General features: G+C 39.9%; 1 protein-coding gene, 1 long non-coding RNA gene, 2 other non-coding genes and 2 pseudogenes across 8 annotated transcripts; 3 read left to right on the top strand and 3 right to left on the bottom strand.

The window, feature by feature from the left end:
* Positions 1-46,486: 46,486 nt before the first annotated feature.
* Positions 46,487-57,089, top strand: LOC149994765 (nonsense-mediated mRNA decay factor SMG8-like; annotated as a pseudogene).
* Positions 57,090-66,010: 8,921 nt separating this feature from the next.
* LOC149994762 (E3 ubiquitin-protein ligase TRIM37-like) lies at positions 66,011-106,616 on the bottom strand. Of its 5 annotated transcripts, XM_090261071.1 has the most exons (8): positions 106,240-106,616; positions 104,512-104,556; positions 103,159-103,273; positions 100,118-100,312; positions 71,550-71,713; positions 68,065-68,169; positions 66,180-66,351; positions 66,011-66,074 (listed from the first exon to the last, which is right to left on the bottom strand). In XM_090261071.1, the coding sequence occupies exons 1-4, from the start codon at positions 106,371-106,373 to the stop codon at positions 100,229-100,231; spliced, it is 378 nt and encodes a 125-aa protein (XP_090117197.1). In that variant the 5' UTR covers positions 106,374-106,616; the 3' UTR covers positions 66,011-66,074; positions 66,180-66,351; positions 68,065-68,169; positions 71,550-71,713; positions 100,118-100,228. The 5 variants fall into 5 exon arrangements, with proteins under 5 accessions (XP_090117197.1, XP_090117195.1, XP_090117196.1 ...); XM_090261069.1 differs by lacking the exon at positions 66,011-66,074 and having other exon boundaries at positions 66,146-66,351; XM_090261070.1 differs by lacking the exons at positions 66,011-66,074; positions 71,550-71,713 and having other exon boundaries at positions 66,146-66,351.
* LOC149994764 (heterogeneous nuclear ribonucleoproteins A2/B1 pseudogene) lies at positions 66,250-67,707 on the top strand (annotated as a pseudogene).
* On the bottom strand, positions 101,744-101,880 carry LOC149994763 (small nucleolar RNA SNORA42/SNORA80 family). Its single transcript, XR_016507929.1, has one exon. It is a non-coding gene; the product is annotated as a small nucleolar RNA SNORA42/SNORA80 family (small nucleolar RNA).
* A 1,105-nt stretch (positions 106,617-107,721) lies between the features above and the next one.
* LOC149994761 (U6 spliceosomal RNA) lies at positions 107,722-107,828 on the top strand. The gene has a single exon (XR_016507967.1). It is a non-coding gene; the product is annotated as a U6 spliceosomal RNA (small nuclear RNA).
* An 11,686-nt stretch (positions 107,829-119,514) lies between these two features.
* LOC149994760 (uncharacterized) lies at positions 119,515-121,364 on the bottom strand. Its single transcript, XR_016507851.1, has 3 exons — positions 121,321-121,364; positions 120,917-121,033; positions 119,515-119,725 (listed from the first exon to the last, which is right to left on the bottom strand). It is a non-coding gene; the product is annotated as an uncharacterized LOC149994760 (long non-coding RNA).
* Positions 121,365-144,179: the final 22,815 nt, after the last annotated feature.

Raw genomic sequence — 144,179 nt, 5'->3', positions numbered from 1 at the left:
AGAAAAATCACAGTTTTAGTGCAGTCATTTGTACAAAAATGTCAGCCATCTGCTAGAAAACCATACTTATTTAGAATACACTGAAATACAGCCCTGTATATCCTGCCATTTCAAAGTTCTGGATGGCTTTATTTGGGAAAAGAAAGGAAAAGTCATCTTCAAATTTATCGAAGTATAAAGGTTAATAACATGAAATTTTATTGTCAAATTGAAATTGAAAAATTATAATCAGTTGGATAAAACAGTTAAGTATCCCCATTAAAAGTTGAGATTGTTTGAGTTTATGTGTACCTTTTTTTTGAAGTAATTTTTTAATGATTTTGAATGAGTGCTTAACACTAATCAACTTCTTGAATTACCTATAAATTATCACAATTTAAAAAGTGAGTATTAAAATACACACAAATGAAAAGTTTTTAGATATTTTATAGAGTTGATACTTTAATGCTTAATGTTAGTTAATAAAATAGACATTAACGTGAAAACTGTGCATTTATTTAAACAAAAACGTTAATAGGCTCCTATATATACAACACTGCTAAAATCCCTGGAGAGTACCAAGCTTTGTATCAAGATAGATCTGCCCTGCCCTGGCTGGTGTGGCTCAGTGGATTGAACGCTGGCCTGTGAACTGAGTGGTCGCTGGTTTGATTCTCAGCCAGGGCACAGGCCTGGGTTGCGGGCCGGGTCCCCAGTTGGGGGCTTGTGAGAGGCAACGATATATTGATGTTTCTCTCCCTCATTCTCCTTCCCTTCCCTTCTAAAAAATAAATAAATGAAATCTTTTAAAAAATTATTTTTAAAAAGATAGATCTGCCCTTAAAATGATGAATTTATCTTTAACATTAAAATATTTCAGCTCTGTGACACTCCTTCCTTCCCAAATAATTGTGTTTCAAATTGTATTTGCTAATTTGTTACTGAGAAAGCCACTAATTGTAGAAATTAACATTTTGCCAGGCTTGGGGATCTAAATATGCCTTTATAATTTATAGTGAATAAATGTGTTTGATGCATCATATTCAGATAGCTTCAACTAATTCAGTTGTCTCAAATTTTTGAAAGAGATAAGATGTTATTGCTTTCTTTTGCTTTTCCATATACATAGTCATGTTCATTTGTACTCTTAAACGTTGCAGTCGTTGTCATTTAGGACAATTGACAGGGAGCTTGGGTCTGCAGAGCTTGTGTTTTGGGGTCGTGTTGCTTTGGGTTCCACACTCCCAGTTTTGCTATTTATTACAGTTATGACTTTGGACTAGTTAGTGAACTTTTCTGAGACTTTGTTCTCTGTAATAAAATGTAGCACTGTCTGTTTCTCAGTGTGTTAGGAAAAGAGCCTGTGAAAAAGTTGGCACCTGATAAATAGCAGAGATTTTTATTATCAAGTGAGCTGGATTGTATCAGACATGGGGTAACCAAGTCAAATTAATTCAGTTTAATTTTCTCTTTCTGATTTATCTGAATGGAGGTCTCGGCATGAATTCTGTCTTTTATTGGTTGAATAACTGAAACCGATTCTATATCATTTGTAAGATCAAGAAAAGTTTGAGATGTGACCAGCAAGACTGCAACAAAACCAGGCAGAATGGGAATCAGAACTTGAGTTTCATTTTTTAGTTGAAAATCAGTCTATGAAGGCACAACTTGAATACACTGATTTCATATTGAGCCTGTGGTATTTTCATTAACACATTTTCAGTTTCTTTCTGCTAATAACTTATATTTACAAAATTTTAAAGGCACTTTAACATATTCATAGAAATTAATTCTAATATTATAAATGTATATTATTAATGCTGCCTGTTAGTATATGCTTTGATAGTGTTATTTTAATTGATCTTGATTTACTTTCATTTTCAAAGTAAAGATTTTTTCTTTTAAAAATATCTTCCAGTGATAATTATCCTTTCATAAAATTATAGATATCATTTTGACAGTATATCAAAACTATGCTTTTACTAGAACACAATGTTACTTTTGATTAACTGTGTGTGTTTTGTCTGTTTTTTTTTGTTTCTATTCTTGCCGTAATTCTGTGGGGAGAATGTGACTTTTCTCCTGTTTAGATAGATGCATCTAGAACCAAATGAGGGCAGTAAAGTCTAATAGAAAGCTTTACAAATGAAAGTTTTGTTTCTGTTTGTGCAATACCTTGTTCCCCTTTCATGTATCCTGGGAAATCATACTCATCAATAGTTCCCATTTCAGTACAACTGCAGCAAGTATTACAACTGTATAAAATTTACAACATTGTCTGCTGTAAATTTTAATTGGAAAAACCTTAGAGCTCTGCTCTCTATCTTTGGAGGTTTAAATCTATATGATTTTTTTTTAAATAAAAAAATTTACAACATAATATCATGTCATACAATTTTTATAGACATGTAATATAAATAGGACAAAAACCAGAGCCTTATTGGAAAAAAATAACTATAAAAGTATATTTTAACATTTAGTGCATTGAGCATTTTTGCTATAGAAACAATGGACTTGGTACAGTAATTTAATGACTGTTGTAAATAATTATGAACAATATCAGGCAAGGAATATTAACAAATAAATATATTAATAAAAGATATATTCTGTGGTTTCAGTGTCTCCCACGTGGGACCTCTTTCTGAATCAATGTGAAATACTCCGTATAGAGCACCAGCTCTGAACTAGAGGAGTATGAGAAAAATGTTGCTTTCTGCACAGCTTTATTTCTGTCACAGGTCAGGCTTAGAATGCTGTGTGATACAGTTATTGACTCTAATCTGGGCATAAACACAAGTCCTAAAGCACCAGCCCAATTAATAATTTGCATAATTAACATGCATATTAAATAGGGACTGGCCTTGCATCTGTATTTGCAGTGATGGGGTAATGAGGGCTAACGGAGCGGCGCCTCGGGCCTGTGTTAGCAGACGTGTGGCAGTAGTAATTTTTGCTTGGATTGACAACTGCTAGACAAGCAGTCCCAGCATAAAACTAAACCCCGTTTGGCAGTATTAATCGTTGACAAACTGCTCTTAAAGCTGTAACATTGTTTCTGTCAGTTGTTTGGTTTGATGTCACTGTTAGACATAATAAATCAATAGTGTCAGAATTTGGTAATATTTATAGCTAGCAAGGTTTATTATTTCATATGACTGTCATGTACAAGTAGTGGCTATCATGGCTGCCTCTAAATTATCAAAGACAGAATATTGCTTAGAATATACTTCTGTAATTCTTGCTTCAGTGAATTCTTTGCTATCTGGAAATGCTTTTGGTTGCCCAGTTTCAGTGTAATATTCATTCCCTCATGCAGTATGTTCCATGGTTTTAAAAAGTATATAATTTAATTTTTTGGAAATTGATTATACTTTTAAATTGGGAAGCTATATGTAGCTTCCTCAACTTCACCTTTATTCAAAAGTTGATAATATTAAGCATATGTGACAGAGTGCAAGGGTATTCAGATTCCTCAGAGTAGGATTTTAATTTCAGAAGGTTTAAGTACATTTAGGGAGGAAATAGTACAGGCAGTTATGATTTATAAAGAAAGTTCTACAGAGATATTTTTTCATTAGGTAAAATTCTTTCTTTCCTCATTCTTCCCCTTTAATCATTTCTCCAAAAATTTTAATATTTATGTTACACTTTCTCACATCTGACCCCCATTATTAAATATTTTAAGATACTTTTCTTCATTCAGATTTCAAATACATTTTAAAAAAATTATCTAAACGTATGATATTATGTTTATTTTCATTCCATTAAGCAGCAGTCCTATTCGTAGCCTGTTGGTAGAACAGAATTTTACATGTGAAAGTACTAGCTATATGTAAACATGTTTATTATATAGCTATAACATGTTTATGATAAACTTTAGTAAAATAAAGACTATTTTTAGTGACTTAGAATGATGTTTCAACTAAAAATTATGTAAATACCTTATGGGCTAATTAGGGAGTTTTATGATCTGCCAAAATCTTTCTTTGACAAACTAATAGGCAACTCTTAGTTACTAGCATGAGAGGTATATTAGTCTAAAAAAGGTGGAGTAATTTGGAGTGGCCTTAGTTTGCCATAGAAACATTCCCACTTAAAAGGAAATTATTAGAGTCAGCTGCCAAATAAATATTAAGTTATGGGCATTATAAGAGCATTTTAGTAAGTATTTGATAAAAAGCATGGTGTACCCATTGTACTTCTCATTTATCCATAGTATCTTTAAAGCTACAATTTCAAAACTTACTTTCCCATCCATTATATGCCTATACATGTGCATATCACATACAAATAAGTTAGCATTGTGCCACAAGGAAACTGTATCTGAACAGTTACTAGAGGTTTTGGGGGATATGAAAGTAATATGACTTTTTTAATACCACTACATTTCAATGAATGGAGTTTAAACAAAACTGCTATTTTTAGAAAATAAATGAATATTCCATTTTTGAGAACCCTACTTTTGAAAGACTTTGGCCATTCTTTTAAACAGTAGAGAGAGAGAAATGATAGCTGGGTTTAGGCCAAGTTTACAGAGGAGGTGAGATAAGACAATGGTTAAATGATTTTTCATCTTTTAGGTCCCACCTTAAATGTGACCTCATTGTAGGGTCTTTCTTAACCACTCTTGCTAGAACTTCCATGTTATTCTAGGACTCCTTCCTTCATAGGACTTACCACAATTTGTAATTTTTTTTTTTTTACTCCATGGCCCATGAAGATATGGATCATATCTGCTTATTTTGCAATTAAATTCTTCATAGGGAAGTAATGAAGTAAATGTCTATTGCAAGACTTCAGATGGGTGGGATTGGGAATTTGAGAAAGAGGTTTATGTCTTTAACATGAGCTTTGAGCTTATATTTGGTGTTTTACATACTCTTATCTCCTGAGAATAATCAGGTAGCCATTACTACTTTCATTTTTTAGGTGAGAAAATGGAAGTACAGAGAAATGAAGTGACCTGCCAGATATCACATAGCCAGTAATGGCTGAGCTGAGATTTGCATCATAGTTTTGTAATTTTAAAGATCACAGGGTATATACCACATTATCCAGGCTCTGTGGAATGTGTTGTTGTGGGCAGTGTAAAAGGTAGTCAACAGATTTGTAATGGAATTGCTAGGCAGGATTGAGTACTCAGTTATAATTATATGGCATGCGTTTGTAGTAAAACCAGTCTGCAAATTTTTGCTGTTTTCTCTAGTAATGTTCCCATGTATAAGCATAGGGACAATGAAAATATGTGTTATATTAGCTTGATGAGTCCTTCTTAGCTAGGGTTGGCCCATTGTCACTCCTGTTCTAGGATGGTACTAGCTATGTACTCCCGTGATGCCCCCTCAGAGTCAATTACTGTTTTTTTGCTCCATAAGACGCACCTGACCGTAAGAGGTTTAGAAAAGGAAAACAAGAAAAAAAAATATTCTGAACCAGATGGTGTACTAAAATATTTAATAAAATATAACAGAATAATATTTCAACCATGTAAAGTGAACAGCAGTCAACAGTGGTATAAAGAACCATCATCACTGTCATTAACAAATGAGGAGAGACTTTAAGGTTCAAGTACTCTTCTAGTTTCCTGGGAATCCCAGGTCAGGTAATACACATCATGGTCCCTGACGCAATATTTGCTCCATAAGACGCACAGACATTTTCTCCCACTTTTGAGGGGAAAAAGGTGCTTCTTATGGAGCGAAAAATACGGTACTTTGCTAGAGCGGCTCACAGAACTAAGTATTGGGTTGGCAAAAAACTTCATTTTTTTTCTCCCTTAAGATGGCTCTAGTAAATGCTTAGTTGTCTTTAACTTCATTTGAAACAATTTTGTTAGATTGTATTGTGACAGCTGTCATGTCAGTGTGCATTTAAAAAACATCAAAATTGGTGAATTTTTGTGTAGCCATTTTACTATTGAAGATGGAAGAAAATACGTAATGTTTTCGGCATATTATGCTTTATTATTTCAAGAAAGGTAAAAATGCAACTGAAATGACAAAAAGATTTGCAGTGTGTGGAGAAGGTGCTGTGACTTATCGAACTTGTCAAAAGTGGTTTGCGAAGTTCCGTGTTGGAGATTTCTCGCTGGATGATGCTCTATGGTCGGGTAGACCAGTTGAAGTTGCTAGAGATCAAATTGAGACATTCATTAATTAAGGACAATCAACACTCTACCTCATGGAAGTTAGCCGACTTACTCAAAATATCCAATTCAATCGAGTTATTTGTGAAAATGAAAAATGTGCCTTTTATTTTATGGAAAAAAACATACGGACTTTTTGGCCAACCCAATAAAAGTTGCTAAAGGATATGAAAAGGATACTGTGAGATCTGGGAGGTTCCTGAGTGCAGGAGCTTCTGTCTCTATGGAGTTGGGGTCCATTACCCTACAGGATCACTGGCCTGTAAGCTCTCTGAGCCCTGTACTTTAGGGGTTTTTATGGAGACTTCATCACATAGGATCAATTATTAACTCTATTTCCAGCCTCTTTCCCCTATCTGGCGAAGCTGAGGAGTGGTTCTGAAAATTCTGAAGTTCTTAATATGGCTTGGTCTTTCTGGTGACCACCCCGATTCAGGACTCACTCAGGATCCCAGGGGCAGAGACCAGTGTAAGTGTGTATCTTATTTCACAGCAACTGTGCTCATTTTAGTCACATAGGAACCCAGGCTAACAGCATAGTCACCATCTCTCAAGCACTGTCAGTTGTCCTCCCAGAAGTAAAGCACCTTTGGGATTTTATCTTACCAGCAATTCAAGGCTACAGTTCAGAAATAACAAATGTTCATAAGTCTTGCCCAGAAATCTTTGGCCATAGTCACATAGCCAACCAGAAAGGACCAGGCAGTAAAATCTGAGCATGTGTCTGGAAGGAGAGGAGAGCTGGGTTATCGGTGAACAGTACTAAATGACAATCACAATTAGCACAGTAGGAACTAAAGGACTCTAGGTAGCCAGTGAGAGTGCTGATACTGTGATTGAATTTGGATAGTTTGAAAGTCCAGTGGCCAATCAAATACGTGTTCGTGCACTTGGCAAATTAGGAAAGTTTCAGTAAAGAAAAACGACTGCTAAAATGGTATGGAGAGCACATTTAAAGATGTTCGACATCCTTGGCTGTTATGATGGCTCTCTCATATGATTGCCTCTGTTTTCTCTCCTTTTTAAAAAATATTTTATTTACTTTTAGAGAGAGGGAAAGGGGGGGAGAAAGAGAAGGAGAGAAACATCGATGTGTGAGAGATACATCAATTGGTTCTCTTTCACATGCCTGCACCTGGAGACCTGGCCAGCAACCCAGGCGTGTGCCTGACTGGGAACCAAATGGGTGTCCTTTCAGTTCACAGGCTGGTGCTCCATTCACTGAGCCACACCAACCAGGACGTCTCTGTTCTCTTAATACTTAACTTTGCCAAGGTGATTATTTTCTTCTCCCTCAATACTAATAACACTTCTTAAAACCCCTAGTAAGAACTTTAGTTCCAAAGTAAGTATTGTTTGAACTTGAGAAGCCTCTATATCCTTAAAGAAGCAGGTAACAGTGGGGAGCATGGCTTGTAAACCAGAGAATGAACTGAAAAGTATGTTTCATGGAACAAATGTTCTGAAAGATAATGGGGAAAGGATAAACTATGTATGGTCAAAATGAGTTTGAGAAATGCTAGACTAAACAAAGTTTAGCAGAACTCCTCAGCCTTTAAAATGCTAGTATCTTTGGCATTCCCCGTAAGAATAATGCAATGTGCAGCATTTTTAAAATGTATGTGACTTTGCCCTGATTGGTGTGGCTCGATTGGGCATCATCCCACAAAGCAAAAGGTCTCTAGCTCGATTTCTGAGTCAGGGCACACACCTGGGTTGTGGGTTCGGTCCCCAGATGGGGTGCTTGTGAGAGGCAACCAATGACATTTATTTCTCACGTCCATGTTTCTCTCCCTCTCTCCCCTTCTCTAAAAATAAGTTTGTCTAAAAAAATAATAATTAAACAAAACCTGTGTGACTTTGTCTTTAAAACAACAACAACAATTTGATTAGCATCTTGAGGGACCAGTGTCAGGAGAACACACTCTTTTGAGAAGTATTTTGGGAGTCACTTAGCAGGGCATGCTGTTGGACTGTCTGACATCGCTTAGATTATAGAGGACACAGTGAGAAGAGCCATGAGGCATCATTTGATTTATAGGTTATGCTTAGAAATGGGTAAATTGAGTCTCAAAGAAATTAAATTACTTGCCTCTGCTCATATTGCTAGTTTTATCTTTCATTTTCGCCAGCCGCACATGCATCACAGTAGTACTAACATTGTTGTGCTGGTACTGTTCTGAGTGTGTAGTTCCTATATATTCAGCCATACAAACTGGCTATGATGAGATTTGAATCCAGACCTTCTGTATCTGGAGCCTCTCTATAATAGAGAAATTTTAGGATTGATTGATTTAATCCTTGTGAGGAAATGTGATTTTCTATAAGACTTGATGGCTCAAGGAAACTTACTAATAACTTCGGTCTTTTTTATAAGAAGGGGTCTTTTTTCCTGTTTCCTAGAGGATGTGTCAGGAGCAGTTACAGTTATGTGAATATGCTCTTACATTAGGCCTAAATCATGTATCTTTGTGAAAAGAAATTCAATAATCCCAAGAGAAAATAATTGTGTTGCTCAGAGAACTTCTCTGGTATCTCTATAAATGTATTTGTTCTAAATTATAGATTGTAGCCATATTTGCAATGCTTCATTAGATAAATGAAAAATGTAAGCTTCTTTCCATAATAATTCCTTTTTAGTATGATTTATAAAATTATTATTACTGTGTTTGAATGGTAACCTGGATGTTTCTGGCCCCTCTAAATGAGCATGGACTCCGTTCCTATAGCCCTTAAGGGACTTTCAGTAATAAGGAAGAACTGACCTGATTTTTTTTCTTTTGCATAACATTTCCCTTTTCAAAATCTGTAGCACTAAATACAATAAGTCAGATGTATGTTAAATTAGGTAAGGATTGGAAGAGATAAAGATTACTTGGTTTTACCTATAGAAGAATGTGTGAAATTATGGGCTGATAGTCTATATCCAAAAGTAGTTTATGTGACAAGACCTCTGTGAATCATGTAGTTAACTTAGGTTTAGGGACTGTGTCAGGACAAAATGAGTTTTATATGTCACTTACCTGCCCACTTGCTTGCCTGCTTACCCCCCGCCCACCTTTTATTCTGTATTCCAAAAAGAAAACAGCTTTACTTTTTTCTGATCATGAAATAATCTTTGCTTATTGTTAAAATACTCAAGCATCACTGAAAAAATATAAAGCAAAAAAAGCAACGTTCACCTAAATTCCCACTACTCAAAGATAACCACTCTTTCAGATAATGGTAAACACTTAATATGTATGTATTATTTTTCTAAATGAGTTAAATATTCTGCTATGTAGCTTTATAATACATTGTGGACATCTTTCTATCAGTGCAAATGTGGCTTTACATCATCATATTTATTTGGCTACATAATATTTCAGGTTGCTTTTCCCATCAGTTTTATTATATACTGCACATTTACTTTAATCACAAATATCTCTTTAGTTACTTTATGCATTTTGAAGGGGCTTACTTTGAAATATGGCATTGTTCTCAACCGGAAGTTAAATTCATTCATCCAATATTTATGTATTCAGTGATTAGTATGTCTTGATCATTGTTTAAGGAGCTTAGAATATGTCTGCTGCCCTTGAGTTCATATTCTAGTGGAAACTGAAGTAACGTTTTAGAAAATTTTAAATAGGTGGACAAAGACATCTCTGCCTAGATTTCAAGAGGGAGATGAAAAAAGCGATCATTGTGGGTATTTTATTAGAGAATGGGTTCAGGGCCAGAGGCCTCTGCATGTGTCTAATGAAGTTTACAGATACATTGTTTGCAGTGTCCGGATCTAGTTTCTAGTTCACAGGGCCATGCTTTCTTTTAAAATGGCAGATTTATTTGTAATTTTGCTTTAATATAGCATAATATTTCTACTTCACTTAAAATTTTTAAAATTTCAGAAAAATCAGTTACTTTTCTTGAAAATATCAGTGTTCCTGCTTGACAGTATCCAAAACTTTACTTCGGTGATTTCCATATGATACCTCAATACTTAATTTGCTGACTTTATGATGAGGCCACTGAATTTAGTCTTACTTGTTTTTTCCCCTTAGAGGTGAATGACTTTTATGGTTATATTTGGTAACTACAAGAAATACCATCTACATGTAATTACAAAACAATTATAGTGGCAAATCTAAGATCCTGAAATCCTTTATAAAGATCTTATAATTTTTCTCTGTGATTAGTTCACAAAAATATCACAATGAAAGAATTCCAAAGCAAGCTCAAGAAATGTGGTTTAACATCATACAAGTGATTGATGTCTCTAGGACCTTTCACCCGAGATGTGTCCTTCGCCCTACTGAAGTAGTTTAAAAAATCAATTATTTTGGTAGAAAAAAAGACACGGGCAATATATTTACATGATATATGTTGCTGGTTGTAATAGCTGTTCAATACTAAAACTAAGACTAAAAACAAAATGTAATAGGTTATAATATTGGATCCAAATCAATAATGATGATAATAATTGCCAATAGTTTTTATATGCTTCCTATGCACTAGGAATTTTGTATGAATCTTTCTATTTAATTTTCACAACATTCTATGAGGCATAGGTACTGTTATTATATGCATTTCACAAGAAAACGAAAACTAGAGATGTTACACTGGTTTTATTAAATTTTCAATCTAAGGTCATGCATTTACTTCTTTTTTTTTTTTTTTTTAAGAGAGCGAGCGGTCAGGGAAGGTAGGGAGAAAGAGGGAAAGGAACATTGGTGTGAGACAGAAACATTGATCAGTTGTTTCTCATATGCGCCCAACCAGGGGTCAAATGTGCAACCCAGGCATATGCCCTGACTGGGAATCTAACTGGTGACCTTTTGCTTTGTGGGACGATGCTCAGCCAACCAGAACCACACTGGTTAGGCTATGCATTTACATTAAAAAATATATATAGATTGTGTTTAGTTTCTGACCATGCGGTAGATTGAATGTGCAGAGAAAATTCATCTGCTATATAAACTTAAAGTGCTGTCTGTAAGTCACGCAATTTCCAAAACATGACTGAGCTGGTAGAGAAGTAAGGGAACTGTGGCTTGAATGAAGGACAGAGAGTGATTCCACAAATGCAAGAACTGGTATTTGTTTGAGGGACTATGGGGTGTGGTGTCTGCCAATCTTGGTGACCTAGATGGTAGGTTTTAAAGAGCCATGTGCAGCTTGAGAGACAAAAATCAGAGATCTTCCCATAAAACCAGAACCCTTAAAAGGGGAGTACCCTGAGGATGAACTTGCTCCTGGCCCTAATAGAAGGGGCCTGAGAGTTCTTAATTATAGCCTACATTCAGTTGATTTAGGGATGGAATTAACATTGCTTGCATGTCTCAAAAAAAGTCCAAGGTGAAGATTTAGTTTGAAGTGAGTTATTAGTGTTCCTAAGCCTCTATTAAATGTATCTCTTTTCTGAAAGAAAGCTCTTTACACGTGAGTGACACAAATCCACACTGATGCATTTTTGAGGGACATGAGCTCACAATTTAAAAAGAAACACCTGAGTAAAAAAGCCAACATGATTTATGAGTTAGCAGAAGCATGAAACAGCAGAATTGAGCTCTGATTATTCCATTCCATTTCTCTTCCTTTACTAGTCTAAAAGCTATATAATCTACTTGGAGTTTTTAAATGATTACCCTATAAAGTCCACTGATATCAATATTTTAGAAGCACTTTAAAATTTTAAGGTATATACACAGAAAGATTAATCTTTACATGAGAGATATTTTATATAGAGACATACAGGTAAATGAAAAATTTGTATTCTCAGTCTCATTCTTTTTCAATGCATATTTTTGTTTTATAATTAGGATCACTTGTTTTTACAGTATTGTGGAGGGGTTTTTCATTAATACTACAATGTAAGTACTTTCCATGTTACCAATATTTTATAAATAATTTTATTGATTATGTAATATTTTATTGAGTGATTATATTGTTGATCTCTTATCTATACCCATATTCTAGGATATTTCAGTTGTCTTTGGCTTTTCAGTATTATAAATAATGTTATATTAAACATCTTTTCAAATAAGGATTTTTTTAAAAGAATCGATAGGGTAGAGAATAGGTGCAGAGATAGATTTGACAAAGTTTGGCATTTAGGGGGCACCCAGTAAATGATTATTAAAATCATTTTAGATCTGATATAACCTTAAAACATATGTACACCCAAAGGAGATTTAGATAGATCTAAGCTTAAAGAAGACAGTGGTGTGATGTGTCTGTCAAAATTTCATAATTTTGATTTTTGTTAATAGAACCAGAGGACCTACCCTAGAGGAAGTTAAGTCTCCATTTTGATCTAAATTCTTACTTTGTTTGTTTCTGGTCATGAAATATATTTTGTTAAACAAGAACAAAGGAAGTAAACATCCTAATGTATTTATGCATGTCAAGTATTTAGAAGTATTATATTGCGCACTTGGGACCCATGTAGCGAGAGGGATTTTGAAAATAGTATACTCAAAGAAGACTTATAGGAAATGGTATATGTAAGAAATAGTATGTATTTTGTGTCTATTAAAGAAGACTTTGGTGGGGATGGGGTCAGTTCACAGTCTTCAACTACTTCAAAAATTACTATATAGTGAAAAGGGGAGCTTTTTATGTTTACAGTGAACAGAATTAAATTTAGTGAGGTATAGGAAGCTGAATTTGGCTGAACCAGAATAAGGAGTAACTGATACCACTGTCCACAAAACTAGAGAGATATTTTGGGAGGTAGTGAGAACTCGTATACAATCTGAAGCTGGGAAAAGACACCGTAGAAATATTAAACATTGGATATGTAGTGGAGGGATCAGATTTAATATTAGTCCATAACTGAATTTAGTATGCACATGTTTTATTTTATGACGAAGGCAGATCCTGTTAAACTTCTTCAGATCATTTCTTATATCCATCCCTTTTTTCTCTTCTCAGGATTTTCATCATCTTTTGCCTAAATTATTCCAATAACCTTTCAACCAGAACTCTTGGTTCTAATTCTTGGTTCAGTCTTTTTGACAGTCTAATGCCAAATTGCTTTCCTAATAGAACTTACTGTGATACTGCATGGATAATGCTAATCCCACTTTCAGTTATTCTCCATTTATCCTGTAGGATACAGTTCAGACTTTTTAGTCTGGAATTCTTGGCTACTTACCAATTGGGCCTTTGTTCTTTTATTCACTCAACCACCATTTATTGAACACTAACTATATGCTAGGATCAATGATTGAGAAGTGAATAAGATAGAGCACCATGTCCAATAGGAGTAAGTTCAAAAGAGCAGGGAAGATGGACTTAGAAAAATTTTTGTTTGCTTGTTCATTTGTTTTAAAGGAAAAGTACAGGATTTTGAAGAAAGTATTTAGACTCAGTTTAGAGACTCAGGGAAGGCTTTGATTGTAGTATGCCCTTGCAAGAACTTTCTGTCCTAGTCAAACTAGTCTTTTTTTCTTTTCCTCTCTAAGGACACTTGATTAACTACTGTCTCATGGTGTGATTTTTTATTTTTCCTTAATACCCAAATGATCTCCTTATACCATTTTTCATACTGTATTTTCACGGTAGGTCACATTTCAGTTCTTCCTTTACTTCATATATAATGCACCTCTTTTAGGATACCTTCTTTTTCTGAACCAGAAAACTTATTTTTCTGTCACACTTGTCTTTTATTTATGTACCACTTACTATTTTATTATCTAACAATAGCAATTACTTGTTTAAGAATGTAGTTAAACAATACAATGTTATTGTTTCCTAATCTATTTTGCAACTATGTTATATTTAAGTTTGATGTTATTTTTTGTATGTGCATGTCTGTCTTTCTAGTGAGATGATAAACAGCTTGTAGACCCATCATATCATTGATATTCCTCTGTCCCCCAGAGGCTTGTACACAACTCCTGTGTAACTGGCATATAGAAGAGTTTTAATAAACATTTGTTGAATGAATGCATATTGCCTTTAAAAATCAAATCATCAAGGTGTTGTGATAAGCAAACCTTCCGTACTTGGCCATGAATGATTCTCTTCTCCAAACAAAGTAAGCCATCTCTGATTTCACCCCTTTCTTTGCCTGTGTAAGGCAGCTGTGTTCGGGGTTCCAGTTTCAGCTCAATATAACTTCCCAGCACTTCTGCTAGGACTTGGCGTCACTGTAGTGTTTTCCTCCACGTTGGATAGTGGCATTACCTCTTTGGTGTGTGTGTCGAGGAGCTACATAAATATGTTAAAGCATAAAGAAATTAAGTTATTTGTAAGTGCAACGCATAAAAATCTCTCATTTCCTCAGTTTTCTCTTTACTAACGTGTTCTTTGTATCTCCCTTACATTAAAGGGGAGTCTTCTTTTATTCCCATCTTCTGCTTTTACATACCGTGTGCTCCAGAGCTCTTGCAAAGCCTGGGACAGGCTTTCTGTTTTCACATCACGGTCCCAGTTGTGGCCTTACATTGCATCTGCTTTCATGTCATCCTTATTAACGTCATCACTGAAACAACAACTCTTGAACACCTATTATGTGCAGGGAACGGCGCTGGGCAGTTTGTTGTCTTCTAAGATTCATCCTCAATTTGACTAGATACGAAAACGGATCTTCATTATTTGCCTTTTTTCCATCCTCACCAATGATTTGGGTTCATAAATTGCCTTGTGTAGAGTTCATCATCATAATCCAACTGCAGCTGACTCGTTAGCAGCTTTATATTCCATTCAGTGGTGGCGATTGTTTCTTGGTTAGTAGAATGAGAGAAAAACACAGGGCAAGTGGACAACCATAGTAACTCTACTGCTTTTGCCGCCATTATGGCAAATTGTTTGTGATTTGTGGAAATGAACTCTCTTTTCTCGATGGTTGACTATCAGTTCCTTCTTCTGGAGAGAAGTCATTAGTTAACGCAGCTCAAGGATTTGTCTGAGAAGAGCGGCACATCCGTTAGAATGCTAATTCACTCAACTGGCAGCGAGCACAGTGAAATGACAGCTTGGAGGGGGGTAAGAGGAGTGTCTGAAAATGGCAGCAGATTGGTATTTCGAAAGGGGAGGGAAATTTCATAATGATGAATAAGAAAGATGACATTTGGTGCTCACATTTAACTTGCATTGGATGTCCATATAAGGGTCAGTATGCATAACCTCTCTTGATTAGGCCTCCGGCTGCCCAGCAGCTGACTGGGTGTATACCCTTCAGACTGTAACCAAAAGAAAGGCCTAGATAATTAGGCCAAGTTGAACTGCAGGAGGTAGCCAGCTTCTCTGCTGCCTTTTGTATATTCATGACCCAGCTTGATTGATGGAAGGACAGTGTTTGGTGACACTGTCATTTGCAAGTTGAAAGGTAGACTACAGGCTGGAGCCAAGATCAGATGTGCTTTAAAGAGTCCTACAATAAACTCATTTGGATGCTGATGATGTTCACATATGCATTTCTTTGTTTCTTACTGTTTCTCATGGACATCTGTTAATTTGTAGAAATTAGCTTGGTTATTTACAGTTAAAACCTCACACTAAGTTATGGGATAGTTTTGTTTAAAAAGTTTTACAAAGTTGCTAGGTATATATAATGTGCGATACAGGTTTCAGATGTTTTTATGTCACATTTTCACTTATTTCTTATATAGGAATTTTAAATTTATTTCTTGAGTTGACATACTAACACTAGAAGCCAGCAACATTTTTGCCAGGAAAAAAGTTAAATAAAATTTTCTCATATTTCACATATTTCAGAAATCTTAAGCACTGCTGTCCAAAAGTTTTCCAGAGACTATTGCTTCTGTAAGACTCTTCCATTCTTTGTCAGACGATAGATGAATATCTAAGGTTTATGGTGGATAAAAAAGGTCTTTTATTCATTTCAAAAAAATTTCTGTTTACCCAGAGTTGGTTAATTCCAGACTTGGCAAATGAGTTTGAACTACTACAGGAAGTTGTAATCCTAAAACAAAATTGAGGTTAACCTAAGGAGCATCTTCAAAATATAGAACTAAAGGTATAAGCTATTAGGAGAATGAATACCACATTCTGCTGATTAAAAGCACATGAGAAAAGATGAAGGATGTTTGTTGTACCTATTTTATAAATATTAAGCTACTACTTAAATAGATCTTATAAAAACACCACATAGATGTGACGCTCATTATTCTTACTAATTTAATTTTTCAATACTTCCATTATTACATTGATGCTTTTGGAAGATAGAGTTGTTCTTTTATTGCTAAATAATCATCAACCTGAAAATTATCTGAATACTTTCTCTGAAAAGCCCTTAGATGTACATTTTAGATATGTTACCTAACTTCTGTTAGTTACCATAACTTCAGGTAACATATGTAAAAGCTATAAAGTGCTGTAGAAATGTAAGTAGTAGTAGCTGTTGTCGTTGCCATAATTATTATTAACAACTAATCCTAGATAGTTGTAACAGATGAAGTAGCCCGCCCATTACATTTTTGCCAACTGAATGTGACTGATCAGGTATAAAGCTTTCAAGAAAAAAAAAGCAGATTAGCAAAAAAAACCTTTACCAGTTCTTTCAGTTACTTTCCATGTTAATTGACTTTGCTCCTCCCCACTTACATGCTGGAAAAGGCAGTGTTTCCAACTGACAGTAGCGTTTTTGTAAAGAAGGGTCTAGAGGGTGTTGAAAACACACACTGATCATTATAGAAATCATGCATACTCCTTCTAAAGTAATTTCAGTCTTAAATGACATTTGAGATAAGCATCTGAACTGTAGTATCCTAAAGCTGTCTGTATAGTATTCAAAAACTCTTTGCTGTAATTGGTGGTAATTATTTCTAAACCAGACAGTTACTTTTTAGCAGAATAGCATTAATATATCTGAAATGTTAATGAAAATGTCATTTTCTCACTTAAATCACATCTCAGGATTTTCAAATACTGATTTTCTTTGAGATATTTCTTACTAGAAATTAAAAGCAAGGTGTATTTTTCTTTTCTGTGTAAAAAAGGTAGAAATTAAAAACTGTCTTATCAAATAGAAACAGTTCTAGGAATTTTCAGAAAAGACAGCTGTACCTTCTTAATCTGAATTCAAATGTACTGTGTATTTTTTTGCTACAGAACAATATTCTTAATGTGATAGTTTCTGTTCTTCTCATTAAGTCTTTTCAAAAACTTAAAGGTGTCACTTTGTGAGGAAATTCTGGGTCTTTCCAGTGATAAAATAAACTTGACACTTGTTCCATGAAGGCATTTTTCTCCCTGCTTATCAGCTCTTCAATTTATGGCTGTGCTTTGAAATTTGTGCCTGTGACTCCCATCTTTGTATTTACTCCAATTAACACATAAACTCTAATTAGCTAGATCAAGGGACTTGGGAGTCCATAAATGGAAAGTGACATGGCAGAGCTTGGCAGCTGGCATCAAGGCAAGGTGACAAAAATAGGGAAGTATCAATTAGATGACACCGATGGTAAAACTATGTGTTGGGATGGTAGATTATAACAATTCTCTGTGTCATTGAATGGAGCATAGGAATTAGTTGGTAAAATGGCAGCTAACTTAACGTTTTGAACCTTAGGTAAATTTAAAATTCAATGATGATAAAGCTTGAATATCATTTTAATTCTTTATATTATTATCACTAGCAATAAATTATACATTTATACCAAAATAAATTTTTATGAATTTCCCCATAGTATGACTTAGTGTCCAATTTTTTGAATTATTACATAAATATATAGCAGTTCTTATTTGAGTAGGAATGGAAGAGTCCAGAATTACATATAAATCCTCAGGGACCTTAATCTCCTATTCTAAATTTTTAGGGGGAGAGATGGTCCAAATGGGTGAATTTGGGAGTATCCATGATCACCATTAAATATTAAGTAAATTCCAGACTGCAGTTTTGAATTACATATATACAGTTGACCTTTGAACAACATGGGTTTGAGCTGGTTGGGTCCACTTATAATAGTTTTTTTTTTCCCAATAAATATGTACAGTATTGTAAATGTATTTTCTAAATAATGTTCTTTCCTCTAATTTAATTCATTGTATATAAATGAAATACAGTATATAATACATACAACAAAAAATGTGTTGATCTACTATTCGTTATCAGTAATACAACAATTGACTATGAGTAGTTAAGTTTTGGGGATCAGAAGTTAATATGTGAGCCCTGGCCAGGTGGCTCAGTTGGCTGGAGTGTCGTCTTACACACCAAAAGGTTGTGGGTTCCATCCCCTGTCTGGTGCGTACAGCAGGCAATCGATCAATGATTCTCATATCAATATTTCTCTTTCTCTCTCTTCACCCCCACTTCTTCTTTCTCCAAAATCAGTCAACATCCTCAGGTGAGGATTAAAGAAAAAGTTATATGTGAATTTTCAACTGCATCATGGTTGGTGAAAAAGATTGGGACTTTGTAAACAATATTCTGGTTTTAGAAATCTCAAATTACAGGAAAAGAATTGTGTCTCAGTTGAGGAATGTTATCAGGCTTTGTGCCTCTCTCATTACTTTGCAGAGTAATAAAAGTTAAATATACAAGAACTGAGCTGCTTCTCTTGTGGTTTCAACTGTTTTCTAACGTTGGCCCATTCAAGTGGGTGCGTGACTGGGTATTTGTAGAGAAGGTTCTGAAAGATATTGGGAACACATTGTGATCACTACAGAAGTCGTGTGTGCCCTTTAAATCTTTGGAACCAAAGAATGATGGGGTTTATTTTTTTTCTCCCTTAAGAACTGGTCAAAATTGTGATTTGAATATATGTCATCAATTAAGTAGTAGACCATATATATTTAGTTTTTTTCACTTTGGATAACCAGTGCATTTAGTTATATTTTGCTTGAATGTAAATATGATCTGTAGTTATTCAAGTGGTTGATTTTAACCTTTGACTTTGAAACTATGAAATTAGTTTAGTTGCTACAGACCCCTGCTTTAAGTACTGCAGAAGATGGGGGAAAGAACTCTTACTTGAAAAGCTGCTGTTCTAGAGGAGTATTTGAAACATCAGAAATCTGCCAGAAGGTCCATTAACATAAATGTTTAACTCAGGCACACAAACATATACCAAAATGAAAATGTTTCATGCATTAATTTGCTGCAGAAGGAACTAACGTAACAATTAGAACAACATTCTGCCTACTTATACTTAAATTTCCTAGGGCAGTGTTGATGTGGTTTAAGTCTTTTAACATAGACAGTAGTTTATTCTGTTGTTAAAATGAATTCTTCTGTTTTAAAACATTTAAACATCATAGACCTAGATAACTGGAAAGAAGTGTTAGTATAATTTCTAGACTAGGATTTGGAAGTTCCTTTATCAGCTCAGGGTCTATTAAAAATACTTGGAAGAAACTATTTCTTTTCTAACTCTACAAAGGAATGACGTCTATATTTTATAATTGCGAAAATACCAGAGGGGAACCCAACTAATACAAAAATAATCTATACAAGGCTATTTTGTTTGCTTGCCATTTTCAGTCTTCTTGTCAGTGGTACCTTCGTGGCTGAGCTGGTAACCTGCCTTATAAGGAACACCCGAGCAGTGACTAGATGATGTGTATAGCTTTTTTACAAAATTGAGACTTTTGAAAATCAAATGGTTTCCATCTCTCTTGTGGAGCTGATCCGTTGACTTGTTTTTGGCATGCTTGATCCCAGTTGCATGGTCATGTGTTGTAAACCACATGGAACTATTTCAAACTGTGATGGGGGAAGTAACAACTGCAAACATTCCTCCTTGAAGCAAGTGGTTGTCCTAAACCGAGCACTGTAGAATAAAAATGGAAACATAAAAATAGCAGTTGGAAAGATAAAACAGCATTTATAGTACTAATAAAACCGTTGTGGCTTCCACAGGAAAACATGCTTTGTAACCTGATGCTTACCTGAAAGGACTGTCGAGTTTCTGAGAGTTATAGCTGTTTTTGTAAGAGAAGCACAGAGATTTGCTTGGGGGCTGAGTGATAGATTCGCCTGCCTGAAGCATCCCAGTGTGTTTATACATGGCTTGTATGGCAGCTTTCATAAGACATTTACCCCATGATTTGCGATGAGCTTATGTGTGAATAATTAATGGCAATTAATCCTTAATTACAGTAATTAGGCAAGTCACAGGAAATTAAGCTGCAGCTGGAGAAGACCATGCCTGGGAAGAGAGGATTGGGGGCTGTGTGAATGTGCCATTTACTGACAGCATTACTAGGATGCGCAGTGTTCAGCAGCTTTGGCATTTCTATTGGCAGCCTTGGGTAGGACAAGAGTGCTTTGCATTAGAAGCAATCTATAGCTGTCTACGAGAGTTTTAAGTTCAAGTGCCAAAATGTTGTGTTGCATATGGTGATTATCTAAGTTTATTGGTTGCTATAACTCAAATGAGTATAATTGTTTTTGGCTTGATAACAGTGATATTAGAAACAGGAGCATTTATGCATTCATAGGTTCTATTGGCATGAAACATGATGCAACTTTTAGAAACAATTCATCCAGGTTTGCAATTATGAAATAGATAATGTAATTGTCTAGAAATTAACTGAGAAAATTTCAATCAAGAACAGCAGAACATACTCGTATACTGTCTTGGTTGAGAGGTTAATTACTTTATTACTAGTTGCTTTACCCAGTTTTATACACAATATGCAGGAGATATCTATTGAATTGAATATATACTCCAAATGTAAAAAACTCTGAGATTATAAAAACTTTAAATCATTCACATTAAGTGCTAACAAAGTTAATGCTTAAGCATATACAAGGGGTGAATGTTTCAAAAACAAGCAAAGCGACCATTCCATAGAGAAGCAGCATGGCCCTGCAAATCCCTGGTGAGAGATGTCATGGTTACCCACTTGGGAACACATAACTTCTTCCATTATCTATGTGGAATTTAAAAACCATATGGGCTTTGTATACCTAGGTTTAAGAAAAGCATGTTGAGCAGTTATTAAGGTTCCAGTGTATTTTTCACAATTAAATACAACCTTGAGCATGAGAAAAGCATCATCCATCTGCCCAGTAAATGGTAATGCTTATCTTTCACTTTTCTGTTTGAACTTCATCTTAGATCTGATGTTCAACTTACATAAACTGTTAATCTGCTTCAGTCATTATTCAGCTGTTACAATAGTTAGAGAACTCTTGATACCAACATGGTTATTGGAAAAGGATGTACTTCTCAGATGGTATAAAGTAGATAAAATTACATACATGGCATTTTTAAAACAGTTTATATAATTTAGTCACAGACTTTTGTAAAGACTTCACCTCTTATACTAAAAGGGAAATTTAGAAGTTCTTTCCTCTATATAATTTGTGATCAGTACATTTGGTGTAATAAGCTGTTTGCTTACTAAATGTTAAATATACAATACAAAGTCTCATCTTTGAAGAATACCTTTTGTTCTGAGACCAGACTGATGGAGAGTGAAGTTATGTGACCATATATACATAGATTATGGCCTTCTATACTTCTGCTTTACTTTAAAGAGGAAGTCACAATATCCTAATAATGGTCTTGATTTTATAAATGATTTTTCCCCTTGAAATAAGCAACACATTCATTTTAATATGTAGAATCGGTTTGCTAGCAGGGCGACAGTTTAAAAAGGCTTCCAACTGTGACACAAGTGCAACCATATTGCTTCCTATTACTCGCTAAGGTAGTTGTTTAGAAGAGAGAATGTTCTCCCTGGAAATGTTTAAAGTGCTGTAACTTTATTTAGGATAATGAGGATTTATAACCATTTTGCCATATAAAAACCTGCCTTTAGACAGAGTGAAATAGCCTGTTTCGGTTATTGAATGTTCTTAACTCTAGGGTGTGTGTGTGCATGTGCATGTCCATGTGTGTTACAGCAGTGAGGAGGTCTTTACATTGGGGATTATGCTGGTTTATTCTGTATGTTGGCCTGAGTTACATATGAAAATACCAAGTTATACAATTCAAGTCGGGCCCATGTAAATTTTTACATTTCTTTGTGCACTGGACTTCTCTATATTGAAACATAACCAAATGGAAAGTCTTGGTTCTTGTTTATACAGATAATTTTAAAAGGGACTGCTTGGTATCCTTGGGGCCTTGAGTCCTTATAACTCTGCTCATATAAGTTGTGCTAGAGGATATTTTGAGTGATGGTCAGGTAGACAGTGCACAGGGAGATAGTTGTGATAGAAAAGTGCACAGGAGGATCTATGTTTTAAACATTAAGCATGACATGAATGTAGTGTGTATTATCACTAGAGGTTAACCTAGTAAATGTAAATTTGACATATTATTCATACTGTATTTTATAGCACTGTCTCAAAATCTACTGTGGAATAGTTTATTTAGACCTCTGCCTCTGATATGGGAGGGGGAAGAAAGAGAAAGAAGTTAGATTTTATCAGGTTTTTATCTCCTCACTGAAAATCTTAGCTCTCAAAACATTTCTAATTTCCCTCATTTGAAGGTTCAAACAGTTTCAAATTACTGCCCATGGATTGTTCTTGGCATCCCGAATAGTAGATTTGAGCTGTGGAAATGCTGGAATGTGTTTTTGTGCTTTTCCTGAACAAGGGAATTCAACGGGTAAATTACAGTCATTTACTGGGAGTGTAATTTACTGAGAGCCTTTAGGCAAATGCAGGAGAAAGGACAGCAGCAGAATGGAAAAAAACAGCATAAAAACTGTTTTGTGTATTTTTTCCCTTTTCTCATTAAGTATTTATTCACATAAGAGTTTTATGAATTAATGGATGGTCCTACAATTAAGACAGATAACCTTTATTCATTTTCTCTGCTGATAGATCAAGAATTTGAAACAGTGATTGCCATGTGAAAATTACAATCTGAACCATATTTCTGAAATTCTACTAGTTTATTTTGCATTTAAATCCTTATCTGTCTAATTGAGAATTATAAAGAGATGTTGCTCTCTTTTCAGAATGATTATAGATTTCATTAATTTAGATATTCACTGTTCCAGCAGTCAAATAATAAAAAGTTTTCTTAATGGACAAATTAATGAAAAGACTATACTTCAGTCTTGAAAAAGTACTATTCTACTTTGGTCACATACCACGGATAAATCTTATTTTAAAAAGAAAATTACCCAGACCGTTCTGGTTATATGCATTTTTAAACCAACACCAGACTGCCCAGCCATTTTATCAAAGGTTAAAGAGAAATTTTATGAATTTGCTAACTAATCCTTTAAAATATAAATATATAAACATTTGTAGTAATTCTTATAAACAGTTCTGACCAATTCCTTTCATGAAAAGCAGTGTGCTCTGTAGTGTAATTGCTAGGCAAACTGAAAGCTGTGTTGCAAAGTGGATTGTATAGCATATTGTAATTTGACACTTAAGTTGTGCCCTGCATTACCCCGTGTCGTAATTGATGGCTAAAGAAAAGCACACGCCATGCTAATCATTTGTTAGAATAGCTTGTTAAATTGTGGTTGCCAATTTTAAATAAACTATGGAGTGCTTGTCTGTATTTTAAGTTTTTGTAGCCTAGTTTTAAATAGTCATTTTGAAGCTTTATTTTATTTTATTTATTTATTTTTTACCTTTCTGTTGCATATGCACAATTCTACCTTTGCACACAAGGTCAGCATGTTTGCCGATTTAATAGCATATTATCAAGAACAAAATCAATGAGCTGCAGGGTTCACACCAGTATCTCAAGGGACTTTTCTGTTTATATTTCATTGTACTTATCCTAAATTTGGCGTCCTTTTTAAAACATTAAGATTGATATTTTAATATATATTTTAAGTTCTTAAAAATAAAAAGTTCCAGAATTAGAAGGCTAATTTAGATACTATTAGAAAATAAGGGTGAAGTTATCTTATATTTACTAAGCAGTTACTAGATATCGTCGTCGTCGTTGTCATCGGCAGCCGTCCGTCTCGAGAGACGATGGTGTAGCTTCCTAAGAGTCTATCTGCACCGCCGAGAATGGCTGTGCAGTCCGACTCGGGAGTGACATGGTATCTGTCTCCTCCCGTGTTGAATCGACATCATGCGATGACGCTGAAGCTACAGAGCCTGGGCAGGATAATATGGAGGGTCTGCTGTTGCCCATGCAGCAGACCCCCCCTCTCTTCGCAGCTGAAGGGTCCAAGGGAAAGACTGAGTCAATACAGCTTGGCTTCAGGTGCGCCGCAGGAGTTGCCGGTGTTGACTACAACGTCAAACCGCCTTAGGGACTCCGGCTCCGGATTTTCTGTCGGGGTTTACTCCCTTAGCCTTTCCCCTGAAGAGGTATGCCGCAAGGCAGCGGAGGTTTTTTGGAGTCAGAGTTTTCCTTCTCTGAGTTACTAGATATAAAGCAGCATATATTAACATAGAAACTATTAACTACAGAATGCCAATAAGAATTTTAATGCAGTAAAATGAGATTCAGAAGATAAGAGTACTGTGGGTAATAAGTTTGTGAGTTCACGTTTTTAAAATATGTGATGAGTCAGTTATATCATGTAAAGAGAGATGATTCCAAACTTGGTGAGAACATTGACTTCGAATTGAGAGTATTAGACCTCTACCATCTCTAGGAAAAGAACTGAAGCATGATGAAGGACTATGTGCATTTAGACATAAAGAAATGTTACTTCTGTAGAGAAAAATGATTTAATGTGTAGAGAAGGGTCATTCATTTTTAAGAGATTAAAAATGACTTGAATATAATACCTTTAATTTGTAATAATGTTCTGACGGGCTGCTTTCTGTCTAAAGTAAACCTTTTGACCGGCATGTTCATTTTGATTTCCTCTGTTGTGCAGTGTATTGAATAGATAAAGGTATTACTTTCAGCTATTGCACGTCTCCTTAATTAAGCCAGTGAAGACGTGCAGGTGGATTTAGTTCTCAATCGTTTAATAGACAAATGTGTACAAGGTTATTTTGTGGCCTATAGTTGACCCCTTTGTGTGGAGGAATTCCTTGAGAACATTCAGGATTAAGTCACTGTTACATGAGAGGAGAGGTGGCACACATGCCTTTACAAGAACACTCACTCCCTCGATGGCTTTATTTGGGAGGCATAAGATTTGATATTCCAATTTTGTTGTTGTTTTGTTTCTTGACAACACCTAATGAACGCACTGTCAAATTGAAATGTGTGACATAGGCTGTATTTCTTGTTGAAGGATTTTTTTAGGGGCCGGGGAGGGTGTTTCTTTTCTAATGTACTTCATTTCCTCTCCTAATTTGTGTAAAGACTAAACATGAGGAAAGTTTTGGATTTGATTACTTACCGTTATAAAAACACTTAGATCCTTGGTCCAACTGATAATTGGGCCACAAATTTACAGATACCCTGTTTCTTTAAGCCTAATTAAATGTGTATCTTTGAGATGTATATTCTTAATTTTTAATTTTTTTAAAATTCTAGTTTAGAGAGTATATACGCAGGAGTTTGTGCTAATTTATGTCAGGCAGCATAAGCTTGGGAAATCACATTCTCTGCTCCTTTGGGAAAGAGGATATACCTCACACAGAATATTCAGAATGATTATGAATATTAAGTAGAAATTACTTTAAAATACAACATGTTTTTTGGTGTAAAATGTGCTTTGGAAGTTTACTCTATATTTTGACTTAAGCATTTTTTCCCACAGCAGGTTAGGGGGAAAGACAAACAATCAATGACCACAAATTACAGTAAAATGTCCCTAACATAATTTGGAGGTGGAATAGCAGTCATATAAACGGGCACCTTACTGAAGGGTTCTTCTGCAACCCCAGAGACGTCGGCCTTCATTTCAGTTAAGTGCGGAGTCGCCCACGATTACCCGTGGTTTCTCGGAGTAACTCACTGACCCGTGGAGAGGTGGCTTTTGCTCTGGGCCTCGTCCCCCCTGGCTGGGGGGCTGTTGAAAGGCGTCTGCGCTGGCGCGGAGTCGGGCGTGCGTTTGCGTCGCACGGGCCGATCCAAGGCCTGACTGTGCATCCTCGTAGCAGCCTCACTCCCTTTCTCAAGCCCCGAGTTTTACATAACGACGTGGTAGGAATCTCGTTCCTAAGGAATCTAAGGAGATAAATAATAGATGTGTGGGAGCTCAGTTTAAGCCCGACTTCTCTGTTCCGAGTAGTTTTTGTTCTCAGTCACCTTGATGAAACAATCTGGAAGCCGCTCCACATTCCGTGACACTTGGAGTGAGTCCCTGACAGGCTGATTTTCTACCCCTGTTGTGAGGCTGCTTTCTCTGGTTAACATTCCTGTGTAAGCGTCGCACACAAGTAAACCCGGAGAGCCCGCACATGACAAGGAGGCTGCCCCGTTTACATTAATTATGCAGGCAGGGCGGTGAGAATATCGGAGGGGCGGGGGCGCCACTGCGGGGAGCGGAGAGGAGCCCAGCAGCTGGCCTCCCGGCGCAGCCCCCCCGACTGCTGGGGACCACCGCCCCGCACCTCGGAGAACAATGGGCCGCCGGAGAGCGGCGCGGCGCCCCGCCCCCTGCGCCCCGCCCCCTGCGCCAGCCGCTTTTCGGGCGGTCGGCCGGGGTGGGCTGCGGCTGCGGGGGCCCGCGCTTCCTGCTAGCAGAGCAGCAGCAGCAGCAGCAGCAGCAGCAGCAGCAGCGGGCCTTGTGTCCTTGGGTCAGTGTCACCTGGGAGGCTGCTCTCAAGCCCCAGAGTTTGTGCCTTTCCAATCCAAACCTGAGACTTGATTTGAGGCTTGGCAACCGCAGGGGCTGCGTTTCCCTGATTTCAAGTATCTGGGCTGATGCCGACCCTGGTATCTCAGAGGACAGAGGAGGATGGCGGCGTAATCACCAGGTGAACATCTTTGACCGATAGGAAAAAATTCCAAACCGGCTACAAAACAAGGATATTCTGGGAAAACAGTGGTTCGGGGGGAATAAAGAAGCAGAAGAAAGAAAACAGACCTTTAAACCCCTCACCATAAATGTGAAACAATTTTCCAGGTTTCCCGTTGTAATTGGCTCTGAAGCATCCAAACTTAATGGCTGTCAATAGGAGACTGAATTCCATAGGGAATTCCACAGGGAATTTAACTCTATAAACATTAAGTACCTACTATGTCCTAAGTCATGGGAAGTTATTCCCTCATTATTGCTTTAGGGAGAGCATTCCAGAATATTAAGATTTTTGCTCTTCCTGGAATTTAAATATGGAAACCATTGAAAAATTGCTCTTGTTACCACTATCTCCCTTACTGTTTTCCCCAGTAACTTGGCTCTAGTCAAGACATATTGGAGCTGGTAGGGAGGATGAATGTATTTTGTTTATTCTTCTTGCACTTTTAAAGGGTATCAGTAAATATTATTGTGCTGTATTTCTACAGTGTAGTTTATGCATCTAATTGTGTAGACTTAGAATTGTATGCTTGCTCGGAATGACTAGCCAAATATCCATGCCAGTAGGACCGCAGAACACGGAGATTTGAAAATATTTTAATAAAAGGATAATTTGAAAATGCTTGCCCCTTTTTTAGATTTGCGAAACAATTCCACGGGCATATTTTGTACTTTTCTTTAAAGTAAAGGGTTGCGTGTGCAGTATTTCACAAGTAAATCCGTGTCACATTCAGCCGGGAGCAAACACACTGAAAATTTTTCCAAAAGGAATTAGGCCATCGTTTCAAGGCCATGTGTAGTTGCCAGCCACGGTGACGGTTTGCTCTACCCTAGCCAAAGTCATAATTTTTGAAGAAATGACTGTAGTACTTTTATCATTTTCTTTCTTTGAATAGGTAGACACAAAGTTTTACTTTTAAAATGTTTAATACTCTCTTATGACATTTATACCTTGGACTTGTTCCAAAAGTGAACTATTTTTCAAGAACACAAATGTCATTCGCTTCCTTGGCCTCTAAGGAAAACGTTGATCCCTCTATATACTACATACTTCTAAAGTCATATGTGATTGCTTAAAACATCCTGTTGTGGATCACTTTTTCTCCTTTCAAGTGGAAATATATAAAGAGGCAACTTTCTAAAATGAATGTTGAATCATAGGAAATTGTTGATATCTGACCATTTTGACTTAAAAAATGATGATTTTATTTGGTTCAATCAGACAGATAGTACTAGTAACATAAGTGAAATGAAAAAGCAGAAATGAAAGTACTTAGGTACAACTACTATGCAAAAATGTATACATGTACAAAAAGATTGTAATTTGATGTTATACAAATAAAATGTTCATGGAGTCCTTCCCTCTCTGCCATTAAGTTGTTTGAATTTACAGTGAACAAAGAATTTAAAAGTTTGTTTTCTTTTGAATTTCATGGAAAAAACAATCTCTTCTTTAAAAACAACAAAATTAAAAACATATACCAAACTTAGTGATTCATGGGCTATTGTAGATCTTTGTATTATTACCTGTATATATTTTAAGTATAAACGTGCACAAAATTTTTTTTGACTCTGTTTCCAATCCACTTAAGAGTTAAGGAGTATTGGTATGTATATTTTGTTTTTAATTTTACCTGAATCTTATGGGAGCTTCCAAAGTTAGGCCTAGTAATCTAGCCAGCATTCTAATTGGAACTGTATTTACCATTATGGCCCAACTTTTTTTTTAATACCCACTCAGAACAGTTTGTATCATAAAATTATTTACATAATGGTTTGCTTTTGATGCTATCATCTGTGATATTTTTATCTCTGAGATAAATTTCCATAAATAAGTTAATTTTAAAAATCAGAATGCAAAAGTGATATATTATGAATATACTTATTTTAAAAATATACTTGTCCAAAAAATCATATCCTTAGTATCATTACCTTTGACATCATTGTGTGGTGCCAGATTATAGTAATATGAAGCTTATAATACTATTTCACATTTTTATCCACTAAATAAAAACCTTCCCTGTTTTATTACAAAGTAGGTGGCCTGAAGGAAAAATATATGTATTCTTTCCTTTTGGTATAAAATATGCATTTGGGCTTCTCATTTCATCCCCAATCTGTGTTATTCCTTAAAAATGCAGAACTGCCTGAAGTCCTCTTTAATATTTAATTCAACAACTTTTTAATCTGCCATTATGCTGTGATGAAGTAAGCATCAAGTGTCGCTGAAAAAGATTAAATTATACTTGGAAATAGGAATTGAAATGATTTAGGGTTGGAGGCTGAATATTTGCTTTGCACAAGTAATAATAATAGTAGCTTGGGTGAAGAAGGGCTTTGGTTTGGCTTTAATGTCTTTGCCTTGCTGTGCTCCCCTGTGGCTCCCCCTGATTTACGCTGGCATTACTGAGCTTTATTTTATTTAAATGAAGGTAGAAAGTGGAAATTACAACACAACAATACATTAATTACTCCATACTATTTCTTTGTACTGATTTCCCTTTTTTTCTGTAAACATCGTAAACAATGATGCAACCTACCCAATATGGAGAGCAGCTGTGAGCAATTCTCTAGTTCTTGTTAACAGGCTTATCTCAGGAAGGAAAGGCAGTAATAATTAATAACCATCTACAGAAGCAAAGGAACACTTATGTTTTTCTTGTCATAGAGGATGATGTCCTCCATAAGAATAAGCTGTGACAGTATGTGTTAATATTTTAACCATTGCATTTTACTTCTTGCTTTTAACATCTAGACTTTAACCTGTGGACCACTTTGTACTTAAGGATAAAGATACAAACTTTTAGACCTCAATGACTCTTGGATGGTTCAACAGGTGACAAAGGCTAACCTCTTTGGAGTACTTGGTCTCTGCATGTTTATATTTCTTTCTCTCTTTTTTAGAAATCTGTTTGGTGGTATCTGGCTGCATAAGCTTATTTTAAATTTAGTTCTGTAACTATCTACACAAGACCAAAGCAGTCAGTCAAGTTAGTGGAGAAAACTAATTGAGAAATTATTTGATCAACTATACAGAAGAGCCCCATGTGGTTGTTTGAAAGAATACTATATTTCATTTTTACTCTAATGCATGTGTATCGGTAGTTTTATGTACACTCTGGCTCTATCTGTAATGAATGTCTTCAGAGCATACTTTCATTTATCATGATTTGGCATGATGATGGTCCTTTTCAAAATAAGCCTAGAAATAGGCTAAAATCTTGACATGCAGTACACCTGTTGGAATATTACTGAAAGTATATTTACTCCCAGGACTCCCATGTATCTGTAACTTGGACGCCTACTTCCTTAGCATTGTGTCCTATCTTGGGGCAACAGTAAACGGGAAAGGCCTCCTCCTTACTTTTTTGAAACATTCTAAGTGAGGATGTAAACTTAATGCAGTAAATTCAGAATTATCTATTAATTCCACAGAATTAAAAAAGAATAAAACTGACAAAATGTTTTTAAGCTTACAAAGCGTTTAGTACCCTTTTATTTAACGTTTTTACACCTGGAAAAAGTCCAAAAAGCATTTTACAAGTGATATATTCATTTTTTTCAGAAACCGTTTCTTTAGCTTGAATCAATTTTATGCCCTGAAAATTGAATTCCCTGAATATTTAACTCCCCACTTTATTGATATGTACTCAAGGAGTGGAAAGTGGGACAATTGTGTTGGGTGTCATTCCATACCTTTCATTTGTTATCATTAGATATTGGAAATTAAAGTTCTTTTGTTTTTGATAGTAAATTACCTCTTATAGTACATAAGTATATATTTTTAAAGGGCTAGGTTCACAGATTAGTTACAATTTAGTGTTTTGATCTAGGGTAGCATTTGGAAATAAATCGACTTTTAAACAATTGGTCAATGTTTGTCTACACAATTTTATTCCTGTTAAGGTATGCCTTTGTCAACACGTGTCCTTTTTGTTCTAGCACAAGACTAGTTGCCTTTCTGAAATCTAGTATGCTTGTAGAGTAAAGTAAATGCATGTCTTTGTAGAAGAATAAAAAGAGCAACCTGAGTCAATAAGCGGGTTCAATTCATGCCTACAGCCATGGTGGACAGCTCATTTTGTAGATGTGGGTGTTTTGTTTACATTTATAATGCAGCTTTATTTAATGCTGACAGATATAGCTTGTGGCAAATGATAGTCAGAATGTATGAGCAGTCATAATGCTTCTGTCTTCTTATAGTGTGCTGCTGAAAGTAAGCAGTTCACCTCTGTTTTTATTGAGGAAAGGATATGAGACAGCTATAGCTTCGTGAGGCTATTTATTGAGTTGTTTTACTAGCTGTGAACATGCCGCTTTATAGCAGTTGTGAAAATGGACTTTGCTAGTGTGTGGGAAAGGAAATAACATTGCAGTATACAAGGGTAGTAAAAAATCTCTATAAATAATTTTTCGGACTGAGGAATATTCTCACTTAAACAGGCAGAATGGGTTGTGGTTTTGGCTAGGTGTCAGTTTCCCCCTCAAAAGTCCCTAGTTGGAATTATCATATAATTCAGAGATACATTTTGATTCTATAATATTTAATTGGGTTAGAATTTAGGAAAACTTGTTTACATACACACCTAGATTTCGTACAGCATGGTGACCTTGGGACTTAAGGATCTATATTAACCAGCTTAGGGTATAAATTATAAAATGTGCAGTAGCTTGCATTTATGTGTGATAGGACATACCTGTAAGCTAATAATAGTATGTTTATTATTTAAGAATGTATGCATGATACAGAAAAACCTATATTCATATACTGTTTATAATGTAATAGAGAATTCAGATGTGTAAGTAGCACACAATTGATGGAGAAATTTTAAAGTACTGTATTTTGACCTCAAGGATTTATTATTCAAAATAATCAAGAGAAAGTGACAAACTAACCACAGAACTTGAATATGTATTATTCCTTTTGTCCCTTGGAAATTATAGGCACTCACTACACCTGGACCTTTTAACCCAGAAACAAATTGTTTTGGTTTTTCCACTCTTTTCTCTTTTCTGCTACTAAATCTTCACAGGTCTACTAACGCTTTTTGATGTACAGTTATTTATCGCCTACCATAATTGTGATGGATATAATACTTTTTAATTCTTAAACATAAAAAAGAGCATTAGAAAGGTTTATATTTGAAATTTTTATTACTTTTCTATTTTTACTCAAATGTTCATTATATAGTAGTGAGAAGGTACACAAATAATATTTTCATGTATGCAGAATAATTTAGAAAGCAGTGTGAATCTCAGCAGGCGTTTCTTCCATGTCTGTGCTCAGATTTCTAGGGAACACTGAATATTAAATAGAAATAACCCTCCCTTGATATTACGCAGCTAAAGTTCAGTTTAATTCTCAGATAAGGTTTTCTTGGACACATATTTTCCATTCATGTAAATAAAAATCAGACTACGTAGACTGGAATATTCTCTACTTTATAGAGTAAATCAAAATGCTGCAAAGTACTCACTTACTGCCTTTTCTTAGTGCTTTTATTAAGGCATTTCTGTTACCACTAAATATATGGATTATAGGGATGCTGTAAAATGTTCTTATTTCCTTCTCCACTGGCTGATGAAATGGGTTAATCTCTCAATAGAGCTATTTCCTTAATTCACCACCTGTTTTCAAATCCCTGGTAACCAACAAGGTAAGTGAAGAGATTCCTCTGTGTGTGCCTTGTATACCTATTTCACAGAGAGAGAAATCTAGAATAAAAAATGAAGACAAAACTCTTCCTTGATTTTTTTTTTTTTAGGGAAGTTGTACCTTACTAAAAAGCTGCCATATTTAAAGTATTATTCAGCAACCCAATTATATCACCTAATGGGCATCTTTTCAATGGAAATTTTCATCTCAAAAGGGCATACCTCTATATAATGTACATATATTACCTTTTCAGCATATTGTGAGAATGTGATAGACATATAACTAATGCAAATTTTATATTTTTGATTTAGAAAGAAAGAAACTGATTTTATACTTGTAAAACCAAATGTGGGCTTGGCTGTTATGGTTAGAATGTCTCAACTGTATATAAGTAATCATTTATTGTTTAAATACAGAAGAGGCTGTAACAAAATGCTGTCAAGAGCCATCACACTCATTAACCTGCACGCTAATTAGCCTCCTCCTGCCTGATTGCTGACAAGTTCTCTAGTCTGAACCCATTGCTGTGGTGTCAGCAGAGAAACACAGAGTGAGGCAGAGGAGGTCTCCATTAGATGTTTGTGAACAAAGTCTCTGCATCAGAGGTTTGTTTTTTACACTGTGACAAATGTTAGAGCATTCATATTCTCAACTATAATTAAATCGGCAACTCTTAATTACTGTAATTAGTATATTAACTGTTTCCTTTCCTGTTCTATAATGGACTTGTAGAAACTGCATGCAATTTAATGTGATTTTAAAATTTAATCATTGCTTAAAAGGTATATCTAAATGCTGTTGAATATTTGAAGTAATATGTATAATAAAATCACTTAAATGCACTGTCTTGCCACAACCGGTACATATGGGCTCTATATTCACATGTCCTTTTTTTCTGTGCAAACATGACATTCATTACCCATTAAAAATTTTTTTTTCCTGGTAGGCTAACATTTCTTAACTAAGCTGCAAATTAGCATTGGAATGATAGAACATTTTGCAAATGCATCTTAAAATATGAATTCATTAATTTGTGGAAGACTATTTCATTTAGAATAGCTTCTTGAGGGCAAAAAAACATTCATAAGATATTTTGCTTGTTATATCAGCCAATCAAACTCGAGACTTTATGGAGAGTACCAGAAAAAAAGATAAGAGTACATTTTGGAATGGTAAATGGTCTAAGTATGAATTGATGAAGGCTTTTCTTGATTTTCAAAATTATTACTATTATTGCTTCCTGATAAATGTTACTTACAATTTTGGTTTAAAATATTTGAATCATGTTCAACAAATTAGAGACCTAAACCATTCTAAAATGTCATATATACCAGCAAAGTATATTTATACACCTAAAAAAACCATGTACTAAAATTTATTATACTTCTAGTTTATGTAGGGAAAACTGCTATTTGAGGGTATCTGATTTAAAAGTACTGGATTAAAGTAAGAAACAGCATCAAAGTTTATGGGAGCTTTTCATACAGGTGCATATTTACTGTATACTGGACATAGGCAGAAATACCATTTGCATAGCATCCTGTACAGATCTTAAACTACGTGAATATACATTTACCACTAGCTGGCTTTAACTAAGCCCTAATTAAGAATGGGTTGTTTTAAATAGAATTTAAAATATACTTATATTATTTAGTGATTTTTATAATAAAAATTGTCCTGGCTGGTTTTGGCTCAGTGTATTGAGCATCGGCCTGCGAGCTAAGTGTCGCTGGTTCGATCTTCCAGTCAGGGCACATCAGAGAAGGAAAACTCTGACTCCAAAAAACCTCCGCTGCCTTGCGGCATACCTCTTCAGGGGAAAGGCTAAGGGAGTAAACCCCGACAGAAAATCCGGAGCCGGAGTCCCTAAGGCGGTTTGACGTTGTAGTCAACACCGGCAACTCCTGCGGCGCACCTGAAGCCAAGCTGTATTGACTCCGTCTTTCCCTTGGACCCTTCAGCTGCGAAGAGAGGGGGGTCTGCTGCATGGGCAACAGCAGACCCTCCATATCACCCTGCCCAGGCTCTGTAGCTTCAGCTTCACTGGAGAGGACACTCCAGCGTCATCGCAAGATGTCGATTCAACACGGGAGGAGACAGATACCGTGTCACTCCCGAGTCGGACTGCACAGCCATTCTCGGCGGTGCAGATAGACTCTTAAGCTACACCATCGTCTCTCGAGACGGACGGCTGCCGACGAGGGATAAAAGACCAGGTTTTGCTTTGTTCTTAAGAAACTCACAGCTTAGTCAAGGAGATAGAAACTTAAATAAGTTGCAACAGAGTGTGACAGAAATGTGTTTAAGTTACGGAGGACACAGAATAAGAAGTGAGAGAGGGAGGCAGGGCAGGCTCCAAAGATGAGGTGACAGATACCTCAGTGACAATGAAGGGTGAACAGAGTTCACCAGGCAGGCAAAGTAAGAAAGCCCCCCGCCCCACCCCCAGACAGAAGGATCAGGGGAAGGGGGTGTGTGGGGTCTTCAGATCAGGGCAGGTACTTACTCTTTATTGAATATAAGCCGGGGGCTGGGGGGTAGGATGCAGCAGAAGGCGAGGCTGGCACGGGAGCGGGGCCTCAGGAGCCGTGCAGTGATGTGTGATGATGGGAACGCGGAGGTGGCATTCTAACTGAGAAGAGAAGGCCCCCCAGGCAGTTCCAACGGTGGGACACGTGGAATATGAGAGTCGATGGGGTCTGGGAGATCCTCTCTCTCTGCCACATCGCTGAGGGAGAAACAGGCTGAGCAATATCGGAGTCCCCACCTCTTAGGAAAACAAGTGCCTTGGAATGTACTGTGAGACATGAAACAGGGAATGATGTCTTTAAACCCTAATGGTGATACCTGGGCCATAACAGCACTTGGAAAATGTTTCCTTTTACTTGAATTCGCCTGCCTTGAAGACTCCCTGAGACCCAAGGAAAGCATCACCATTTCACTCCAAAGCATAAACTTCAGTTCAAAATGTTACCAGTCCAGGGCTTTGTAAAGGAGTCTTCTAAGTAACGCACAGTGTCTACGACTCAGCCGCGCCCGGGAGCTCGGTGTGAGCGCTTCTCTGTGTGTGGCTGCTGGCGTCCTCTGTCACACTGCCAGCTCTTTAAGGCAAGGGCCATGTTTGCTGTTTTCTTTGCCAACGGAGGATTTCAATCAGTGCTGAGCACCAATTACGGATTGATTGCCTCTGCGCTCCCAAACAAATAACACTCCCTTGGAACTGGGTTGGTCCGTCAGAAACCAGGGATCCTTGACAGCCGTGCAAACATATTGGCCAGCGGTCCAATCACAGACAGACCGCCAAAGGGCAGAACCAGACAAATCACACAGAAATCATTTCTTTTGCATGAGTACACTTTTCTACAACGTTATTTTTGTAACCCCCAAATTAGTAACTTATTCGAAGCGACTTGTGACGTTATCTGGTTTGAGGAGAGTATGAAGAATTTGAAGTTAAAATTCAGCTCCTTGGTGGAAATGGGGAGAAAATGTGGAGGAAGAGCAATGTTCTGTGAAGAGTTTTTATAGTTATTATTAATTTTATAATACCATTTGTTAGGGCATATGAGTTTAATGAAATGACAATCAGCGATTGCCCATATTAGAGTTGGTTTAGTGTATTTTTAAACATTATTATTATTTAAAAGCTTTCGTGGTCATTTTCTGCTTTTAACTACTGTTGTATGCCCTTAATGCACAGGAAATGGCATGGTATAACAAGTATCTTTAAAATATTTACAATTTTCATCTTATAAAGGAAAAAGTTATGTGTGGTCATTTGAACTAATTGCTAAAATGATACTACGTTAATTAGATGATTAAAGGTCTTGAGCATGTGGCTATTGTATTCATTGGGCTGGAAGCCAGTGTTTTCTGTAGCTGAGAAAATGGGTGAGCATCATTCAATATCCACTCGCTGCCCCCTTTTTCATATGCACAGATAATACAGAATGAGTCTTAAATCTGGATTGGACAAACTAACAGGATCTGGTTTTATTTTAATTGAGTTTTAAAGCACTTCTGGGCCATTGCATTGTCTTTATAGGTTAACCCTTTGCCGCTGTGACCTCCTGCCTGCCTGCTTGCTCTGTCACCTCACACATTCATTACACAGATTTTTTCTAGATTTATTATTAACCCCTAAGACTATGTTCTTTACAAATGAATTCCTTGAAACATGAAACCGCAGTCTCCCTGCCCTCTGCCCCGCTCCTCACCGAGAATAAGTGCTACTTGTGGCTGAAGTAGTTCATTACAGTACATTTTCTCGGTGCCTTAACTTATCAGGGTTATTTGTCAGGAAATTTATCTCTTTTAACACCAGGTTCCCTACCTTTAGATGACAGGACTTAATACAAAAGTTTTTCCCATACCAACTAGTAGAGTAAGTTGATTTCATATCTTTTTATTTTATAAAGTTTTGCTTATCAGGTTTGTCATCCTCTATTTGAAATTAACATGTGTGGTCTTCAGATGACCTTAAAGTAACTGACCCCCAAATCTAATCACTCCCAGCGTCTGCAAAAATTGACAGACATGTCAGGTATGACTCAGGGCATCAAAACATTGTTTTAAATATTTCATTTGTACGCAAGACAGGATCATTTTCAGGTTAGTCCTCTGAGGGGGGAACGCTCAGCGCTTGAGCACACCTTTGGTTTCTCTGCTCTATAATCAGCACTCATCAATGGGTTTGTATGAGCAGAAAATGTACAGTTATATGTTCTGGATTTACAGCCAGAAGAATGTTCCTAAGTGGTCAATATACGGCCAGAGTATGTCAGGTGAAGGTAAAAATAAAGTAAGATCTATACTTTTGATAGCAATTGCCATTGGGTGATGTTACACTTGTCATCTGAGGTTACTGTTGGATGTAGAGAATAAATGTTAATTATATTAATATAGAAGAAGAAGTGGAACCAAAGCATATTTCTTATAAATAGGAACTATCTATGTTTGCTTATCTTTGAGATTTATTTTGCTAAGAAAATTATTCTTCATGAGCTGATATTGATTGGCTTGCCAATATTGTCTTTTGGTGTATAAGGACAGTTTAGAAATTTGGATACATTTAGTTTCAATAAAAACTATATGCAGTTTTTGCATTTCTAATTCTTTATTGTCCAACGACAACTTCACAAAAATGTCATTGGTTCATTGGTGGCTGATTTGTCTAATCTTAGCCTGATATTATCACATCATTGCTAGTAGATGACTGATGAGCCATGCTCAGTAGTAAAGTTGTTACTATGCAAAGTTATAGATATTAGAAATGACTTCACCAAACTGAGCTAAACTGTGGCTCCCAGCTACTTCCACCCAAGGATTCTTATCTCTTCCCTTATTACAAAATGTCCTGGTAACCTCTTACTTGGTGGGTCAGTTAGGAGAGGACATGTCATTGACGTTGAATGGGAACCCACTGTGCATTGTTGCTCTGCCAGTTCTGTGGACGTGGAGATGCTGAAAAGAAGAACCTCACCATGGAGATCCATAATCTTAGGCAGAAGCTCAGTGCGTGCCATCCTGCACACATTTAACGTACTCCATTGCAACTTTAGACAAGCACAGCAGGGCTTGAAGAACATGCAAAATCTTCTGTTCTTTGAAGTCTTTGTCCTTGCAAGTCTCTTAGAGGGAGCCTCTTGTCATGTGAAATGTTTAAAGGTGTATATTCTGTAATGGCCTGGTCTGTAAACCCAGGCAGCTGCTTTACCTGGTGGTTTAACCAAAGGACCAAGGCCAAGCTGGTGCTGGAGCAACAGCTGGCTCTCTTGACCCTGCTGAGGCAGCTCCAAAGGAAATTTCAGCACATCAAGAGTAATTCTGACAGTATTCAGCTTTGTGCAGCCACGACAGAACCTAGCCTAGTTGGTGTAAGATGAGATGCTCTTCTAGCATCTTCAACGGAATTTGGAATCACAATGAATCCATTAAGGGGAGTTTTGTGTTTGTTTTTTTCTGAAGCAGAATCTCAGGTCATAAAATGAAATATAGATTGCAGGTTTCCTGGGAAGAGGTACTTGGCAGCGATTCCTTGAAAGGAGGCCTGGAAATATCAGGGCCCCTGAGCTCATCTTCCCAAGCTGCAATTGACTCAATGATAACATAATGATAATACAAGTGCCTTCAGTGTCAGAGCAGCAGGCAGGGGGTGGTCTGGCCCAGGAGCAGATGCCTTGATTGGTGTTGGTAATCCAGAGGTTTTTGAGTTAAGTGCTTCTGACATGCAGAATCAAGAGTCAAGGACGAAGCTGCCTTTTAAATGCTTCTTTCTGAAGAGTCCACTGCAGATGTAATTGAGCCTCTCTGGTGAAGAGCTTTATTAGAGCAAAGCTGGTTAGCATTGCATACCTATTTGGGGGAATATTTTAGGCGTCTTCAATAACTGCTATGTGACATTGCTGAAGGTCTCCGGCCTTCTTGTCCTCCAACATTTCAAAAAGAAAAATGTTGTCTAAGCCTCACCATGCGCCATGGCCCAAAGCAACCCATCCCTTCCCTTCCTAGTCAGAATTTATCATTATGGAGTTATTTATGTGTTTATTATATATATCCTTCACACCAGGATATAAGCTCTAAGATCCATGAGGTCTAGGACTATGTCTGTCTTGTTCCATCCTGCTTTCCCAAAATTAATACAAGGCCCTACGTAATTATCATTATCCCCTTTATCTTCATCATCACCACAGCTAATATTTATTGCCATGTACAGCATGTCAGGCACTGTAAGAAGGGCTTTATGTGAATTATTCCCAACCCCAGAGTCAAGAGTCAAAAGCAAATTGGCCAAGAGGAAAGAATGTGGATTTTGGAGTCCAAACACTTGAACCCGTGATCCCAGTGTGCTAATTCCCAGCCTCGGGATTTTGCCCTCAGTCACTTAATCCCTCCCTCTGCTCACATTTCCTCATCAGTAAAACTAGAATAATGATTCCCATCTGCCGAGTTTGCAGTGAGGATTGAACATGAGGATTGCTCTTGAGCCCAGCACACAATGGGAGCCCAAGACAAGTAAGCAGAGGTGCTATTTATATATGCATTATAAAGTCTGAGAGTGAGGCATACTGTTGACTGAAAGAAGCCAGACACTTGAAAGAGAGCCCTTGGCAGACGTCATTTCACAAACAGGAAGGCACTGTTGCTCTTCCCATTTTATAGGTAAGCCATCCAAGGCCTGGGGGGTTAGTGCCCTGCCCACCTGGCCTCAGCAGCCAGGTGCAAAGTCAGGATCTGAACCTGAGGGGTGGGCTCAGGGGTCTCTCTCTGCATGTTTAAACCTCCTGGCCCATTGCCTCATTCTGTCCCTGCCTCCTCTCTTGGCTCAGCTTTCCTCCTACCCAGCCCTTCTCCCACCAGCTTTTCTTTTTCTTCCTTCCTTCCTTCCTTCCTTCCTGCCTGCCTTCCTTCCTTCCTTCCTTTCTTCTTTTTTTTCCGTTCCTTTTTTTTTTTTCCCTGTGCAAACAGCCTTGGAAAGACCTAACCTGCTGGCCTTCCGTTCTGATAAGATCTGGCTGTGCTCCCTTTGTCTGGCCTGAACCTGCCTTTCTGAATGGCCCTGTTAATTGCAATTGACTCCCCTAGAATGTGGATGGCAGTGCTACATGACACCAGGCTAATGCTTCTGACTTTTCCTCAGTGCCCCCAGCAGCAGGCTGGAGGGGGTGGGGGTGGGGCTCAGAGGAGTGGACCAGAGCGGGTCAGAGGTGTGAGAAACGCTCACAATAAAAACTGGGACACAGGACTTGAGCAGTAAAACGAGGCCTTTATTCACGAGTCTGCAGAGCCGGGCGCACCCTCACAGCCAGGAGAATGTGCGCGCCAAGTAGACAAAGGAAACTGATTTTATAGTCTTAGCTTCCCCACCCTGAAATTGCCACCCTAAAGTGATTATCTTTTCCACCCTGAAATTGCCACCCTAAAGTGATTATCTTCTCCACCCTGAAATTGCCACCCTAAAGTGATTATCTTCCTTGCCCTAAAGTGAGAGGATTATCTTCCCCGCCCTAACGCAATTAGCTCCCCTCCCCTCTCCTCCTTCCCCGTTTCTCCATGACTGGATACTCAGGAGGTACAATCTAACGCGTTCATCTAAATACCCCTATTGTGATTTGTGAATATGCTAATACTGTCCACTCCCTTCCCAGAGATCCTTTAATTACATTTGCCCTTAAGACCCTTTAATTACATTTGCCCTTTGTTACCAATGACTTTGCTACTGGTTTGGGAGTCACTATGTCCTTGTTTCTAACAGAGGTGAGAGCACTTTGGGTTCCAATAAAACACATTAGAGCCTTAGAGCTTTTTCTGTTTGTCCAGGTTCTCTCTCTCTCTCTCTCTCTCTCTCTCTCTCTCTCTCTCTCTCTCTCTCTCAATCATACGCACACAGCCACAGAAGAGGAGAAAAGATTATTTAGTTCCTAGATATTTTTTTTCATTGAAAAATAATCTCCAGAATGATATACATCAGCTTTTGTAGAACTTTTCAGAAATCTGAGTTCGTGGGCACTGGAACAACCACCAGGAAAGACCTAGAAAGAGATGGCCCAGTTCCAGAATGGTGGTATTCCATTTTTCAAGCTAATGATGTATCCGAAAAGTTAACTATCGACTACTAATACAAAGCTTGTTATAGTGGGAAACAAACAAAAAATGGCAGTCCTCTTGTTACAAAAACAGGGGAGTCCAAAAATCCCCAGAGCTTGCAGCTGGGGGATGGGGAGAAGGAAGCAGCTTTTAGAATGCCTCCACATGCCTGAGGCTGGTGGCTAGAGTCTTTCTTATGCAAATGGATTTAATGCATCCAAAGCCTCAGGCAGGTGGGAGGAGTCTTGAACCAGGTGATGGTATGGAAAGCACACAGAGCCTACGTAAGGGTCTGTGAATGGTCAGAACTGTTTGCAACGCCCACTGCGTCAGATGACGCAGTCAGGGATATATAAGCAGCTGCAGACATTTTAGCTCGGATTCTCTCAGACTCTCGCTCAGACTCTCTCTGGCTCTCGCTCGTGCTCTCACTCTGGGACTCTTGCTCTCTGGCTCGCGCTCTCGCTCTGGCGCTCTGACTCGGGCTCTCACTCTAGCTCTCGGGCTCTCTCGCTCTCTCGCTCTCTCGTGTGCTCCCTCCACGTGGCTTGGAGAAGGGGTCTCCAGGCTGCTTTAAGAGGCTCTCGCCATGCAGTTTTGAGAAGGAGAGAAGATCCACGCGGTTTGCAGGAAGAAGGCAGTTTGCAAGGAGGCTGAGAATCCAGGTGGTTCTGCATTGAGAGCTGGAGGGCACCACAGCACAGAAAGGACCTCCCCAATCAGATTGAATGATTGGCAGCTGCTGGTAAAGCTGAACTGTGTTTGGAAAGTAGGGAAACAGTTTCTCTGACTTTCCTAAAACTAGCCTGGTTTGGAAGGGGGGAGGTAAGGATATGTGTTTGTTGGTATTTTAAAGAGCATAAGACTTAACAACAGAAATCCGCAAATAACTAAATCTATATAACTGTTAAATAAACAATTCTTTTTCTTTTCACCAAACTCTGGTATTGAGAGTTATAATTTTGGCGGCGGGCAATCGGGCCCCTAACTAAAGAGCCCATGGGTTTGTTTTCAATTGGAGCAGCCCAGGGGTTCTGTAACACTCTGAATTCTCTCCCTATAACCCTGACTCCCACCTGCCAAAGGCAACACTACCCACTCTTGTAATTCTCCCTGGCATTTACCTCCATGCTTCTACATAACATGTTTATAATATTGTTTCTCTCCCTTTCTCTCTTTTTTTTTCAATTTTAGACATAGATTTAGACAACGGACTACTATCTCTTTCTACTCAAAATACCTATATCATCATTTTTGAATAAACATTCAGTGCTAACAGTATTAAATACCGTGTAACAGTGGAACATGAAGTATACATGACTACATTGTTTCGTTGTACAACCCTTTTCCTAACCATTTTTTTTTTTAGATTTTATTTATTTACTTTTAGCGAGAGGGGGAGGGAGGGAGAGAGGGAGAGAAACATGCATGTGTGAGAGATATATTGATGGGCTGCCTCTCGCACACCCACAACTGGGGACTGAGCTTGCAACCCAGGCATGTGCCCTGACTGGGAATTGAACCGGCGACCTTTTGGTTCAGAGGCCGTCACTCAATCCACTGAGCCACACCAGCCAAGACTTCTTAAACATGTTTATGTGTTATTTTTAAAGCACTTAGCAGTAATTTGGTCCCAACTTTACAAAAGTACAGTCAACTTCTCTGGAATGGACAGACATACTAGGTGATTTATCTATTTCCTGTTTTTTTCTCCTTTAGAGACATCGTTACTGAAGTCCTGTTATACCCCTGCTCACTTCATTGGCTGTGTGTGCTCTAAGCCAGGGGTCAGCAAATTGTTTTTCTAGGTCTCATGAACTAAGAATGGTTTCACAACTTGTAATAGTTGGGGAAAAAGTCAAAAGACTAAACTTTTGTGACACGTGAAAATGATATGAAATTAAGACTTCGGTGTTATTGGAACACAGCCACAGTCGATTGTTTAAGAATTGTCTGTGGCTGTTTTGGTGCCACAGTGGCTTTGCTTCCAAATGAAAACTTGTTGATTAATGTCACAGTTTATAAACTGGTTTTGGATGCATTAGGTCTCATTTGTCCTTTGCCTCGTTGGACAGGTAGAGATATATGTTTATTTTGTTTGTTTTTGCAATTTTATAAAAAGTATGAGTGATGCTGTTTTATGAACATTTTATTTGGAAACTGAGAGTTTCTGGTTTCATTAGCAGGAGCTACTACCAAATCCTTCTAATGGGTGGGAGGCCTCTTGTATTCTTAGACTGTCCAGCTCTGAACTTGCTCTGAAGCTCACGGTTTTTTATCCCCCAAACACTTGGGTGCTTTTAAGTATTTTTCTCCAAATTAGGCTTATTGGCACCTATTTGATAACTTCCAAAATGTGCTTTCATGCCCAGATAGCGTGAATATGGGTCTCTGGCAGTGATCTGGGGCGTGTCATACATAATAAGGCTGTGCTGCTGTTACAGAAACAGGGGAGTCCAAAAACAAACCCCAGAGTTTGCGGCTGGGAGATAGGGAGCAGGAAACAGCTTTCAGGATGCCCTTGCATGACTGGAGCTAGTGGCTGGAAACATAGTTGCAAAGATCCGCTTTACTTCCAAGGCTCAGGAAAATGGGAGGGATCTTGGACTGTGGGATGGTACTGAAGAAGCAGACAGAGCCTACGTAGGGTTCTGTGAATGGTCAAAACTGTTTGCAACACCCACTGGGTGAAAGGAGGCAGTGAGGAAGAGAGAAGAAGCTGTGGACATTTTTGCTGGGGCTCTGAGGCTGGCGCTCTCTGGCTCTCTGGGGCTCTCTCGTTCTGGCTCTGGCTGGCTCTGGCTCTCGTGGGCTCCCTCCATGTGGCTTGGAGGAGCAGGGGTCTCCAGGGTGCTTTAAGAAGAAGCTCTTGCCATGTGGTTTTGAGGAGAGGAGATCCATGCGGTTTACAGGAAGAAGGCAGTTTACAAGGAGGCTGAGAATCCAGGCGGTCCTGCATTGAGAGCTGGAGGCACCACAGCACAGAAAGGACCTCCCCAATCAGAACTGAGTGATTGGCAGCTACTGGTAAAGCTGAACTGTGCCTGGGAAGTAGGGAAACGGTGTTTCTGACTTTCCTAAGTCTGGCCAGGTCTGGGAGAGGGAGGCAGGACTATGTATAAATAAACAATTCTTTTTCTTTTCACCAAACTCTGGTGTTGAGAGTTATAATTCTGGCGGCGGGCAATCGGGCCCCTAACTAAACAGCCCCTGGGTTCTGTTTCAATTGGAGCAGCCCAGGGGTTCTGTTACACTACTTATATAAAGAGAGTGTGGCCCATTTTACAAAACAATTTTTTGGCCCATTATATTACTCCCTTCTACCCCAAAGGCGGGCAGAGCAGGCTTTTTAATCTCCTTATAACAGGAGAGTAAAAACAAGATTAGAGAGTGTTAAGTGCTGTTGTAGGAAACAAGGAAATAGTGACTCCCAAACCAGTAGAAAATCAGTAATAACAAAGAGCAAATGTAATTAAAGGGTCTCTGAGAAGGGAGTTGACAGCATTAGCATATTTACAGATCACAATAGGGGCAGTTAGATAATTGGGTTAGATAATAACTTGGGAGTAACCAGTCAAGGAGAAAAGGGGAAGAAGGAGAGGGGTGGGGAAGCTAATCAATTTCACTTTAGGGTGGGGAAGCTAAGACTATAAAACCAGGTTCCTTTGTCTACTTGGCGCGCACATTCTCCTGGCTGTGAGGGTGCGCCCAGCTCTGCAGACTCCTGAATAAACGCCTCGCTTTGCTGCTCAAGTCCTGTGTCCCGGTTTTTATTGTGAGAGTTTCTCGCAGTCACCTAGTACCCAGATCTCTCACTTTCAGTTTGGGGCTCCACAAGCTCCCCTTTTTGGGACACTCAGTTCCTTCTCTGACCCTCAGCTTCACCAGCAGTACTTGTCATTCTTCTGGAATGGAAACCCAGTTGCATGATGTCACACTTGACCTTCATGCAGTCAGAAGCTTTGGATGGTTCCCCAAGTAAAGCTGAAAATGTAAGAAAAAACAGGGAAGGAAAGGAAAATAGGCATCTGACAACAGTTGCCTTTTCCCTTCTGTACTTTAGGACCCCAAAGTATTACTGCATAGATGCATAGAACATTCCACAGTGGCATACAACCTGCCAAGTCTCTTAACCCACCTACATTCCAGATGCGTGCCTAAATTTAAGCACAGAGCAAGAGTTATTTTTCTGTGTAGAGCCTTCTGTTATGGGGGCTGGGATGTGTGGAAGCAATGGCCAAGCTAATGATTCGGTGGGTAAGTGGAGAAGGGCATGTGCAGATGAAGACCTGTTAGCCGTGGGTTTTAATCACGCTCACCCGTGATGTTAGCAAGAACACGAGCACACAAAGACATGGAGAGAAGAAGCCTTGTGCTCCCTCTGTTACAGAAACAGGGGTGCTCCAAAAATCCCGAGCTTGTGGCTGGGGGATGGGGAGAAGGAAGCAGCTTTCAGAATGCCTCCACATGCCTGAGGCTGGTGGCTAGTGTCTTTCTTATGCAAAATGGCCTTAGTGCATCCAAAGCCTCAAGTAGTTGGGAGGGGACTTGGACCAGGGGATGCTATGGAGAAAGCACACAGAGCCTGCGTGAGGTTCTGTGAATGGTCAGAACTGGTTACCGCACCTACTGCATCAGAGGACGTAGTCAGGGATTTAAAAATAAGCGGCAGACATTTTAACTGAGGCTGAGGCTGACTGCGGATTTAACTGGGGACAGGCTGGCCATGTGAATTTCACTGGGACTGCCGATGCAGTTTTAAGGAAGGGACGTACCTTGCTGCTTTGAAAAGGAAGGATATCCATGTGGATTACAAAGGACTAACTATGCAGTTTACAAGGAGGCTGAGAATCCATGAGGTTCTGGATTAAAAGCTGGTGGACCGCATAACACAGACAAGGTCTCCCCAATCAGAATTGAATGATTGGCAGCTACTGGTAAAGCTGAACTATGTTTGGAAAGTAGGGAAACGGTTTCTCTAACTTTTCTAAAACTAGCCTGGTTTGGTAGCGGGGAGGCAGGATATGTGTTTATGGGTGTTTTAAAGAACATAAGACTTAACAACAGAAATCCACAAATAACTAAATCTATATAACTGTTAAATAAACAATTCTTTTTCTTTTCACTAAACTCTGGTATTTAGAGTTACAATTCTGACGGCGGGCAATCGGGTCCCTAAGTAAAGAGCCCGTGGGTTCTGTTTCAATTGGAGCAGCCCAGGGGTTCTGTAACAGTTGTGCATCTGAGCAGATGCAGACCATGGGATGCAGACCATGCAGGATGGGGACCATGAACGGGAGGAATCGCAGTAGATCCGCAGAGAGTGTAACTGAGTGGGGTCTTCCAGCCTTGGTTTTTCTTCAGTACCTGGCAACGGGCCCCTGGGGATCAAGGGAATCATCCTAAATACAGTTGCTCTGTTTCACACAATGGAATGTTCTGAGTAAGTAACGCCCTTTAAAAACATACCTTTTCTCCTTCTGTTGTGTGGCCAATCAGGTTTAAGTTGGGGTTATTTTTCTCCTCTCTCAACAAGACTCCGATATTTGCTGATTCCCAACTTACTTGTCTGGCATGTAGGGCTTTGGACTGACGGAAAGCTGTCCCATGAGTCCTTCATGATCAAACGTGCTCTCCTTTTCTGAGAGATGTACTACATCTAACAAATGCAGAGGCTCTTCCCTGAGAGCACTACCAGGGCATTTAGAGAGCGAGCCCTGAGGGCTTAGTTAAAGAAGACAGTTCCGGAAATTTCATACTAAAATTTTCATATTGTCGTTTCTGTTGAACTAAAATGAATATAATGAAGTGTAAGGTCACCATAATGATAAAATTTATTTAGGAAGCCTAATGTATTGTCACTTGTTTCTCTTATGTGTATTTAGTCAAGGTTCGGTGTTTGGGTTTGTTTGTTTGTTCTCTTTTTTCCTTATTTCCAAAATATTGTTTGGAGAAATTTGGGGGTTAGAAGCTAAAGAATGCAAAATAAATTTGACTCTGCGTTGTGCGTGTGAAATTATTAGTGACTTACTTTTTCCAGGAGAAAACCAGAGGCTGGAAGGAACCCTCCTGTGCTGTGTCACGGTGGCCGCGCTCGACCCACTGGTGCCTGTGCCTGCGGGAGGAGACAAGCACCTCGCGATGAGCCCTCTGATGTCAAGGCAGCTGACTTTTATCAGGTGGGCTGGATTGTTTTCTTGTTTCTTTTTCTTTTCTTTTTCTTTTCTGTTAACTACCAATTGAGTAAAATCATATTTTCAGAGGTAAAATGTCTAGAAAAATAAAAGTGACCGCTGTGTGATATGTAAACAAGGGAAAGTTCTTGACATGTACTTCTTTGCTTACTCATTAATTGTTGATCTTCTTTGAATGAAAAATTTTTTGTGTTATTTTAAATGAAAAACTCACAGCACCCCTCCTTCCCCCCGCCCACTTCTTCCTTTATAGCTTCTGGAAGAAAAATGTTATGGAAAATTGGATCGTATCAATTTCCCAATATTTGAACTAAGTACTCCAGATCCTGCACCTGCCAAAAATGAATCTTCTGTCCCTCCAGATGCAGGAGCTGACAAACTTAAAGAAAAAGAACCTCAGACCCAAGGAGGGAGCACAAGCCTGAGTTTAGCTTTGAGTTTAGGCCAATCCACAGATAATTTAGATACCTATCCGGTTTATCCATAAGCAGGGGGAAATAAATCCAGAAGTTCATGGTCAAAGAGAAGTAAAAACTGAGAAGAGACCAAACTCCAATCGGTTGATCGACAGGCATCCACAGTTGAGTATCTCCCAGACATGCTTCATTCAAACTGCCCTAAAGGTCTGCTACCCAAATTCTCAATCCGGTTTTTGGTTAAACTAGGCCTTGCTAAGTCTTTCAACTTTCATACAGGTTTAGGCAAACAGGGCTTCACTCCAGGAGCGAACTCTCTTATGCTTTGGGACATTGTCATCAGGACCAGAGCCGAAGATGAAGGAAGGAGACTTAGACACAAATTCTTGGCCTGCTCCTGTGGAGAACCGCTCCTTGTGCTTTAGGGAATTGTAGCCCCGGCCGTCAGCCTGATTTACCCCCCCCCACCCCCGCCCAGTTTGTCTTTAAGTCTCAGCAAAAGGCTGCGCAGGAGACATAACTGAAAGCCACTCAGAGGGTTTCCGTGGGAATTGGATTTAAAGAATGCTTATTATGCTTTAGAACTTGCTCTGCTTTTCTTGTCTCTTAGTTAAGTATAAACCATCTCTAGCAAGGAATGTATGAAACCTTGCACCTAGTGCCAGTGTGGCGTCAAGATGTTTAACAGACCCTGACACAGACTGGTCACTGTGCCCTGTGTACTGGTACTTGTAATCTGTTATTGTCAACTGTAATCCAAGTGCCTAAAAGCTATTGATGATTCATAAATTTTGACCTTGTATCTCCCATGCATACCCTTCTCAGTAAAAAGCATGAGGGAATGGAGAACTCGCACTTCCTCCACTAGAGGGAACAGCCGCCTCCCTTATCCCCCAGACAAAATACAGTGTCCTGGATAGATTTGTCCCACCATGGTCACGAAGCCTCTGCTGGACAGAGCAGTTTCCAGCCGAGCCTAGGGTGTTGGAGGCAACTCCGTCATGCTCCAAATAAAGCTTTTTCTGGAAAGAGAAGTGCAGTTATAATGGGAAGAGGAGGTCGGTGAGATGGCACGGCTCGAGCGTCTGTTGGCTTTGAATATGAAGACTGTCGAGGTCAGAGGTTTATGTGCTCAGGGCCTGACAAAGTAGTGAAAGTACTAGGAAGTGGACCAAAGGAATCAGCTGTAAAAGCCCTGAATGGTGATCTGCCCTTATATATGCTGTCATTGTCTCAGGGCGGAGGGTAAAACCACGTTATGCTCAACTTACGGGGCTTTTTGTTGTGGTCCCTCATGCTCCTTTGCAGATCATACTAATGCCTCAGGTAGGAAATTGGTCCTTTCTGTCTTCAGCAACAAAAATACTGTTGCTAGTGTTTGGGTTATTTTTTTTTTCTTAATTTTATTTATTGATTTTAGAGGAGGAGGAACACTGATTTGTTGTTCCACTTGTTGGTGTATTAATTGATTGTTTGCTTCTCGTGTGTCCTGACCGGAGGTCAAGCCCGCAGCCTTGGCGTGTTGGGACAGCACTGACTGAGCCACCTGGCCGGGGCCTGATGCTCGTTTTGATTATTTTTAAAAAGTACAGGATAATAGCAAAGTAATTAATTAAGCAGGCCTTAATTTTAAATACTTTTTATACCTAATATTCTTTTTCTCGAAAAATAAATTGTGTGTTAATCAGTTCATGCCATCAATTCACATCAGTTGGTTGAGGCAGAACTTGAAGTTAAAATTTGTAGAAAAGCAGGATAATGTTTGAGCCTCATTAATGACGTATTAGATATGATTAAAATTATGAGTGTACCCATTACCTACAATCCTATTGTTTAGGCGTTTACCTTTCAGGTGTTTCTTATTGAAAAATGAAAAAAATTATTATATTATCTGTTTTTCAGGTACAACCAGGCCCACCACCACATCCAGTATTCTACCCAGGAAAACAAGAAATCACTCTCCCACCAGAAGGCCTCTGGGTTTTGAGATTTCCTTATGCATACGTGACAGAGAGAGGACCGTGTTTGCCCCTGAAGGAAAACGTGCACATAATGAGTTACAAGGGATTCTTAAAGCAGTAGCACAGTAAGTGTGTTCCAGCCAGTTCATTTCTAGACTTGAGCTGGTTTTTGTTTTTGGTGTATGTGGAGTTATTGATTTGGTATGTGTATACAGTGTTTTCTTGAACCCACAGTGGGTTTTGGTTACAGAAGCTCAGTATTCGGACAATAATTGTTCTACTGTTTCATGATATCATTGATAGTTATTGTCGATGAGGCTACAACTTTCTAATAAACATTGGTCATTCCAGAAAAGGACTTAAAATATATGGTTGGTACCTGTTTTCTCTTGTGCCTGTTTCACCGTCCATAATAAAACATGTTTCTATCAAAACTAAATGTTGCATAATCGTATTGAGTCAGAACTTTGTTACTGCTAAAATTATGTTTCAACTGGGATTTTCCTTAAGATGCTGCTCCTGAAATTATCTTGAAACAAGCCCTGTTGTTTGGTTTACAGTTTTGTTACCTGAGTTAGATTCTTCTTCTTTTTTATTTTTTTACCATTTTATTCTTGGACTGCTGAAATACCTTATTTTAAATGAGTGCTATCTGAGTTAAATCTTTTCAATCCAAAATATTACACACTTTGTTCTTTAAAAATTCCAATACTGTGAAACAACTTTTAAGTGATACAGATCTTATTAATCTAGGATAACTTTCACGAGCATCAACCTGGTAACACTGATATATCACCGATTAGATAAATGTGCAAAATGAGTTAACATACCAAAGTTTTAGTGTAATTGTTTATATTTTCCTAAACACATTGATTCTGAAATGCTGGGCAAATAAAATTGGAGATTTTAGTCTTAATATATATGAAATATAACATTCGCATAATATGTCTTACTAATAGTTTAAAGCAGTTATGTAAGTTTTGATTAATAAGTGCAAATTAGCTCTGGCTGGTGTGGCTCAGTGGATTGAGTGCCAGCCTGTGAACCAAAGGGTGGTCAGTTTGATTCGCAGTCAGGGCACATGCCTGGGTTGCAGGCCAGGTGCACAGTTGGGGGTGCATGAGAGGCAACCACACAGTGATGTTTCTCTCTCTTTCTTCCCTCTCTTCCCCTCTCCCTAAAAATCAATCAATCAATTAATAAATAAATAATTTTTTAAAAAGTGCAAATTGGCAGTTATAAAAATAGTCATGGTGTTATAAAGTACAGTATAGGGAATATAGTTGGGGGGGGTCCCCCTCCTCTGTTCTTGTCTCACTCTCAAGAATTCAGGCGAGAGACAACGTGTGTAGTGGATAGCAAGTTCATTTATGAAATACACTTGAGCACAAAACTGCAAGCGGGCACCCAGCTAGTCTGAGTGTACTGCCTGTCGGGGTTTTAGGGGTTTTCTGCTCGTAGCCAGTTTCTAGGTTTCCCCTCCTCGTCCCATCTTCAGACCTTGGGATTAATATACAGTTTAAAAGCCTTTTCCAGATAGTGGGAACGATACAGAAAGAATTTCAAGGGCTCCCCTCCTGCGCTCTCATGTTTTTTTCCTTGAGATTTTCGGAACACCTGGCAATCTTACTGGACCAGACTCGGGACTGCGGAGTTAGTGGGTGAGACATGTCTCCCTCCCACTCCCTGCCTTGATTGGCTATCCTGCCTAACAGATCCCTAGAAAATAATTGATTTGATTAATTGCATCATTTTTGCATTCGTGGTATGTGATATGTAATAAATTTTATTTATGTTTTAAAATTAACTGACCTCATCTGGGGCTCTTCAAGTTCCTCCTCTCTGGTGGTTTGGGGATCACCTACCAATAGCACAACTCCCTGGGGGCATGGTTCAAAATATGCAGATTCTGTTCTGCCAGCCCCAGACTGTGAGTTAATTGTGTGATCTGGCTGATTTGTAAAGGTAGTAAGTAATTCCTTCATCTGCTAAAGATTAAGAAAAGTTCCAAAGTATATATCATTTTCAGTTAACTTTCTTTTAAGTTCCTCAGTCGTTTATTATTATTTCAAAGCAATTTTAATTATGCTATTAGAGTTGTCCCAATTTTTTCCCTTTGCCTCCCTCCACCTGGTACACCCCTTCTCTCAAGCAATCACCCTCCTTAGTGCATGTCCATAGGTCATGCACTTATGTTCTTCGGCTTCTCCATTTCTTTTAATATTCTTAACATCCCACTGTCTATTTTGTATCTACCAATTATGCTTCTTAATCGCTGCACCTTTTCCCCCATTCTCCCTCTTCCCCCTCCCTGCTGATAACCCTCCATATGAACCACGTATCTATGATTCTATTCATGTTCTGGTTGTTTGCTTAGTTTTTGTTTTTCTCTTTTTAGATTCAGTTGTTGATAGTTGTGAGTTTGTTGTCATTTTACTGTTCATAGTTTTGATCTTTTTCTAAAATAAGTCCCTTTAACATTTTATATAATAAGGGCTTGGTGATGATGAACTCCTTTAACTTTACCTTGTCTGGGAAGCACTTTATCTGCTCTTCATTCTAAATGATAGCTTTGCTGGATAGAGGAATCTTGATTGTAGGCCCTTGCTTTTCATCACTTTGAATACTTCTTGCCAGTCCCTTCTTGCCTGCAAAGTTTCTTTTGAGAAATCAGCTGATAGTCTTATGGGAACTCCTTTGCAGGGAACTCTCATCTTCTCTTTTGCTGCTTTTAAGATTCTCTCTTTATCTTTCACCTTTGGCATTTTAATTATGATGTGTCTTGGTGTGGTCCTCTTTGGGTCCAACTTGTTTGGGACTCTCTATTGGCTGTTTATTTCTCCCTTACATTCCAAATCGTTGATTTGAACCCTGGTTTCCTTCCCTTCACTGTAGATTTTTCTTTATTTCACTTAGTGTAGCCTTCATTTCTTTCCTTATTTATTTGCCATGCTCAATGAATTCTCTGAGCATCCTTATCACCAGTGTTTTGAATTCTGCTTCTGATAGGTTGGCTATCTTTTTTTCTTTTGTTCTTTGCCTGGAGTTTTGCTCTGTTCTTTCATTTGGGCCATATTTCTTTGTTTACTCAATTTGGCAGCCTCCCTGTGTTTTTTTCTGTGTATTAGGTAGAGCTGCTTTAATGCCCTGTCTTGGAGTACCTGTTACGTTGTGAAGGGCAGAGCGTTAGGTGGTCACCACGGTGGGGCAACCTGTTCCACTGCTTTGTGGTGTTGTATGTTGGGGAGGGGTTTGAGATGGAACAATGCTACTTGCTCAGCACTTGTCCTGTTTCCAGTCACTTCACTCACGTTCCATATATGACTGGTGCCCCTCTAGCTGTTGCCCTGGTGGTGGTTCCCTGAGCAGGTGGGTCTGAGTACTTTCTAGGACTGTGGCGGCCCTCTGAACAGACAGAGGTGGGTGGTTTCTTCTCCCGCGCACCCCCAAACCCACTGGTTTCCACAGCCAGAAGCTATGAGGCTTTATTTTCCCAGTGCTGCGAACCTGGGCTTCAGGGTCTGGCCTGGGGCTGGGATCACTCCCCAGGTGTCCATCCCAGCTTCTATCCACCACATGTGAGTGTGGGACCACCCCTTCTACCAGCCACCACCACTGCCTTCCCGCTGCCTTGCCACTGCCACACCGTGTCCTCTCACCCCAACTCCCCATTTCTGCCGCTCCTACCCAGCTGGATGAGTATTTATTCTTTAAATTCTTAGTTGTTAGACCTCCATACAGTTTGATTTTCTGGCAGTTCTGGTTGTTCTTTGTTTTGAGGTTAGTTGTGATCCTTCTTATGGTTGTGCAAGGAGGTGAAGCGTGTCTACCTATGCCTCCATCTTGGCCGGATGTGTGAGATAACTTTTTATTAATCAAGAGATGAGAGAAGATTTCTCATACGCACTAATCACTGGAGTGCAAAACCATTCCTGAGGGGTAGTTGGAGTCTATTAGTTTCCTCAAACTGCTGTAACAAAATACCATAAACTTGGCTTAAACAACAGAAATTTATTCTCTCACAGTTTGGGTGTATAGAAGTCCAAAATTGAAATGTTACAGCCCAATGTTAGTGTCCCTCTCCCTCAAATTCATATGTTGAAACCTGACCACCCAACGCAATAGTATTATTTCTTTTGGCAACTAATTAGGGTTAGATGAGATCATGAGTGTGAAGCTAACATTCACTTCCCTTTGAAGGCCTAGCAAATAATATTTAGGACTGTTAGCTGTGCATATACTGAGATTACAATTTGTGGTTGGGTTTACTTTAAAAGGCACACATGGCATCTTATTTTTCTTAACGACATTCAGTCTACCTTGTATATACCTTGTCCTATCTTTATATGAAATTAAGGGTTCTACATCCTTATGTTAATTTATGTCCCCTACATTTTTAGCAAAATGTTTTGCGTGTAGCAGTAGCAGGTGCTCATCAAAGACTGGTTGGATAAATGATTGTTAGTAGGTGATAACTTGTAACAGATGAAGTTTTGACCATTCTTCTGTGAGTGCCACAATTCTAAATATTTTGGATTTGGGAAACTAAAACTTTATCTAATTAGATTTTATAGGCAATTTGACCTGTGAATGTTTTGAGTAGCAGACTTAGTATGCTTTGAGTTGCTATTTCATGTTGCTTGCCAGGCATTTTTGTTCATTGGATGTGGTGTTAACTTGTTGGATGCCTACCTTTGTGAGACACAGTATTCCTCAAGATTAAGATAAAAAGATAATACACTTCGTGTTCTCAACTTTTAGAATATGTCCACTTGCCAAGTTGAGTAACAGTGCATGAGAGTGAGTTCTCTAAGCTAAACACCAGTTTCATTAGGTTTTTGTTTTTGTTTTTTTGTGACATGTACTTCCAGACAATAAAGGCTGGGAAGAAGGCTGTCAGGTAAATGTGTGTATGTGTGTACGCTTTGTAAGTAAAACATTCTAGGGCTGGTTTAAGATACTCCAAAAGCACATAAACAAATGTGATTGGTGGATTGGATTCCTGCGTAGTGTCAAGGCTAAAAGACTAATATACTTTCTTGGTACTTTATATTTATTCTGTAGACTAGAATGATGGTTTAAGTACTAACATAGTAAATTCCTAGTATAAGAAATAACTCATTCCTCTAGTCATCTATGGAGTACTTTGCAGCTAATATAGCTGTTGATGGTGCAGAGACATTGGCTGATGTTACTAGCTTAATTTTCTAAAATTATAGATTTAAAAAGGCTTATTCACTGGAGATGAAGTGTTTTCCTTTTTTGGAGAAAAATTTAAATGTGTATGTAAAGTACTCCGATGACATTACTGTATGTATGGCTGCCACCTTGTTAATACAAAATCAAAATCATCTTGCTTTGCATAAGCTAGAGGTACTTGACTGACTAAGGCTTTTATTTATTTTTCTTGTTAAAATTCAAAGTTATTTCAGCCTATAGGTTTTATGACATACGTTGCCAGTACCTTGAGAAGGCTGGTCTAGAAAACCTATTTAGAATAGGTATTTAGTAAAGTACTGACAGCACCTTGAAATCAAGCATTCGCTAATTAAAGAAAAATTAACTCATAGTTGAAATAGAATAGTTCTTGCATTTCACTTGTGTGAGCCTGATGGGAATACTTATGTGGAATTTTGAATTTGGAGCCTCTGATGGCTACAGAAACAAAAGCTCTGGTGTTGTCCTGGGCTTGAAGAAGCCTGTCTTCCTTTGAATTATGTGAGGAAGGGATTCCATACTGATGCTAAATTTTCAGAAACCTAATTCTAGCAAGAGAGTCATCGCTGCATGAGGCCAATCCTGGAATCAGTTTGATTTGGAAACCAGTACTGTGTGCTAGACACTGGGAATAAGATGCAGCCCCTTCTCTCTTGGAGTTTATGGGCCAGAGGTTGTGCCAGACAGTAATTTATAAAATAGAATATAAAAAGGGCTGTGAGGGAAGCAAATTGGGTGCTAGTTATAGTGTCTGAAGAAAAAGAAAACGGTTTAATGGGCCAGCTTTCGCACCTGAGAGTCTTCTCCACGTGTGCGCACAGGGCAGACCTCTGAAAGGGCTGTCATTGCTTTTCTAGATTAATGGCTGTGCTGAGCCACGTGGGAGGGGCACCGTTTCCCAACCATTGTAAAGCATTGTTTTCTGGGTTTCAGACCCTATTTCCCAGAGTGAATTGCTCACTCTCAGACCCCATCTGCAGAAACTTTGGAGTCATCCCTGCCTCAGTGGTAGCCCCCACCTAACAGAGTGGCCAGTGAAGAATCAGACATGGATTCTGAGAATTCCCAGCAAATGACAACATTTTAGAACTATAAAGTATGTCCCCCTCCCGGCCACCCACACTGGTGTTTAGTTTGTAGGTCAGCTACTTTTTTGAGAGCAGTGTGGCCAAAGGGAGGACGAATGTCACTCAGATTTCAGCTTTAAGGAGTTCAGGTTGCAGGAGCCTGACCAGCACTTGGGAATGTCCTGGATTGCCAGGCCCTGCAGCTCCCTTGGGAAGCTCTGCAGCAGGCACCCCTGCCCCCGCAACTTCCCACCTTCTTTAACACCCGCATCCCACCGCCCCTGGGCTGCTGGAGTCCGGGGCCACCCAGGTGTGCAGCCCAGTTCTGCCTCACTGAGGGGGGAGAGAAGGCCCGTCAGGAGGGAGCTGTCCCCTCTGCAGGGAAAATGTCCCCTGGTCCCCAGGGATTCTGGGAGAAAGGCTCGCTATCCTGCAGTACTCTCACCCGAGACTAATACGGTTGCCTAAATAAGGGTTGGAACCTGAGGTGGATGAAGGGTGCTTTGTTGCTAAGGGCCACATGCATGACACGGCTGCCAGCTGTGACACACCTGCCAGCTGTGACACGGCTGCCAATTGTGACACTGCGGCCAGTTGTAGGCTCCCACTCACTGCATGTGCCCGCACCTCAGTTGTCTGGGTCTCATCGCTGTGCTTCATTTCCCTGTTTTGTATAGCGTTCCCCGACAGCCCCATATCACTCACTGCGCCCCGGCTCCGCCGGGTCGCTCACTGTGCCCCCAACCCCCCATCCCGGGTCGCTTGCTGTGCCCCGGCTCCCCTGGGCCGCTAGTTGTGTAGCCAGGACCTCTGCCAGCATGTCCGGGCTGCACCTCTGGGCCCCGTGGGTCATTTTCCCATGGCAGCTGTTGTGGCTGCTGGTCCAGGCAGCTCCAATTCCTGATAGGAAGTTGGATCTGGACCCTGTCATGCCCAACTCTGTGTACCCTGAGGAAATGCGACCATCTCCAACCCTGCAGATCCCAGCGCAGGAACCAGAAGCCCCTGAGACGGGAGAACCTCCTGAAGCGACGACGGAGCAAGAGAGCTCAGCTCTGCTCCAATGGCCTGTTGACCCACGGGACGGTGCCGAACCTTCCACGGGCCTGCAGAAGTCTCCAGTTCAGCCTCCCACGGCTAATAAACATGTTAAGGTGACAGTCTCACCTACGGGCTCAGGTGAAGCTGAGAATCCAGTGTTGCCAGGTGTGATACCACCACAGCCCCCTAAAGAAATGAAATTATTGGCAATTGTGAAGGCGATCTCAGCTTATCTAGCAAAATCTGCAGAGGTGGTTGAACCAGCAAGCAAGGAGGAGACCCCTCCAAAGCCCATTGAAATGCTGAAACCATCTTCATCCCAGTATATGTGGGAGGTTGATGCTACAGCCCCGCAGCAGACTGCAGCTCTTCCGAAACACCCTGAGGAGACACTGCCACATCCGGAGACTCTTCGGCCTCAGCGTCCACCCCGGCCTGAGGTAACAGGTCAACACTTGGACCTGGAGCTCACCGTAACACCAGCCGCTACTGTGGAGGCTGAGCGTCCGACACCCCTGCAGCAGGCCGCAGCTCCTCCGAAACACCCTGAGGCGACGCTACCACATCCGGAGACTGTTAGGCCCCAGCAGCCACCCTGGCCTGAGGTGTCAGGTCAACACTTGGACCTGGAGCTCACCGTAACGCCAGCCGCTACTGTGGAGGCTGAGCGTCCGACACCCCTGCAGCAGGCCGCAGCTCCTCCGAAACACCCTGAGGAGATGCTACCACATCCGGAGACTGTTCAGCCCCAACTCACGGTAAAGCCAGAAGCCACTGCAAAGGCTGAACGTCCAACACCTCTCCGGCAGGCCACGGCTCCTCTGAAACACCCTGAGGCGATGCTACCACATCCGGAGACTGTAAGGCCCCAGCAGCCACCCTGGCCTGAGGTGTCAGGTCAACACTTGGACCTGGAGCTCACCGTAACACCAGCCGCTACTGTGGAGGCTGAGCGTCCGACACCCCTGCAGCAGGCCACGGCTCCTCTGAAACACCCTGAGGCGACGCTACCACATCCGGAGACTGTTCGGCCCCAGCTCACGGTAAAGCCAGAAGCCACTGCAAAGGCTGAACGTCCAACACCTCTCCGGCAGGCCACGGCTCCTGCGAAACACCCTGAGGCAACACTTTCACAGCCAGAGACTGTTCAGCCTCAGCAGCTAACCTGGTCTGAGCTAACAGATCACTCTTCGGACCAGCAGTCTCCCAGAGCTCACCACCCAGTGTCGTCTGCGGCCGGGCCTCCAATGCCCGAACAGAATGCCATCACACACGTGTGTGAGCTCTGTACCTGCAGGAACAAGACGCTCTCTTGTTCTGGTCTCAGCCCAACGCAGAAGCTCCACAGAGTGCCCGTGCCAGACCCCAACTCGTACAACGACGCCTTCACCGTCCTGTAAGAAGTGCCTTTCTTCCTTTGTTCTCCGCAACCTGCCTGACCTGCCAGCCTTCTCCTCCTGGTCTTCCTGGGCCTTCCTCAGCTCCTCAGACCCACACTGACTGACTTTCTGTTTTTATATTTTGTTTGTCATCTATTCCTTATCTTCCTTCTCCTTCTACTATTGTTCCCTCCTACGTATTTTTCCTTACTGATTTTTCTTTACCCCATCACTTTATTCCTTAACCTCTACTCTCCTCCCACTTTTGTGCCACCTTCTTTACAGCTTCGTGGCCCTCTCTGCATCTCATTGGTGGTGATACAACAAAGTGGTTAAAAGAAGGGATTCTAGAGCCAGAGTGCCCGGGTTTGAATGCAGTTATGCCATATATTAGTTTTTGGACTCAATTTCGTCATCTGCAAAGTAAAGGAGTAAAGGTTATGATAGTTACCATTTCATAGGATTGTTGTGATATTTAAATGAGTTCATATGTGTAAAGTACTTATATCAGTGCCTAACATATATGCAGTTATACCCATAACTCATATTTGCCACCTGGCTTTCTAAATATATCACCCATTTTGTTTCCAACCAGGGCTAAGTACTGTGGGAGCCTCAGAAGTATGACATTGTCTATGAAACATGACAATGACAGGTGGGAAGAAAGGGAATGTGACTAAAAAGGGAGATGATATATAATTGAGTACTGAAAAAGACACAGACCAAAGGTGCTATAATTCAGCAGAGTCTGTAGTCACTGGGCTATGGAAGTCGGAAGGCTGCGTGGCTAAGCTATAACTTTAACTGGGACCTAAAGCTGCCTGTGGTTTATTACATAGAGGAAACATAGTGAGTACAGTCTTGGCAACGGCATGGCGGCAGGAATGATCAGGACTCATTAGGCTAGTCTGGGCTGTCAAGAATTGGTTTAGGAAGCGGTGAAAAATATGATTATGAAAAACTTTGGCTCTAGGAGTTTGGAAGTTGCACTGAGACTGGGGAGAGCCCCTGAATGTTTTCAAGTGAGAGAGACAGGATTAATTTTGATTCCATATGTAGAGCGATCTCAAGAGGAAAGCTTGATTCAGGGAGACCAATAGAATACTTGAGCAAAATCTAGCAGGAAAGCGAGAAGAGTGATTGTGATAGGAGGAGAAAGAACACCCCGGGAACAGTGTAAAGGAAAAGCTGACAGGCTGTAGTAACTGGCTGGAGTGGGGCAATGGGGTGTACAGGAAAGATAAAAATCAAATACGACTCTGTAAAGTTTCTGTCCTGGGTGATGAGGAGGACCACAGTGGTGCACGAGGTGGACAAAGAGCAGCTGGAGAGGAGAACCAGTTTGAAGGAGATGAGCTCAGACTGGGCATTTTTTTATTGGGGAGCCAAAAGCGACCAGAAGTGTTCTGGTTGGGTGGAAGTGTCCACTGTGCAGAGGGACAGACAGGGACCTGTTGGACTTCTCTCACCTTCCTGGGAAAGGCGCATATAAACTGGACAGGTAAGTTGTCGCTGAGGGACGAGGACAGAGCTAAAGGTGAAGATTCAAAGTCACCCATGGAGTTAGTGGTTGAGACTGAACCTCGGGAATTTCACAGCTTCTCTTAAACACTTGTAATTCATGGGCGCAGCCCCCCTGCGTTGCTGGTGTTGGTGTTAATGTCACAGAAACACACAGGATAAATGTGAAAATCCCACGCAGCACTTTCCACCACTCCTGTTACCATTTTGGCGTGGGGTCTAGTCTTCCAACCTCTCTCTTTTTTTCTTCTCTTTTGTTTTTCAATTTTCCCCCAAAGAGGTGATACCTTACTCCTTGCTCAGTGATTTGTGCTTTTCCCTGTCACATATGTCTATGAGATCTTTCCATATCAGTCCTTCTCATTTCTAATTGCCCTTAGCCTTCTAACACCTGGAAGGATTCCCACAGAGGGCACCGACCCAAAGTTTTGCTGTGGCCTGGCACAAGGTTTCTTTATGTTAATTTGCTGATAATGATAATTTTTGCCATTTTTCAGTTGAATTATTATTTTTGCATTGGTTTGTACAAGAAGTCATTTTAGACACAAGTGGCTTTGGAGAAAATGCATTCAAAGTAATTAACTGGCATTACCTAACCAAGATAAGAAGTTCAGGTTCTGAGGAGATGCCTCATGGTTTGTGCCAGGGGCTCTACATTACGTCTTTATTAATTTGTGCAGACTGGGAAGGCTGACAGCTGTGGGAATTAGAAAGCTGGTATTTTCTGCATTTGATTAATCCCCGTAAGGTTGCCATGATTGTTTTACTCTCTTCATTCTTTTGCTGCCTATTTAAAGATATTAACTGTGTTTCTTTGCAGAAATTTAAAAGGCAACTATATTTCTCACCTTGATAAGGATTCATGGACGTCCTTCCATACAACTGAGAAACTGTGAGTATATTCTCTCCAAAAATGAATACAAACAAACCAACAAACAAACCTGACTGCATTGTAAGATCCTTCTTGGTCCTGAATTTTGAGATCAGTAGCTCTGAGAAAAGATATTCACCTCTGTATCCCAAATCAACCTCTATTGATCCAATTCTGTGTTTATTTTAAAAATTAAATTGGAAGGCCCTCTTTAAAGTGAGTCAATTTAACCTTATTTTTCACTATAACAAGTAATACATGATTATATTCTCAGTATATAAAAATGAAGTACAGGTACAGTGAAAACTTCGCTTCTGCCCTCATCCCCCACCCTGAAGGTAAGGCTATTCTGAGCTGTTGACTATACACCCTTGCAGACCTTTCCCAGGCGTTTGCCTACATACTGATAGCACAATAGGCATGTTGTGAGATTTTCTTTTTATTGTTACATAAATGGTAACAACTTGGTCCTTCCACCCCTTGCTGTGTCTTAGATTTGTTTCCTTGATGGTTAACCAACTCATTTAAACTTCTGCATAATATTCTATAGTATGGGTGTGTTACAGTTTAAAAATCCCCCTATTCATGGATGTTTAGATTATGTCATTTTCCTGTTGCATGTATTGCTGAAACGAACATTCTTACACATGCATTTTGTGAATATGGACAGGTTTTCTGCAGAATAGATATTTAGAAATGGAATTGTTGGGGTGGAGAGTATACTGATATAATATTTTAACTGCCCTCAAAGACGTTGTGCCAACGTATGCTCCAGTCAGTAGGCCACGACAGCATGCATTTCCAGCACTGATAGTCTCCATTTTTTGGCTGATGCAATGAGTGAATAAAAGGGGTCCCATCTGAATTTGAATTTTTCTGGTTACTTGTAAATTTAACTGGAGAGTATTATGCTTAGTGAAATAAGCCAGGTGGTGAAAGAAAAATACTATATTATCTCACTTCATATTGGAATCTAATGACAAAACAAACAAATGAGCAAAGTAGAACCAGAGACATGGAAACAGGGAACAGGCTGACAGTGATCAGAGGAGAGGGAAGAGGGGGAAAAGAGGGGGAAAAAGGGGAGGGTCTAGTCAAGAAACTAGTGTAAATGAGCCATGGACATGGACACCAGGGAGGGGACTGACTGTGGGAGAGCGGCGGGGTGGGCAGGCCAGGGGAGAGCAGTGGGGGGGAAATGGGGACAATTGTAATAGAACAACAATTGTAAGAAATCTTTAAATATTGAACAGTTATATTTCTTCTCTGACTTTGCCCTGTTCTTTATTGCCTATTTTTCTTTTATCTTTTTAAAATCAATTTGTAGAAAAGTCAGTTTAGGTACACAAGTAGTTTGGAAAAAATATTTACATTCAAAGTAATTAACTGGCATTTTTCATGACAGTTTGTGTGTCGTATTATTAGTTCAACTTGAATAATGTCATAAATGACCTCTGAGTTAATAATAAGAGACAAAATAGCCACAGTGATCTAAAAATAGGGTTTATGAGCACCCTCTAAGATATCTCATTGGTACAGAAAAATGCTAGAACCAGGCCGGTGTTCTTTTTTTAATTTATGAATTTCTTTGAAACTATATATAGTTTATATTTTCCATGATAAGATCTGACTTGGAAATTTTATTTTCCAAACTTGTAAGAAAAATGAAAGTCATTTAGCACAAGAAATAAATAAGATTAGTTTTCTTTAAGAAGTAGAGAGAAAGGGGTACTCTGAAAGATGGTGTAGGAAAAAATTTTTGGATTGTCTAACTATATACCTATGGAATTTTGAGCCATGAGAAATTTACATTACACATTTTTTAAGTTGAAAATTAAACACTAATATTTTTAATAACATGTATTTGGGATCTTATACACAACAACATGAATCTGGTAAATGTTGAAGATTTCTAAGTCAACTTGGGATTTCTACCTTATGAGGGAGAGGTCTCTAACTTAGGGTCAACAGACCCCCGAGAGCAGGATTTCTTCACCTTTTTGTTTTTTTCCATTAGTCTCTTTGGTGATCGGCAGAAGCCTCTGTTTTTGGGGACTATGTTTTTAAATGAGATAGAAAAACAATAAAAAATAAATTTTAAAAAATATATAAGAAAATAAAGGAAAACTTACTAAAAGAAGTTTTCAAATATTTTTTAATTGATATAGTAATAAATCTGCTTCTCTTAACATACTAAGAAACGAGCTATAGTGGTAGATCTAATAACTGTTATAACTTCTAAGTAGTGACGCGAATGACATCTGCAACAAATACATGATTTGAAAATATGCATACAGTTTTAAGTGATGATTTGGGGAGGTATAATTTTTTCCAACGTTTTATATTTATGAAAAGGTTTACTATAAACATTGTTTGACCTTGCGGGTTTTTTTTTTTTTTTCTTTTTCTTTTTGGACCATTTCTATGGAAATATGAGTGTTACCTAAGGGAGGTGAGAAAACAATGAATCAGAGCATCAGCCCTGACCATTCCCCCTGTGTACACATTCTGACCATCACTGCTGTGCCTTACAATGTGGTGAATTTCAAGTTGAGGCCAGGGTCTTTGATGTCTTCTTAGGACTCCAAGACTTGTTTGTGGGAATTAAAGTCTTTGCGTTTTTATTTTCATGTTCTTTAAAAAAAAAATGTAACTATATTCTGTGTCATCTGAACTACCTTATAACTGAGACCCGTCCCTGATTTCAGTGGTTGAGTTTCTGGGCCGTAATATTTTTCCGTATGCGATGAGTAAAGAATTAAGCTTTGGGGTAGAATCATGCAACGAGATGCGGTTAATAAAAATATGTGGCCAACAGGTATTGAGGGAAAGCAGAGTGTTTCAAATGCTGAACTTGATGGAAATAGTTTCACAAGGCAACACAGCACGTTCTCCAATCCCCAAGGCTCCTGAAGGGGGCACCACCTAATGTTATGTGCATGGAGGGGGGAATCTCCTGCAAGAGACACTAACATTGATGTTTTGCAGAGCTGCTTCCGTGCTGACTCTCCACCACTCCCTCGCTCCGTTCTTGGAGACACTGGCTCTGTGCCTTTCTGCTCCTCACATGTAGGAAATGAGTGAAACTCCCCTCACTGCCCACCCCTACCCCAAGCATGTCCTTCGTCATTACTGAGAGACTAGATAAAGCAAAGGCCTTAACATTCCTTGGGCAGACCAGGTGTCAGACTTGTCTGTGGATCATTCCCATTCCCATCCTTTTTCATTATGGAGAATTCATTGGCCAGATCGCTCAGTTTCCTAATTTATTCAACTGTCATTTCTGCTGCTCATATACTGAGCATTATTTTTATGAATGACAACACTTCATTTGTATAAGGCTGAGTTCATTCTTTTCAGTGGATGTGCTAGCTGCTTACAGCTCTCTGAAGATATTATTGATGCTATCCTGAAGTCCTCTTGTGCTTCCTCCATGAACTCTGTATCATTGGCTATAAACTCTTATGTTTGTTTCTGTTTTCTGTCCAGGTTTCTCCATATATATTTCTGTGTAGTAAATAATTGTAGTTATTTTGCATTTTGATCCAGAAATAACCTTTTTATTTTTCAGAATCCTCAGTGACAATAACTTAAAAGAATTGCATAGAGATTCATTTGAAGGTCTTTCATTCCTCAAGTATTTGTAAGTTAATCGTATTTATTTATAATTTTTTAGTTATATTATCTATAAAATACATAAGGGGTTCAAATTAGATAATCTCTATAATTTCTCTCACCAATAAAATGCTACAAATTCTGTAAGTGTGGATAGGGCTTCCAGCCTATCTTGAGCATTTATTATCTTCAATGCATTTTCAATTTTTTAATCGTAGAGACAAGACATAGGTAGGAAATTGTCTCCAGTTACAGAGGAAAAGTGGTAATAATGTCTGAGTAGTGATACACACCCACATGAACCTGGTCATATAAGTGTTCATATATCATCTGCCTGTATTTACATTTAATTTAGGGCCCATGGATCAAATAGAGCCTATGGTATGTTTCCATACAGCCCATCAGTTAAAAATACTTCTTACACTTTTAAAGAGCTGTAAACAAAAAAAGAAAAGAAAGAAACAAACAAGAATATGCAAGACAGACTGACTGTGGCCTGCAAAGCCTAAAATATTTACTGTCTGCCTTTACAGAAAAGGTTTTAAAATGTTAATTTAGTAAAATGAGAGAAACTGAGGTTAACCTGAAATTGTCTCCTAAAGGACAAGAAACTATAGAACATTTACATTAATTTGAATGCCATTAACCCAGAATTTTTCAATAATTTAATCTAAATTAGATTAACATTTACATATCAAATGTTTAACTAAGCAGATGAATTATGTAAACAGTATTGTTATGAACATGTTAAGTTACCAAGAGAGCAGACTTGGTGTTCAGGATTTCAATGTTTAAAATGATGGTTAAGTGGTATACTTAGAAATGTCTACACTAAATAAGCATATCAGAAATGCCCCTACCTTCACTAATTACAAAATAAAGATCTCTCCAGCGTTCTTGCCAAGGAAGAAATGCTTGCCTAGTGATTCCATTTACTTAGAGATAAGGAGATGTTCTTTGCTATAAGAACTCAATTCGTATCCTTTGTCCATGGCATTCAGAGATGTGTATGTCATTATTTTTTTAAAGCTAATTAATGATGCTCTTTAGCAAATAGATTATTTTTGCAAATGTAAAAGGCTTAAGGGAAGTGGGTAGAAAGAGCCTCATGAGACCCTAGAAATAGCCCTTTGAATTATGAAATTTTTCAAACCTCAGGGCAACAAATGAGGTAACTAACTGCTCAATAGATTAGGTCATTCATCCCTTGTGCTGTGAAATACTTTGTAAGCTAATTACTTCATGCTAGCCTAAGTATTCCCATTCATTAAAAAAGGCCAATCAACAAACAAGCCAAAAAAGGATATGCCAAGCACTGTCGCTAGTATTGTAGGCACAAATATGGGCAAGACATGGCTTTTACCCTCTGGTAACTCATGATCTCACAGGGAAAATGAACATGCAAGCTCGCACCACAATGCACCGGTACTAAACAGAAGACAGCGCTGCAGGGCACACAGAGGGAGTCACACAATAATAAGACCACATTTCCTTTACAACAGTTATTTTTCTCCCTCTACTCCCCAGCTATCTGTTTATTTTATAAATACTTGAGTTTACATATGTTCACGTGCCACTTTTAAACATGGGAGACAGTGCAGGTGAGCAAGGCCTCATCCATCCTTTCAAGGAGTTTATGCTCAGAGGAAATAAGATGCAAAAATAACTGTATCAAAAAGAAGAAATGGAGATGGGCAATGAGAAGTATAAACTGTTTTTGGAACACAGCAGAGGGAAAAGACACTTCAAGTTGGATCGGCAAGGATGTTACTTAGAGAGTAGCAGCAGCGCCGGCTTGCCGTGTGGAGGCTCCTTCAGCGTTGTTGTTTCTCCAGCGGCGGCGGTTCTCACTACAGCGTCAGGACGAGTCCGGCTCGCGTTCGACCGCGGAGAGCTGTCTCATCTCGCTCGGCTGCGGGAAATCGGGCTGAAGGGACTGAGTCCTCGATGAAGAGAGAAAAGGAACTGTTCTGTAAACTCTTTATTGGCGGCTTGAGCTTTGAAACCACAGAAGAAAGTTTGAGGAACTACTACGAGCAATGGGGGGAACTTACAGACTGTGTGGTAATGAGAGATCCTGCAAGCAAAAGATCAAGAGGATTTGGTTTTGTAAATTTTTCATCCATGGCTGAGGTTGATGCCACCATGGCTGTAAGACCTCATTCAATTGATGGGAGAGTGGTTGAGCCAAAACGTGCTGTTGCAAGAGAGGAATCTGGAAAGCCAGGGACACATGTAACTGTGAAGAAGTTGTTTGTTGGTGGTATTAAAGAAGACACTGAGGAGTATCATCTTAGAGATTACTTTGAGGAATATGGAAAAATTGATACCATTGAGGTAATTACTTTTGATGACCATGATCCTGTGGATAAGATTGTGTTGCAGAAATACCATACCATCAATGGTCATAATGCAGAAGTAAGAAAGGCTTTGTCTAGACAAGAAATGCAGGAGGTTCAAAGTTGTAGAAGTGGAAGAGGAGGCAGCTTCGGTTTTGGAGACTCCTGCGGTGGCAGTGGAAATTTTGGACCAGGACCGGAAAGTAACTTTAGAGGAGGATCTGACGGCTGTGGAAGTGGTCGTGGATTGGGGGATGGCTATAATGGGTATGGCGGAGGACGTGGAGGAAATAATGGAAGTGGGAATTATAATGATTTTGGAAATTATAACCAGCAACCTTCTAACTGTGGTCCAATGAAGAGTGGAAATTTTGGTGGTAGCAGGAACATGGGTGGACCATATGGTGGAGGAAACTATGGTCCTAAAGGAAGTGGAGGAAGTGGGGGCTATGGAGGGAGAAGCCGATATTGAGCTTCTTCCTATTTGCCATGGGCTTCACTGTATAAATAGGAGAGGATGAGAACCCAGACGTAACAGAACAGCTTCAGGGTATCGAAATAACAACGTTAAGGAAACTCTTATCTCAGTCATGCATAAGTATGCAGTGATATGGCAGAAGACACCAGAGCAGATGCAGAGAGCCATTTTGTGAATGGATTGGATTATTTAATAACGTTACCTTACTGTGGAGGAAGGATTGTAAAAAAATGCCTTTGAGACAGTTTCTTAGCTTTTTAATTGTTGTTTATTTCTGGTGGTCTTTGTAAGAGTGTAGAAGCATTCCTTCTTTGATCATGTTAAATTTGTAAGTTTCAGGTGACATGTGAAACCTTTTCTAAGATTTTTCTCAAAAGTTCTGAAAAGCTATTAGCCAGGATCATGGTGTAATAAGACATAAAACGTTTTTTCCTTTAAAAAAATTTTAAGTGCGTGTGTAGAGTTAAGAAGCTGTTGTACATTTATGATTTAGTAAGATAATTCTAAAGGGAATAAAAAAGATGTTACTAGAGCAATGCTGTTTGAAGACGACCTTGAAGGGCCCTTAGGGATCATCATACAGACATTGTGGATGGAAGAAGCTTGCAAAAGGAGCATGAGGAAAGGCAAAATACAGAAAAAATACCTTGAGTACCTGTAGAGTACACCTCAGAAGAATAGGAGATTATAGAGCCAGATCTTCTAGGGCTTTGAAGGCCAAGCCAAGGATAACGTGGCAGGCTACCATGTTATCACACCTGTGCTGGAGGGCAAACTTTCGCCTACAACAGAGTCACTTGAAGAGCCCGTTAAAACTCAAGCTCCACCCCCACAGTTACCGATTCAGTTGGTCCAGAGTAGGGCTGGGAATTTGCATCTTCAGTAAGTTCTCAAGTGATGCTGGCTGGTTTTGGAGAACCACTTCCAGAGTGTTGATCTGGTGACTGTGTGCAGGATGGATTAGAAAGGGAGAGACCAGAGATGGAAACACCAGTCAGAAGACAGTTATACTCATCTAGGTGAACACTGAGGGACTCAGCTGGGATCAATGGAAATAAGAGTAACTATAGACAAGAATGGGTGTTTTCAAATAAAAATCCAGTACCACTTTGGTTTTTTGTTTTCCCACCACTGTACAACCGAGGCAATTAAATTCATGGGTTATTAAAGCAATGTAAAATAAAAAATGAATTTCTGCCAAAACAGTAGGAAGTATTATTCTGAATTAGTTCAAAGTTCTGAATTTTAAAAAGTGGCAGCTTCCTTTTAAGTTATGTGAAAAGGGATCTTTTATTTCTTCTGGTATTGAATTGGCCTAGAAAAACAGAACTAAACCAGGAAAGTGTGTAAGTGTGAGGCTATTTCTTTTTCATATCAGAAATTTATAATATATAAAGATAAAAGCTTTCAGCTCATAATTTAAATTTGATGAGGCCACAAAATATCATCTCATCAACTCTGCTCTCAGGAAAGATTATCTTCAGAATTTATCAAGATCTATAGTTATATATTTTATTTATAAAGATCATGAGGGTGAGATTGTTCAGGGAAGTGAGGGCAAGTTTACAGGCTCTGGAAGGTTCAAATCCCAATTCCTAAGGTTTAGAGCTTAGACTAAAGCTATGTATTCAATATTATCATTCCAACCCCTACCAATTATTTCTACTATTTTGGTATCTAATAGCTAATTCAGCCAATATTTCTCTTTTACTTTTTTCTAGAGATTTATCTGGAAATAACATAAATTTTATTCAAAAGAACACATTTGAAGCACTCCCTTTCGTTGAATATATGTAAGTTATAACTTCATGTGTCTAGAATTTTTATAAAACTTAATTGTAAATCTTTGTTATTTCTTTTGAAGTAAGATTAAAATTGTATGAGTAGAAAGCTGCTAAAGTTATGTAGCCAGTCCTTTTTGTCTCTAGCCCAGACTAGTGTGAGAATTACCTCACAGATCGGAATGAAGCATTCCACAGCAGTGATTCTCAGCCAGGGTGGTTTTGCACCAGGCGGCACTTGGCAATACCCAAAGGCATTCTTAGTTGTCAGGACTGTAGATATGCTACTGGCATGTAGTGGGCAGAGGCCGGAGTTGTTCACCATCCTACAGTGCACAGGACAGCCCCCATGACAAAGAATTATCTAGCTCAAAATGTCAATAGTTTTTAAGTTGTGTAACCCTGTGCTAGAGAAATAAAGACCACTTAATGCAAGTATTTTTCAAGCACTTACTGTTTTGCATGTGTACACATAAAAGCCTAGCTCATATGAGATATCTCCCACAGTGAGATTTATTTAATGTATAGAGGGAGTATTGAGGTTGTTTTTTCATATATAAATAAGAATCACTGCCAAAGGATAAATGATCTGAATTTTGTTTTTCTTTTTTGTCTTTTGCTTGTGTCTCCTTTTGAAGAAATCTTGGCGGCAATTCCATTGAGTCACTGAGCCCTGGAACATTTGAAGCCTGGCACGGAATGCAATTTTTACACACGGTGTAAGTGAAATAGAAGATAAATACATGTAAAAAGCTATGTGTGAACACATCATCCAGTGATTGGTGGGCTGGGTGTAAGCCCAGTTTGAACTCTGAAGAGTATGGCTTAGGAGCCATTCATTTTTCTCAAATGAGGAAACAAAGGTACAAAGAGGCCAAGGACTTGTCTGACTCACACGCAGGCCCCGCTTTCCCCAGCACCGACCTTCGGCGGGGGCGATAAAAGGCAGCAAGCAAATATCGTTCAATGTAGCGTCATGGCTGTCCCAGCGGTGCTGCTGCTCTGACTTGTGAATGGTCCTTGACATTCCACTTGTGAGTTTAACTTCGATTCCTGCTCACGTGCAAAGTGTCTAACTGCGTAAATGTATGGAACATAGGACTGAAAGGGTTCAGCTTAGCTCAGAGTTCTCCTGAACCATGGGTCTCTTAAACGGTAAAGCAGGAAGTCTTCCTAAAAACCTGCTACAGGGCACGTCTCTCCTCAGTCGCACAGAATGTTATCTTTTTGAGAAAGTATGTCAGTCTGAAGTGAATTGTCTGTGGCAGCGGGAACCTGTGAGGTATGGGGAAATATGCTGTTTATGTGAAGGTGTGCTGTGAAAAAATAGTCATCAAGAAAATACATCACTGTAGCCTAATTCCAATTTCTTTCCTGACCTCTCCTCAGTGAGAAGTGTGGGTTTTATTCTCTCACAGCTCAAAAATTCTGTGATTTCTCTGGGACATGAGCAAACCACAATGCGTATGTTCAGTGGCCTGAAAAGGATTTTGGACTCCTGGTGAAGACTGTTGTCTACACCTGCCTTTGAAAAGGCTGTCTTACTGTCTTATGGTTCAGAAACCCAACTTCCCACAATTCATTTCAGCTTAGATGCGGGTGTTCAGGGTGTGTCTGGAGCTGGACTGACAGTTCCTGCAGGTGTCCCATCTGTGGCAGCCTTCCTTTCCCATTTAGTTTGCTGATCCCTAACTTGGGGAAAGAAGGCTGAGGGTCAGTTTCCCTTTGGCCCGCGCATCAGAGAGCAGCAGGCTTCTGGGGCCCTCCCACCCAGAGGTCTCGGTGGTGTCAGTGCAATGCCCTAAACTCAGCAGCTTTGCCCAGCATTGTGTAACATGGAGAGATTCCTATAAGAAGCTGAGTTTCACTATAGTTAGGAAGGCAGCACAGGAAGAAAAAAGGTTTCCTGGGCGCCATGCCCACTGTGTATCAGCACTGTCCTAAGTGCTGGGGTACAAGGGAGAACTGGGCAGGGACTTTACCCCCAAGAAACTTTGATACTGGAAGGAGGAAGATGGCTGTTGTTGGGAAGGACATGGGAGACCCACGCAGCATCTCTGCAGCAGGGTAACAGGAGAGGAGGGAGACTAAGTGGGAAACGGGGGGTGGGCCAGGACAGATTTGTCATCCAGGAGGCACCAACTTGTTGTTCTTGAGTTTCTGGGTTCATCTTAAATGACAGGAAAAGGTGTTAGAAATAAAGATACTCCTGTGGTTTGTCCAGAGCTGTACTGCTAGAACTAATGCACAGTTATTTTCAAAAGCTTGTCACAATGCCATTAGTGTGTGCTGGGGGCTGGGCTCCTTTGTTTGGGGCCAAAGCTTTGTTAGGGACAAGGCTAATTTGCTTCAGGAAACATCTGCCATAATGAGATACAAACTAAATCGCATCTTTTTCCAAAGGCTACTTGCCCAGGGAAGATGCCACCGCTCAAGTTGAGTCATTTGATCATCTATACAATGTATTACTGGTGTTTTTATATGTTGAAACAATACTTTTCTCTGCATTAAACAAGTTTGTGACAAGTTTGAGGTAGACTTACCATGAATTGAATGGAACTTAGGCTTCAAGGCTCTTCACTTGCATGGGCCCCCTTCAAGGTATTAGGAGAGGCACTAGCAATTTTCATATTTCTAGTTTGGCATGTCGGTATTAGGATTTCCCAGAACAGATGATGCTCAAGCTCCACAAAGTCTTGATTCACCCCTGGGATTCAGGTAATTATAATTAAGTTTCTTGAATGAAGTCTTTTTTTTTTTTAAGTATATTTTATTGATTATGTTGTTACAGTAGTCCCAATTTTTTCCCCTTTGCTCCCCTCTGCCCAGTACCTTGCTTGCCACAGCAATGTTACCCCCCGTAGTTCATGTCCATGGATCGTGCATATAAGATCTTTGGTTTCACCCTTTCCTATGTTATTCTTAACTTCCTCCTGTCTATTTTGTACCTACCAATTATGCTTCTTTATTTTTATTATTTTAAATATGCTTTATTGATTATGCTGTTATAGTTGTCCCAATTTCTTTTCTCTTTGTTCCCCCCCACCCAATGACCCTCCTCCCTCCAGTTGTCCCCCCTTAGTCCATGCCCATTGGTTGTGCATATAGTTCTTCTCGACATCTTCCAGTCTACTCCACTCCCTCCTACTATGCTTCTTAATTCCTGTACCATCTCCCTCCCTTTCCCCCCTTCCCCCTCCCTCCTAACCTTTCCCCAAAATGTTCCACATACGTATAATTCTTTTCCCATTCTCATTGCCTTCTTAGTTTGTCTTTGTTTCGGTTCCCTAGCTTCTGTTGTTGGTTGTTGTGATAGTTTTCATTTTAATGTTCATAGTTTTGATCCTCTTTCTCCTAAATAAATCCCTTTAACATTTCATGTAACAGTGGTTTGGATCTGATGAACTCCTTCAGTTTTACTTTGTCCTGGAAGCACTTTCTCTGCCCTTCTATTCTGAATGACAGCTTCGCTGGATAGAGTAATAGTGGTTGTGGGTTTTTGCTTTTCATTACTTTGAATATTTCTTGGCAGTCCCTTGCCTGCAGAGTTTCTTTTGAGAAATTAGCTGATAGTCTTATTGGGACCCCTTTGTATGTAATTCTCTTCTTCTCTCTTGCTGCTTTTAAGATTCTCTCTTTATCCTTAATTTTTGACATTTTGATTATAATGTGTCTTGGTGTGGTTCTCCCTGGGTCCATTTTCTTTTTTTTGGAACTCTCTGTGCTTCCTAGATTTGTAAGTCCATTTCCTTCCCCAAGTTAGGGAAGCACTGCTTCATTATTTTTTCACATAATTTTTCAATTTCTAGTTCTTCCTCTTTTTCTGGCAACCCTATGATTTGGATGTTGGCCCGCTTATAGCTGTCCCATAGGTTTCTGAGCCTCTCCTCATTTTCCTCACTTTCCGTTTCCTCTTTCTGCACTGGTTGAGTGTTTGTTCCTTCCCTATGTTCCGATTTGTTGATTTGACCCCTGCTTTTCTTTCCCTCACCACTAGTTTCGTATGTGTTTTTGTTCGTTTCAGCAGGACTAACCTTCATCCCTTCCCCATCTTGTTTAAGATCTGCTGTTAGGTCTGTAAGCATTTTTATAACTAAAGCTCTGAACTGTTCCTCAGAAAGATTTCCTAACTACTGAGCCGTTAGATTAGCTGTTTGCTGTCTGGTCAGCTGCATCGCCGGGGTTTCTATCATGATCTGTGCCATCTTGACAGTTTTGTTTTTACCTTTGCTTCGTGCGTATGGCTGTCACACCTCCTACACTATAGGCTGTCACACCTCCTACACTATAGGGGGCGGAGCCCCATGCACTCATCACAACTGGGCGACCCTTCTCACCACGCTGTGGCATTTTCTGTGGGGATGGGGGTCCAAGATGGATTCCTGCCATTCAGTCTCTGCTGAGAGACCGGGAGCCTCCTCCTCAATCCCCACCCTTTCCGGCGCTCTCAGTCCAAGGCAATGAGGTTCTGCCTTCCCTGGCGTTAGAATCACAAGCTGACGAGTCTGGTCTGCAGCTGGGGGTTCTCCCCAGGTGCTTCTTGCCTCCCCTTAAATACAGATGTCTGAGCTTACCGCCGTCCCGCCGCTGTCGCCAATGCTGCAACCACCAGCACGGCTTGACCTCTCTGCCCTGGCTTCGTCCCTCCTACCGCTCCGGACGAGCACCGCTTCTTTATAACTTCATATGTTGGACTTCCATTTATTTTCTGGAACTTCTGGTTTTTTCTGGTTTTGCAGTAGTCGTATTCCTTCTTAGTTGTGGAGAGAGACAGAGCGTGTCAGTCTAGGCCTCCATCTTGGCCGGAAGTCTCCTGTGTGTCCAATTATGCTTCTTAATCCCTGCACCATTTCTCCATTTCTACCTCTTCCCCCTCCCAGCTGATAACCCTCCAAATGATCCCTATACGTATGATTCTGTTCGTATTCTGGTTTGCTTAGTTGGATTTTGTTTTTATTTTTTATATTCAGTTCTTGATAGTTGTGAGTTTGTTGTCATTTTAATGTTCATAGTTTTTATCTTCTTTTTCTTAAATAAGTCCCATAATAATGGCTTGGTGATAATTAACTCCTTTAGCTTTACCTTGTCTGGAAAGCACTTTATCTGCCCTTCCATTCTAAATGGTAGCTTTGCTGGATAGAGCAATCTTGGTTATAGGTCCTTGCTTTTCATCACCTTGAATACTTCTTGCCAGTCCCTTCTTGTCTGCAACGTTTCTTTTGAGAAATCAGCGCATAGTCTTATAGGCACCCCTTTGTAAGTAATTCTCTGTTTTTCTCTTGGTGTTTTCAGAGTCTCTGTCTGTCACCTTTGGCATTTTAATTATGACGTGTCTTGGTGTGGTCCTCTTTGGGTCTAGCTTGTTTGGGACTGTTTGTGCTTCCTGGACTTGTATTTCTATTTCCTTTGCCAAATTTGGGGAGTCTTCATTATTTTTTCACATAAGCTTTCAATTTCTTGCTCTTCCTCATCTTCTGGCACCCCTATGATTCAGATGTTGGCATGTTTAAATTTTTCCCAGAGGTTCCTAAGCCTCTCCTCCTTGTTTTCAATTCTTGTTTCCTTATCCTGTACTCGTTGACTGTTTTTTTCTTCCTTGTGTTTCAAATCATTGATTTGAACCCCGGTTTCCTTCCCTTCACCATTGGTTTTGTGTGGATTTTCCTTTGTTTCACTTAGCATAGCCTTCCCTTCTTCCCTTATGCGTTTGCTGTAATCAAGCATATCTGTCAAGCCTGTGAGCATTTTTGTCACCAGTGTTTTGAACTCTGCGTCTGTTAGGTTGGCTATCTCCTTGTCACTTAGTACTCCCCCTGGAACCTTGATCCGTTCCTCCTTTGGGCCATACTTCTCTGTCTCCTCATTCTGACAGGCTCCTGTGTTTCTTTGCCTCTGTGTCTTAGATAGTGCTGTTACTTGTTACATTGTAAGGGGCGGAGCCTTAGAAATTCCTCAGTACAGCGCGATCTGTTTTACCACGTTGTGGCACTTTATGTGGGGGAGAGGTCTGAGAGGGAACAAGGCTGCTCGCTCAGCACTTGCCCCTTTTCCAGGCACTTCTCCCATTTTTGTATGGGACTGGCACCTCTCTGGCTGTTGCCCTGGCCGTCGTTCCCAGAGTGGGTGGGTCTGTGGACATTCTAGGACCATGGCGGCCCTTTAAACAAGCAGGCTCTGCTGACACTCCGGCACTTTCTTCCTATACCCCAGCCACCACTGGTTTGCACAGTCAGAAGCAATGAGGCTTGATTTTTCCTGGTGCTGGGACCCTGAGTTGCGGGGTCTGGACAGGAGCTGGGAACACTCCCCAGGGTGTCCCTCCCTGCTTTGTAAAACGTATGACTGCGCTTTCTGCCGGCCTGCCGTTGGCGCTGCCATCAGCACACTGCATCCTCTCTGCCCCTCCTACCTGTCTGGATGAGTATTTCTTCTTTATATCTTTCTTTGTTGGACTTCCATGCAGCTTGATTTTCTGGAACTTCTGGTTGTCTCTAGTTTTGAGGTACATAGTTGTATTCCTTCTTAGTTGTGCAGGGATATGCAGCGTGTCTGTCTAGGATTCCATGTCCAGAAGTTCTTGAATGAAGTCTTTATGTTATTGATAAATACTCAATGCACTGAGCCACACCCGCCAGGGCTGATGGCTTGTTTTAAAAAATTCTTTTATCCCTGGCTGGCGTGGCTCAGTGCAGTGAGCGCCGGCTTGTGAACCAAAGGGTCGCTGTTTCAGATACCTGTCAGGGCACAAACTTGGGTTGCAGGCCAGGTCCCAAGTAGGGGGCGCACGAGAGGCAACCACACATTGATGTTTCTCTCCCCCTCTTTCTCCCTCCCTTCCCCTCTCTCTAAAAGTAAAATCTTTTTAAAAATGCTTTTAGCTCACTTTATTGATTCTAACGACACAAGCTCCATGATTTTAGAAAACAAAGGACTCTACAATTTGGAAAAGCTGTACCTCATCCAGGTAGAGCCCACTCACATTCTGGCTTGTCTGTGGTACATCCATATTGTGCCAAGATCATAGGCACTAAGAGGGTATAAGAGGAAAATCCAAGCCTTAGCCCTGTTGAATTATTGACCCCACTCTTGAGAATATCAGTGAGGTAGGTCAGGCCACACTAAGAAGGCAAACTGAGCAGTGATCACAGAGACACCCTAATGCCCCCCCTAGTCAACTAACCTTAACTGGTTTCCTTTAGATAGCTGTGAGCAACTAAAGGATGCTCTTTTTGGTAGAGACTGGAATCTTGGCACCTTATTCTTAGGTTCAGAAAGGCATAAACACGAAACTGAAAATAGCAGTGGGGAATCTGTCCTTTAGGATGATCTAGGGTGGTTGTTTTATTTGTAATAGTACAAAAGTTTTGAGTTTGTCAAACCCAGCAGGTTACAATGATACTTCTCTTTTTCCAACTGCATCTTATTGTTCCCATTTATAACAAGATATTTTCTTTCTCTCGAAAGCATAGTAATTCTTCCTTTGCCCCGTTTCTTTAGTACTTACAATTATTAGGTGCTTATGTTTCAGGCAGTATACTTAGTACTTTTAGTTATGATACAAGTAAGATACTGTGATTAAAGCTCTTAGAAAAGTGCTTTGCACATGGTAAATGCTCATCACGTGTTACCTAAGGCTGTATCTCATTTTCCCAACAACTCTTGTGATGCAGATATTATTATCCCCATTGGAATTCAGAGATAGATGTTGGACAACTTACCTAGGTTTATACACTGTTAATAAGTGGTAGATCCACTTATGAGCTTTGCAAGGAATTTCCTATTCCTTTTGGCCATTAGTGTTTCTGTGGACATGTTTTTAATTCTCTTGGGTGCGTACCTGGGAGTGAATTTCTGGGTCATATAGCACCTCTACGTTTACCTTTATTGAGGAAGTGCCAAACTGTTGTACACAGTGTCTTCACCATTTTGCATTCCCACCAACAATGTGTGAGGATTTCAACTTCTCCATATCCTTGCCAGCGTTTGCTACTGTCTGTTTGGCTATAGCCATCTGAGTGAATGTAAGGTAGTATCTCACGGCAGCTTTGATTTGTATTTGCCTACTGACTTCAGACATTAAGCATCTTTTCATGAGCTTATTGGCAATCTGTATATCTTTTTTGGAGAAATGTCTCTTCAAATCTTTTGTCCATTTTAAAATGTGGTTATTATCTTTTTGATGAGTTGTAAGAGATCTTTACATATTCTGGATATTCTGAATGTGAGCCTTTACCAAATATATGAGTTGCAAATATTTTCTCCCATTCTATGAGTTGTCTTTTCATTTTCTTGATAGTGTCCTTTGAGGCACAATTTTTTTTTCATTTTTATAAAGTCTAATTTACCTATTTTCCCTTTCGTTGTGCTTTTAGTATCATATTTAAGAAACTGTTGGTCTAATCAAGGTAATAGAGATTTACCCCTCGTTTTCTCCTAAGGATGTTACTGCTTTAGCTCTTACATTAAGGTCTTTGATTTGTTTTGAGTTAATTTGTACTTATGGTGTGAAGTGCAGGCCGAGTCCAACTTCATTATTTTGCATTGGGATATACAGTTGTCCCAGCACCATTAGAAAAGATGGTTCTTTCCACATTGAATACCTTTGGCACCCTTGTGGGAAATCAATAAACAGTACATGTAAGGGTTCATTTCTGGACTGTCAGTTTTGTTCCATTGATTGCTATGTCTAGCCTTATGCCAGTACCACACTGTGATTGCTGTGGCTTTGATTTAGGTTCTGAAACCAGGATGTGTGTGTCCTTCCACACTGTTCCTCTTTATCGAGAGCTTTTTAGCTATTCTCGGTCCCTTGAATTGTTATATGATTTTAGAAATCGCTTGTCAATTTCTAGAAAGAAGTCACTTGAAATTTTAATAGGGACTGCATTGAAACCATAAATTGATTTGGGGAGGAGGGTCATTTTAACAGTGTCATCTTCCGATTCATGAACACAGCATGTCTTTCCATTTATTTACGTCTTTTAAAAGTTTCTCTACACAGTGTTTTGTAGTTCTTAGTATATGAGTCATGCACTTCTTTGGGTAAATTCTTTTGCTAAGTATTCCATTCTTTTTGATGTTGTTATAGATTGAGTTGTTTTCTTAATTTCGTTTTTGGATTACTCATTCCTAGTGTTGAGAAATAAAGCTAATTTTTGCATATTGGTCTTGTATCCTGCAACCTTGCAGAACTCATTTATTAGCTCTAATAGTTCTTTCCTAGATTCTCAGGAATGTGTCCCATGGTCTTCCAATTTCCTGAGCATATTTTGAAGCCCTCCGGAGTCTCTATGGACATCTCATTTCTCAGCTTTGACTTTTAAGCTTTTTTGTTAGGCTTTTTTAAAAATTTTGCACCAACTGTTATCTGTTGCCTCAGCAGCTGCCCTGTTAAAACATTTACCTGCAATTGTTTTCACAAAATTGCCCCTGAGGAGAGGCTTTTGGCGCTACCTACCTCTCAGTCAGGTCAAAGACAAACCTTTTAAGTGAGTCTTCAGGGAACTACCAGACAGTTCTTTGGGAATGAGATTGTATTCCATTCTGCTCCCTGTGGTACTGGTCATGTGGGCTGTTTTTCGAGGTTACTCCTGGGATGGAGAACAAAGGTCTAAGAAGAATTAAAGCAACACAGATCACTGATCTTACAGAAACTAATCACTTTTCTTGAATAAATGTTCCCTGGATTCCTGCAAGCTTGCTGGTTAAATTTTTCAGTTAAAAAAAGATTGAGTATTTTTTCCAGTTGTATTTTTTGTTGCTTTTTTAGAAATGAATTTTTGGATGTCCTTACTTCACCATTTTTACTAATTTGCCTACAACATGGTTTTAAACTTGACTATACATTAAATATTTAATCGTGGGCGATGATTAGGAAACAAATAAAAACAGAACATGTAATTTCTCATTGAGGGTCTCCCAGATGGGTACATGAAATTTGAAAATGTATTTCTTTATTTAGTGGTCTCATAAGTAAAGTTAAATTACCAGTTATTTTAAACCCCTTTTCTTCATAGAAGTTAAACAGGCTTTGGAGTCAGAATTGGGTTCAAATGCTACCTCTGCTTCTTACTAGCTTGATGACCTAGGACCAGTAATACAACCTCTCTGTACCTCAGTTTCCCCACTTGTAAAATCGGGTAATAATATTTATCAGTAAGATTATTGTGAGGGTTACACTAATGATTCTTGAGAAGAGTTAACCTAAAATCAGACTTTCTTTTCTTTCTTATTTTTGTTTGTTTTGCCTGTTTTAAATAGTCGAGAATAAAATTTATTTCAGCATTTGGAAAAAAAAGTTTCGTCAAAATACACACTTGTTCATTTTATTCATATGTAGTTAAAATGTTATTTATTTATTAAACAAACATTTATTAAATACCTAGAAAATTTTCGGCACTAACGGTCCAAGACATTGACAGGTAAACAGGTGATTACATGATATGTAAGGAAGCTTGTGATACAAGAATACACATGGGAGTATGTGATGGGAGTGTGGTTTTCACCAGCTCCTCTTAGACTTTTCCCTTCTTTGGCTCTACACCCAAGGAGTTTGTCTTATTTTTATTTTTAACTGGGTGGTTTATACTGGAATTTAAAAAAATTTCTGTACATGAAAGAAAAGCAACTTGAATTATCGAGGATGCTACAGTAGGTATTTTCTGTAGAGCAAGAGCCTCCTGTCAGCATAGTCACTTCCAGGGTTTTCCATCTGAAAGGTCTTTGGCATATTTTTTTCTTTGCTGTCCACTTTTCTTCCTCTTCTTCCTCCTCCTCCTCCTCTTCTTCTTTGTTTTTAAAATTCTCTTCCCCACTTTATCATTTAGAGACCTGGGTAATTCCCAACAAAGAGTGCTTTACAGATTCTCTGGGTGATCTATAAGCAAAGACTTAGAAAGTAATATTTTTTAACCTTCTAGTTTTGTACCAACAAAATGAATATAAAGTTTCATGGTAATTATTGAAAATGCAGATAATTTTTATTCTATTGCATTTTTTTCAGAATCCTCAGTGACAATCCTTTGACAAGTCTTGACGATCCCTATCTTTTTAAATTGCCAGCATTAAAACATCTGTAAGTATTGCGACAATCTCTTGGTTCATGAGATGACTTCTGCTTTTTTCTACTTTTTTTTTTTACTAAAAAGTCGTAATTTAAATTATAACTGGTTTATTGCATAGAAGTTATTGGCACAGTGGCCCTGGCTGGTGTGGCTCAGTGGATTGAGCACTGGCCTGAGAACCAAAGTGCCGCCGGCTCTTCCCAGTCAGGGCACATGCCTGAGTTGCAGGCCAGGTCCCCAGTTGGGCCTGCGTGAGAGGCAGCTACAAATTGATGTTTCTCCCCCTCTCTTCCCCTCTCTCTAAAAATAAATTTTAAAATATTTAAAAAAAAAATCTTTCCCTATTGAAAAAAACAAAGTTATTGGCACAGAAAAACGATTAAGAGAGAATGCAGGTAGCCAGCAGAGAAAGGGAGCAGTGTTAAAGAACACATACTGATATGTAACTTGAGAAGCATGGAGAAACGCCATTGATCCCAGAAAGGAAAAAGGAATAATTTGTACATTATATATTTTTTAAAGAGTAATGAAGTGAATGCTACTGAGAATGAGAAGTAGAATAATGGTAAAAAAAAAAAAAAAAAAGATTGTACTGTTCACCAACATCATTAATTTGATGATGCAAGTAAATTTAAATATCTCCAAGAAGAGCTCTCTGAAATTATGATCTATGGCAAGTAAACTTTTGAGCTGGCTTGACAAAGAAGCCAGAACTGAAGTAAGCAGATATTAAGTGTCCTTTTAAGTGCAGAATTTTGTCTTTGGGTTCACTCGATGCACATTTGGACTTTCTCCTTCAGAGACCTGGGAAAAACATATGTGCCACTTACAACAGTTGAGAGCATCCTCATGATGAATATTAATTTGGAAAAACTTAGTTGATTTTTCTTATATTTATTTTCACTTAGTTCTTTTAGGTATGCCTTATTTTCTTAAGTCGGATTTTATTTAATAAAATTCACTCTTTTAAAGTATACAGTTTAGTGAGTTTTGAGAAATGTGTAGTTATGTGCCACCGTGATATTTGAGATACAGAATACTTTTGTCATACTGAAAAGGCTCCTCGTGATTTTTTGCAATCAGTTCCTCCTCCTACCATTAGTCCCTGGCAAGTACTAATCTGATTCTTGTCACAATAGTCTGGCCTTTCCCAGAGTCTCTTATAAATGAAATCATACAGAGTGTAGCCTTTTGTGTTGGCTTCTTTCAGTTAGCGCAATCCTTTTGAAATTCCTTCATGTTATTGCATCTATGAGTAGTTAATTCCTTTTTATTGCTGTGTAGTTTTCCAGTTGTGTGAAGATACCAGTCTGTTTAAGCAGTCATCAGTTAATGTACGTTTGAGTTGTTTCTACTTTTTTTTTTTGGTCCTACCAGTCTAAATGATAGCTTTGCTGGATAGAGTAATCTTGGTTTTGGTCCTTGTTTCTCATTGCTTTGAATACTTCTTGCCAGTCCCTTCTTGCCTGCAAAGTTTCTTTTGAGAAATCAGCTGACAGACTTAAGGGAACTCCTGTATAGGTAACTCTGCTTTTCATATTCTCTCTTTACCTTTAACACTTAGCATTTTAATGATGATGTATCTTGGTGTGGTCTTCTTTGGGTCGGACTTGTTCGGGACTCTCTGTGCTTCCTGGACTTGTATGTCTATTTCCTTTGCCAAATTAGGGAAGTTTACTTTCATTATTTTTTCAAATAGACTTTCAATTTCTTGCTCTTCCTCTTCTGCTTCTGGCATCCCTATGATTCGGATGTTGGTACTTTTGGAGGTGTCCCAGAGTTTTCTTATTCTCTGTTCATTTAAAATAATAATAATTTATTTATTTGTTTATTTTAATTTTAGAGAGAGGGGAAAGGAGAAAGAGAGGGAGGAAAACATCACTGTGTGGTTGCCTCTCACTCACACCCCCAACTGGGGACCTGACGTGCAACCTAGTCATGTGCCCTGACTGGGAATCGAACCAGTGACACGGCTCGCAGGCCGACACTCAATCCACTGAGCCACAGCAGCCAGGTCTCTTCACTTTTTTGACTTCCATATTTCTTCATTCTCTTCTGGTTGACTGTTGATTTCTTCCTTATGTTCCAAATTGTTGATTTGAACCCTGGCTTCCTTCCCTTCACTGTTGATTCCCTGTGGATTTTTCTTTATCTCACTTAGTGTAGCCTTCATTTCTTCCCTTATGCTTTTGTTGTACTCAGTGAGTTCTCTGAGCATCCTGATCACGTGTTTTGAACTCTGCATCGGATAGGTTGGCTATCTCCATTTTGTTTAGTTCTTTTCCTGGAGTTTTGTTCTGTTCTTTCATTTGAGCCATATTTCTTTGTTTCCTCAATCTGGCAGCCTCCCTGTTTGTTTCTGTGTATTAGGTAGAGCTGCTTTGACTCCGTGTCTTAGCACATCTGTTAAGTTGTATGGGGCGGAGCCTTGGGTATTTGCCCAGGCGGGGCAACCCATTTCACCACTTTGTGGCTCTCTTTGTGGAGGAGGTGTCAGAGAGGGGACAACGCCGCTGCCTGGCTGCTGGAGGCTTGCTCTGCACTCACCCTGCTTCCAGTCACTTCACCCACTGGCACCCCTCTACCTGTTGCAATGGTGGTGGTTCCCAGAGTGGGTGGGTTTGAGTGCGTTCTAGGACTGTGGGGGCCCTCTAAGCAGACTCTCCTGAATGATGGATGGTTTCTTCTGCCACCCAACCCGCTCTGGTATTTATAGCCAGAAATTATTAGGCTTTATTTTTCTGGTGCTGGAGCCCTGGGCTGCGCAGTCTGGCCTTGAACAGGGATCACCCGATCTTAATGCGCCACACATGAATGTAGGACTGCCTGTTCTGCCAACCACTGGTGCCACCTCACCGGTACCACACTGTGTCCTTTCCACCCTGGCTCCCCGGCTCCACCCCTCCTACCCATCTGGATGAATATGGCTCCTTTAAATCGTTGGTTGTCGGACTTCCATGCAGTTCAATTTTCTGACAGTTCTGGGTGTTTTTTGTTTTGAGGAGAGTTGTGATCTTTCTTATGCTCGTGCAAGGGGCTGCTGAAACAGGTCTACCTATACATCCAACTTGACCTGAAGTCTTTTCTCTGGTTTCTTAAGATGGAAGCTGCAGAAGCTGAGTATTGCTTTAGCAACATCCCACATGTTGACATCTCATGTTTTCCGTATCAGTCGGTTCAAAATAGTTTTTAATTTCCCTTATGATTTTTTTCTTTCACCCACAGGGTTATTCAGAAGCGTGTTTTTTAGTTCTCAAAACTGTGGACTTTTTTCTTATAGATCTGTTAATTTCTGATTTACTTGCACTTTTGTTAGAGAACGTATATTGAATGACTAAAATCCTTTTAAATGTACTGAAACTGATTTTATAGCCAGTAAATTTTGGTAGTAGGCCAGAATATGGTCTATTTTGGCAAATCTTATGCGTCCACTTAAAAAAAGTGTACATTCTGACTTCCGGCCAAGATGGAGGCTTAGACGGACACGCTAGGTCTCCCTCTACAACTATAGTGGAATACAACTACTTCAAAACAAAGGATAACTAGAAATTCCAGAAAATAAAGCTACACGGAAGCCCAACATATGAAGTTATAAACCAGCGGTGCCATTTGGGCAGGTAAGAGTTAAAGAAGGCAAAGCTGCTTGCGGAGCGGCGGGGCGGGGCGGCGAAAAATCCTGGAGGCTTTCAAGCCCCTGGCGTGCGGGCGACTCCAATCAAGCCCCTGGCCTGCGGGACTCCTGCGCGACTCCGGCGCTGGGGAGCAGCCGCAGCATCGCCTTGAACAGTGAGGCCCAGGGGGGCGGGAGGACGGATCCCGGTCTCCTAGCTGAATAACTGTGTGAATCCATCTTGGACCCCCGCCCCCACAGAAAGCACCACAGGGCTGCGAAATAGGTCGCGCGCCTGCCGGTCGCTGATTTGTGACGCGTACGCAGGCACTGCCCCCTGCTCCCGACAGCCAGCCCAGGAAAACAAAACCCATCTGTCAAAATGAGGCAGGCAACTTTAGAAATACCGGTAACACAACTCACCAGACAGCAGATAGAGAACCTGACAGATGAACAGATAAGAAACCTGTCAGAGGCTCAGTTCTGGGCCATTGTTATCAGGTGGCTTACAGAATTCACAAAAGAGCAGGAAAAAGATATGAAAGAAGCGAAAAACTTTCATAACGAAAGGAACAAAACCACATATGAGACAGATGGTGAGGAATCCAGAGTCCATTTCAACAAACTGGAATATGGAGAAGAAACTAGCAGTCAACCAATGCAGCGAGAGGAAATGGGAAGCAACAATGAGAGGATCAGAAACCTCTGGGACAGCTATAAAAGGCCCAACATAAGAATCATTGGTTTGCCAGAGAATGAGGAAGATGAACTAGAACTTGAAAAATTGAGTGAAAATATAATAAAGGAGAACTTCCCAGACTTGGGGAAGGGAATAGACTTGCAGGTCCAAGAAGCAAGGAGAGTTCCCAAGAGACTGGACCCAGGGAGAACCACTCCAAGACACATTATAATCAAAATGTCAAAAATTAAAGATAAAGAGAGAATCTTAAAAGCAGCAAGAGAGAAGAAAAGAATTATGTACAAAGGGGTCCCAATTAGACTATCAGCTGACTTCTCAAGGGAAACCCTACAGACAAGAAGGAACTGGCAAGAAATATTCAAAGTAATGAAAATCCAAAACCTACAACCACGAATACTCTATCCAGCGAAATTGTCATTCAGAATAGAAGGACAGAGAAAGTGTCTCCAGGACAAAATAAAACTGAAAGAGTTCATTAGATCCAAACCACTGTTATATGAGAAGTTAAAGGGACTGGTTTAAAAAACAGAAGCTAGGGAGATGAAACAAAGGCAAACGAAACAGGCAACGAGAGTGGAAAAGGAACTGTGGGTAAGGGAAATATAGTGGGGGGAGGTCAACAGGGAGGGGGAGTGGGGAGAGGGAGGGAGATGATATAGGAATTGGAGATCATGGTAGGAGGGAATGGAATAGACGGAGAGAGGTTGGGAGGAACTGTAAGCACAACTAATGGACATAATCTAAAAGGGGGGGACAACTGGAGGGAGGGGGCCACCGGGTGGAGGGGAGCAGAGGGAAGGGAAAGGGGCACAAATGTAATATTTTAATCAATAAAACACATTAAATCTTAAAAAAAAAAAAAAAAGTGTACATTCTGCTGATTTGGGGAGGAGTGTCTTATACACATCACGTAGGTGGATAGTGTTCTTCTAGTCTTCTATATCCTTGATTTTCTATCTTCTTGTTCTGTCAATTACTGAAACAAAAATGTTGAAGTATCCAATTATAATTGTGGATTTGTTTGTTTCTCCTGGTCATTCTCACTTTCCTTCATCTATTTTTAAGCTCTGTTATCGGGGATATAAGTTTCTAGGTTATGTCTTCATTATTTGACATATTTATTTTGATGAAATAGCCTCCTTTATCCATGGTAATATGCTTTGACATTGACTTTGTCTTATGGAAATATCGTCACTCCAGCTTTCTTTTGGTTAGTGTTAGCATAGTATATTTTCTATCCTTTTAGCCTATGTGTTTCTTTCTATTGAAGTTGTATTAGACCATTTCCAATTAATGTAATGATGGATGCAATTACATTTAAATCTACTGTCTTGCTATTTTTTATTTGTCCCATCTGTTTGCTTGTTGTTGTTTTTTTCTTTCTTTTCATTTGTGCTTTTGCATTGAGTACATTTGCGTATTTTCTTTCCTTTGTGGGCTAGAAAGCTATAGCTCAGATTTTGTTATTTTAGTGATTGCTCAATGGTTTATAGTATACATCTTTACCTTATCACAGTCTATCTTCCAATGATATTTTGTAGTTTCATTAGTGGTATAAGAACCTTGCAATAGTGTATTTCCATTTGTCCCTCCTGGCCTTTGCTATTGTTTTCAATACATTTTACTTTTACTTACATTATAAACGCCACACTATATTTTGTGTTTAAATAATCAATTATCTATGAAGATATTTAATAAGAAAAATCTTACATATTCACCTAAGTCATTAGCAATTTACGTGTTCTTCAGTCTCTTGTAATAATCTGTATTTCCATCTGGTAACATTTTTCTTTTGCTGAGAACGACCTCCTTTAACATTTCTTACAGTGCAAACCTACTAGTGGTAAATTTCTTCAGCTTTTGTCTGAGAGTCTTTATTTTGCTTTTGCTTTTGAAAGGTCATGGGTAGAGATTTCTAGCTTGATAGTTGTCGGGTCCCCTTCCCCACTTGACTACCTCAAAGACTTTTTTGCACAGGGAGTTTTGGCTTACATTATTTCCAACAAAAAAAAATCTGTAATTTTTATCTTTGTTCTTCTTATATAGTTTCCCCTCACCCCTTGGGCTGATTTTAATATTTTCTCTTTATTGCTTGTTTTGAGCAATAAGATTACGATGTGCTTCCGTAGAGTTTTGGGCATAATTCTTATGCATGGAGTTCATTGCCCTTCTTGGATCTGTGAGTGTTCGGTGTTCACCAATTGGAACAATTTGGGGCTTTTATGCAGATTTTTATGTCTCCTCCCTTCCGTGGACTTTAAGCGCACATACATTAGGCCACCTGTTGTTGCACAGCTCACTGCGGCTCTGTTCATCTTTGTTATTTTGTTTCTCTTTGCGTTTCATTTTCTATAGTTTGTATTGCTACATTTTAAAAGTCACTGGTCTTTTCTTCTTCTGCAGTGTCTAATACGCCAGTAATCCTACCCAGTGTCTTTTTCTTGTTGTTTTTGGTGTTTGTATTTATTTATTTATTGCATCTTTCCCCCATTACCATTTATCCCGCATTCAGTGTCTTTTTCATTTAGACACCGTAGTTTTTAATCCCTAGCTTCTTGGAGCAGGCACTATTCCTAACACTGGGTGATATCCAGTTATTCTTCTCTCTAATCCTTTTAAGTGGTTCTCTTCCTGGGCTCAAACAACTCTTCACACACAGGCTCCAACCAGTACTTTGTTGAATACTCAAGAGATCTGTCTGCATATCCCCAGAGGGCTTGTCTGTGCACCTCTTTTCTTAACTAGTATTCTGCATTGTACATTCTAGTCACCTTGGTTTCCCCCGACTCTCATATCCATCCCTTAGGGAGTTAACCAGTCTGTGTGTGGGTTTTTTCTTCCTTACATCATGACCTGGAAGCTCAAGAGCAGTAAGCTAGAACAATGCATCACAGGGCTTACTTAATTTGTTTCCTATCTCTTGGGAGTCACTGTCCTTCATTATCTGAATTTCAATTTCTTGAAAACTGTTGTTACATATATTTTGTCTGGTTTTTAAATTGTTTTAGGCAGGTTAAATTGATCCCACCTTGGTCTAAAGCCAGTTATATTCTCCCCCATGCCAAAATAATATTTTTTACGTCTGTTTTGTTTTGATCCAGAATCGAATCAAAGATCAGGCATCACATATCTTTGTTTCCTTTAATCTAAAACATTTATCTACCCTTTTTATTTTTTGTCTCTTATGACACTGGCATTTTTGATGTGTCTTAAGATGGTTGTCTTATGAATTGTCCCATAGTCTGGATTTGTCTGTTTGCTCATGATTAGATTCAAAGTAAAATATTTTGGAAAGAATACTACACAGGTGATGCATCCTTTCTACCTCATCATTTCAAGTAGCCTATAATGCTAAATTTGATGATTTGGTGAACATGGTATTTTCCAGATTCCTCCCATTGTAAAGTTATTTTTCCCTTGGTAATTAATAATCTGTGGAATGATGCTTTAAGATCAGTGACCATTTTACTCTTTTAACGTTTTACCCAACTGTGCATCAGTAATAATTTGTGTCTGATCTATTACTACATTGGTGGTTACAAAGTGACACTATTTTTCTAATTGTATTATTCCTACTACATTTATTAGCTGAAATTATTCTATAAATAGTTTACCTCTTTTATTTTTGAGTATCATTGTGAACTCTTGTGCTCTTCTTTAAATTGTTATACTTTATTATCATTATTCTTTTGAATGTTCATATTGTCCAGATTTGCCCAATGCAATCTGCTCCTATTTAACTACACCATGTTTTTCTTTATGCCCAGAGTAATTTCTAATACATTTACCACTCACAATTAGGGATTTATAAGTTGCGGACTTATCCAGAGTCTTCTTAGAAGTTTTCCCCCTCCTAGTGTACTCTCCACCCAAAGTGAGACTTCTGGGTTGGGAGAAGGAGATACATCTGAATTAAAACTACAGATCAGTGTCATCCGATTCTAGTGCCTATCACCTTTAGTCTAGGCATACTATACCCACTGCCATTCTTACTCTTCTGTCCTCTCCTCAATTTATTGACAATATTGAAGAAGAACAAATAGTGCCCTGGCTGGTGTGGCTCAGTCAGTTGGAGAGTCTTCCTGTAAACAGAAAGGTCGCGGGTCCATTTCCAGCCACCCTAGGGTTTGGCTGACATTCCCAGTTAGTTTCTCTCTCACACAGATGTTTTCTCTCCTTCTCTCTCTCCCTCCCTTCCCTTCTCTCTAAAATCAGTAAGCATGTTCCCCAGTGAGGATTACCAAAAGAATCACCAAGTGCCAGCTGATGCTCACCACGCTTTTCAGGTGATCAGCCCCCACTGCTCTTCTTTGCACAGCCCTCTGGTAGCCTCTGCCCACCTCTTCTACCCGCTCAAATAACTTTTCTGCCAATAAGTTAATTTTCTTTCTTTCCACGTATAGGGTCCTCCCTCATGATCTGGCCTGCTGCCTCTGCAAATTCAGAGATAACATTGAGCGCGTCGGCCAGAGAGTGAAATTGCACTGCCCCGCTGACTGTCAGACACGCCCAGCTTGTGGTGAGTCTGAATTGCCCAGTGGTAAATTCTTTAATTTTCATTTTATTTGTTTTAATTTTTAATTGATGATGGTAAGTATTTTTCCTTTGGAAATACCTTTTGAAGGTTTGCTGTTGTTGCTGTTTTTGTTTTTTTCTTTTTAAAACTGTTGTTCTATTACAGTTGTCCCAGTGATGGTAAGTTTTTAAACAAATAAGGTCACTGTGTTATTTTTATTCATTCATCCAGAGTTTAACTCCCTATATTTCTGAGAATTGCTTCCTTGCTAAAAGTTAGATGAAGGAAAAAGAGAAAGGAAGGGGGCAGGGGATTAACAGTAATGAACACATGGCGCACGCTGTGCTCAGTTTGGTGCTTTCCGTCCAAATGAGAACTTGCTGGTCAATGTCACAGTTTGTAAACGCGTTTTGGATGTGTTAGGCCTCATTTGTGCTTTGCCTCATTGGACAGGTAGAGATGTGTTTTTATTTTGTTTATATTTGCAATTTTATAAAAAGAGTTTGAGTGATGCTTTTTAATGAAAATTTTATTTGGAAACTGAGAGTTTCTGGTTTTATTAGCAGAAGCTACTACCAAATCCTTGTACCGGGTGGGAGGCCTCTTGTATTCTTAGACTGTCTAGCTCTGAACTTGCTCCGAAGCTCACGGTTTTCTATCCACCAAACACTTGGGTGCTTTTAGGTATTTTTCTACAAATTAGGCTTATTGGCACCTATTTGATAACTTCCAAAATGTGCTTTCATGCCTAGACAGCGTGAATGTGGGTCTCTGGCAGTGATCTGGGGCGCATCATAAATAATAACGCTGTGCTACTTACATAAAGAGTGTGTGGCCCATTTTTCAAATACAACTTTTTGGCCCATTATATTACTCCCCTCTACCCCAAAGGTGGGCAGAATAGGCATTTTAATCTCCTTTGCCAGGAGAGTAAAAACAAAATTAGAGAGTGTTAAGGGCTGTCACCTAGTGCCCAGGTCTCTGGCTTTCATTTTGGGGCTCCACAAGCTCCCCCTTTGGGGACCCTCGACTCCTTCTTTGACCCTCACCTTCACCAGCAACACTTTCATTCTTCTGGAATGGAAACCCAATTGCACAATGATACACTTGACCTTTATGCAGTCAGAAGCTTTGGATGGTTCCCCAAGTAAAGCCAAAAATAGAAGAAAAGACATGAATGTTAAGGAAAGTAGGCATCTGACAACAGCTGCCTTTTCCCTTCTGTACTTTAGGACCCCAAAGTATTACTCCATAGATGTATTGAACAATCCACAGTGGCACACAACCTGCCAAGTCTATTAACCCACATTCCAGATGCGTGCCTAAATGTAAGCACAGAGCAAGAGTTATTTTTCTGTATAGAGCCTTCTGTTCTGGGGGCGGGGATGTATGAAAGCAGTGACCAAGCTGATGCTTTGGTGGGTAAGTGGAGAAGGGCATGTCCAGATGAAGACCTGTTAACCGTGCGTGGGTTTTAATCATGCTCACCCGTGATGGTAGCAAGAACACGAGCACACGAAGAGGTGGAGGGAGGAAGCCTTGTGCTCCCTCTGCATCTGAGCAGGACAGGATGGGGACCATGAACGGGAGGAATCGCAGTAGATCTGCAGAGTGTAACTGAGTGGGGTCTTCCAGCCTTGGTTTTTCTTCAGTACCTGGCAATGGGCCCCTGGGGATCAAGGGAATCATCCTAAATATAGTTGCTCTATCTCACACTATGGAATGTTCTGAGTCAATAATGCCCTTTAAAAACATACCTTTTCTCCTTTTGTTGTGTCGCCAATCAGGTTTAAGTTGGGGGTTATTTTTCTCCTCTCTCAACAACACTGATATTTGCTGATTCCCAATTTATTTGACTGGGATGTAGGGCTTTGCACTGACAGAAAGCTGTCCCATGAGTCCTTCATTATCAAAAGTGGTCTCTTCTTTTTTGACAGATGAACATTTAACAAATGCAGAAGGCTCTATCATAAGAGGATTACAATATCGGAATAAGAACGCCAGCACTGAGCTGACAATTGAGCTGGGAAAGGCCTCCTCAGGCCAAAAGGAGAAGAAATTGTCAGCCATTCTGGGTAAGCAGCTAGACTTTAATGATAACAGTGATGCCATTAGGGCACTACAGTACAGACTGCCTTATTTCTTGGAGATTAAAAAGCAGATGTAAAATCAATGTTATTACCATTCATTAAACTCCCTTTTTCAAATGTACAGGATGGAGGTATGCCCCTGAGTCATTTGAAAAACAATAGAGGGATCCTTCTTAAATCTAAATTTTACAATTCAAGTTACAAAAATAAATTGAGGAAACTATTTTTTGGAACAGATCTATTGAAAGAGTTTTTTACTGAGCAACAAAAAGCAAACATCTCCAACGCAGATTGGAATATGAATGAATGGAAAGTTGAGAAGGGAGGAGCCCAGGGTGAAGAGGAAGAGCAGGAGCCACATGAGGTAAGGACAGCTCCTGAGGCACAAGGCTTGGGCCGTGAGTCAGTGAGGACCTGCCATGAAAGCACTGAGGTAGGAAGACCAGAGGCGCCCAGACTGTCTCTTGTCTCAGCCATGTGACTTTGGCGAACACTGCGCATTTAGACAGTTGTGCCACTGTTCCTGGGGTCGATGCTAAGAGGACCTAACACACAAGCTAAATAAATTGCACAAGAAAATGCTAACACTAAGATTGCATAACACGTTAGATACGGTATGCTCTTTAAGAACCTATACAAGAGGGAACCCCAAAAAACCCAGAATTGTCTTCTGAAAGGGCGGTCCCCTTGTAGTACAGGTTTCCTCCACTAGGGGAGTATTCTAGAAACCCATCTGTAAGAGTGTACCAGCTCGTTTTGTTGTGAGAGGCTGTGTTAGGCTTCACTGAATTTTTTTTGAAGACTTTTTCAGCATCGTTGATGGGTAATTTACAAGCGCACCTGCCCACACCTTGCTGAGTGTTCAGCCGCTCTGGGCAAAAATGGCATGACCCCCGCACCCCACACCCCGTATTCACCCAGTCTTGCCCCGAGTGACTTTTTGTGTTTCCCTGGATGAAAAATTCCTCAAAGGGATTTGTTTTGCCAATGTGGAATTGATGAAACAAAAAAAACGGCAGAAGCACTAAAAGGCATCAAAATCAACGAGTTCAAAAACTGTTGTGAGCAGTGGAAAAAACGTCTCAATAGGTGCACTGCATCAAATAGAGAGTACTCTGAAGGGGACTGAAGTTTAAGCATGTAAGGATAAATACACAATATTTTATAAATATATTCTGGGTTTTTTTGGGGTCCCTCCTCATATACCATTCAACTGAAAGAGTGGGATTTTAGAGTACTAAAGGATAGTTAGCTATTTAGCAACAGCTTAAGAATAGTTATTTTTATCTTTTCCATCTCTGTTTTTTTTTAATTCTTTTTTCTCTTTTAAGGTCATCAAAAATGTGCCAGGATATGGCTCCGAGAAGAAACTCCTTTTGGCCATTCTTGTTACTGTAGTTGTAACATTATATTTTCTAATTGCCTGTCTCATTTTGGTAAGACAACGGTTCATTCAGCTTCCCAAAATACAGTCTGTCTTTAGAATAGAGTCAGAACCCACAAACTGAAAATCAAAACCACTTTCCCACCTACTCCTCCTTGATATTATCCTTTAGTCATGAATGCTGAGATATGCTTTATTATTTTATTACACATTATACTCCAGAGATTTTTAAAGGAAGCCCACTCCCAGAGATCTCTGTGGAACTGAAATCAAGATAACAAGCCACTGTGCTATTTTGAGAACTCATGATAGGCCAGAGTTGACATGACAGCAAAATTTCTTCAACTCAAAATGGATGATGTTGATTTGATGTATTACCAATCACTCTTTCTACCACTGATTTCTCTCCTTGGCTGAAATGAGGAGAGATATAGAATCGCCACCTTCATAGTTATGTCATCCTGGCAAAAAGAACATGGCTAAAAGATGGAAGTGTGATCCTTTCAATTTATTATTTTACTTAGCAGCTTTCTTCTCCAGTGTGTAAAAAGCATGGTGTAAATAGGTTCAGTTAAAACACTGCAAACTAAATCCTGCATCAGGCCTCTCTAAAGCATGTCGTATTTACAGTCACCTGTTCCTGGAGCTTGCCTGTGTGCCTTTTCTTCAATTACACAACGGTTTATTTTCCCAACAGGCAGGTGCTAACATTAAAAGTGATATAACTAGCTGACAGTCTTGACTACCCTACTAACCCAACCTAATACCTTGTTTACATTTTCAATGGTCATGGCAGCCCCCCACCATAACCTAGCCACAGCATGCCCATTTCTACTTTTGTTTCTGCCTTTGTCCATCTAAAATTCCCTTATTTTGCTCCGCCTGTGCTCCAAGTCCTATGAATCTCCCAAAGGCAGCTCAAGTTCCTATTTCAGCCCTGCTAGTCCTACTTCTTCTGTGAGATTTATCACTCTTCTGGGGCGTGGGCAGTAGTGAGGCATTCCCCTCCCCTGAGAACTTAAAAATATGGTAAGTTTTTATAAGGTAGCTCCCCAAGAGAGAAATACCAAGTCAAACACATCATACAGCAGAACAGAGATGGGTACGGACCAGTTGGCGTCCTGGTCTACCAGACTTGAGTAAAACCTGGCTGGATGTGTAACTGCTAATGGCTATCTGCGGAGGGTCGGTCAGCAGTAAAGGCAGAGAAAAGGTGAGGGAGAGTCTGACATGGGCACTGCCCACCCTAGCAGTGCCTAAGAGTAGACATGGCAGCTCAGGCAGCAGATGTGCAGAGTCCGGCCCACTAGCCAGGCTGTGCCTGTTGGGGAGACGCATGGACGCAGCTCATTCAGTCTTTTCTTTTGAACACAGGATTCAGCTGATTCCTAGTGTTCTAATTCTGGTCTCCCCAAACAGCCTTCTGACTGTGCTTCTGTGTGCCACGTGGCCTAGCTCCACAGAGCGTATTTCCCTGATCGTGTAGACACAGATGTTGTCTGCGGAGCACATTAATTCTCTTGGTCAGGCCATAATCTTGGCATTCCGATTTTTTATTAGCACTGCAGTATTGACAAGGTGAGACTACCCCGATCGGAAGAAGTGAGCCCTCTCTTGGTGAAGAGTCTGATTTCTGAGCCTAGGAGCTGGGGACTAGCATGGGGGCAACTTGCCAAGGCCTCTGGGAAGAAGTCACTGGCCATTGCCCAGACAATACCCTCTACATCTCCAGGGGGCATATGGCCTTTGTTTTTTTGGAATTTCTGTAAACTCCTATAATGCATTTAATTTCTATGTAGTTTAACCTCACATTTGTGTTTGATTATGTGGTTTAATTATTTCCTCTCCCCACTGAGGTGATAAGCTTTTTGAGGATGGTTTGCCTGACTCTTCTGTCTGCTTAAAGACAATGACACTGAGGAATATCTGAAATTTTGAAATTCAATGAAAACCACTGAAAGGATGAAGATATTTAATATCAAAGGACTTCCATAAATCAACAGGAAGGAAACAATCAAGGGGAGAAGAGGGCAAGGGCTGTGAGGAGCAGGATGTGTGTTGACAGTCTGTCACCCTGTCTGCCAATCATCTCATGGCTTATGGGGTATGCGTTTCGTTAGCGAGCCCTTTACCTCATGGCATGAAAATAGTCTCTGATATTGTCTTTTAGTCCTTTTTATAATATTTCTTTTATTCATAATTTTTAAAAAAATTTGTCTAGTATTGGTTTTGTTTTTAGTGTGGTTGACTGTTTTCCCCCATGAAGATATAATCGTTTTAAAATCTTTTATTGAATGACTCATTCTTTCTTTCCTGATCTAAAAGACTCTCTTTGGACTCTAGTCTGTTGATCTAGTGATCTTTTTTTTTTGGTACCAGTAGCAGTATCACTATGTAATTCCACTTTCTTTATAACACATTTTGATATCTGGTAAGGTAAGCTCCTGCTTTTTTATCTTCTTTTTCATACATTTTGTAGCTATTCCTGCATATTTTCTTTACCAAATACCAGCTGGCCAGGTTTTGTTTAAAAACTCTCTTGGAATTTGAATAGATTGCATTACATTGGTAGGTCCATTTGAAGAGAATGGACATCTCTACAACATTCTAGGAACACAGTATCTTCACGTCGTGTATTCTTCCTAATGTCCTTCAGAAGAGTTTTAATGTTTTGATCACATAGGTCTTACACATTTTTTGTTAAGTCCGTTTTTAGGTACTTGGTGCATTTTTATTGATATTATAAGTGGGATCTTTCTTTCATTTTTAATTAGTCTTTTCTAGTACGTGGGAAAACGCTTGAGGTTTGCGTATTGATCATTTGATTTTGGATTTACTTACTGAATTATCATCTTACTTGACATTAAAATTTTAGTCGACGCTCTTGCAGTTTTAGATTTGGCATCATCTCCTATGCACATGCGTTTTGTCTCTTTCCAGTACTTCACTTTTCTTATTAAATTGAGTAGGACCTCCTCAACAATGATGAATAGTAGCAGTAATAACAGGCATCCTACTCTTGTTCTTGACCTTAAAACAAAGCCGCTTTGTTGTTTCTGGGAGACATTTTTCTTTTATTTTCCTACTTCTAAGAGCTTTCATTAGGGATTACCCGCTGAATGTTATCCAAAGCAGCCAATGAAACACACTGCCAGCTCCCTGCAAGACCCTAACTTAAGGCCTATGGAAGGAGAGTCAAAGGATATTCAACAAATCCATGTCCTCAAGAAAGTTATCACCTTACTTAGAAGGGAACAAATAAAGATTTAGAGACTGTGGTCACTGTGATGAATAACTGTGATGTTGTTGTCTTCCTAAAACAGATTTGTTGCGGAAGAACATCAGAGGACAATAAGGAAGGAAAGCCACGGTAAATATTAGTCTGACAGTTTTTAAAGTAGGGTTTTAAAACTAGAGGAGCTTCTTCCTGGAAGTGGCCTGAGGTGACCTCTGAAAATGGTTCACTACTCATTTGACCCAGAAAACCCCACACAATCATGCAAATCCAGAGTTTTAAATATTCATGTTCACATTGAGAACACTTGGGAAACTGCCAGGCCATCAAGGGTATGTGTCTCTGAAAAGCCACCAAGCAGCTAAAGGATGTTACTTTACAGAAGCAATGTGTGCCATTCTGTTTACAATAGTGGAGTTGGTAGGTGTGCCCAAGGCCAAAGATTGGGGCTGGGTGCAGTCTGGTGCCCCCAAAAAGTGCTACGTTTTTGCTGCACATGCTTAAAATGCAGAGTAGTGCGAACTTAAGGGCTGAGGTGCAGACTCTGGGCGTTGAGCACACCCAGGTGAGCAAAGCTCCCAAGATACAGCGCAGAGCTTACGGCGCTCACGGTGCGTTAACCCACACACGGCTCTCAGGCCTGCCGCACTGAGACGCTCCTCCCTGAAAAAGAGCAGATTGGTCCTGAACCAGAAGAGGAGGTTACACAGAAAAGAAAAGATAAAAATTGCCGGTAGAAACTGAAGAAACAAAAGCTTGGGAGTAAATTTATCATAAAATAAATGCTAAGAAAAGTTAAAAGAAAAAAAAGAAAGAAAGAAAGAACTAGAGGAGAACTTAGAACTCTGCCTCAGTCTCATTTTACACTGAGGAAACCACTAAGTTTGGAAAGAACACTTGTTAACTCTGATGCTTTGCCGGGACTTTGCAAAATGAGCTCCGTAGCCAAAGCTGATAGAGAGCGTGACCGGCACAGATGCATCTGCTGTCACTGGTCCTTTAAGGAAACAGGGAGCAAAGGGGGAGGTCTTGGTTGTACCTGTTCCTGCTGGTGGTGGGAGCTCTGGGGAAGGGACAGGGAAAGCCACGTGGCCTTAGGGTGAAGGCGCTGGTCTCCTTCAAGGCTGACGAAAGGCAGACTGTGTGAGTCCTTCCTGTAAGGTGGCAGGAAACTTCCCTTCCCGTCCTCCTGGTTTTCAGGCCCCTACTCTCTCTATTGCCTTCATCCCAACCTCATAGAGTTTTAACTGGGAGAGACCTTACACAGTAGTTTGTCTTTTCCTTTAATAAGAAGGAAACAGAGAAGAGGTCACAGTGCTAGTGAGTGTCAGAAAGAAGATGGTGCCTTTCCAGCTGGGGCCTCTCCATTGATTACCCCGTGCTTGGGCTGTGAGCTACGCTTTATGTCAGAGCTCAGTACGCACGTCCCGCACAGACATAAGTCGTTTCTAAAACAGAATCATTATGCACTCTGATATTTTTCTATTCTGTTTCAGTCAAAAAGAATATTTTGTATTCTAGTGCTGGTTGTGACTTCTAAGCTGATTTCACAACTCACTCAGCAGTGACAGCCTGCAGTACGGAAGTCAGCAAGCTAGCTAACTTAGCTAACTTTGCTATTTGCACTCAGGCATTTAGTTGTGTGGTTTAACTTACAGGATAAAGCAGTAGAAAGTTAAAAGCACCTTCTTACCCGCACCCTCACCCCCAGCAAAGGGTACATGTGGGATTAAGTCTAAATGGGACGGATGTGAAATGCTTCTGGAGAGAATAAACTGCTTCTGCCTAACATGGCAGTGCATTTTTCCCCCGAAACATTTCAGGGCGCTTGGCCAAGGGCCAAGAAAGTGAGTGGGGCTGAAAACCCTGCCTGTACTCCATGCCAAGCCGCACACAGAGGTCACCCCAGAGACATGGCAGGGACATTTTAAACAGACACAGAGAACCCCTGGAAGCTCAGTGTCCAAGGAATCATTTCCAAGGTCCCAGGTCTGTAGTGATTTAGCCTGTGAGTGTGGACCCAGGTACCCATTTAGTCCTAATAAGGCCAGGGATAAATCACTAATTGTTGGTATGCGTTTTCCTCCAAGGGGCTTTTTCTCAGGACTGCTGCGTAAGGCCCGATCGGCGGAAAGCAAGATGGAGGTAAATGGCAGGAGGATCAAGCACTGTGGCGGGACAAAGCGGGTGACAGAATTCACGTTTCCCTGTCTGTTTTCTAGGAGGGCGGTTTCTGGAGCCGGCTGAGGGGTGCATATGGCCCTTTTGAGAAAGAGGAGGCACAGAAGCTGCATGCCAAGGGTTCATCTGCTGGGGAAGAGCTTTCAGACAACATGTAAATGACTGGGAACTATTTAGAATTTCTGTCTAAAAGGGGGAAATAATGAATAGTTTCCTTGTCCCTTTCAAGAGGAAAAGCTTTGACCTTCTTCTTCCCTCCCCAGAGAGACGGAGGAAGCCTCCAGCTCTGCAGCCTTGGATTCAGTTGCAATAGAAAGTGAAACCTGATACTCCTGCCAGAGTGAACCAGTCACCAATAAATTTTTTTCTCTTAAAATGTGTACATTCGTAACCACCTCTAGCCATGAGGGAAGGAATTAAAATGTAAATAGATAAATAGATATATACACAAATAGCACGAGCCATAAGCAAGAAAAGCAAGGCTGAAGCAGGACTCCTGGGGTAGCCAGCACTTCCTCAAGCAGCAGTGTGGTCAAACAACGGTGAAGAGGGGCTCCTCTCCCCCGTGACCCCCAATACTGTCAGTCCCCGAGAACTGGAAAACACATCCTTCTCCAGGGCTGTGGGTTATTAAGTCAAATAACAATTCATCTGGGTGCTCTGGCCCCTGGCTCACCAAGTGCCAGTTATGTACAACATCCTTGACCCCATTGGGGCCCCCCATCATCAGGTCTTAGGTCTGTCAGAATATTTGGAGCCCTGAGCCTGTCTTCACGGTGGGGCCTGTCTTCTCCCTTAAACTTAAGCGCAAATGTGTGCCCTGTCTTGGTGTAGCGGGTTCTCCACCCTTACCACTTAGTTATTTTGTTTTTATCTTTTTAATTTAAAAAATTCCCAGCTGTTGCCTAGGCAGCAGGGAGATGCTGGAGAGACAGAGCAAAGAAGAACGCGTGAGAGCAGTAATCGCTTCAAGGTTCTTGTACCTTCACCGTGTTAAGGAATATGACGGTGCTCCTTATTCAAAGAAAACAGGTTAAAAATCGTAAAGATAAAATACAAAGTTATGGGGGTGAAGAGGAGCCCCCCCCCAAAAAAAGTGACGGACCTCAGCTGATGCCCCCCTCGCCCCTTTCCTACACACACACACACACACACAGATCTCTAGTGCAGAAATCCTCTCCCACGAGCTGCTGTGTGCTGCGCTGCCCGCCTTCCACACGTTCACCTATGTGAACAAGCAGCACCCACCTCAGACCCTCCGACCACGTGGCTCTGCCTTGCCCTGGAGGTCTGATGCACCAGAAACACCCATTCCTGCTCCTCCTGTCCTCAAAGATTTGTTCGACTCCCAGAGTGTCACACCTGAAGCCCATCCACAGCTTAAGGTTTGGAGTCACGGGGAAGCAGCTCTAGAGAAGGCACCACTTAAGAATTTAATGTGTGCTGTTTCTTCCTTATCTTGGAAGGAAACATCTCTTCCCAGGCTGTGGACTTGAATTAAAATAAACTTCGCACTTCCATAAGAAACATTACCCTTAGTCTTCATAAGCAACAGCGGTGTTCCCGCAAGAGTAGGGAGCTGCACTCCTTTAAAGATGCATTAAAATCAGTGTTCCAAACCACTGACTTAATCTGTACAATACTATTGGTTAAGAAGGTATGAAAATGTTCAGCATATTTTTAAAAGCTTTCCAACAAAAATTTGGTTCTTTCAAATGTGTGATTTAAAAGTAAATCCTTAGCTCTTGAAAATGACTAAGCCCTAGAGTTTCAGAGTCGGACTCTGCCTACCCCTCTCATACGTGTGCATACACTGTGTTACAGTAACACAAATTACTTTCTCTTCAACAAATAACCTTTGCACTTAAAACACTCCAACAAACTGGTAGAGGTTTCTAGGCTACTGAACATCAAAGTAAGAGTAAACCATCTTTTTCTATATTCAATTTAGACAATTCCACTTGGAAATTATGGTCTTCATGAAGCCTGCAAAACTAAGTCCATTCACAAAGATGTAAACTGTACTTCACATGGATCAAACTGTCAATTACATATACAATTTACAGGGCAAATCGTATTTTAAAAAAACCTCTTTCGGAACAAATGCGAAAAAAAGCCTTTCAGGCACTTTGACGTTTTTGCACAAAACACCTTTGATAATAGAAAATAATAATAGAAAATGAATTTGATTAATGTCATTTTATGACTTACAACGAAAAATCAATTTGCTACAGAAACATACTATATTCCAACAATTAGATGATGTACTTGGATTAAAATATGAGTTCTTTTGGGGAACCACACAAAAAAGGAAACCACGTTGGTATTTTACCTGTGGGCTGCAACAGTGAAGCAGGTGGGCGAGGCTGTAAGCCCCACAGGTTTTCCATACTGCTCCGGTCCTTTAGGTCCAACAAACGTATTAAAATGATGGGATCAAGGTCTAATAAACCAGTGGTAGCAGCGGAGCATACATGTGCTCTTCTCGACATTCGGCTACTGGCACCCACATAGCCCTGGTTATTGCCTGCAAGAGAAAGACAGAAAATGCATGCTACATACTTGCACAAACTTAAGTAGGCTTAACAGACAAAGCAAACACGGATCTTCTCCAGGTCTTTGGACAGCAAACTGTATAAAAGACCTGGAGACTTTTCCAGCTTGTTCTATCACCTATACTGAACTAAGCTTTAAACCAAGGAAACCACCTGACTTTTCTCTAGTGCCTCCTACAATGCCTAGCAAATAGTAAGTATGAAAATATTGGTTAAAATTGACCTTTATTAAAGCAACTTAAATATACTCTAAAGAAACACAACATTTAAAATGTTACCCAAAGAAAAGTCTTAAAAGTAGGCATTGTAACAATAACATAAAATAATTGAGTTCTGACTATTTATTTATGAGTGTTTCAAAGAAATGCGACAGGAAGCAACTTAAGAGAAAAGTTTGATTATTCAGAAGATTCAGGCTAAATACTGACATGTTTTTCATCTACAGTCACATCCTCATGATGTCCCCTTTTCCTACTTCTTCCTCTTCTAAGAATAATTGTTCCATTACCAATTTTTCTTCCCAGCCTCAGTACCCACCAGAACTCCTGTTAAAACTGGCCAAAAAATATCTCCTTCCACCACAAAACTCTTTCTTAACACTTCCTTTTTAGGGAGTTGTCAAATCAGGCTGCATATCAAACAGTTGGAGGAGTTTTTTAAATTAGAGATTCCTGGGCTCCACATCAGATGTATTGAATGAAAATACTGGAGTGAGATCCAGGACCTTTTTTTCCAAAAACCTGCTCAGGTGACTCTGAGTAGTAAGTAAGTAAGGTCATAAGCCCGCTCTGTGGTATCTAATGCCCTGATACCTGGGTCTTTAAATGTAGGAGTTGTCTGTGTTAAATGAACCCCCAGTACAGAAAGGAGTGCCACCAGTCCCCTGTTCCTCAGTACCTTCCAGGCCGTTATTCTCACCGACGAGCAAAAACTCCTTTCCTTTGTGCTTTAAGCCCTCTCTGCGCCCTCACTCCCGTGTCCCCATCCTCTCTGCCCACTATGCTGTTCACCCACGGGCATCAAAGGCTTTAGCATCTGTTTCAGTCTCCCTCTCTCGGAGCTAAAGCTGCCATCATTGTGGGGTGTGGGGTGTGGGTGTGTGTCTGAGACCAATGTACACAGCCTAATGAGTGCTCCCCAAGAACTGGCACCACAGAACCTCCCCCACACCTCAAATTGCTCGTTAACCTTCCTCCCCAAGGTAATCTCTGAGTTCAATACCATAGGTTATTTTTGCCTGTTTTTGAAATTTATATAAACGTAAAGTAAGGTATGGATGTGCTCTTATATCCGGCGTCTTTGTTTAACATTATGTTTATAAGATTCATCTATCTTTCTATGCAGCATCCTAGGCTATGACTATATCCAGTTTCTTTTTAATTTTTTACTCTTTTCATTTCTCACACTGTACAACCCCCCTTGGTGCTCACAGCCCACAGATACGGAGGCTGGGCAGCGGTTCGAGGCTGCGATGTGCTCTGGCCTGGGTGCACTATGAGAGGCCCACAGAGACGGGCCCACCATAAATCCATTACCAGGCAATATATCCCATTTCTTTATTCTGTGGGGGGAGAGTTTGGGCTGCTAAGAGCTTTGGGCTATAAAGAGTGAAGCTACTGAAACTTAAAAGCAGATAACTGCTCTTGAAGCACACGAAGAAAATATCAAACATCTCATAACAAAGCAAATGTATCAGTTACAGGCTCCTCCCTGCGCCAGGCCAGATTAATCCTGCTAAAATGTCGCACTGATCTACTTGACTTTTTTCTTCTTCTTAAGATTTTACTTATTTATTTTTAGAGAGAGGGGAAGGGAGGGAGAACGAGAGGGAGACAAACATCAATGTGTGGCTGCCTCTTGCACGTCCCCAACTGGGGACCTGGCCTGCAACGCAGGCATGTGCCCTGATTGGGAATCGAACTGGTGACCCTTTGGTTCGCAGGCTGGTACTCAATCCACTGAGCCATAGCAGCCAGGGCAAAAAGAATACTTAGATAAAACAATATATTCGTATGTTCGTAAAACCATTTCTTGGACCATCTCCCTCACAACCTGCTGCCTTTTGCTAACGGGGGATCTATGACAATGCAAAACTCCCCAATTTATTCTCATCCTTCTCCTACCAGGCCCCACGTACACATACAGTTAGTAAACTCTATATAAATAGAGGGGCTTTAAACAGCACATTTAACGGGAACATCCCCGAAAGCACGTGCTTACTTACACCTTCCTCCGTCACCTATTAGCCGCCCCTGGCATTTCCAACCTTCCACCCCACCTCACTTTCCATTGGCAGAAAGGAATGTTCCTACATAATTTAGTCCAACGCTGTAAAACGAAAATTAATTACCTGATGCTCCCCAGGGTTCAATTCACCAACGGTGTGCACTGAAGACGGTAACTGTCAGGTTTCCTACCACGCTGAGTCCCCTAAACTCAGGACAGCCCGGGGGGTGGGGCGGACACAGACGCCCGAGAGAAGCGCAGGGACGCACTGCAGCAGCGCGGCCACACAACGGTACGCAGCGAGGCACGTGTTTGTACCTGCAATGCCCAATTCACGCCTTTAAAATGTGGCCAGTGGAACGAAAGAACTGACTTTTTTTTGTTTTAGTTAAGTTTACACAGCCACATGTGACTGGGGACTACTGAACAGTAGAGAATTACAGGTTCAGAGAGGGTGAGCGTGAAGAACAAGATAACTGGATTTTTCTACAAAATTACAAACAGCAGTAAATATCCAAAATCTAATCACAAAGCTAAACAGGCCAAGAAGACAAGGAAACACTAAACCACCAAAATACTATTTTCTGCTTACCTCTTTAAGTTTACTGATTTGTTGGACATAGCGAGTTTGTGCAGCCTCCAGTGGAGTAATACACCAATGCCGGTCCCAGCATCTTTGAAAGAAAGTTGGTGAACGAACCTGTAACCTTAAAAGAATAGCTGCACGTGAAAAATAAAACAGTAAAATATATCAACCAAGCCTTGAATCTATAACTACAAATTCTAAAATTTTGCATTGCAAGGCCAAAGTTAAAAATGAACTCAGAGCTCCTCATATTCGCCATTTATACATACAGTTCATAAATCATAATAAAATTAGGTTCTGAAGTCATCTTTAAGTCAGCCGTCTAAACTTAAACTGTAGTTTTCTAAAGACTTAACATTACTCATCATGGTTAACTTATTAAAGCCTATTTATTACAATAACCAGGCAGAAATTCAATGTTGATCACCAGTCGGGAAGAACAGGACCAACTACGCAGGAGGGAGGAAGCTAACACTCCCTTTCCCTTTTCTTAACTAGGTCAGACCCGAGCAAAACAGGTGGTGTGTTTTCGGCCCTGCTCTTTTCCCCTCCTTCCTGCATCTCACATTCCCACATTCCCTGCTCCTCAGGAAAAAGATCAATTACAAGGTCAGCCACCCAGGACTGCTTTACAGTCTCCAAAAGGGTCTCGTGTTTTCAATAACCTATAATCCCGACCCCTCCGGACAGCAGCTTAAAAATCAAAACTCTCCATATATCACAATATGGTATATGTCAGCTATAGTTAAGGGGAAAAAAAGTATCTATATTAAAGTCTATGAATGGATAAGTGACAGGAGTTATCAGTAGTTTTTTAAAAAATGAATACTTATTAAAGCAAAAGCAAACAATAAACAAAAAAAAAAACTACTTTCTTACACAGCCAAACATGACTCCACTGACAGTGAAAAAAAATTACAGTAACGTATAGAGGTTTCTAAAGAGTCATAAAAGGCAAGACTAATTTGCAAGTCTCTAAATCCTAGTCCCAGTCTTGCCAGCCTTATGTTAGCTACCATTCCACTTTTCTTCCTAGTGTAAGGATCTACTGACCTTCTAGCAGTTATCTGCGGCAGGTATCTGCTTTTCGTAAGGACACTCCTGCCTCAGAGGGCAGGAGGGATTTACTCAACCACCATTCTGAGTGGACACTGCCCAGACAGCATACACTAACAGGACATTAGTAAGACTTTCTCAAGAGCAGTATCTTTGAATGACTAATCAAACCATGGTCAACCTTGCACATTTTTAGTATTTCTGCCATTAAAACAAAAGCAAGCACAAGATAAAATTCTTTAACGTTCTTTTTTAATAAAATAGATATATCTTTATATATAGTTACAGAAAAGCCTTAAGTACCTTTCTAGTATGTACATATAAAACTCCATCAGAATCTTGAACAATCTGTCATTAAATAAATATTATGAGTAACAAGGTCATTAAAAGCTTCCCCTTCATGATCCCGCAGCAATTTATTGACACTGCTATGACCGCACTACCTTATAGAATAATAAATTGTTTTTATCTGCCCATTTTCATCTTGAGGTTCCTGAGGACAAAAACCATATCTTCCTCTCTCTTAATATTAGCTCAATGCCAGGCACAGACTCAGTAAATGTTGCTAAATAAGGGACAATTAAACACCACAACAGGAATCTGTTTCTGTACTAAGTATGAGAAAAGTTGTTATAATCAGGGATGGCCTGAATAAAAAACTAGAGGTAGGATAAACTGCATTAAAAAGGAAACTCACAGATTCCCACCAAAAAGATTCAACATTACTAATACTCCAATAAAGAGAGAACTAAGGGTATAAAACAGCTCTTTCGTAGGTTGGTAAGATTGATGTGAAAAGGCAACAAAGTGTTTATTTTGTTGAATTATGTTTTTAAAATACAAAAATAATTAAAAGGTTTTAAAATGGAACTAAACTAATCCCCCAAAGCGGACAAAAACATGCTTTTTTCCTACATTAAAAACGCAATGATCTCCTTCTCCACTTCTTTACTCTCCCAGAGAACTTCCGAAGAACACAGAATAGTAAAGGTTGATACAACAGCAGCTCACCCAGCATGCTCAAGAACAAAGCTCAGAATAGGTGACATTTAAGAGTTTATCAAATCACTCCAAGGAAAAAGGATTTCAAAATTGTTTTGAAGAACACTTTCTGTACTGTTAAAACACTCTGAAACCTCTCAGTTCAAAACACATTTGAATCTTTTCTTTTAATCCTCACCTGAGGACATGTTTTCAGTGCTTTTAGAGAGAGAGGAAGGAAAAGAGAAACACTGATGTGAGAGAGAAACATCGACTGGTTGCCTCCCATACACACCCGGACCGGGGATCGAACCTGCAACCGAGGCATGTGCCCTGACCGTGAATCGAATCTGCAACCCTTCGGGTTAGTTACCGGGATGACACACCAACCAACTGAGCCACACTGGCCAGGGATGAATCGACCTTTTTAAATATTCAAGCCCTCATTTTTATCATCATTTTTTATCATCAAATTAAAACACCTTGTAATGATGACCGAAACTTCTGACGTGTAAAGTTTATTCCAACGATGGGATTTTTGTGCTTTGAGAGTTTGTCTTGTCTTTTCTTGAAAATAACACACCAACTCTTTCACTTTGTTTTGTCAGTTTTTGTCTCTATTCCCTTACTTTTAATTTATTATCTAGAAGGATCTGAAAATCATTTTGTAAAATTAACCTTGTAAAACCAGTCAGTCACCCAAATATGAACAATGTCAAGTGAAAAAAACAAGTATGTGATTTTCACTATTCTTTGACTTTCAAATAGTGAGGCTGCAAGAAGTTCAAAAGGTAAATTGGAACTTACTGTACTTATTAGAAGTACTTTCTTTTTTATGGAATTACTAACTAGATGTCAAACACATTTCTGACTGACTTACTCACTTAACTGCACAGGACTCCTGAAATGAAATGGTTCAGAACATAGTATGGTTATGGTTAGTATGCATTTCAATATTCATCTTTGTTAAAGGTATAAACTTTAAAATAAACTTCTGGTAGGTGACATTATTTCCTCCTGACAAAAGCCACAGGATCAAATCTTTCCTACCTTAAAATGACTGGATCATTTTGTCGATTCAAATATCCTTCATTTGCAAGTAAGTCCAAACGAAAAAGGCTATTATAGCCCCAGAATTCTCCAACCTCAAAGTCAGATGCAGGCTCTCGAATGATGTTTTTCATAGGATCACTGCAGGACTAATGAACCGTTTCTACACGATATTCATATCTCAAATTGAAGAAGAGAGCATGAATATAGTTGGTAAATCAGAATAAAAGCCAGATTCATTAAGTAGTTACCTGAGAAGAAACTTATCAATATATACAATTACATTTCTTCCATCAGAATTGTATTATTTACAAAGACAGCAGCATTGTGAATGGCTGGCACCGGGTCCTTCCCTCCTCTCAATGTTCGTCAACATAGCAGGTTAAAACGTCTCCTCGATAAATGAAAAATTTTGCATAAAACAGTACTTCCAAAGTTACTTTGTTTTGTTTTAGCAAAGCTATATATTATTTCATATAGTCATTACTTATATTTCCTCACATGTAAAAATTGTGCCATTTCCTTTGAGATTTATCACCATGCAATTTCAAAATGAATGAATTTTGAAGCCCTGGCTGGTGTGGCTCAGCGGATTGACTATTAGCCTGCAAACTGAAAGGTTGCTGGCTCAGTTCCTGGCTGGGGCACGTGCCTGGACACACCGATGGCAGATACACTTCTTACAACTCTAGCAAAATATGCTAAGTTTTCCATGGGGATTTTCACATCTACAAAATATGAAAAGAAATAGTTACAAATGAAATAAATTAATACTGGAACATAATTACCTCAACAAATCCCTAAGTTGGGGAAAGCTGACCAATTTTAAACCACCATACCTCGGAAAACAATATAACATGTATTTCATGGCTTCTGTAAACTAACCTAAGAATTACACTGGAACACAATTTCTTTTTAAATATTGTTTCAATTAATATGTAAGAATTTATAACAACATGAAAAATGCAGTCCAGTTTCTGAATAATGTACAAATATGACATTTCCTAGCGTCACTAGAGATCAGCGATCTTCAACCTGTTCCGTCTCATGGCACACATGAGCTAACCACAAAGTTCTGTGGCACACCAAAACATACATTGTTTGCTGACTTGACAAAAAAACAATAGTTCTAAGTTGTATTCTTTCACACCGAACAGCTATTATTTGTTGCCTGTTGTCCCTTTATTTGACAAACTACGGACAAAGAAGCTGTGTCCCTAAATAAATAGTCAGGTATTGCATGTTTTAGAAACTCTTGCAGCACACCAGTATGCCGAGGCAGACCGGTTGAAATCACTGCCATAGAAGGTAAATTCTAGCCTGTTACTACATTTCTGGGCAAATCAGATTACGTGAGCTTGTATGCACGCACAAATACTTTTTCTAAACGTGGCCAATGCTAACAATAATCAAGACACGTGTTAACTGCACAAAGTAGTACCAGATCCTAATGAAAATTGAACTCAATTTTTAAGTTTTCCCGTGCTTGCTTTGGCAGCACGTATACTAAAATTGGAACAATACAGAGAAGATTAGCATGGCCCCTGTGCAAGGATGACACGCAAATTTGTGAAGTGTTCCATATTTTAAAAAATAAAGTTTTCCTGTAAGTTGGGTATCCACATGCAAAAGAATGAAGATGGACCTGGTAAAAAACTGAACTGCATTCCCCACACCCCATATCCCTACGTTGAAGGTCATGATGTAACTGTACTTGGAAAAGGGGTTTTTATGGATATTAAATGAGGCCATAGTTTGAAGGCCTAACCCAACAGGACTGACGTCCTGACCAGAAAAGAAAGATGCCAGAAGTGTGTACACACAGCGAAGAGGCCACGTAAGGACGCAGAGAGAAAAGCCTCATCCAAGTCGAGGACAGAAGTCTCACCAGAAACCAAACGTGACAATACCTTGACCTTGGACTTCCTTACAGCCTCCAAAACTGTGAGAAGGTAAACTTACACTGTTTAAGCCACCCAGTCTGTGCTGTTCTGTTACGGCAGCCCTGGTGGAGATGAGCTGTGAGACAGTGTGAGCATACTCAACACTACTGAGCTACACACTTAAAAATAGTTAAGACAATAAATTTTATGTTACGTGCATTTTACCAAAATTTAAAAAAAAATTTTTTTAAGTTTTCTCTTGCATTTAAAAGACACAGTGTTGCCTTTGTTCTGCTCATCACTGAAGTACACTGGGCTTAGAGAAAACACCTATATAGGTCCACATTTTATTCTCATAAGTGATCTATGTATCAAACAGAAAATTAATAAAAGTATGAAGAAACGGTATATTAGTTACTGTCTGGAAGCTCACTTAGCATGATTTCCACACCATCTAATGTAGGCTATAACTTTTAAAATATAAGGAATTTATCAGAACAACTCTAATCAGTAACTTATAGGCACCTCAGCAAACCCAAGGGAAGCCAATAGGCATTGAGGGGCTAAGAAAAGAGATTAGCAGATTAGCAACTGTGGCACTTCCACTTTCATGAAAGGCTCTCATAAAAGAAGCATCGCCCTGGCCAGTGTGGCTCAGTTAGCCAGAGCGTTGACTGAAAGGCTGCCAGTTCAATCCCTGGTCAGGGTTTGTTGGTTCAGTCCCCAGTCAGGGCACAGAAGAGAAGGCAACTGATCGATGTTTCTCTCTCTTTTCCCCCACTTCCTCTTTCTCTAAAAGCAAAAAAAAAAAAAAAAAGTCCTTTGGTGAGGATTAAAAAGTTAGAATGACCCTTCCAGAGAGTAATACCCCCACCATGTCAGAAAAGAAGTGTTTCCCTACAAAACTTAAAAAAAAAAAAAAAAAAAAAAAGGCTTTCTGTAGTTTCATTAAAATAACATGTAACAACATCTATCAAAACATAAACAGAGAAATCAAAGACACACTCATCCTTTTCATTTTCTTGTGTTTGGTGAGATTGCAGAGCTGGAGAGTATCAAGCTGCTGTGTTACTTCTCCTGCCCAGCGACAGTTTACTAGCTCCCGTAGCTGGAGTGGAGCGCTGGAGAGAAGATACATATGCACACTTTAAAGAACCTGAAATTATTTTCTAAAATAAACACATTCTAAAGGTAAATACGTGAGGTGATGGTTCTGTTAATGAACTTGATGGAGGGGAATCCCTTTACAATATATACATATATCAAATCATAAGTTTAAATATCTTACAATTTTTTTCAATTACAGTGTATCTCAATAAAGCTTGAAAAGAAAGAAATTGTCAATTAAAGGAAAACACATTTCTCAAAATAGAACAACCAACCGATCAATGTTTCTCTCATTGGTGTTTCTTTCTTTCTCTCCCCCCCTTCCTTCTTTCCTCTAGCTCTAAAAGCAATGAAAAAATGCCCTCAGCTTAGGATAAATTAAAATATAATAAAATAAAATTTAAATTAATTAAAATAAGACTTCATTACACAGGTACACCAGACATATTTCAAGTGCTCAATTGCCACATGTAGCTGACGGAGTGGGGCAGCAAAGTTATATAACATTTTCCATCATTACAGAGTTCCACTTGATAGTACAGTTGTTAAAAGTGAGTATGAAAAGATAATAGATGAAGAAAAATGCACAAAAGATGTGAAGAGGTAGTTTAAGAAAAAAACAAGTATAAAGGTGTAAAAATATTTCTAGAGTTGCTCAGTTTCAATCATTTTTAAAAAAACGTTAAAAATGAGATACAATTTTTCACTGAGCAGAATGACAAAAACAATGATAGACTACCCTGACTGGTTGGCTCAGTTGGTTGGGTGTCGTCCTGCAAAGAGAAAGGCTGCCAGTTCGATTTCAGGTCAGGGTACGAGCCAGGGTGGGAGGTTCGGTCCCTGGTTGGGGCACATAAGAGAGGCAACCGATCGATGTTTCTCACGGTGATATTTCTCACCTTCTCTTTCTCCCTCCCTTCCCCACTCTCTAAAAATAAATTATATTTTAAAAAATGATGGTTGGTAATAGACAGTATTCATAGGAATGTGAGGAAAAGGAACTTTCGTATCTTTTACTAGGAATGTAAAATGGTAAAAAACTATCCTTCAGTGCAGCCTGCCAACATTATGTGAAATAACCAAAAGTGGACACAATCTAAATGTCTCTCAATATAAACGTAAATAAATCAACGTATGGTCGCATAACAGATTATACAAACATTTTCTGAATGACCTATATTTACTTCAAGAAAAGTACCACCATAGTCTTCATTTAAAAAGCAAAAAGTAGAACAGTATTTAATCATTTGCGTTGTAAAAAAAAATTATATGTATACATATCAGTATATACATAGAAAAAAACGTTGAGAAAAACAGACACCAAACCCAACAATTTCATCTGAAACTGTTATTTCATGAGAAGATTAGGAGAGGAGAAAGAGAATCAGAAGACTTTGTATTTTATATTTATACTATCAAGATTTTTTAAACCAGAAACCTTTTTCATTTTCATTATAAAAGGTTAGAAAGATAAAAGGTAAGTCAAGAAGTTACACATGATTTTCTAAAAGAAGGTAAACGATATAATGCATTCTATATAATTCTGAGTCAGATAACTTAGTTTGCATTGCTCTATCTATAAACATCACTTCTCTTTTCAGCCGTATTTACAAAGAGGAGAAATGCAGCAGATTGCAGAAAGAATTCTATTACTGCTCTGGCTCGCTCTAGCTCTATCACCTTATTATTTTTCCAAATTCACAAATAATCATAGCAAAACACTTACCGGCAATGAGGACACTGGGCTCTCTCTGTGTCAGCCAGCACTGAGGAAGAAAACAAACAAAAAAGATTTTGATTACAGAAACACCATTTCTTTAATGTGTATATCTTGAATACTTATGTACCACATTTAATGAGTTTAACTCTCTAGTGCTTGCATTAATGATAGAGATATTTATGTTGTAGAAATAGTTAAGCAACCCTCTTCCTCTCATTATCATCATGATCAGGACAAACTTTCCAGAGACGGACCTCATTTCAAAATAGTTAAGAAGCTATTGTTTCATAGGAAAGGAAGTGATCTTACGACTACTTGGGTCTCACAGGGAAGATGTGCATAATCTTCACAAAAATAATGGTACTGTCGCTGCCATCTCCAGACATACGCACAGGGGTGATGTGCTTCTACCTAACCTCCCATAAAATCCCGAGGAAGTTTCAGGTACTACTAACTTCCTTTTTAGAAAAGCAATCTAATTTTAAAGTACATGAATTTATACACACATAAATTATACACATATAAGATATGAATTAGCAATATAGTAAAACCTCTTTTATGTCTCGTGAGTTCTACAGTTATATAACGAGAACGGTTTGCATGGCATCGATGGAACCTGGCAGCCAAGGAGTGGACTGGAATGCACATGCGTGAACAATGATGACTTCACTGTACTAGTCAGTGGGGGCCATAGACACCGCTGAGTGAGCACACGTACTGTCTGGCTGTCGCATTAAAAATCCCTGAGTGAGCAGAACAATGAATCTCCATCGAATTTTGTATTAAGCTTGAACATTTCACCTGGAAAATATCTCTATGATTCAGAAGGCCACAGCTATGGGCAACTGGTGATTGGCAGCTTCATCATGACAATGCACCCACTCATGTATCACCTCTCATGCAGTTTTTTTGCAAAACGTCCAATCACCCAGGTGATTCAGTCCCCCTATACCCCAGATTTGGTGCCCTGTGACTTCCAGCTTTTCCCAAAGCTAAAATCACCTTTGAAGGAGAATAGATTTCAGACTGTTGAAGAGATTCAGGAAAATACAACGGGGCAGCTAGCGGTAACTGGGAGAACTGCGTGAGGTCCCCCGGTGCCTACTTTGAAGGGGACTGAGGCTTGTGCTATGTACAATGCTGTTTGTATCTTCCATCTTCTTCAATAAATGTCTTTATTTTTCATATTACATGGCTGGATACCTTCTGGACAGACCTCGTACCCAACTTTCAGCATCAAGTCTGTGTACCTGTTTACACAGTCCTTCCTTCTCCACATGTGCTGTCACATGGGAATGTCCACTGGTTATATCCATGAAACTTTCCTGCCTATCCCACACTGGGGACCTTTCCCTTCTCTGTATATATGTGGCATTTTTTACCCTGTATTCTACAATCTCACTTAATCAAAAAATAAATACGGCAATTTTAATACTTTGGGAAAAACAATGTTTCTCCCAAACCAAAACCAAAGGTAAGAACCACTGAACAATAGTAATGCACAACATTTTTAAAAATCTTTAGAGCATTTTCTCCACATTCAACTAAATAATTAATTTCTCTCCACCAAATGGAAGAATCATTAGCTTCAGACAGTATTCAGACCTCAGTATGAATCCTAACCACACGACACTAGACAAGTGACTGAGCTCAAGTTTCCTTGATTATACACATGACCAAGTGGAGTTTATTCCTGGAATTCACTGAGAGTTCAACATACAAAAATCATTCAGTGGAATACAGCACATAATAAAATGAAGAGAAAAGACATCTGATCATCTCAAGTGATACAGGAAAGACATATGACTAAATCTAGTATCCTTTCATGATAAAAAACACTCAAGAAAAATAGAAGGGAACCTTCTCAACTTAGTAAGTCCTTATTTTAGAAACCCACAGCAAACATATTTAATGGTTAAAGACTGAAAACTCTCCCCTAAGATTAGGGGAAAGACAAGGATACCTGCTTTTAACACTTCTAATCAATATAATACTGAAAATTTCAACCAGAGCAATTAAGGAAGAAAAGTGAAGAAAACTATTCAAAATAGAAAAAAAGAAAAAAAACATTTGTTTGTGATGACATGATCTTATAGGTAGAAGACCCTAGATTTCATGAGAAACTGTTAAAACTAAGAAATTCACCACAGGTGCAGGATATACAAACCAACAAATAAGAAACACTTGCATTTCCATACGCTAGAAAAGAAGACTCCGAAGAGGAAATTAAGAAAACAATACACTTACAATAGCATCAAAAAGAGTAAAATACCTGGGAATAAATTTAACAAAGGAACTGAAACATTTATTGGTAGAAAATTACAAAATATTGCTGAAAGAAATGAAGAAATTAAAGAAGTTTTAGATAAATGGAAAGGCATCCCATATTCATGGATTTAAAAATTAATATTGTTACGATGACAATACTACCCAGAGCAATCTACAGAATCAATGCAATTCCTATCAAAATCCCAATGGTGCCTTTTACAGAAGTCAAAAAACCTAATCTAAAATTCAAATAGAATCTCAATGGATGCCAAATAGCCAAAACTATGTTCAACTTCCTGATTTCAATTCACTGCAAAGCTACAGTCATCATTAGATTGGTGCTCACATAAGGACAGAAACAGAGACCAATAGAGAGCCCAGAAATAAACACAAAGGGACAAATACTGGATGATTGGATTTATAAGAGGTATTTACTAGTCCAATTTGTAGAGACAGAAAACATAGTGGTTACCGGGAGTTGGGAGAGAAGGCAATAGATAGAAGTAATAAAAGCAGACATCCTTATCGTTTTCTTGATCATAAGGGGAAAGCTGAGGTACGACTCCATATCTATGAGAATGGCTAAAAACCAGTACTGAAAAAAACAATCGTTAGCATTAATGTGGAAGAATTGGAACTGTCATAAGCTGCTGGTGAGGATGTAAAATGATACAACTATTTTAAAAGACAGTCTGACAATTTATTAAACAGTTAAACACTTATCTAACATATGATCTAGACACTCCACTTCTAAATATTTACCCAGAGAAATGAAAACTAGATTCTATTCAAAGACTGGTATATAAATGTTTGGAGCAGTTTTCTATGTAAATACCAAAAACTAAAAGCAACCCATGTATCCATCAACAAGTGAATGTGTACAATATGGTAACTATAGTTAATAATATGACCCTGGCTGGTTTGGCTCAGTGGATTGAGCGTCGGCCTGCGAGCTAAGTGTCGCTGGTTCAATCTTCCAGTCAGGGCACATCAGAGAAGGAAAACTCTGACTCCAAAAAACCTCCGCTGCCTTGCGGCATACCTCTTCAGAGGAAAGGCTAAGGGAGTAAACCCCGACAGAAAATCCGGAGCTGGAGTCCCTAAGGCGGTTTGACGTTGTAGTCAACACCGGCAACTCCTGCGGCGCACCTGAAGCCAAGCTGTATTGACTCCGTCTTTCCCTTGGACCCTTCAGCTGCGAAGAGAGGGGGAGTCTGCTGCATGGGCAACAGCAGACCCTCCATATCACCCTGCCCAGGCTCTGTAGCTTCAGCTTCACTGGAGAGGACACTCCAGCGTCATCACAAGATGTCGATTCAACACGGGAGGAGACAGATATCGTGTCACTCCCGAGTTGGACTGCACAGCCATTCTCGGCGGTGCAGATAGACTCTTAAGAAGCTACACCATCGTCTCTCGAGACGGACGACTGCCGACGAGTTAATAATATACTGCAGATTTGTAAATTGCTAAGAAAATAGATCTTAAAAATCCTCATCACTAGAAAAAGAATTTTTGACTATATATGCTGACAGATGTTACCTAGATGTAGTGTAGTCGTCTTGCAACATATATAAATATCAAATGTAAAAGTGTGTTGCACATCTGAAGCCAATACAATGTTTTATATGTCAATTATACCACATACAAAACAAAAAAACAAAAACAGGTGAATGGAGAAACAAATTATGACATATGCACACAGCGCAGTGCTACTACTGACCAATAAAAAGGAATACTGTGGACACACCGTGACGCAGATAAATATCAGAATAACTTTGCTGAGTATTAAACAAACAGAAAAGATACACAAGAGTACATATTGTAAAATTCCATTTGTATAAAATTCCAGAAAATCCAAACTTCCCTTCAGTGGCAGAAAGCAGATCAGTGGCTGCCTGGGAACAGGACGAGCAGAAGGAGGCATTACCAAAAGGCACGAAGAAACTCTGGGGGAATGCAGATGTTCTCACCATCGCGACTGTGGTGACGGTTTCTCGGGTATATGCATTTGTCAGAACTTATCAAACCACACACTTTAAAAATGGGCAATTTAATGAATGTCAATTATACCTCATTTTAAAAAGGCTGCAAAATTAAAAACAAAAGGAAGTCAATAATTATAGGCAAACATAAAAATTCTACTTGTGTTGAAAATCAAGAAGTAAAAAAACACAAAACAAAAAATACGAGAATTATGGAGACAGATATGGGGGGTGTAAATACAAATAAAAGGGAACAGGTAATAAGAGAGAATCGACTAAGTGTACTTAGTTAAAGGAGACCTGGCCTGAAAACAGACGACGTTCCCACCTTCTGAGGGGTGTGTGCGCGCGCGCGCGTGTGTGTGCGTGTGTGCACGCACGTGCGCACACCAGAGTCAGAGACAGAGCACTGGAACGGGAGTCCAATCCTGGTCTGTCACCAACTACTAGGTGACTGTGGACACATTTACTCACGGGTGTGGGCACGAGTATGTGCACTTTCACAGACAGCTAAATTTCCACAGTCAAGTGACCAGAGATGGGAAGAAAGAAGGGAAGGCATTAAAATGAGTATTACAATTTGGTTGGGCGGAGTGCCCAGCTTCTCAAGGACTTTGCTCCTGTAATTATCCCCCCGTCTCTCCAGCATCATTAATTATTCTGTTTACTGGTTCAGTCAAAGCAAGAGATACATCTTCTCCGAAAATGGGGGGAAATGTTGACTCTCAACATCCCCCTTCAAACCACAGCCTTGTTGCTCCACTTTACTGACTACAAAGTTCTGAGCTCTTCTTACTTGCTGTCTCACTCCCGCTCTCTGCCAGCAAGTTTCTGTTCCCCCTCTTCCCCCTAAAACTACACAGCAAGGTCACCACCGGTGACGCACACATTCTCAGGTCCAACGGTCAATTCCCAGCCCAGAACCATATGGCACAGCTACCTTACTCGTCTTCAAACTTGCTTCTCACTTGAATTCTGTGATGCCTCACTCATGGCTCCTTCTTGTCATCCTTTGCTGAATCTGCCTCCTCCTCTGACCTCTAAATGTGAGCAACCCACAGTTCAGACCAAAAAACACCTTCCCACAGGAGGTAATCTGGTGAACTCAACTGACCCCCTGGCTTTAAATACTATCTATATGCTAACAATTCAATCTCTCTAAAGTCCCCTTCCACACTCCAGATTCATATTTCCAGCTGTCAACATCCCCAGTTACATGTATAATAAACATCCCAAACTTCATATATTTAAAGAGGAGAAGGGGGGAAGCGCACGAGAGAGAGAGAGAGAGACAGACAGACATTGATTTGCTGTTCCCCGTATTTATGCATTTGTTGGTTACTTCCTATATGTGCCCTGACCAGGGACCAAACTCACATCCTTAGCAAACCGGGACAATGCTCTAAACAACCGAATACCTGGCCAGGGTATACACTCCCCATATTTAAAAACAAAACTTTCCCATCTACAGCCTACACAAATGTGCTCCTCCCCAAGGTTTTTCTACCTCAGAATGGAATACCATTTATACCATCCAGATGCAACACACTTCCTCACATACCGTCTGTAAGCTCTACCTTCGAAACACATCCAGGACGGCCCTATTTTCACCACCTGTACTATTACCATTCTAGTCTAACCCACCCTTCCCCTTTCACTAATAAAGCATATCCTGATGGATTCCCTCACTTCCTCCCCCAGCAGCTGACAGTCCACTTTCCACACAGGAACCAGAGTGGCATTTTCTAAAAAATTACGTTCTGTCACTCACAAGTTTTCAATAGCTACCATCACACTTCTTTGACCATATCCCAACTACTGAGTCAGCTCCTTGGGAAGTCAATGCCTAACTTCAGGCAGCCATGCAACTAATATTTGATGAATAAACAAATGACTAGTGCATTTAAGAATCAAGAAATCTCTAGAAAGAAAGATGAGAACCATTTCATCCAGATGGTCTGCCTACAAGGGTAATATTCTTACTTTATCCTTCAGGCAATCAATCTCAGGCATGGAAGGGAAAACATGACATCACCTGAAAACATCAATATGGCAGCAGGATACCAAACAGACTAGAGATAAGAAAAGATTCAAGACAGAGAGATGAGTTAGAAGATGATTATAATAACCTGAGCACAAGGTAAAAATGTCTGTATTTACCTATTAGGATGGTAATGATAGGAAGAGAGGTAGGACAGACAGAAGCGACACCAGGAGATACCTGACAGGACTTAAAAACCATTAGTGTAAGAGATGTCACGGTTGACCGGCAGAATAGAATAAAAAGAAAGAAGTCATAAAAGTCAATTTCAGAAAAGAGCAGGAAGGACAATCAGAGGTCATTTATAGGTCAATGCTGAAGGAATAAACTGGGGAGCCCTGCTCACAGAAATGAAAGTTAAACCCGCAACAGTAAATCAAGTGTCCTCCTTTTCTTTCTTTTTTTTTTTTTTTTTTTTTAAGGAAAGTACCTTCCTACTCGATCGTGCTGGGTGGGGAAAGCTTCCAAGTTCGAGCCCCCAAACCCCGTTCACCTGCTGAGGGACCTTGGAAGACTCAGGTCCGCCTCTCAGGACCCCGGCGGCCCCACTTAGTAAGAGAGGTGCTCTCCCTGTGCCAACAGCGAGCCCGGCTCCCGCCCCGCCCGCGCTCACCGCCAGGGACGGTCCGGATGAGGGAGGCGTGCCCGGGGCAGTCGGCCGGCGTGACCGAAGCTGGGGCTCGCCAGGATCGGACCTGGCTTCAGGCGCGGCTGGGGCTCGGGAATCGCGCACCGCAGACGCGCGGGGAGCGGCACCAAGAAGCACGGGAAGCCCAGGCCCGGCGTGACGCCACGCCCGCGGCTCCGAGGCTGCCTGTCGAAGGCGGCAGTGGAGGCCCTGGTGCTCAGGGCCCGCGCCGCGCGGGCTTGCCGCTGTCGGTGTGGCCCCGCGTGCCCACGTGCACGTCCACCCGCCGCCCTGCCATTAAGTGTCTTAAAGTAGATAAGACCTTCCCAGAAACCTAGGGGTACAGCATGCCAGCAGCGATATTTAAGAAATATATGCCTGTAAGGAACAGGAGGAAGAAAAGGTAACAATGAAGAAATGAAGAATCACCGAGGCATAAGGTAATAACCAGAGATCATGTCTACTGAGCCTTCTTCAAAGGACTGAGTCCATATCCAGGCTCTATCACTAGTTAACTACAGTGAGAGAGGCCAATGACTTGATTTCTCTAGTTTCAGTTTCAACATTTATAAAACATAAACAAATTTCTGGTGAGGTAGCTCAGTTGGTTAGAGCATCGTCCAGATACATACAGCAAGGTTGTGAGTCTGATCCCCAGTCACGTCACATATAAGAATCAACCTATGAGGCCCTGGCCAGGTAGCTCAGTTGGCTGGGGCATCATTCAGATACTCCAAGGTTGCGGTTGGATCTGCAGAGAACACCCAAGGAAACAACCAATGGCCCTGGTTGGTGTGGCTCAGCTGGCTGCAGTGTCATCCCATACAATGAAAGGTTCCAGGTTCAATCCCTGGTTGGGTCACATACCTAGTTCGCGGGTTCAATTCCCGGGTGGGGAGCCTACAAAAGGCAACCAATCGATGTTTCTTTCTCTCTCTCTTTCTCCCTCCCTCTTTCTCAATGCAATGAAAAATATCCTCCAGAGAGGAAGGACAGGAGGAAGGGAGAGAGAAATAAATAAGGGGAACAACAAATTGAAGATTCTCTCTCTCTCTCTCTCAAATCCATAAAAAAATTTTAAAACAAAGATGTGCATTAGTTGCTATTTTAACATGTAACACTTTACAAGAGAATAGTATTTTGTAGTTTCTAAATGAGTTTCAGCTTATCTCATCTAATGCCACAACCACCCTGTGAAGATCTTGTTATCCACCTCCTACAGCTGAGGAAACAAGGCTAAGAGAGGTTGAGTCTCAGTTTATGAGTGGGAGAACTAGCATGGTATATACCCTAGCTCTTCTGCACATGGTAGAGTGGCAAAGAACACAGGATCTCGAGCCAGACTTCCTGGGTTCAAATCCAGCTCCACCATTTGCTAGCTGTGACTGGAAGCAAATGATTTATGTATTACAGATATTACTCTTCACAAGGGGATATTTTATCTTCCTTAGGCAGAAATAAGCAACCACAGAGAAATCCTGAGGTGAAGACCACGGGAGATGCTTTGGTTTTTTTCAGCAAAGAAAATAACCTACTAAGGGTAATGTGGTCTGCAGATGTCCTATTGAATCCTCATACCCAACCAAACTAAGTTCTTACCTGTTAAACCTCCCTGTAATTTTGTTAAAGGAGTTCATCTACATTCAGTTTTTAAAGTCACTGGATTATATTCACCACTAAGGTCTCTTGTGACTATAAGACGATATGATTTCATTCTTTGCCTTTGAATCCATTACCTTTCTTTTCTTTTTCTTTTTGTTCTTACCCACCAAACAAGTATAAAACTCTCCCTCCTCCGGGAGCATCCCGCAATTTCTCCATACAAATGAAACACCAGAAAACCTCAGCAATGCTCTGAAAATAATAAAAGATGTAAAGTCCACCAGATTAGGCTACTGAATCAAGAGTAAAAAGCATGCTTAAAATAATTCACTTGATAACATTTTACTTTTAACTTTATTCCATATCAGGACTTGGTCAGTTAAGGTCCAGGGTACCTGAGAACATCTAAGCTTCACAATGGTTCTATTCTAAGGAAAGGCTATGACATGCAAACAGGCAGACTTACGCACAAATATTTTCACGGAAGCAGTAATTAGAATGGCAAGAATCTGGCTAACCCAAATGTCCAAATATTAATTAAACTGTCTCAGTTAATTTACAGTCACTGCAAATATTTCAGGAATTATTTAATGATATGGGAGGAGGGGGGAGCCTATGTTAAACAGTAAGAAAAAAAAGGAACAAATGGACTTTTTACTTTTTCTGTAATTTTCCCAAAGGGGATGAATTACTTTTATAATATTGGAAAAGTTTTTAAAAGATGTATGTCCTAATAGCAGTGTACTTTGGTCAAGAAAGAAACGAATTCAGAATCCAGAAATCCGAATTTCTGTCCTGATGCTGCAACCAAGTAGCTCCTTACTTGAGCCTATTGCGATTTTTGGTGGCGGCTCTGCCAATGTTTAGGGAAGAAGGAAAGATCACGTAAATAGAAGAAACACTGTTATCTTTGCAAGAAGTCTCATGTGAATCAACTTAGGAAGTAACTGACAAGAAAACATATAATTAAATGTAAGTTCTTACATATTTTAAGTTTATTATTGCAGTACATTTATTTTTCCTCCATTCTAGGAGAATGTAACTCTCCTAAAACCAAGGTAAAGTTATCAAACCTTTATAATATCTTCACACAAAGAATTAAGAAGAAAATCCCTGGAGTCTAATCATGACTCTGCTGGGCCAGAAAGGACCTCTGAGGTGCAGATGCTGGGGGGGCCGGGAGGCGTGGACAGTAAGACCATTGGATGGACTAGTTTCAAGTGGGGTGCTCAGTGACATCGCTGCCCTTACTAAGAAACAAAAATTTACTTAGTATTTGAAAGGTTCAAAATTAGACATTATACAGTTATTTCCAATAACCAATCCTTTAAAAACAGATGTTCCTAGCCTTTACGTAAATACACACATTTAAAATCACAGCTTACAAGTGTCAGATATAAATAGTTGTTCTAGCAAACTACAGCCAAGCACCCGCTCACTCACAGGAAAGGCAAAAGTATAAAACTGCACCGCTGGGAGGAATGTTTACCCGTTCGGAGGGAGAGCTGGATCCGCGCAGGAACTCGCAAGAACTGGTCGCGGGTGGAAGGGCACGTCCCCCTGATGAGTTTGCAGCTGTGCTGTGGGAAGGACGCCGCGTGCGCACCGTGCGGAGACCGCCTGAACACGCCGGGTACGCACCCCGGCCGCGGGAACGGTCCGAGCGCCGGCACCAGAGCGCGGCGGAACCAGCACGACGTCCTTCGCACCCGGCCGGCCCTCCCCACAGCCGCGGCGGCCAGTCGGGCGCCCGACCAGAGAGAGGACCAGGGCCAGGCGACCCGACTAAAAAGCCCTCCCCGAGTGGCAGGGGCAGACCAACCACCAACCTTCTCACACCCCCTCACCTCCACGCTCTGTTCGTCCATTGCCTCCGACTCCCGGCGGGGCTCAGCGGCCGACGGAGTCAGTGATCACACCTAGTGGGTGCCGGCCCGAGGCCGCCGCTTCAAACTGGCGCGGAGAACCACCCGGTGTCCACGTCAGAAGGTTCCAACGACCACCCCACCTGCTCGTCCATCGCTTCCCCACCGGCTACCCCCACTTCGCCATTTTTATCCCCGCACCTACCCTAGGGCGCACTCGGAGGGCGAGCGTTGGCCGCAGCTCCGTCCTCCCGCTTCAGCTGCCGTTGGGGACCACGAGGCAGCCTTGGCCCACGTGATCCCGGCCCGCTAGCGCGCGCCTAGAAAACGCCTCAAAAGCCCGGAGGCGCTGGTCCCCGGCGAAGAAGGCGCGGCAGGGAATTACAGCCAAAGGTCACCAGGGCAGGTGGAGGCGCGGCGCGCGTGCGCGCAGGACGCAGCGTTGGGAGCGCCGCCGAGAGGCTGTACCTAGTTCCTGCGGTGCAGGCCGCGCACACGAGATTTGGCGGTTCGCTCCTGCAGGCTTGCGTGCCTTCCACTCCGGGATTACGCAGGGAGCAGAGAGCGTCGCCATTGGCAGGGGAAGGGGCGGAGCCTCACCGCTCTCCAACTTGCCGGCCGAAGACCGCAGCTGCCGGGAAGTCAGTGCTGAACTGCAGACTTCGGAGCCACTTCCCTAGGTACTTGGTTTCCATGATTCTAGAGGCCTGGGCCCCACCAAATCCGCGTTTTTAACAACCATTCTCGGTGATTTTGGCAGGTGGTTTATGATCCGCCCTTTGCGAAACCGTGGTGCAAAGGTTCCCTAGCTAGTAGTTTTTTCTCTGGAAGCCCAGAGTCTCAGGTTTTTAAGACTGCCGAAGCTCAAGACTGCGAAAACTGGAGCGGTGGAGTTTCTTCATTCGGGGGTACCTGGACAGGACCATAAATTGTGTAGATCTAAGTGCCACAGCACACCTGCATTTCTTGTCGCTTGAGGTGCGCTGTCGCCATGGGACTATACGAAGTGCCAATGGGTATCAGTTGCATCCAGCTTTCCTATATTGGCGGCTGCTGTCTACATTTTTCTAGTATAGGAGATGCTTAAATATTGCTGGACTTGAAGGTGTGAGACAAAGGACTTGCATCAGGTTCTTATCTGAATTTAATTTTTTTCTTTCTGGTTTGTTTGCAAACAGCTATTACACTTTGCCCAACCTAGAGTGCACATGTACAGAATCAACAAAACTTATAAAATTCTTGAGTATCAAAGCATTTGGACCTTTTTTTTTTTTTAAGATTTTATTCATTCATTTTCAGAGACAGGGGAAGGGAAGGGATAAAGAGAGGGAGACAAACAGCCGCAGACTGCCTCTTGCACGGCCTCAACCGGGGACCTGGCCCACAGCCCAGGCATGTGCCCTGATCAGAATCTGAACCAGAGAACTTCCTGTTTGCAGGATGATGCGCAACCCACCAAGTCACACCAGTCAGGGAGTATTTGGACTTTCTTTTTATTTTACTTTTTTAAGTACATTTTATTGATTATGTTGTTACAGTAATCCGAATTCTTTTTTCCCTTTGCTCCCCTCTGCCCAGTACACCATTTCCCTTCAGCAATCCCACCCCCTTTAGTTCATGTTTGTGGGTCGTGCATAGAAGTCCTTTGGCTTCACCCTTTCCTCTATTATTCTTATCCTGCCCCTTTCTACTTTGTACCTACCAATTATGCCTCTTAAATCCCTGCACCATTTCCTCATTTCTCCCCCTCCCCGCTCCCGGCTGATAACCCTCCAAATGATCCCCATACCTGTGATTCTGTTCCTATTCCAGTTTGCTTAGTTGGATTTTGTTTTGCTTTTTTAGGTTCAGTTGTTGGTAGTTGTGAGTTTGTTGTCATTTTAATGTTCATAATTTTGATCTTCTTTTTCTTAAGTCCTTTTGACATTTCATACAATAATGGCTTGGTGATGAGGAATTCCGTTAGCTTTACCTTGTCTGGGAAGCACTTCATCTGCCCTTCTGTTCTAAATGATAGCTTTGCTGGATAGAGTAATGTTAATTGTGGGTCCTTGCTTTTCATCACATTGAATACTGCTTGCCAGTCCTTCTTGCCTGGAAAGTGTCCTTTGAGAAATCAGCTAATGGTCTTATAGGCACCCCTTGGTAGGCAACTCTCCGCTTCTCTTGCTGCTTTTAGGATTCTCTCTCCATCTTTCACCTTTGGCATTTTAATCATGATGTGTCTTGGTGTGGTCCTCTCTGGGTCCATCTTGGCTGGAAGTCCTCAAAATTTATGAATTGCTTATTTCTGGGATTTTCCATTTGATATTTTTGAACCCCATGTAATTGAAACTGGGGAAAGCAAAACTGCAGGTAAGGGGACTGCTTTAGGCCATCTCTACAGACACTGCCAAAGCTAGAACACCCATGTAACTAACTACAGAATTAGAATCTCCAGGGCACTGCTGTCCCACAGAACTGTCTGTGATGCTGGCACTATTCTCTATCTGCACTGCCCTATCAGTACATAAAGAACTGAATTTTTCATTTTATCTCATTACTTGAATTTTAATTTATATAGCCACATTTGGCTATTGAATGGCCCAGCTGGTTTGGCTGATCAAGCCACCATTTGCCCCAAATTCACACGGATTAAATGAAAAAGTCATACACCTTACTGCAACTGAAATAGAGGGTTTCCCTCTACTGTCTCAAAAGCAGGAAGATGGTATTCTGACTGAGAAGTCTGGAAAGCATCTGTAACTGACTTTTTTTTATAGTTCCTTCCTTCAGTTGGTTTGGTGACCTCCCTCCATTCCCCACCCTCCTTCCCCTCTCACTAGTTCTTATTGTGAGAAACGCTCACAGTTAAATCACCGGGACACAGGGCTTCAGCAGCAGCAGATGCGTTGTTTCAAACTATGCCAAGACCAGACCAGCCCCCTGACTCTCAGTAGCCTTGGGCTAGCCACTTGCCTGCTCTAGCTTCAGGTTTTCCTAGCTGTGAAATAGGAGCGGTCCTTTCCACCTTACCTGTCTCACAGGGCTTTTAGGAAGTACAACTAGAGTAATCTGTGTGGAAGTGTTTAGAGAAGTATAAAATTCTGGAAAAGTATAAGCTGCTATTACCGAAACAAAGATGAAAGGGTCAGGGCTTCAGGAATTAGCCAATCAAATGAATACTACTTCCCAAAATGAGGTAGCCTCTTCTCATTCAGTAATGACAAGTGAAGAATATACACTTTGATCACAAGCTCTAGAGACCATTTATAAATGGAGAGGAGCTGAGTCATCTTATAGCCTGCCTTGTAGTGCCTGCCTTGGGAAACCGCCTACCTGCCTTGGGACTTAGTTTCTATAAGAGTATCAGAGGGCCTTTGAATTCTGATCTTGTAAATTTATATTTTGAAAGACCTTTGAAACACTGAATTGACTGAACAAAGATATCATGGTTTAATTGATTCAAACATTGCTCACCATTATCCTTAGTGACACCTCAGTAGCATCAAACTCCTTTGGGAAGGTGTTTTGTTTCAGTAAGACTTATGTTAAAAGAAGTAATATAGTTTTCTTTTTTTAGTTTTGACAAATAAGAAAAAAAACACCTTGGATTATTTTTTTCTGATTATAAAGATAACATGTTTATTGTAAAAATATTTAAATGACATACAAAGTTCTAAAGTATGAAGTACATATGATTCATGACATTTCCACTGAGACATGATCAGTATTATTACATTAGTGACTCTACTTCCAGATCTATAAAAAATGCATGCACTTTCTAATTAGCTTACTGCATTTTAACATTATCTATACTCTTGTAATATTTGCATCTGTTGTATATATATTGTGAAAATGCTATGTAATGATAGCTGCTGTATATCTCTTCCCAACTCCACATTCAGTGATGTCATTTTAGTAGCTTGAAATGAGTAATGTTGGGAGTATTTGCCATAAAAGTCGGTAAATAGGACTCCCACTCTGTCTCACCTGAAGGCCAGTTGTTAAATATTTACCAGCACACAAGTGAAAATATTTCCTCAAGACCTACCTTTGTTTCCCTCATGATACTGTATTTGGAAATATCCAAACACAGTAGAGACATTATGTTTGGATATCATCTATTTATTTGCACTAAGCATCATGCCAAAGCAAAATCAATCACAATCTATTGTTAAAAGAATGCACACACACTCTCAAATATGCATTTTTTAACAAAAAATGGAGTCATTTCATTTAGACAGTTTTAAAAGCTGACCTTTCTATTATATCTAAAATATTATGGATATATTTTCCTTTTGTTAATTATAGCTCCACATAACCATTTTAATATTTAAATTGTTTTGTTTCTTTTTAGTGTCTAAATTTTGGTATTTTAATGATAGTTTAGCTAAATGATCAGAAAACACACTAAAGGAATTAACACTAAACCAGAAAGGGATAAAATAAATGAGCTTCTCATTAATGTTAGCTACATTGTGCTTGAATGAACCATGCTATATTAAGTAAATCTTTCATGTTGCACACTTAGGTTATTTCTAAACTTTTGTCTATGATGAACAACTTTGTACATGGATTTTTACCTGTTTGTCAGACTGTTTCCTTAGGACGAAGTCCTAGAAATGGTGTTGCTGCATGAAAGGGGATGTGTGTTTTAAATTCTGATTGTTACATAATGCCAAATTGCCCTCCTTAGGATTGTGGTTGCATTAATTTATATGTTGATTACCAATTTTTTTTTTTTAGAATACTTGCTTTCTCTACTATACTTGCCAACATTAAGCATTATCAATCTTTTGAACTTCATCTCATCTGGTATGTGAAAATGATACCTTATAGATGTATTATATTTATATTTTTTTGAATTGAAGTTGAACACAGGTCTATGTTTGTTGGCATTTGTACTTTTTTGACTAGAATCTATTAATATAATTACTGATGGTTTAGTAAATAGTAGACTGGGTGACTAAATAGGGATTGTGGAATGGCAAGAGAAACTTTTTTTTTAAAAATTTTATTTATTTAGTTTTAGAGAGAGGAGAAGGGAGAAAGAGAGGAAATAAACATTGACGTGTGAGAGAAACATTGATTGGTTGCATCTCGCATGTGCCCCCAAGTGGGACCTGGCACACAACCCAGGCATTTGTCCTGACCAGGAATTGAACTGGCAACCTTTCAGTTTGAAAGATGACACCCAACCCACTGATCACTGATCCACACCAGTCAGGGCAAAACTCTTCTTCTTCTTTTTTTTTAGTGAGACAGAGGGAGGGGAATGGAGGGAGAGAAGCACTGATGGACTGCCTCTCATACACACTCTGACCAGGGACTAAACCCACAAACTAGGCATTTGACCTGACTGGGAATCAAACCAGCAACCTTCTACTTCGTGAGAGAATGCCCAACCAACTAAACCACACCAGTTAGTAGGAGAAACTCTTTTTGAACATCTATGTCATCTCTGAGAACAGCAAAAAGTTAGTACTGCCACTGATGCAGCAGGGTGGTGTGTGGTCTTTGCCACATTGGAAGTCTTGTCCTGCTTTCAGCATAAGCTAGGGATATCTGTTCCCCCGAATTATTTGGCTCACTTTGATAGCTGAAGTTTATCTTTTCTTCTCTAACATCAGGGAGCAAAAGCACCTCCCCCACCTCGATAGCCACTTATTTATTATGCTTTATGAGCACCTCCTAGTTGGTTGCCAATGTTAACTAGTGAACCCACAGATCTCATAGTGGAGGAATTGTGTTCATACTGAGACATTTTGTCAGTTGAAATGTTCAGGAAGCTGGGCCACTGGCCAAGTCTAGTGTCTTTATTTTCAATTCATTGCTGCAAAACTCCCATGAAGTCAACTCATCTTTGACAGAAACTCTTAAAAGGGTAAGATTTAATTGCTTCTAGAGAACAGGGACCCTGCTTGGTTCACCTTCCTATGGCTTCCCCCTTCCCTTTCCCAGTATCCCCCAAAGATAGCACAATGTTTGGCACAAACACTTTGGGCATATTCTATGATACTGCTATTGTAAGCTCCATTAACCAGCAATTTAGAATTTTGAGAAGAACAAGAAAGCAGCAGGGCTCAAGGGAGAAACAGAGCAATTTAAGGAGAAACCTAGGAAAATTTACGTTACTTATTTGAGAAAGTCTGTCATCTTGTGAACTTATCAATTGTCTCCTCTCTTCTGCAAAGCATAAACAAAGCTTATTTTTCAAAGTTAATTAGCCATACTACACTATTTTCCTATGATATTCTTTATTCTATCCTTTCATTCATTCATGTATAAATTCAACAAATATTTACCAAACCCTTTCTCTATACTAGGAGTCCTCTGTTCTAAGCAAGAAGAATTTCAAGTGAATAGCAAATAGCTTCTGTTTTCAAAAAGTTCACAGTTGAGTAGGCAGGACTGAGAACATAATTTGTGGGGCCCAGTGCAAAATGAAAATGAGGTGCCCCTTGTTCAATGAGTACTAAGAATCTCAGATGGCTGCAGCAGGACACTAAACCAAGCTCAAGGCCCTTTTGAGGGAAGGATGCTATTTGACTGCACAGGCTGCATGCCAATGAAGCTGGCCCCACAAGGGGGGAACAAAAGGGTACAATGAAATAGGTGTCATTTGGGGAATTATGCATACAGAACGATGGGAGCACAGAAGGAGCAACTCAGTCAAAGACAACATCAAGGGGAAAGATGTCACTTAATTTCCCTGGTGGGTAGTTGAGGGTCAGATTGTGAAGGATTTATAAGACATCATTATGAGTGTACATTTTATCTTTTTCAATGATTCCCAAACATTGGTCCATGCAGAATCTCAGGAGTATATGAAATACAGATTCCCAGGACCTGTCCCAGACCCATTGAGTTAGAATCTCTGACGGTTAGGCTGGACTTGGTCAGAATGATTGACACAAGCTTGGTGAACACAGTAGGGAAGCTGCTGGAGGATTTGAAATGGTGAATGTTCTGGTAGGATTTGCCTTTCCAAAGGATGTTATATCACAGGGTAATAAAGGTCAGTTGAAGGAGAACAGAGCAGGAAGAAGGTGTTTGAAATAGCCTAAATGAGGCAATCAGGATGAAACTATACTCTTGTCAGATAGGAAACTGAATAGAGAATGGATTTAAGAGATATTTAAAAATGAGAGTTAAAAAAAAGCTTTGTAAATCATAGACTGTGGGGTAAGAGAGAAGGGGCAGTTATTAAGGATGTCTTTAAAGTTCTTAATTTGTACAATGGGAGAAGATGATGCTACCACTTAATCCCACAGGAAAAATTCAGAACAGGTTGGGAGGGGTATGGCAATAGTAATAGCAAATACTTATATGATGATTGATCAGGACTAAGAAATTTTCTCATAGTAATTTATTTAATCCCCTCAGCATCCCTATGTGGAAGCATCATCTCTTTTCTACATGCGAGGAAACTGAGTAATACAGAGATTAAGTAATGTGCCCATATTCATTTGGCTGAGTAAATGGCAAGCTATGCCTTAAATCCCTAATTTAACCATAGTGATTTACAGCCTCTTAGTTTTGCTGAATTCTGAATGCAATACTTTCTTTATTAATAGCGGCAAAAATCGCAGGTATAATTGGAAAAAAAAAAAAGAAACCCAAAACATTAGGAAGCTGGAGACCAGCATTTTGGTGTTGGCTTTGCCATTATTAATGCTTACAACCTTAACGCGAATCATAGTCATCTCATTTGACTTCACCTCATTTACAAGGTGGAGATAATAATATATTATTGGTTTGAACAAAGGACCAATGCAGATGGTTTTATGAGGTCCTCTCCAACACCCACAAAAATATGATTTAAAGGTTTTAAAATAGGTAGATAAAATTGTGGTGAAACATCTTACAAATTTAAGTGATACTCTTGATGTTTTCAAAGCATTGTGAAATTTCTTCAGTCAAGTAAAGGAGAATATATCTGGAGACATTGCATAAAGTGGGAACTGGAAACTTATGGCCATTGCCATGTGAATTATTCATAAATAAAGGACTAAAGAATGAATCTAACAAGAAATGGTAATCAATGCTGAACCCTATAGAGTCCTCAGGCCCACAGAAGACGTAAAGCACAGGGATCTGGCCTTCAGAAGAGTTGGTGATCTGGTAAGGTGTCCAGAGGAGATGCATTCTCGGGTGCCAGTTTCAAATCTTTGTGGCTATTTCAAAGCTTTGTAAAGATGAGCCAGAGTGAGACCGTCTACCTAAATGGCTTACAGCTATCCTTGGACGCCCATCATGTAAACTTTGGTGAGTTGCCTGAAACCACAGCCTGGGAAGAGTTGAAAGACAGCTCAGAACACTGCCTTCTCAACTCCATCATCAGCCTAAGACAACTCTTATGGACAATGAGCACGGCTATTCCCAGGATGCTCCCTTAGAGGAAGAACAGAGAGGAGGCTCAAATAAGCCTTGTGCTTTCTAGAGAAATATTACGTCCGCCAGGCCAGGACATTTTCTGATTTTAGTTGTTGCACACAGGGCCTTGGCTGAGACACTAATCATATTGGCATTTTTAGAACTTATTAGCTTCTTGTGGCAGCCATGGTTAGAGAATTTTGAAACTGGTACTAAAGTCTCGGAAACAAGTCTCAGAGGTCTGTTCACAAGAATTAAGTTTGGGTAGATGAGTGGTTATTTCTAGGTGCTTTTCAATGAAAAAGTAGGTTTAATTTTTATGGCACATATTTATCTACAACTCTGCTCTCTTTTGACTTGGAATCACAAAGCATAATAAGGATCTTTCAGATCATGGGCCAAGCCACCCTGTGTGGGTTTTTCCTTGGGCCAATTCCAAGAGATGCTTTTCTGCTTCACATCTTCTCCAACCAGTCAAATGTGGTCTGCTTGCTCTTGCCAGAATATATTACAAACTTTCTCTGCCAGATATGTCTTCTTGCTAATGCCTGCCCATCAGAATTCTGTGTATCTATCAGATCCCACCTTAAGTCTGACTTCCTTCATTAAGTCATCTGAGAACTGCTGGGCCACTATTAATTACTTCCTTGTCTAGAGTAGGTTTGAATGCCTATCACAGCTCTTTTCACTAGGTTTTACAGTAGAGTCATACATCTATCTTTCTCTCTCAGCTGATTGTGAGTTATTATTTGCAGGGACTGTATCTTTTTTCATGTCTATGTCTTCTATGTAACATCGAAATTACTTAACATGTTTCTGATAAGGTGAATTGAAGATTTTTATGCCAAATATTACAAGTTTTTCTATTTTTTTTAACTCAATTGGTTGTTCATCTCAATTTTACAAAAGGAAATATTGAGAAGTTATATAGCTTGTCTAAATCTGGAAGCTAAGAAGTAACAAAAACAGACCCTAAATCAAGGCTGGTTGACTTCAAGGCTCTTGCTCTAACTCAATAGTTATACTACCTCAGGCCTTTTGACACAGCCTTCTGCTACCACTAGCAAAAAAACTGCCACCACCGTTACTCCTGCTTCTACTACCAATACTACTACCATTACCACCACTGCTACAACCAGTACCACTAGTACTACTATTACACTACTAACCCTGCTGCTACTACTACTACCATAACTATTACTACTACTACTACTTCTATGACTATTATTGCCACTGCTGCTGTCACTATTATCATTATTACAATATTGCCACTACTTCTACTAGCACTATTACTACTCCTACCACTATTTAAGCCCAAGACAGGGTGAATTAGTTTAGCAGCTGTTTTATAGTTTGGGATCATTTTGAGCTTTGAAAAACAAAACATCCAGGTCTCATTTTATAGAAGTCATAGCTCTCTGATCTTTTGGGAGAAGTGAATAGGAACACAGGTGCTGGAATTAGATGGCCTGGATACCCCTTCACTTTTCAGCCATCCATGCATGCCTGTGTCACAGAAGTGGTCTTTGCTCATGTTCTTGCCCCTCTCCCAGAGGGGCCCATTTTGGCTTGTTACTCAGTGCTGGCTTCTAGTAGTGGGGGAGAGAGTTATCTGTTGCCATTGTTGTTCAGCTTAGTCTTAGGCTGTCTCTTGGTAACTGAGATTGGGGAAGTGGTTTTTGTCAATATAACTGTTCATCCTCCCCATGGCAGACAGCCACCTCTGTCATATCTATAATTGGCCTTAGGCAGGAGTTCCCTGCCCCTCCTCTGGCAGTTATGTGGGTTTGATTTTATAGAATTCTGGTTTCAGGATGATAAATAGAAAAGGGTTTTTGCTTCTATTCTTCATCCAGGGTAAATGGATTTTTGCTTAAGTCCTGCAAGAGGATTCCTACTTAGAAGTAATTGACCTTTGTCAGCTGGATCACACTGGTTTTATTCTCAGACTTCACATGGGGAATTCTGATAACTTTAGGTTTACATACCCTTATGCAATATGTCAGTGAAGAAAATAATTTGTGTTTCTTTCAAAAGTCTCAGCAAAATAGTCCTAGTTCCACACTCACTCCTAGAATTGGAGTCAGGGTCACATCAGCAGCGGACTGTGAAGAGGGTGGTTTGACAAGAAAATTGGGTACTGGGTACTGTCACCTGGAGTGAGATAAATGGTGATTGGGTGGTCTAAACAAAAATACAAATAAACAAACATACAGACAGAATTCAATCTGAGAGTTAGTAAATAATAGCTTAACTAAACTGAACCAACAATGTTTAAAGTGGTCAAGTTCCCCGTGTGATTTTCTTTACAAGGAAGAATATAAAAGATAGAGCTTTCTTGCTGGTATTTTAGAAAACTGTCAAGAGGTAGAAAAGGGCTTTTTAAAACAATGTATTTATTTTCTGGTTTTAAAAGTGAAACATAGTTAATGATTGAAGTGTGTACAATATATAAGTAAAAGAAGAATCACGATGATGCCATCACCCAAGGCAAATGCCATCAGTGTTTTAGTACATTTATCTTCCAGTCTTTTTTGTTTGTGCCTGACCATTTTTCAATTAAATTGGAAATCATACTGCATAATTTTACGTTGTTTCTCTTCACTTAATATTATTTCACATATATTTTCCCCATATTATTAAAAAAACTTCATAGATATAACTTTAATGGCTATACAATATTCTTCAATGATTATCCTATTATTATATACATAAATTGCTTTCTATTTACTACTACTAATAATATTGCAGTGAACATCTCTGCATATAAATTTTTTCTGGGTTTTGTGTAAACTGGAGGGTATTTTTTAAAGAGTCTTTCTTAGCGGCCTTTTGGTGTCTACACATTTGTAAGGCTGCAACAGTTTTCAATATCTGTTTCAGGAGTAGAGATCATGACCAAGGAGAAATTTCCATGAAGGCAAAAACATCTTTTTTGTGTTTCCACATCTTTCTTTTATTTTTATTTTTTAATTTATTATTATTATTCTATTACGGTGTCCCAATTTTTCCCCCTTTGCTCTCCTCTGCCCAGCCCCCCCTTGCTCACACAGTCAATCCCCACACTGCTGTCCATGCCCGTGGGTCATTCATACATGTTCTTTGTCTGGTCCCTTCCTCTTCTTTCCTCCATTATCCCCCTCTCTCCTCCCCTCTGGTCACTGTCAATCTGTTCCATGTTTCATGTTAGCTAATTGGTGAAAGACAAATACTATATGATCTCACCTATAAGAAGAACCTAATGAATAAAATAAGCTAACGATAAAATAGAACCGGAGTCATAAAAGGATACAGTTTTGATGCTCAGTAATGCCATGTTTGCCATTCTCTATCCCAGAGAACCATGAAGGTGGAGTATGTAATAGAAAGTTGTAAAGCTTCTATTTATTTAAAGGTATTTTAGGCAAAAGGTCTCATGCATATCCATATGTAAAGGATCAATTCAAACCACAGAAGGTTCATAGTACAGATGCGAATGGGGCTTTAGCAACAAACTAGAGGGAGCTTCATATCTCATTTCAGAAAAGTTTCTTACATAGCTCCCGCCTTGCTATATCTACCTTATAAAGAATAAACAAAAGCTAGAATTCCTGTGATCTTAGTATCAAAATTTATTCCCTGTAGTCACAGCTAGAGTAGCTATTCTTCAATAAAGGCCTGATTATGGAGGCTTTGAAACTTATGGCAATAAAAACCCAACCCCCTTCTTTCTGAACTTTTACACAACATTCCAAAGCAAAAAAATTTTTTTTGAGTTTTAACATCATTGCAATAACTGCCTGTATAAATAATTTGGTCAATTGAGAATAGCAAAAGAATGTGTGAATAAAAGTGGAATATTTCATTACATTCAAGGAGGATATATTTTTCTAGTTAATTTTTAACAGCTTTTTAAAAGCCAACTACTTACTGCTAGAGTTCCAATGCTTAGTGAAATGCCTGGCATATAGTAAGTACACGCTATATATTTTTTTAGAATACACAAATAAATGAATGATGGAACATAGCTAGTTACAATTATATTACAAAATTATATGAAAGCATATAAATCTAAAGGTAAATACGGATTAGAGTTTAGAGATACAGATCACTGATTTATTGTACTTTGTTTCACCTATTCTGTAGAATCATAGATTCTCAGGCGAGAAGCTTCTTCAAAGTTTGTGACTTTCTCTTGCTCCTTACGTCACCCACCCAACCTTTCCTGAATTGTCTTAAAGAAGAACACTCGCCATAAACTAAATCATTTGTAAGACAGAGCTGACTATTCACACATTTCTTCTTCGTGCTGAACTGAAATATGGTTTCATTAACTTGAATGTATTAGTCTTATTTCTTTTGCCTTTTTGGGTCACCTGTCAAAACTCAGGCTTCCATTTCTAGAGCTCAGGCATTTAAAAGTTGTTCTTATATGCCCCCCATCCCACCCCTCCAGGCATGTCTTCTCCAATCTAAGCAACCCAGTTTCTTCTACCACTCCTCATGTGGCACAGTTCTTGGAAATTTACCTCAGAAAATCTTAGAAAGATATTTTCTATGATAGTTTAAAGAAGCCACTCTCTCTTGCTGTGATTCTTTCTTGAAATCCACAGGGACTCTGGGATTCTACAGGGACATCTACCAGGAGGAAGGACAGCAGCCACTTACCGTCGTCGTCGTCGTCGTCGTCGGCAGCCGTCCGTCTCGAGAGACGATGGCGTAGCTTCTTGAGAGTCTATCTGCACCGCCGAGAATGGCTGTGCAGTCCGACTCGGGAGTGACAATCCCTGCCACACTTGTTACAGGTGAAGGCAGATGGCTGTTGTTGCTGCTGCTGACACTGCTTCCGCCTCGATCTTTTCTGGGCCGCCTCCTCGTTGCGCGCAGCCTCCGCGCGTGACGTACCTTGCCTGACCGCGAGCCTCCAGGCTAGGCGGTCGTCTGCTTGAACTTCCCATGTGTTGAGATTGATGGAGCATTATGTCATGTCCTTTTTGCAGATGTCTTTGAACCGCAGTTTTGGGCGCCCTGTCATCCTCTTGCCTTCTGCTAGCTCGCCGTAGAGGAGGTCTTTGGGGATACGGCCTGCATCCATTCTTTTGACATGGCCGAGCCACCTGAGGCGTCTCTCACTAAGAACTGCATGCAAACTGCTCATATTGGCTCGCTTCAGCACCTCGGTGTTGGGGACCTTATCTTGCCAGGCGACATGCAGGACGCGTCGCAGGCACCTCATGTGGAAGCTGTTGAGTTTCCTTTCGTGCCTTGCGTAGGTGGTCCACGTCTCGCTGCCATAGAGGAGAGTGCTGAGTACGCAGGCTTGGTAGATGCGCAGTCTGGTTTTCTCAGTGAGGCTGGAATTGTTCCACGCTCGCCGGTTCAGTCTGGCCATAACTGTGGCTGCCCTGGCGATTCTCCGGTTGACCTCCAAGTCGACTGACAGAGAGCTCGAGATGGTGGACCCGAGGTAAGTGAAGTCGTTGACAACCTCCAGGGTGTATCCGTCGATGGTGATGCATGGGGGAGTCCCCGTGCCTTGAGCCATAACATTCGTCTTCGTCAGGCTGATGGCTAGTCCGAACTCCTTGCATGCGTGGGAAAGGCAAGTGACTAGCTGCTGGAGTCCCTCTTCGGAGTGTGATGTCAAAGCTGCGTCGTCGGCGAAGAGCATCTCACGGATGAGCACCTCTTTGACTTTGGTCTTGGCTCGTAGACGGGCCAGGTTGTAGAGCTTGCCATCGGATCTGGTGTGAATGAAGACACCCTCGCTGCAGTCCTTAAAGGCGTATTGGAGGAGCATGGAGAAGAAGATTCCGAACAGCGTAGGCGCGAGGACGCAGCCCTGCTTTACTCCGCTGCTGACTGGGAAGGCCTCAGAGGTTGCGCCGTTGTAGGACACCGTGCTGTGCATGTTGTCGTGAAAGGACATGACCACAGCAAGCAGATGTGGTGGGCAGCCAATCTTCCGTAGCAAGCTGAAGAGTCCGCTTCGACTGACCAGATCAAACGCCTTTGTGAGGTCAATAAAGGCGAGGTAGAGTGGTTTATGCTGCTCGTGACACTTCTCCTGCAGCTGGCGTAGGGAGAAGATCATGTCCACTGTTGAACGGCCAGCTCTGAAGCCACACTGGGACTCTGGGTAGACGCGGGAAGCAAGGGTCTGCAGGCGGGCAAGAGCGACCCGGGCGAATACTTTGCCGACGACGCTGAGGAGAGAGATGCCCCGGTAGTTGTTGCAGTCGCTGCGGTCTCCTTTGTTCTTGTACATGGTGATAATGTTGGCGTCTCTCATATCCTGGGGGATGTAACCCTCCTTCCAGCAGAGACAGAGTAGATGGTGGAGCGGCTGTAGCAGGACTGGTTTCCCGCTCTTTAGGATTTCTGGAGGGATTCCGTCGCTTCCTGGTGCTTTCCCGCAAGCGAGGCGGTCGATGGCTTTGCCGAGCTCTGCCGCAGTAGGTGGGGTGTCTAGCTCCTCCATGACTGGTAGGTCTGGGATGGCGTTAAGAGCAGTGTCTGTTACGGTGTTCCTCGTCGCGTACAGCTCGAGGTAGTGCTCGGTCCACCGCCGCATTTGCTGTTCCTGGTCAGTGATGACCTCACCTGTCTTGGACTTAAGGGGGGCGATCTTGGAGGGGATTGGGCCTGTTGCCTTCTTGATACCCTCATACATTCCTCGTGCATTGCCTATATCGGCGGCTTCCTGAATGCTTCTGCACAGGTTTAGCCAATAGGTGTTGGCACAGTGGCGGGCGGTCTTCTGGACTTTGTTCCTGGCAGCCCGTAGAGCTTGAAGTGTACTGGGAGTGGGCGTGACCTTGTAAGCCAGTAGGGCCTTCCTCTTAGCCTCGATCACGGGTTCCATTTCTTCCCAGTGAGCCTCGTACCAGTCAGCGTTCTTCCGCTCTTTCTTCCCGTAAGCAATAATGGCGGAGTTGTATATGGCGTCGCGGAGACGTGGCCAATTGGATTCGATAATGTCATCTGCCGCCACTCCCTCGCCGAGTGCATCTTCCATCTTGTTGATGAATTGCTGGGTCTTAACTGGGTTGCTGGCACAACTGGTGTTGATGCGTGGGCGACCCCTTACCACCCTGTTACAAAGGTTGTTGATGATAGGAGTTCAGACCTGCCTATTCAGATCCAGACAGGCCTTCAATTAGAATGATTCTTGTCTAGTAAGAGTAATGATTAACATCTATTGACTCCTTACAAGGTCCTATGCCCATTGCTAAGCACTCTCGTGTGATACTTAATTTTAAATTCACAGTAACCCCATCAGGCAGGCACTGTCGCTCCATGTGCAAACACTAGATGCTTCTGTTGTTTCTCTGTGGCAGGGGTCTGCAAACTATGCACTGTGGAGGAAACCTGGCCTACCGATTGTTTTGCAAATAAAGTTTTTTTGACAACAGTTCCCTGCATTCCTTTACAGATCGCCTCTGGGTGCTTTTCCTAGACAGCAGCAGAGCCGAGTTGTGAGAGAGACCGTAAGGCCCACAAAGCTGAAAATATTTTTTGTGTGGTCCTTTACAGGAAAAGTTGGCTGACCTTTGCTCTGTATGTTTTCTTTTTGGCCTCATTTCGTTATTTATTTATTTATTTTTTACTTTTCCTTTATTGTCGTAGTAAAATGTTAATTGTTAGGATTGTCTAGGTGTCTAAGTACTTTCCTCTACTAGTCCTGGTTTAGTAGTGTTCTGAAAAGACTTGGGCTGGGTGATACGTAAGGGTTTGGACAGGTGAAGGTCAGTAGATACTTACAAACTGGACTGGATTCTTCTTCATATGGATTCTTCCATTAACCATTCATTTTGTGTGAGGAATTTTCCCTTGTCCGGCCTCTGGTTTTTTTCCCATCTCCAAATAGATTAAGATCTGTAGGCTCTGTCTGATTTAGTTACACATCTTTTTTTTACACACTCAGTTGCATTCCTCATTCTGATGCTGTCCAGAGCCTTACTTACCATCAAGAACATTAGTGTCCAGATCTGTAAGAAACTGCACCTGCTGAAAACAGTGCTGCTGTTTATAACATAGAGCTGGTGGATCCTTAGAACCCTCTCTCCCCAAATCATGCAATTTTAGTATAGAAAATCATTCTGAGATAATTTACTCTGACACATTCATTAAAAAAAAATTGTTTTTGTAAAGATAATTGTAAATGTACATACAGTTGCAAGATATAAAATACACAGAGATTCTGTGCACCCTTTCCACACTTTCCCCTGTTGGTAATAACTTGCAAAACTATAGCACAGTATCACAATCAAGAAATTTTCCTTGATACAGTCAAGATAGCGAACGTTTCCATCACCACAAGGATCCTTCATTTTGTCTTTTAAATAGTCACATCCATTTTCTTTCTACCTGCATCCCTTCTTTAATTCCTGGCAACCACTAATCTGCTCTCTATTTCTCAAGAACATCATACTAATTTAATTATACAGTATGTGAAGTTTGGGATTGCCTTTTTAAAAAAATTCAGCATAATTCTCTGGAGATTGATCCAGGTTGCTGTGTATATGAATAGTTCATTACTTTTTCTTGTTGAATAGTATTTTATAGTATTACATGATGCCATGATTTATTTAATCATTCACGCACTGAAGTTGTTTCTGATATTTGGCTGTGGTAAATAAAGCTACTAAACATATTTGTATACAGCTTTTTGTATACATATAAGTTTTCATTTTTCTGGGATAAATATTCAGGAGAGCAATAACTGGGTTGTATGGTAGTTACATATTTAATTCTTTGTTTACCTACCAAAATGTGTTTTAGAATGGCTGTGCCATTTTATGTTTCCATTAGCAATGTATGAGTAATCCAGGTTCTCCACGTCCTCACCAGCATTTGCTGTTGGCACTATTTTTTATTTTAACCTTCTGATAGGTATGTAGTGATATCTCATTCTGGTTTTAGTTTGCATTTCCCTAGTAGGTAATGACTTTGAACATCTTTTAGTGTGCTTATTTGCTATCTATGTCTTCATGTTTTTTGTCAGTTATCTAATTGAATTTTTTTAAACTCAGTTTTGAGTGTTTTTTATATATTCTATATACGAGTACTTTGTTGGGTATGCGGCTTGCAGATATTTTCTCCCAGGCAGTAACTCCTTTTTACAAGCTTCTTCACAGACCAAAATTTTAAGTTTTTGTGAAATCCAACTTATCATTTTTTTCCTTTCATGGATAGTGATTTTGATGTCAAGAGCTCTTTGCTTAGTTCTAGGTTTCAAGATTTCCCCCCACTTCTTTTCTTAAAGTTTTATGTTTCACATTTAAGTGTGCAGTTTATTGTAAATTAATTTTTGTGTATAAGGTGTGAAACTTAGTTTGAGGGTTTTCTTTTCTTTTCTTTTTTTTGCCAATGGACATCCAGTTGCTTCAGCATCATTTGTTGAAGAAGCTATTTTTTAAATTGAATTATTTTTGCACATTTGTCAAAAATCTGCTGGGCATGTTTATGTAGATCTATTTTTTGGGGTCTAGTCTGTTAAGTTAATCTATGTGCCAATTTACCCAGTCTTGATTAAGGTCTCTATAATTATATAATAATTTGAAATCAAGTAGACTGGTTGCTCCCACTTTATCTTATTTTTCAAAAGTATGTTAGCTGTTATAGTTCATTTACTTTTCCATATAAATTTTATAATACTTTATATATATATCTATAAAAAGTCTTACTGAGATTTTGATAGAAATTATATTAAATTCATATATCAAATTGGAAAGAAATAAAATCTCTGCTATGTTGAATTTTCTAAACCATGACCATGGCACATCTCTCCACACATTTAGATCTTCTTTGATTTCTTTCAACAGCATTTTGTAGTTTTCAACATGTAACATGTTTTGTTAGATTTGCACCTAAGTATTTCATTTATTTAAGTGATTGTAAATGACTTGTATTTTTAATTTGGTATTGACATGTTCATTACTAAAATATATACATGCAATTGATCTTTGTATGTTTATCTTTTATCTTGTGACCATGATGAACTCACTTATAATTTTTAAAAGTATTTTTTGTAGGTTCTTTGGGATTTTCTATATAGAAATTGTATCATACACAAAGAGAAAGTTTTGTTTCTGTGTGCTGTTTCTTCCCTTTTCATGTCTTGCTGCAACTTTAGTGCTATATTGAATGAGCAACGAGAATGGACATTCTTGTTTTATTCCTGATCTTAAGGGAAAATTTAGTCTTTCATCATTAAATATAATATTACCTGTAGGTTTTTAAAGATGCTCTATATCAAGTTGTAGTTTCCTTGCATTCCTATTTCTCTGAGAGCTTTTATCATGAAGGGGTGTGAAATTTAGTCAAGTATTGTTTCTGCATCAATTTATATAATGATGTAATTTTTTCCTTCTTTAGTCTGGTGGATTTCATTGATTTCTGAATGCTGAAGTAGCCTCATATTCCCAGAATAAATCCTGTTTGGTAATGGTGCATAATTCTCTTGACATATTGCTGAATTCTTTTTGCTAAAATTCCATTGAGGACTTTTGCTTCTGTATTCCTGAGGGATAGAGATCTACAGTTTCCTCCCTCCTCTTTCCCTCCCTCCCTCTCTTTCTTTCTTTCTTTCTTCTTTTCCTCCTCCTCCTCCCCCTCCCCCTCCCCTCCCCCTCCCCTCCCCCCTCCCCCTCCCCCTCCTCCTCTCCCTCCCCCTCCTCCTCCTCCTCCTCTTCTTTTTCTTCTTCTCCTTCTCCTTCTTCTTCTTCTCCTCCTTCTTCTTCTTTTTTGTACTGTCTGTGTAGTTTGTTATCAGGGCAACACTAGCTTCATAAAATGAATTGGGAAATGTTCCACCCTATTCTGTTTTCTTGAAGTGATTGTGAAAAATTGATCATTCAATTACCACAGATTTCCATTTTTTTTAAAAGAATTTTAAAAGTATGAATTGATTTTTTAAATTGTTATAAGGTTATTTGAATTACTTAATTCATTTAGAATGAATGGTGTAAGGTTGTGCCTTTCCAGGAATTGGTTCATTTAATCTAAGTTGTCAGATTCATAGTATTTTCTCTTGTTTTTGGTATCTTTATTCCTGATATTAATAATTTGTATATTCTCTCTCTTTTCTCTCTCAGCCTTGCTAGAGTTTTGTCAATTTTATAGATCCTTTCAAAGAATGAGCTCTATTGTTTTTCTGTTTACAATTTTATTTATTTCTATTCTTTATTATTTTCTTTGTTCCACTTGTTTTGAACTTTTTTGCCCTTCTTTTTCTAGGTTGTTGAGGTAGGAATTCCCTCTTTTATAATAAAAGTTTCCCTTTCAGCATTGCTTAAGCTGCATTCCAAAATTTTTGATATGTTGTGCTTTCATTTTCATTCAGTTCAGGTATTTTAAAATTTTTCCTTGTTTTGGGCGCATGAATAATTTAGAAGTGTGTTGTTTAGTTTTCAAAAGTTTGGACATTTTCTTTTTATATTTATGTTAATAATTTTCAGTTTTATTCCATTGTGGTTGGAGGACAACATGTAGGACTTTAATTCTTTTAAATTAGTTCATATTTGTTTTATGGCTCAGAATATGGTCTACCTTGGGGTATGTTCTATGAACAATTAAAAAGAATGTGTATTCTGCTGTATTGAGTGGAGTGTTCTATAAATATCAATTTGAACCTGTTAGTTGACTATGTTTTTGAGTTTTTAAATATCTTTGTTAATTTTCTGTTTAGTTTTTCAGTGAATTATTGAGAGAGGGGTATTAAAGTCTTCAACTACGGTTGTGGATTTATCTATTTTTTCTCCCAGTTCTATTAGTTTTTGTTTTACATATTTTTCAGCTTCATTGTTTGATGTATATACATTTAGGATTTCCCTGTTTTCTTGGTTGTTTGAATCTTCTATCATTATATCATGTTCCTCTATGTTTCTGGTAATTTACTTTGTTCTGATGTCTATCTAGCTGATATTGATATGGCCATTCTGCCTTCTTTTGACTAATAATGTTTGCCTGATACATTTTTTTCCATTTTAAATCTCAACCTGCCTAATAGAAAATATAGCCAATAATATTGTTTTTTTTTTTATGTGTTTTTTTTTTAATCTTTTTTTTTTTAATTTTTTTTTTATTTTGGTTTTTCAATTACAGTTGTCCCCTTTTCCCCCAATTTCTCTCCCCCACCCAACCCACCCCCTCTCCCGCAATCATATCCCTCCCCGTTGTCCATGTCCATGAGTCTTTTATACGGGTTCTTTGACTAAACCCTTCCCTTACTTATCCCCCTTCTCTCCCTCTCCCCTCCCCCCTATTGACTGCTATTCTGCTCTTTGTTCTATTTAGTTCCTTTGTTTGTGTTGTTCTTTAGTTTCCTGTATTAGGTGATATCATATGGTATTTTTCTTTCTTTGCCTGGCTTATTTCACTAAGCATAATTCTCTCTAGTTCCATCCATGTTGTTGCAAATGGCAGGAGTTCCTTCTTTCTTTCTGCTGCATAGTATTCCATTGTGTAAATGTACCACAGTTTTTTGATCCACTCATCTACAGATGGGCACCTAGGTTGTTTCCAGCACTTAGCTATTGTAAACAGTGCTGCAATGAACATAGGAGTGCATAAGTTCTTTTGAATTGGTGTTTCAAGATTCTTCGGGTATAATCCTAGTAGTGGAGTCGCTGGTTCAAAAGGCAGTTCCATTTTTAATCTTTTGAGGTAATTCCATACTGTTCTCCATAGTGGCTGCACCAGTCTGCATTCCCACCAACAGTGCAGTAGGGTTCCCGTTTCTCCACATCCTCACCAGCACTTGTTGCTTGTTTATTTGTTGATGATGGCCATTCTGACTGGTGTAAGGTGGTATCTCATTGTGGTTTTTATTTGCATCTCCCTGATGGCTAATGATGTTGAGCATTTTTTCATGTGTCTATGGACCTTCTGTATGTCCTCTTCGGAGAAGTGTTTGTTCAGGTCCTTTGCCCATTTTTTAATTGGGTTGTTTGTTTTCTTGATGTTGAGTCGTATCAGCTCTTTATATATTTTGGAAATCAGTCCCCTGTCTGTGATGTCATTGGCAAATATGTTTTCCCATATGGTTGGTTTCCTTTTCATTTTGCTGATGTTTTCTTTTGCTGAGCAGAAACTCTTCAGTTTGATGTAATCCCATTTATTTATTTTTTCCTTTATTTCTCTTGCTTTAGGAGATGTATCCGTGAAGAGATTGTTACGTGAGATATCTGATATTTTCTTGCCTATGTTTTCCTCTAGGACTTTTATGGTGTCACGGCTTACATTTAAGTCTTTGATCCATCTTGAGTTTATTCTCGTGTGTGGTGTAAGTTGGTGGTCTAGTTTCATTTTTTTGCAGGTCCCTATCCAGTTCTCCCAGCACCATTTGTTAAAGAGGCTCTTCTCACTCCATTTTATGTTCCTTCCTCCTTTATCAAAGATTAGTTGACCATAGAGGCCTAGGTTTATTTCTGGACTCTCTATTCTGTTCCACTGATCTATATGTCTGTTCTTATGCCAGTACCATACTGTTTTGATTACAATGGCTTTGTAGTATTGTTTGATATCTGGTGTTGTGATTCCTCCTGCTGTGTTCTTCTGTCTCAAGATTGCTTTTGCTATTCGGGGTCTTTTTTGGTTCCATATGAATTTATGGAGTATTTGTTCTAGGTCTGTGAAATATGTCATTGGTATTTTAATAGGGATTGCATTGAATCTGTACATTGCTTTGGGTAGTATGGCCATTTTGACGATGTTGATTCTTCCCATCCAAGAACATGGTATTTGCTTCCATTTATTTGTTTCTTCCTTAATTTCTTTCTTCAATGTTATGTAATTTTCAGAGTACAGGTCTTTTATCTCTTTGGTTAAGTTTACTCCTAGGTACTTTATTTTTCTTGTTGCTATAGTAAATGGTATTTTCTTTTTTGTCTCTGTCTCTGCTATTTTATTGTTGGTGTACAGAAATGCCTTAGATTTCTGTATATTTATTTTGTACCCTGCGATTTTGCCAAATTCACTTATTATATTGAATAGTCTTTTAGTGGAGTTTATAGGATTTTCTAGGTATACTATCATATTATCTGCATATAATGAAAGTTTCACTTCCTCTTTCCCAATTTGGATGCATTTTATTTCTTTTTCTTGTCTGATTGCTGTGGCTAGGACTTCCAACACTATGTTGAAAAGGAGTGGAGAGAGTGGACAACCTTGTCTCGTTCCTGAGTTCAGGGGGAATGCTTTCAGTTTTTGTCCATTGAGTATGATGTTGGCCTCAGGCTTCTCATATATAGCCTTAATTATGTTAAGATATGCTCCCTTTATTCCCATTTTGCTGAGTGTTTTCATCATAAATGGGTGTTGTACTTTATCAAATGCTTTTTCTGCATCTATTGATATGATCATGTGATTTTTGTCTTTCATTCTGTTTAGGTGATGTATTATATTTATTGATTTGCGAATATTAAACCATCCTTGCATCCCTGGAATGAAGCCCACTTGATCATGATGTATGATCTTTTTGATGTATTGCTGGATCCTGT

This window comes from Furipterus horrens, unplaced genomic scaffold, assembly GCF_987537825.1.
Source record: "Furipterus horrens unplaced genomic scaffold, mFurHor1.1.pri manual_scaffold_13, whole genome shotgun sequence".
In the NCBI taxonomy this organism is placed as follows: domain Eukaryota; kingdom Metazoa; phylum Chordata; class Mammalia; order Chiroptera; family Furipteridae; genus Furipterus; species Furipterus horrens.
Note: the sequence above shows the minus strand (reverse complement) of the source record. Positions and strands in the feature narration are given on the sequence as shown.

Coding starts and splice junctions, on each gene's coding strand:
- LOC149994762 (XM_090261071.1), bottom strand. CDS start 106,373: ATGAAAAACATCATTCGAGAGCCTGCATCTGACTTTGAGGTTGGAGAA. Junction 104,557..106,239: donor AATGATCCAGTCATTTTAAG/GTAGGAAAGATT, acceptor ATTTAATGACAG/ATTGTTCAAGATTCTGATGG. Junction 100,313..103,158: donor AAATCAGTAAACTTAAAGAG/GTAAGCAGAAAA, acceptor TTTCTCTTGCAG/GCAATAACCAGGGCTATGTG.